The sequence below is a fragment of the Mustela putorius genome, unplaced genomic scaffold (assembly GCF_011764305.1).
Source record: "Mustela putorius furo isolate JIRA1106 unplaced genomic scaffold, ASM1176430v1.1 tig00000224_pilon_pilon_pilon, whole genome shotgun sequence".
Classification (NCBI taxonomy): Eukaryota; Metazoa; Chordata; class Mammalia; order Carnivora; family Mustelidae; genus Mustela; species Mustela putorius.
The window spans coordinates 36,635,606-36,779,784 of record NW_025421321.1 but is presented as its reverse complement, the minus strand read 5'-3'; the positions used below and the strand labels follow the sequence as shown (position 1 = coordinate 36,779,784).

General features: G+C 39.1%; 3 protein-coding genes across 4 annotated transcripts; 1 reads left to right on the top strand and 2 right to left on the bottom strand.

Moving 5' to 3' along the window:
* Nucleotides 1–8,450: 8,450 nt before the first annotated feature.
* On the bottom strand, nucleotides 8,451–23,263 carry PROKR1 (prokineticin receptor 1). Its single transcript, XM_004742096.3, has 3 exons — nucleotides 22,693–23,263; nucleotides 20,065–20,713; nucleotides 8,451–11,764 (listed from the first exon to the last, which is right to left on the bottom strand). The coding sequence occupies exons 2-3, from the start codon at nucleotides 20,547–20,549 to the stop codon at nucleotides 11,068–11,070; spliced, it is 1,182 nt and encodes a 393-aa protein (XP_004742153.1). The 5' UTR covers nucleotides 20,550–20,713; nucleotides 22,693–23,263; the 3' UTR covers nucleotides 8,451–11,067.
* Nucleotides 23,264–50,824: 27,561 nt separating this feature from the next.
* On the bottom strand, nucleotides 50,825–128,811 carry APLF (aprataxin and PNKP like factor). Its single transcript, XM_004742094.3, has 10 exons — nucleotides 128,491–128,811; nucleotides 113,223–113,294; nucleotides 103,271–103,443; nucleotides 98,969–99,116; nucleotides 98,523–98,655; nucleotides 90,339–90,520; nucleotides 76,498–76,853; nucleotides 75,720–75,845; nucleotides 60,995–61,041; nucleotides 50,825–51,342 (listed from the first exon to the last, which is right to left on the bottom strand). The coding sequence occupies exons 1-10, from the start codon at nucleotides 128,584–128,586 to the stop codon at nucleotides 51,137–51,139; spliced, it is 1,539 nt and encodes a 512-aa protein (XP_004742151.1). The 5' UTR covers nucleotides 128,587–128,811; the 3' UTR covers nucleotides 50,825–51,136.
* Nucleotides 128,812–128,971: 160 nt separating this feature from the next.
* Nucleotides 128,972–133,693, top strand: FBXO48 (F-box protein 48). Of its 2 annotated transcripts, XM_004742095.3 has the most exons (4): nucleotides 128,972–129,108; nucleotides 129,793–129,936; nucleotides 130,992–131,408; nucleotides 131,774–133,693. In XM_004742095.3, the coding sequence occupies exons 3-4, from the start codon at nucleotides 131,028–131,030 to the stop codon at nucleotides 131,984–131,986; spliced, it is 594 nt and encodes a 197-aa protein (XP_004742152.1). In that variant the 5' UTR covers nucleotides 128,972–129,108; nucleotides 129,793–129,936; nucleotides 130,992–131,027; the 3' UTR covers nucleotides 131,987–133,693. The 2 variants fall into 2 exon arrangements, 1 of the variants encoding a protein (XP_004742152.1); XR_006606075.1 differs by lacking the exon at nucleotides 130,992–131,408 and having other exon boundaries at nucleotides 131,774–131,910.
* Nucleotides 133,694–144,179: the final 10,486 nt, after the last annotated feature.

Sequence of the window (144,179 nt, the reverse complement as noted above, 5' to 3'; positions counted from 1 at the left end):
TAGATCCACTGCCTACCTGTTGCCTTTTAGCTTTGGAGACAAGGGCAGAAACTTTATGTGCTTAGATAGAATTCTCATTATGATGGACCTTAGCTCATTCTCCTTGTCCTCATCTTTTTTTTTAAAGATTTTATTTATTTATTTGACAGACAGAGATCACAAGCAGGCAGAGAGGCAGGTAGAGAGAGAGGAAGGGAAGCAGGCTCCCTGCTGAGCAGAGATCCCGATGCGGGGCTCCATCCCAGGACCCTGGAATCATGACCTGAGCCGAAGGCAGAGGCTTTAACCCACTCAGCCACCCAGGGGTCCCTCCTTGTCCTCATCTTGATGTAATTCAGAGGTATCCGTTCCAATCCATGGCCTTGTAACTTTAAATACAAAGATGGAAGAGACCCCATAAGAGTAGTCTACTGACCTCACGCTCTGAAGTCAAACCAGCCTGGTTTTGAATGGCAGGCTGACTACTTACTAGACAAATGACTCTCAGGAACAATACTACCACACACCTCATAAGGTTATGAGGATTAAATAAAACCATACTTATAAACTACTGAATACAGTAGAGTTAGTAGTGTAGTATGTTATTATATTCCATGTCACAATAGCCAAAAACAACATTCAGGCAAGTCTTATCCATAAAAAGAAAAACTTGCCCATGATACAGAAGACACATCTTGAGGTCAATTATAAAAAAATTTTTTAAATCTTCTTAGATGTGGTAGAGATTAAATTAGAATTGTTCAGATTAGATTTTTATTAAGGTACCAATTTGCCAGAGAATATTGATATCTTTTTCATGCAGTTCAACAACGTAACCTTTCTTGAAAAGATGGGTATTATGTGGAAGACAAAATGTAGTTAGATCCAGCCGATATTGAGTCATTCTAGGTGCCCAGTTAGGTGGGAATAGAACTCCTTACACAGGAACGTAAATCAGATGGAGGTTTATTTTTATGTCACTTAGAAGAAGTGTAGAGAGAGTCCACTTTAGCTATGGACACCCAGAGTTACCATTGGCCCAATATCCTTCTAGCTCTCTGGTCAACCATCATTGTAATGCAAACTTTGTTTTCATTGTCTAAGATGGCTGCTGAAGCCATTACATCCGCATTCTAAACTACAGGATTTTGCAAGGTGAAGAGAAAGGCATTTCCCTTTTTGGTGAAGTAAGTTCCATACTTTCATAACTTTCCTCTTAGTTTTTTCTTGGTAGGCACTTGGTCACAAGATCACCTTTAGCAGCAAGGGGGCCTGTGATATATAGTCTATACTTTGAAATAATAATTTGGTTCTCTTACTAGGAAAAAGAGAGTGCTAGAGAGTGAGAGGAAACTAACCTCAGCCACACCCAATTCATTCTTCTTCTCTGAGTACTCTTTATCTCTCTTTTCATTCCTGGTTGAGGAATGAAAACAATGGAATTTCCCCAATGACTATTCTACCTTTTTTTTATAGAGTCTGTCCTTTCAATTTTCATCCATTCTAGATGGATTCAATTTCTGAGTTTAGGTGAAGGGAAGAAGGTGTCAAACCAGTTGGTCTGTGGTCCATTTCTCTCCCTATAATCAGAGAGATGTACTCAATGTGAGAAGACAGGTGGCCCAATCTAATGTTCATATAAGCCTGTTGGTTACTGATCTTCTAGAATCAACAAAAGATTTTATATGGAAAAATTCCTCATCTGTAAAATTCTTTTTAGCAGGATATTCCTGTTTCAGGATACTTGTAAATAAAACTAGAGTCTTCGCCAGAGGAGAGGTAGGTGAGGAACGGGTGAAATGGATACAGGGGATTAAGAATACACTTACATTGATGAGCATGAGAAACCTATAAAACTGTCAAATCATTACATTGTACACTTGGAACTAATATAATAACTAACACTGTATGTTATACTTCGATTTAGAAAACAAGAAGAGGGGCACCCTGGTGGCTCAGTGGGTTAAGCCTCTGCCTTCAGCTCAGGTCATGATCCCAGGGTCGTGGGATTGAGCCCCACATCGGGAATCTCTACTCAGCAGGGAGCCTGCTTCCCCCTCCCCCTCTGCCTGCCTCTCTGCCTACTTGTGATCTCTCTCTCTCTCAAATAAAATTGTTAAAAAATTTTTTAAAAAAAGTAAAAAAAAAAAAAGAGAGAGAATCTGTAGATTTATGAGTCATGACCTCTAACAAATGTCATAAAATCCCTGTAATGATTTGTGTTTAAAAAAAAAAATTGAGATGGGAGCAGCACCAGGGTGGCTCAGTCACTTAAGCATCTGTCTGCCTTCAGGGTCATGATCACATGTCCCTGGGATCCAGCTTCTAATGGGGCCTGATGCTCAGCGGGGAGTCTGTTTTTGTCTCTCCCTTTGCCCCTCCCACCACTCCTTCTCTCTCTCTCTCTGTCTCTCTCTCTCTCTCTCTTAAATAAATAAATAAAATCTTCTAAAAATAATTGTGATATTTCATAGCTTAAGTGGTCTCCATCCAGTATCGTGGTCTACAAATCATCTTTTGTTTTGGAGCAAAGACTATGTCTCACACCAAAAGGAAGGATATGCATAGTCATTGCATTTTGTTAGACAAGCCCTGTTCTCCCTGAGCTTCTTGATCTCTTGAACATGAGATGACTGGCAAAGCTTGACACTGAATAAGAACTTTAATTTATGAGTCTAATTTGACAATCTGACCCTTCATGATAGTTCAATGTGGATGGTAGCCACACCTCTCTAACTTCCCCTTTTCTCCTAAATGCCTCCTGAGGATTTCTAACTACTTGCTGGCTATACCTCAATATTTATCAGTAGGTCAAAATCAGCATATCTAATAATAAACTTCTTATCTGCCCTAAACCAGCTCTTGCTCCTGAATTTTCCATCCACATCTTCCCTCCCTATGCCTCTTTCCTTACCTCAGGTAACACTAGAAAACCTTCACTACATCCTTCTCTTCCTTTGTATTTTTTTCCCCTCCTTATTAATCTTTCTGATTCCAGTCCTTCAGGACACTTCTCCTTCCACGTATTAGTCTTCTTATAGCACTCTTCTACACAAACACAATAGACTTCTGGGGAAATATAATGAAAGAGACACAGGATCATAAAATCTAATGAAATAAACAACAGTAACATATGCAGTTGACCTTGAACAACCTCAGGAGGAGGGGAGGGTCGCTGATCCCGCCCTCCCCACTCCCTGCACATTCAAGAATCTGAGTGTGACCTTTGATTCCCCCAAAACTTAACTACTAATAGCATACTGCTGTCTAGAAGCCTTACGAATAACATAAGCAGCCAGTTAACACATAGTATGTATTATATACTTTGTTCTTACACTAAGGTAAGCTAGAGAAAAGAAAATGCTACTACAAAATGATAAGAAAGAGAGAATACATTTATAGTACTGTACTGTATTTATCCAAAAAAACCTGCCTACAGGTGCCTGGGTGGCTCAGTGGGTTAAGCCTCTGCCTTCAGCTCAAGTCATGATCTCAGGGTCCTGGGATCGAGCCCCGCATTGGGCTCTCTGCTCAGTGGGGAGCCTGCTTCCCCCTCTCTTTCCTCTGCCTGCTTCTCTGCCTACTTGTGATCTGTGTCTGTCAAAAAAAAAAAAATCTGCCTAGAAGTGGACCCACACAGTAAAAGCTTGCGTTGTTCAAGGGTAAACTGTGTGTAGATATAGAGGTAGATGGATAGACATATAGGTAGACAGATGGACTGACAAATACCTATAAGAATAGCCACCTTAGAACCAGATATAACATCAAGTGTATTGTCCAGGGTAAGTAAAATGAAAAGAAGCAACAGAAAAACTGTACACAATTATGCAAAAAGGAAAGGAGGCAGGAAGAAAGGAAAGAAGGAAGGGAAGAAAAAAGAAAAGATGAGCACCTGGGTGGCCCATTGGGTTAAAGCCCAGCTCAGTCATGATCTCAGGGTCCTGGGATCAAGTCCCATATCAGGCTCTCTGCTCAGTGGGGAGCCTGCATCTGCTTCTCTGCCTACTTGTGATCTCTCTGTCAAATAAATAAGTAAAATCTTAAAAAAAAAAAAATTAACTGTAAAATGACTTATTTATTTATTTATTTTTAAAGATTTTATTTATTTATTTGACAGACAGCGATTACAAGTAGGCAAGAGAGGCAGGCAGAGAGAGGAAGAAGCCGACTTTCTGTGGAGCAGAGAGCCCGATGCGGGGCTCAATCCCAGGACCTTGTGATCATGACCTGAGCCAAAAGCAGAGGCTTTAACCCACTGAGCCACCCAAGTGCCCCTGTGAAATGACTTTTAAAAAAAAAAAGAAAGAAAGAAAAAAGACTAGAGCCTGCGAAAGAAAACTGAATAGTCTACTCTGAAAGAAATAAATATCATGGGAAAGGAAGGAAAACAACAAATCCTGGGAATTTTAAATATGTAAGGAGAATACGGAAACCGTGACCCAAGAGATACACATACCAAAAATGATGAAATAAAAAGGTGTATTTCAGAGCTCAGGATGTTCTGCATGCCCAACCAAGAGTTAAGCTCTGTTCAAAGGAAACTGGCTCCCTTAAAGTGACACAAAAAATAATAAAAACATGTGTATGTTCAACTCAAGATAAAAAAAGACCAAAATATTACAGAGAGGAAAGCATGACAAAATAACGACAGAAAGTAACAAAAGAAACAAGAGCAAAGCAGGCAACTTGACAAGAAATCTGCAGTGCTGTGCTTATAGGATTTTCCCTTGCACTTCTCAACAACCAAAATGTCCTATCTCCTTAAGTTGGATCATTCTGAGATGAGGGCTAGCACTGTGTCATTCATTTTAGTAACATCACAACCTAGGACAATAAATGTTTGTTACATAATTGTGTAGAAGGGTTCTGAATCTCCATGCTATAAAGAGAGACCTTGTCTGGTTTCTCAGAGGAATCTGTCACACGAATGAGGTTTGGAGGCATCGAGAAGGCACAAGGCATAGTCGGTGAACCCCAATGCCTACAGAGGTGTCCTCACAAGAAGAACACCCAGAGAAGATCTACTGATTTAATTCTATTTAAATGTGTGCGCCTGTTCCTGCAATCTCCATGCTACCCACTCCAGGCTGTGCTTGCCTTGGCCTTCTTCAGGGAAGATCTTCTTAACCAGGTCAAGAGCTAGGAGCATGGAGGAAAAAAATTCATTGTTATTCTCACTAACCTATAACCAAGCTTGATCCTCCTCTGCCATTATGACATAGACAGCAAGCCACTCTGGTCTTAGCAGAGAGAGGTCACAGATATTTTATGTCACATTGCAATTAGGGTAAAAGACCTAAAAACTCATTCCCGTTCATCACTGCTTCAAAATCATGGTAGTTGTTAGCCCTGATGCCAAATCTTGCTGTTCAAGGCATTAAATAAAGATTTAATATAAAGAAATCTGATTTAGGGGCACCCGGGTGGCTCAGTGGGTTAAAGCCTCTACCTTCGGCTCAGGTCATGATCCCAGGATCCTGGGAATCTCTGCTTAGCCTGCTTCCTCCTCTCTCTCTGCCTGCCCCTCTGCTTACTTGTGATCTCTCTGTCAAATAAATAAATTAATTAAATCTTTAAAAAAAGACATCTGATTTAAAGATTTATACCATTTTATCATAAACTTTTAAAAATATTTTAATCACAGCACACCTGGGTGGCTCAGTTGGTTAAGCATCTGCCTCTGATTCAGGTCATGATCTTGGGCTCCTGGGATGGAGCCCCTCCCCTTGCAGGGAACCTGCTTCTCCCTCTCCCTCTGCCCCTCCCCATTTGTGTGCACACCCTCTCTCTCAAGTAAATAAATAATTTTAAATAAATATATATATTTTAATAACATTTCAATATAATTTATTTCATTAGCCTTTCATTAGCATATTTTCAAAAAATTTTGAAAACATTATTCTGAGAAGGGGCTCTAGTCCACTGGATTCCAGAGGTACCCATGACACCAAATGTTAAGGACATTTATTGTCCTAACATTAAATATTAGGGTCAGCTGTTGAGGGTGAGCAAAACTTTTCACAGAAAGAAAAACAAAGCTGGGAGGGTGCTGTTCTCAGTTTTTGAGACAGATCTAGTTAGATTAGGAGATGATTTAGCACTTCATGTTTGCCCTCACAGAGAGGCATTTATCTGGTTTTCTAGAAAACACAAGGAAGAGGGAGGAAAACCCTCTAGAGGCTGCAGCGTGGTGAGATCAAAGCGTGGGTTTGGGTTCAAATCTCAGAGCACCATTCACTCCTCGTGTGTTCCTGAGCCACCAACCCCACCCCCACCCCCCCCCCGACCCAGTGGAGACTTGATTTCCTCATCTATAAATGAGTGTCCTTTGGGCTGGGAGAGCAGCTGTGAGGGCGCAGTGAGATATTCCAATGCCCTGCTTGGATCCTCCCGCACCCACGGTCGATGGTCCTGGCTGTTAAGTGTTCCATCAGCCACATTTGTGTCTGCCAGCTTCCCCTTCCCTAGTCCTCCACTGAGTGTCTTCCCATTGTGAGCAGCGTCCCCTCACCCCATCATACAGACCTGTTTCTGGAGGCTGGTTTCTGTCTCTCCTTAGGTCCCTGTGTTTTTCCGTTTTTTTTTTTTTTTTTTGGTTACCTGTTCCAGGGATGGCAATCTCTTCATTCTGTGAGAAATCTACCCCCATCCCCAACCCCAACCCGGAAAAAGTCCATTTCTGTTTTCAGGAGCAGGTGAATGAGACATTTCTCTTCTCTTGCTTCTCTGCACACCACTTGTCCAGTTAAAGTCCCGTCTTATCCAGAATGCTTCTGCATCTCCGTCCTCGCGGGCAGCGGCAGGAGGTAGGTTCTGATGCCAAGGAACCCTGAACGCAGAGGCCCGCCCTCTAGTGTGGGCATTCAGAAAAGCATGGCTCCTTTCTCGCTTCTGCTTTGCTAGGGCAGGGCGGCTGGGCGCGTGAGCAGCCTGGTATATTTCCTTTTCTATTCCTAGGCACCCTAAGTTGGGCCATGTGAAGAAAGAGCAGCAGTAAACAGTCTTCAGCATCTCTTCCCTTAAAACCTCCTGATCTCCCTGGCTGGGAGCTCCTGGGAGTAAGATGAATTAAATTTGGCTTGCAAAAGAACCAGGAATGTTTCTGCTTAACTCCTTAAGGGTCTCCAGAGAGGGTCCTACTGAAGCTGACTAGTCACCTCAAGGATTCTTGGAAAAGTTCCTTCCCCTCTGAAATTGATGCTTCCTGCATCCATGAAGGCTGGGGTAGAAAAATCCTGCACCAAGCTTTGGGGATCTTGGCATCTAATCCTGGCTGTCCTGGTGACCAGTTATGAGACCAGTTATAAACCCCTCTTCTCCATTCTAGGTTTCAGTTTCACCAACCATAAAATGAATTTGATGAATTTAATATTCTCACTAACACCCTAGGTAGAAGAACTGGACTCATTCTTTGTGGATACATTCCAAAGCGTATCAGATGTTTCAAGAAACAGGATTCATACTTAGAATTTTCTGGCCATCTCACAAATTCTTTAGCATTCTTTTTTGTAAGCATGGAACTTGTTTCACGCTTGAAGGCTTGCCATGGTGATGACCACCTTGCCATGTTTTAGTGTCTTTTTTTTTTTTTAAGATTTTATTTATTTGAAAGAGAGAGAGGAAAAGAGAGAGAGAGAGCACAGCAGAGGGAGAGGCAGGGGGACAGGGAGAAGCAGGCTCCCCGCTGAGCAGGGTGCCCAATAGGGGATTCGATCCCAGGACCCTGAGATCATGACCTGAGCTGAAGGCAAATGCTTAACTGACTGAGCCACCCAGTTTTAGTGTCTTAAAAAAATTATTTTTAAAATGTGTAATCATTAGGCAAAATTTCCAGAAGATTTGTTGTAAATCTGCCCTTCTCTTCTACTTTGGTTAAGGAAATGGTTTGATTTTGTAAAATCACATCTTTATCCTTCTGTTTATGACAACATGCACATCTCTTTGCATATTGAAAGTACCTAGAGAACAGCAACAGAACACATAATCACCAGTGTCACCTTGTCGGGCTCACCTCTAGTTTTTGGAAAGAACATCAGCTGGGCAGGCTACTACTCAGTTCAGTGAGTCAGCCACTCATCTGAACCTGGTGTAGAATCTTAGGTTCATCTCCTGGTCAGTTTCTCCCATGCACAGACATTAAGCCTATTCAAAGAGTTAGCCTTAGCTTATGTAACAGGCATAAACAGGTCCTCAGATTTCAAGTCTTGGCATTCAGATGCTAAAAAGCATTAATGGTTTTACCAGAGCAGACTTATAGGAAGAAGACCTAAATCAGTGAAATCTCTTAGGATTTCATAGGACAGAGAAGAAAGGTTTAAAGGCAAAAGGGGTATGAGTTAGTACTGTTCTCACAATTGCTGTGATCATGGAATCAGCCTCTATTCAGTGCTCACTGAAAGCAGCACCACACCGTAACTGAGAAGGGGGTGGGAAAGAGGGGTGAAAATTACAGGCACACTATGGTCCGTGATTATATATGTACCTTTTTTTTATTTTGTTTGATCACAACACAACACTTTCATTCACTGTAAATTCACAAGCAGACACAACATCTAAAAATATTACAGATGGCTCAGCAAGTGAAAAGTTGATACGTTCTAGGCTGAAAAGCAAAAAGAAGTTTGGTTGTCACATAAAAATCTCCTATTTAACCATCAATTCTTGCTTAGAATTTCTAATGGAAAAGGTGAACAGAACAACAAATAATTATGTCCTGTTATTATTTTTTGGTTCAAAGCTAACTTTCCCAATTTTAGAAGGTAACATGTAATTTTATAAGAAATAAGAATTACCTTCCAAGGTATGTTGGATTTGGGCTAATAGTTTAATCAGTTTTTATTCTCTGAGAGTATTCCCATTACACTGTAGAATAAGTCTGCTCGATGGTTAATAGGAAGAAATAAATGAGTTTCTGAATGGGTCTTCCAGGGAAATAAAGTAACTATTAAAAAAATAAACTTGGCTGCCAAAAATCAAGAGTTGACTATATTTGGGGAGGAAACGCCATACGAGTGTCAATTAAATAGCCTTAGAAATGTGTTATTCTAGAATTATTTGAGAGGAAAAGAACACATCTACTCTTTAGGTACACATACTCATGACAGTAAAAAAAGATTGAGATACAGTATCACATTGTCCAGATTCATGCTGGCTGGGAAAAGGCACAGGAACATGGCCAACACTTCCATGATTTCAAAGATAGTCTGATTCTGAAATTCCTAAAACCCTGAGCTCATCTTCTGACTGGAGACACTCTACCACTTCCTGTTACACTTTTACCACCAAATTTCACTGCCTTGTTGTACCAGCATGTGTTAAGAACGTAACACATATAACACGGCTAAAAGAGGTAAAGGACTAATTCACGCAATGATTAATAAAAAGTGGGAGATGGTAAAATTTCTAGATACATAAGCCAAGGTGACAAGTTTTTCCTTGTCAGGCATGTTACACATAGTTATTCGTCCATTCCTTTGATGACTCATGTGGCTGAAGAGTTTACCCACATATTATCTCATTGATTCTTCACAACCCTCTTATCAGGAGCTATCACGGGTATTATCTTTGTCCCCTTGAGAAGCTTTACCAAGGGTCACACAGGGGACAGAGCTGAGGCTGGATCAGATCTTCTGGTTCCATGAGTTCAAATTCCAAAATTTGAAACTCCGAACAATGAAGGTGCGTTAGAAAGTAGGATGAGCCCTCCATAAGTCTGTGGAGTCACTGAATCTCATCAGGCACCAACCACCCATTTGTACGTCCCCATCTTTCTTGGGTGCCCAGGGCCGTACCACCAACCTTCACCATCTGCCACTAGATCACAAAGCTTCATTTACAATGAGGAGTAGAAATATGGCAGGTAATCTGTCCCAAGGGTATATCCATTTTAAAAGAAAAATAAGTCTTAATCCAAAGGATTAATAACTGTGATGGACTTTGGGCACTCATGACAAACACATCTTGCTCTCAAATCGTGACAATGAGGGTGAATGCTGGTGGAAATGGAAAATGGTGGACAGCCATATACATGAGTTGTTGTGTCTACTTTCAGAGATTCTATGCTTCACAAGCATGGATACAAGAGAAGGAAAAGGAGGACTTAAGAAGAAGCCTAAAGGGTCCAAGCCAGTACAACTGAGAGGTAGAAGCAGTATCATCTTTTGACCCAGAAAATCTGAGCTCCTGACCTGAGCTGTGCAGGCTTTCAGAGGTCTGCCATTTGCACTTCTCCCCATGGGATGAGAAGTCCATGGAGCCAAGAGAACATATTTATCCTGAGCCTAAGCCTTCCCTGGGACAAGTCAAGATACCCAGAACCCCTTAATACCTTGACCAAATGGCTTCTAGGGTCTGTGTGGCTTCTCCTGATAATGAGTCTCACTATGTAGGGGCACAGCCATAAGCCCAAGGGGTAGCCATGGATCAGTGCTGGGGAAGAGTGTTTGGACAGAACTTGCCCATGCATATTGTGGTGTCCATGTGCATGCATGTAAGGTTCCTTCCAGTGAAAGTCAGGAACAGAGATGAGAGTAAAGGGATGAGAATAAAGAAGTAGGAGCCTGTTTTGTATTCTTGCTCCAACTCCACAAACATTAGGAGTGAACTCAAGTCTAAGGACAATCCTAGAGATGAGCTACATCAGTACCTGATGAGTAGCTGAGATGGTTAGATAGACCATCCTACAAACACACGTACCACATGTACCACATGTACCACATGTACCACAGTCCTAGATGCCTTAATCCAAAGGAATTGATTGGGTTCCCCTCCGGAGAGCCTCTCATTTCAGGCTTTCTATGCCCCAATATTTTTCTTGGCTTAATCCTTATTTCTTTTTGCCAATTAAATGTTGTCAACATACATAAGTTTCACCAGTGCCTACTCTGCACAGACGAGGCTTTCAGTGAGTGTTGGCCACTGGTGCTGGTATCTAGTCACATCAGGTTTAGAAATGCTGAGTTCCTTGAGCACAGTGTTCGCACCCTCGTCCATGCACTCAAACCAAGTGTTCTTGGTTGATGGTTTGTATCCCAGGACACCGGTCGGTGTCACAAAGGTCTTTGTTTAAACTTTGAAAGGTCCATCAGGTTACTTCAGTCTGATGCAGTCCACCTCCTCGGTGGCCGGTACCCCTGTGGTTTTAAGATCAAGGTCTGCGCTGGACTTACTCCCATTGTAGGAAGACTTCCAATGGAGCAGCATGATCTTCTTGAAGTACTTGAGGGTGTTGTTCTTGACGGTCACGAAGCACAGAGTGTTGATCATGCTGTTGCTCATGGCGATGCACTCGACGACGTAGAAGGCGGTGAGGTAGTGCTTCTCCTTGACAAACACGGCGGGGAAGAAGTCGCGCACGATGGTGAAGCCGTAGAAGGGCGCCCAGCACAGCACGTAGGCGCTGAGGACGCCCATGAGCATGAGCACGGTCTTCCGGCGGCAGCGCAGGCGCTTTCGGATCTGCTCCGTCTGGAAGCCCGGCACCGCCTTGAACCACAGCTCGCGGGAGATCCTGGCATAGCACAGGGTCATGGTGACCACGGGGCCCACGAACTCAACGCCAAAGATGAAGAGGAAGTAGGACTTGTAGTAGATCTGCTGGTCCACCGGCCAGATCTGGCCACAGAAGATCTTCTCTTGGCTCTTGACGATGATGAGGACCGTTTCGGTGGTGAAGTAGGCAGAAGGGATGGCGATGAGGATGGACACCATCCACACCAAGGCAATCAAGCCAGTGGCTGTTTGATACTTCATCCTGGGTCTCAGCGGGTGGACGATGGCCAGATATCTAGACCAAGAACAGAAATAGGGTCAACCACTGCCAGCGGGAATTTCTGGGTGATGGTACTGTTTCGGCAACAACAGAAGGTGCACTTGTGCAGGATAAACAGCTGTGTGGGCTCTCAAGAGAAGCAGGCTGAAGTGCAAACCACAGTTCCGCCCCTTACTGGCTATTGCAAGCTCAGGCAGGTTTTGTTTCATCTCTCCGAATCTCAGTTTTCTTACCTACAAAATTAAGGTTGCTTGTTTGTGCCAAAGTATATGCAATTTTTTTGGCACAGTTTTAAATATGATATATCTGCAATAAAGGGTAACTGTTATTAAATGTAGTAGTAAAGCCTTCCGTTGGTTTCTGGTCTGGCACTATTCCCAGGTCCTTCCTGTTTCCAGGGCCATTCCATCCTAATTACCCCACTGTTTAGAGGTAAAAGGGCCTGATAATTACAAAGAGTTGTCGGGAGAACTCACCCTTTCCAGTGGAAGCAGTGGACAATGTTTGGTCTTTATTCCACATTTTTAAAAATACTGCTCTGTTTGCAAAGGTGAAGGAAGAGCATGTGACCATGTTCCTTATTTTCCAGGTGTAAAAAACGGAACCTGGAGACAGATGAGTGACTCTCTCAAGGTCATATACCACAGGACCCTTGATAGAAAACATTTAGCCCTATCTCATGGCTGATGTGAAAAATCAATTAAGAATATACATTGAATTTTTTTTTTAAACCACAAAGCACCAGACAGTAAAAGATATTGCTTTTGCCCTTTTGCAAAAAACCACACTGCTGTTGCCATAGTGGTCCAGGAAGGGAGAGAGAGCACTTTCTGGGGGATGTGAGTCATTTGTGTGGTATGAAAGCCTCCTTCCCAGAGAGCTCTGGTTTCCTGGAAGACTTTCTGTGTCTGGCAGGGAGTAGAAGTTGAAGAACGAGAAAGATGGAGAGTGAAGTGGGAGGGAATGGCTAAACAACTTTGGAAATAAACACATTCTCACGTGTCCTGGCTTATTCCAGGTAGAGCCAAGAGCAAATGTGAGAGAAGCCTGAAGGAAAGCCAGACTGAGTCTATTTCCTTTGAAACAAATCTCTTTGAGGTCATTGTTCTTGGGATTTTGATTGGAAGAAGTTCATTCCTATGGGTTTTTTTTTTTCCTGATTATGTTCCTGCTGTTTGTGTCCCTCTTCCCCCAAACACAGGCAGCCAACCCCACTGAGTGTCATTTGGAGAGTTCGCTGGAGTGAGATTCCCGCTCTCTTCCAGAGATGACAGATGCAGTTGGATGGGTTGGGTCCACCCTCTGTACACCCAACTGGCTGTTCGACATGCTTGGCCACGGGCAACAGTCCCTGTCACTCTTGCCAGTCTTCCGAGCGCTGAAGGGTGGAATGGGAATATCTATAGGGTATTGGCAACGCTCCTGTCAATGCACACATACGGCCCTTCATAAAGCCTGCAGAGCTCCCACTCTGATGAGTGCATGAAACTCACTCAGACTCATAACAAAGTCTAAGAGTTTGGCACCTTTGCTCTCACTCACTCTCTCCCTCTTTATCTGCCCCATGTTCTGTTGATTATTCTGTTGAAGAATATTGCCATACTTGTTTACTATATGAATTTTCACTAGATAATTCTATTCCTTCCTCTCTCAATGGCAACATCCTAAGTCTTTATGGTATTTCAAGATCAGAGTGTTTTTTTCAATGAATGAGCAGAAGAGGAGTCTGAAGACCAAGAATCTAATTCCAGCTTGGCCACAAACTTGTTATATGAATTTGAGGCATTTTTCTTAGCCCTTAGTGGGCTCAGTTTGCTCCTCTGTAACATGGTAATATCACCTGCCTCGCCAACCTCACAGAGATACTGCGAAGCTCCAGTTAGACACTGTGAGAGAGGGAAACTCTAGGATTCCATAAAAATCTGCCTTTTTGCTCCTTTTCCTGCTTCTATTCTTGCTAGGAACCACACCCCCATTTTACACATGCCTCACAACTCAAAAAGTATATATCCTCCTTGGAAGGGATAAGAAGTCAATGATTTTTTTAGAATAGGTATCTCCTAAGAAAGGACCGGTGAGAATGACCCGATGAAGCCATCAGATGCATATTGTAGAACCCCTGGGCCCTGGTCTTTGTTCTAACCAGTTCCTGGATGCCTGAGAGGACACATATACTAGACCACAGTTCCCACTAAAAAAACTCCAGACCTCAAACAAAAGAGAGATTCCCTCCTTTCCTTTCTGAGTCTCCCACTCTGTCTGTCCCTGCACTCTCCCTAAACCTTCAATAAACGGCTCTCCCTTCGTGCTGGCTCATGTTTGCTTTCTGCCCTGCGTGCAGCCAGGAACCCTTTTGGCTGGTCCTGCGGGACCCCATCAGGGTCCTCAGACCATAAGCTTCAACTGCGCATAAACAACCATAAGCTTCAAATTTACAAGAAATGGTCGGCAGCATAAAATGTATTTTTTTCTGAGCTATTCTGTATATGTAGCAATTTTTTTAACCTTTTATTGGCAAATAGTTTGTTTTCAGGTTCTCTGCTACCTTCTATTTTATTGGATCTATTTATCTTCATGTCAAAATTAATCTTCAGGGTAACCTGTGACTCCCCATCAGATGTTCATCCCATCCTGGCTCTCTGGGCATTCACCCCAACTCCATCCCCAGGGTTAGCATGGGCTGTGCAAGAGGCCCTCCAAATCTATTTACCAAAAGGAAAATCATTAAACTGTTTCACGGATTGCCAGCGGCTTTGGCTCTGCTGGGATCCGAATTCCAGAACTCTAGCACAGTAACACTTGCTTGTGTTTGTAAAGCAGCTTACAATTTACAGAGCATTCTTCTTCTTCTTCTTCTTCTTTTAAGATTTTATTTATTTATGTATGTATTTATTTATTTATTTAAAATTTGACAGAGAAAGAGATCACAAGTAGGCAGAGAAAGGGGGAAGTAGGCTCCCTGCTGAGTAGAGAGCCCGATGAAGGACTCAATCCCAGGACCCTGAGACCATGACCTGATCCGAAGGCAGAGGCTTAACCCACTGAGTCACCCAGGCGCCCCATTACAGAGCATTCTTAAGTCCACTTTCTTATTACATATCCCCAAGTCTATTGAATAGGTAAGAGAACCAAGATGACCATTTCACCGATGAGCAAACTGAGATTCGGTGAAGTTAAATACCTGCCAAAGACCACACAGCTAGATGGCGACAGAACCATGATGCAGACCCATTCATATCTTGCTCCAAGTCCATCTGGGTCTCCAATAAGCCACTTGTCCCCTCCCTTTCCCACTGGAGCAAGCCATACTCCTTCTTCCTACCCTCCTAGCATCCTAGCAGAATCTTAGCACCTTTTTTTTCTCTTTTCTCTCCAACACAGTTGGTTTTTAGCTATTGATGTGCCAAGGAGTTGGGCAACCGGCAGCTACTTTTCTCTTCTTATGAATATCCCATTGGCTTGACCTATGTGTCTACCAATATAATGGCTCAGGTCCAGATTCGCTGAGAACCAACCTTTCACAGAGAACAAAGAATGAAGGCTGCTGGACAAAGAAACATCCAGGCAGGGATTGTTGATGATGTAGGCTGAGTGATTAAGCAAAGAGTATTTGGGCTCCCTCTATCCCCACCCAGGACCCCGTCCCCCAGATCAAACCATGGAAATGGTGGTCGCAGCAGCTTCTAGGCCATTCCGGAGATCATCAGGGAATTCAGAACCTGCTCTTTGGGCCAGTCAGCCCCATCAGTGAGCTCACTGGGGAGCATCTGTGCATCCTGAGACCTAGGATAGGTACTCAAGCCTTAGCTGGCCCCATGCAGACAGAAGAGAAGGGAGGTCAGTGGGCAGGCTGGCTGGCCATTTCCCCCGGGATTCTGGGTAAAGAAGAGAGAATTCCCCAGTGTCCCACATGCTCTGGGATCTATGGATTACACATCAAGGCCAGTGCAGGTGTCTTCACACCCAATAGGGAACCCAGAACTTGGAGGACAGATTCCTCTGATGATCTTTTTCAACTTCCTGCTCCATCAGGTCTGACTACCTATACCTCGGTCTTCTGGAATATGAACCTATCCTTTCTGATCTCAACTTTGCTTCTGTTCCTTGCCCCCCAGGATCCCACAGACCTCCCCAAGGGACCTCATACCTCAAGCATCCCCACCTCGTCTTTTTTTTTTTTTTAAAGATTTTATTTATTTATTTATTTGACAGAGAGAGATTACAGGTAGGTAGAGAGGTTGGCAGAGAGATAGAGAGAGAGAGAGAGAGAGAGGGAGAGGGAAGCAGGCTCCCCGCCGAGCAGAGAGCCCGATGTGGGACTCGATCCCAGGACCCTGAGATCATGACCTGAGCTGAAGGCAGCGGCTTAACCCACTGAGCCACCCAGGTGCCCCCCCACCTCGTCTTTTGCAAAAAATGCACTACCCTCGTGGAAAACCTCTCCTGTCCTTTACTGACTCATTTGTTGAAGGCCATTTAAAAGTCCTCCTCCTCCTCCCCCCGTTTGACTACTCTAATACACAATGATGTCACCCTTCCGTAAACTGCATTTAGAATTTATCCTTTACTTTTACTAAGTGTTAGTTCACCTGGCCCCACCCCTCCCCCTGACAGTAAGCTCCTCCAGAACTCAGTCTTACTTCTTTTGTAACTTTTTGCTGACAGTGAATTCTGAGCACCTAGGACTTTGGTAAAACTTCCCTCTCAGCAACTGAATGAATAGAGTTGTAAAAAGCCATCGTGCCAGTTCTCAAAAAGATTGCAACCTCTTTTAGAAAGCAGGACATCCATGTGTTGTCCTAGCCTGAGACTTAGAAGCCCTCTGGGACTCAATAATCATAATAAAAGGCGAAGGGATTTGAGCTATATTTTGTAGACAATGGAGTTCGTAAAGGTCTTTTGAGTAAGAGAGGGGAGATGTGTAGGAGAGGGAAGATTAATTTAGCTGCAGCCTGGCTTTCTTCCCTCAGGCCACAGGAGCCTTTTCTCTGTTCTTAGAACCCTTCATGTTTGTTCCTGTCTTGGGACCTTTGCACTGATAATGTCCTTTGTGTGGAATGAGTTTTCCCAATCTTCGCAAGACTGGCTTTATTTATTTTATTTTTTTTTTTTCAAAGTTCCCTTCAAATGCCTTCTCCTCAGGGACATTTTCCTGACGAGGTACCTGGAGCAGCAACCACCCTCCGTCACTTTCAATGTCTGTCTTTTTTGTTCAGAACATTTCTGAAATTACCTCTGTTTATTTGCCTGATTGTTATCTCTGGGTAAAAGCTCCACTAAATCGAGGAGCTGTTTTTTTTCTCCTGCACTGTTGTATCCCCAGTGCTTGGACAGGTCTCTGTCACATCGTAGCTTCTCTACAACAATGCGTTGTTTGAATAAATGAGCATTTAGCAAGGGCTGTGAGGAGAGGAGCAGTGGCAGCCCGGCTGAGCCAAGAGACACTGAGCAAAGGAGCCCTAGCCGAAGTGAACAGGGTGTAGGTGGGGAGGTGGGGAAGGGTGAACACTGACCCGTCCTGTAAAGCAAAGGCTTGCTGGAGAAAGGAGGCAAGCGGCTGTGACAAGGGAGCCTTGCTACTGTAGATGTCTGGGAGAGCCATGACACCAACCACAGAAGCAGGAGCTAGAACGTAAGCAGTTCTTTCTGTTCCACTACAGCTTCACAGCTGCATTTCTTAGAAACCTTGCATTATCTTCTTTTGAAAACAATCATTTCAATGAAAATGAATCACTTCAATAGAAAATGTTCATTAGTTTACTTGGTTTTGTTTCATTGTTGTTCCTGGAAGGGTTAATTTAAGGAATTTAAGGATTTATAAATGTATAATTTATAAGGATTTATAATTATAATTTATAATTATAAGGATTTATAATATTTATAAGGATTTATACTTTAAGGAATTATAAGAGCCACTGTTAATTGGCTGCTTTCTCCAGTTTAAGCCTTGTTCCAAACAATTACATATATTACTTGCTTTCATTTTCAAGGCAACCAATCCTTAGGTCTTACTATTACTCCCATTGTACCCATAAGAAAACCAAGGCAGAGAGATCTTTAAGAACTCTCATGGGGCCGGCTGCTAATACCACAGCAGTGGGGGTTTGACTCCTCCACTAACACGACTCCTCCAATTTCATTAAACAAAAATAAAGGCATTTTTATAACTGGAATGTATTTGTTATATAGAGATACATGTGATTTGCCCCAAATTAACCAAATAGAACCTCATCAAATCCTGAACAACACACATGGCCACACAAAAACCCCTGATCAAATCCTGAACAACACACATGGCCACACAAAAATCAATGAGGTCCTGTCCCACGAAACTCAAACTGGAGGGTAAAAACACATACAAATACCTCGAAGCAAAGATCACAAACATCAGTAAAGGAACTTCACACCTTGGAGCAGCCAAGTTCATTGGCCAAGACCCCTGGATGGCCTGTGTAGGCAACAGCGCTTTCCTCCAGTGTTTGGCTTCAAGTCTCTAATCACAACCCCACTGTAAACGCTAGCAGTCCCACGAAGCAAAGCATGTTCTCTTCTTATTGTATCTAAATTATATTACAGAAACTCGCACTGCAAGAGAAATGCCTGCAGGATTTCAGACTGGTATAAAAGTAGGGTACGAATGTGAAAAAAAGCAGTAGATGGAGGTGGACTGGGTGACGCAGATATCATGTCCTATGTGTTCAGGATAACCCGATGCCCCTTAACTTATCCTGGCCTCTGTCACCCTTGAAGCCACTCCTTCCTGCAGTGTGACCCCCTTCAGACAAGTGGGTCCCTACAACCTCAAAAGGATCTTGTCCAGGGATCAGGAGCCTGCCCCAAAGCAGGCATGAACCTACCCACTTCTAGTGGCTGAGAGCACGCTGTCTGCAAAGATGTCCTCCTGGAGTGAAACTGCAGGAAAGGACCCTCTATGCTTTCAGCCTCTGTTTTCAGAAAGGCCAGAGACAAGGTTCCTGGAGTCCCTCCTTGACAGCCCTGAAAGGGGCTAAGGGGCAGATACTCCACTTGACTGTCCCCTTCCTGATTCACCCAGGGTCTGCTCCTGGATGGCTGAAATGCCAAGAAGCTCCAGGATTCCTGTGGAGGACTGTGGCCAACATAGCTCTCTTCAGGGATGATGACTCTGAGCATCTTCTTTCCACAGGTGACAGAGCCGGGGCTGCTTAAGAGGTGAACTCCCTGCCATTCTTCCAGGACAAGGGAGACAAAACCCCAACCCTTAATGCTTTTAAAGCCAGGCTTCTTCTTGAGAACAAGGTTTGAGCCCCTGTTCTGGTAGTGGCCTGTTTCCAGGTTATCCAATGTTTGGGTGTTCTGCCTTTGGGTTCAGAAAACAGGTTCCATCTGCTGTACTCTTCCCCGGAACACTGCCCTGGGATGTCCTGATGGCGAGGGGTAGGCTAAACTCCCCCAGAGCCCTGAGGCCACGAAACTGGGAGGGTGTCTGGGCTCCAGGCTCTCTGGGTTCAGGGAGAGAGACAGACTGTTCAGATCCGAGTACATGGAGGCCCTGACCCTCTGGACTGTACTAAGGTGCTTTGTAAATGAGAGTAAACTTTGGGGAGAGGGGCTTGCAAAGATTGTCCTGTGGGAACAAAAACCACCCTGGTTCTTGAGCACAAGTGATTGTCCTAAATGAGAAGACCAAACACAACAGAAGAAAGATTTGCATAGACGGCTCTTACTGCTTTGATTTCCCATCACTGTAAGCAGGTCTTCTATACCGTTGCATGCAAATGTATGGAAAGGAGCAAACTGATTAATGCAACCAAAAAAAGAAGTATAAGTATGTTATGTAAAAGTATGCTACCTTTTTTGCTTTCTTTTCTTTCTTTCTTTCTTTTTTTTTTTTTCTATGTTGTTTAAAACAAATCATCAATCTTATTTTAAAATCAACTGGTGCTGGGTTGGGGGATTGAGAAAATCTCCCTCAGCTCTCCAAGTTGACTCAAGAGGTACCTGCCTGCAACTTGAATTTGTCCCTCTACACTTCCTCTTACTTGTGGACCTCTAGACCTTGAGCAGATACGTCTAAGAGCATGTCCACAGCAGAGGGATCAAAAGCCTTCCCACCGCTCAACTCTAGGGAGCTCTCCTATCTCTGTCTGCCCACAGCTGGAAAACTAGGACACTCCTTACTATTCAGTCAATGGGCCCACATTCGAACTCCACCCCCACCCCCATGCATCCACACGGACGGGAAATAAAGATCTCTCTTATCAGTCCACAGCTCCTGTAAAGGAAGGGACAATTCCAATGTCCCTTTCCTATTGTCTCTATGCCCCCTTACTCACCTGTCGATGGCGATGGCCAGCAGGGCATTGGTGGAGACATAGAGAGAGACAGTACGCAGGTAGTTGACAGAGGCGCACATGACATGGCCATGCTCCCAGGACAGCTGGCGCACCACATAGTAATCCATCTCAAAGGGGCAGCAGACGATGGCCACCAGGAAATCAGAGATGGCCAGGTTGGCAATGAGCAGGTTGGTAAGGTTGCGCAGTTTCTTGTAGCGGGCCAGAGCAGCAATGAAGACGAAGTTGCCCATGCCACAGACAAGCATTATGCCCACGAGGGCCATACCAATGACAATCTTGGCAGCAAAGAAAGTACGGGAATTGGTCACATCCTCATCTTCATCCAAAGGCATATCATAGTCACCATAGCTGAAGTTGAATGGGAACGGAGCAGCTTGGGCCCCGTGGGAGGCAAGCACAGAAAGGAAGTCGGTGGAGGTGTTGGTGGCATTCTCATCCATGACCCCTGTGGTGATCTCCATCTGGCCAGGTGGTACTCTAAACAACACTGCTTAGAATTCCTCTGAGGTGATGTGTGGGCAGCTGATGTCTTCTCCCCTCTCTGCTTACACTCACTTCTCCTTTAATGAGTCAGAGTATATCTGCCAGCATCCTTGGGGTACAGTATCCGAGCTCCATTCTAAGCCTTTGAGAGACATACAAATAGTTGGCTACACATGTGAGTGGAACTGGCCAAATTTAAAACCATCCTGTAACCCCAGCAGACCCATTAGCCACCTGCTCAGAAGGAACATTAAGTGATGGAGTGGAAATAAAGGAACCAGGGAGAGAAAACAAATGAATGAAAACCACGTACCCACTCATACAGGGAAGACTGCATTGCTGTAGAGAAAACCAGATATTGGTTCAGTTTACTTCGTTTCCACTGATGATCTGAAACACTGCAATTTTGCTCAAGGATCAAAGCTAAGTGTGAGGAAGCTAAAGAGAATGAAAGTGACCTTCTCCAAACTCTACTCCCCCTCCTAACAGCTTGAACTTAGTCTATGTGAAATTGTACAATTCTGTGGCTTCAAAGGAATTATTCTGACTATCATCCATCAGCTGCATATGAGACAACCCTGTCTGCTCCCCTGAGCTGGTCCCCTTCCTCTGGCAGAACACAGCTCTAAGATCCCAGAACCTATCTAGCAGCCCCCTTACCCTCTTCTCCCTGGGTTTCCTGTCCCCACATGCAAGTCCGCTGTGACTCTAGTAGTCAGGCCCAGCATTTGCCAAGGCAGGTCCCCAGGCAGAGGCTGCGGGGTTGAAATCACAGCCTAAATCCCTGAGTGACTTAGAAAGTGGGCTCTGGAGCAAAATCCTTCCTTGACTGGTTGTGTGTCCTGCGGTAAATAGCTTTAACACTCAAGAGTTTCAACATCCTCCAGGCAGCAGATCAATAACATCTGTAAAGCACGGAGCTCCCTAGAGAGGAAGGGTGTTACACCCTAGGACTGCAAAGAATTACTATTGAGTACTCAGGCCTCCTCAGTCAGCCACAAGGAAGGGGAGGGGAATCCTGACCCAGATGACTGCACCACTTAGCACATATTGGGGGGGCGGGTGGGAGGAGGGTTAGTTGCCCTGCTGGGGACCCAAAACCAAGAGGAACCCCTGCCTTCTCTTTGCAGTCCCATTTCTGCCCAAAGCCTGAAACATCAAACCAGGTTGCTGGGATGTAAGGGAGCTGAGGTCCAGAGACAAACGCAAATGTCGGGAACACTGGAGAGGGCAGGCAAGCATGGAAAGCCTGAGGTTCCTGGGTGTGGGAGACACCTAGCTGTTCCTGTATTCTGGAAAAGCTTGCTGTCCATACTCCTTAGTGGTGAGATCTCCAGAGCCTGTCTTTGGGGGACCTCTCTGCTCCCCAATGAGACCCAGCCACCACCGGCCTCTCTCCTCCAACTCCTCACCCCCATTTTTCTCACATTTCTGAGAAATGTGCCATCAGAACTGAGCCATCAGTTCTGTCCCTCTCAGTCCCTGCCCTTTGCCCCGGCAGGTGTGAGCACAACCGAGAGCTGACAGGTCAGAGGGGGCTAAGTCCCGGGGGGCACACAGGTACAGCTGCAATTCTGGTGGGACAGTCTTCATCCCCGGCAGTCCCCATGTCTCTCCGAGGCACGCCCACCTCCCAGGGGTACTCTCCAAGCATACTACCTGGACGGCTCCAAGTCAGGTTTTAAAAACAAAAAGTAATAAAAACTTCTTGGGGCGTGGGGGCTGGAGGGAGTGGTGTTGGGAGATTTAGAACTCCGGGAGAAATTGTCCTGCGATCTCTTCTCCTGTGCTCTTAGCTCAAAGAGCAACCCCATTCCGTTCCCACCCGGGGTGCGCCGGGGCCCTGTCCTTCAGCGCTCGACCCTGGCCAGCCCCTGCAAATCACTGGAAGCCTCTCTGCAGCCCCGGCTGAGAAGCCCTCTGGGGCTTCCAGCTTTTTCCACCAAGTCGCGGAGACTACTCCAAGGGCAGAGGAACGGGGAGGCCGGCTCCGGCGAGGAAATGAGCGCGAAAGCAAGTCTGTTGAAAAGCCTCCTCTGCGCTCAGAAGCCCCTGCACCCGGCGGCCTCCAGTGCCGCGAGGGGTCCTCGGAGCATCTCTCCGCGAGTGCGCGCTCGGTACCTGCGGCATTCCGGCGGGCGGACGAGGTCGCGGCTCTCTCCCCGGGCCCGGGGACACGAACCGCTGCTCCCAGAGGCCCGCAGGGACCCGACCGGTCCCCTCTCTTCCTCCTCTTTTCTGGGCTCACTCCCGACTCCGGCTGGAGTTGCGCTCCCGCCGCCGCCGCAGATCCTCGGAACGCGGGCCCCGAGGCAGGGCCACCCCTAGCCCGGGCCCGCCCCGCACTGGCGGTCCCCGCCCCCGGTGGCCGCGGGGCGCCCTGGGCACCGCCAGCTGATTAGGAGAGGCGTGCTCGGGCAGAGTACGCAGGGCTCCCGGACGTAATGGGGTCCCTGCTCCGGGGAGGTAGCAGCGGGAGGCAGGGCGGGGCTGGGCACGTTAGGGTCTCTGGGCAGGCGCGCGGCTGCGGACCCCGGAGTCCGGCCCGGGCCAGAGTGGCGGGGACGCAGAGAAGGCAGCTGGAGGCGAGGACACCCCGGAGGGAGCCGGGCCCCAAGCGGCGCGCGCTCCCCGCGCTCAGGGTCCGGAACGATGCCGCGGGCAGAATCCGGGGCGCTGGCGCTCAAAGCAGGGCTCAGCGCGGAACCCAGCAAGGAGTACCACCCGCCCGCTGTGCCCGCCCCGGGGCACAGGACTTGTGGACCAGCTCACCTGGTCAGCTCCGGCCGCTAGAGAGGGCGGACACGGCCCGTTTAGCTGGTGGGATTTCAAAGAACCCGGAGGGGCCTCCCCTCTCGCCCACAGCACCGCCCTCGCAGGAGACGCCGGGACCGACCTAAGCCTCGCTTCCTCGGGCAAGCCCAACTGCACACCCGGGTCAGCTTCATCTCAGCAGCTTGCACCTCTGTGTAAAAGAGTCTCAGAGAACTGCTTCCCTGAAAGCAATGAAGTGAGGGCATGGGGACCGTGTGGATGCTGGAAAGAGGGAGGAGCCCCCCGCCCACCCACTTCTGATCAGAAGGCTAGGATGACCAGGGCCAACTTAAAAGAGCACGGATCTCCTTGAAAAGTCTAGATTTCTCAAGCAGTTAAATGTAGAATTACCCTATGATCCAGAAATTTCACTTAAAAAAAGAAAGAAACTCGTAAACTTGTACACCAGTGCTTGTAGCAGTATTATTCACAATAGCCAAAAGATGGAAACAAATGTCTATCAAGTGATGAACCTTTTTTTCTTAATGTGGTATATACATACCTGAGAATATTTTTCATCTTTAAAAAAAAATAATGAAGTATAAGTGTTAGTGAGGATGTGGAGACATTGGAACCCTGGTGTGCTGATGGTGGGGATGTAGAAGGAGACAGCCACTGCGGAAGACAGTATGACAGTTCTTCAAAAGTTAACAAATAGAATCATCGTAGGATGAACAATCTCACTTCTGGATATACACCCAGGATTGTTGAAAGCAGGGTCTCAAATAACTATTCGTACAACTATGTTCATGGCAGCATTATTCACAATAGACAAAAGCTGGAAACCACCCAAGGATGCATCAGTAGATGGAAGGTTAAACAAAATGCATTCAATCAATGGGATATAAGTCAGCCTCCAAAAGGGAGGAAATTATGACATATGACACAATATGGATGAAACTTGAGGACATCATGCTAAGTGAAATAAGCTGTTCACAAAAAGACAAATCCTGTATAATTCTACTTACATGAAGTACCAAGAGTAGTCCAAAGCAAAGAGACAGAAAGGGTGGTTGCCAGTGGATAGAGGATTAAGGGAAGGCGGAGTGACTGTTTAATGGGTACTGAGTTTCAGTTTTGCAAGACGAAAAGAATCCACGTGGTGATGGTTGCATAATAATGTGAATGAGCTTAATTCACTGAATTTTACACTGCAAAATAGTGAAGATAGTAAATATTATGTGTATTTCACCATAGTAAAAAAAGGGAGGGAACAGGAGAGGATTGAAGAATTGATTCATGCTACAATGTGGGTGAATCTTGAAAACATCATGTTAAGTGAAATAACACACACAAAAAAAACAAATATTATATGATTCCACATATATGAAGTAAATAGGCAAATTCATAGAGTCAGGAAGTAGAATGGTATGTAGCAGGGGAGAAGGAATGGGAAGTTATTGTTTAGTGGGTACAGAGTTTCTGTTTGAGGTGAAGAAAAAGTTCTGAAGATGGATACACTTAAAATAGTTAAAATGATCTATAGAATAGCTCAGTCCTCATTAGCAAGGGATCCAAGGTCAATCCTAATTTGACCTCCAGCTGTCCATAATGGAAAGGGAGCTGCTTGGGTTCTGGATCTCTACCTTTCTTGCCACTATCAAACCTCAGGCAAGTCCCATAAATTTCTGGAGCTCCCTTTCCTCATTTACTAAATGAGTTGAGCTTACACTGGAAGTCACTGCCAGGTTCCAATACTTCATGCAGTATCTTCCCCAGGGCCCCTATCCCTTGCTGAACACCTTCCCCTGTCATTCGCACAAAACTCCTGCCATTTGCAAAGATGTCACAATCTCTGAGTCTCATGTCCCCTGGGACATGGAACATGATAGCAGTTTAGAGAATGGTATATGGAATCATCTGCCTCCTTTCCACCTAGCTCTGTACACAGGAGCTGTGTGACCCTGGGCAGAATGGTAACCAAAGCTGAGCTTTCCCATTTGTAAGTTACAGGTGGCAACGTTATTGCATAAGGATGTTGTGAGGATTAAATAAGGTAAAACCCGTTAAGAGCTTGACACAATGCCTGATGCTTAGCAGGCACCTGATAAACGCCAACTGTTACTATCATTCTATGATTCTTTCCCTATCGTGCTCCATGAGATCTTAATCAACCAATTTGCTTTCCACTTTGCACTGTTACCTGAAGAAGGGCTGTGTCTAGTTCATTTTTTTAATCCTTTCTTGCAATATTTCTCAGGCTTGCCTGATGAGAGAATTGTCCAGAGTGCTAGTTAAACAGACTGATTTTCTGGTCCCACCCCAAACCCAGAGAAGGGGCCTAGAAATCTGTATGTTATACCAGCATGCCTGGTGATTCCTATTATCAGATAAATCTGGGAATCCAGGGATCTAGATCAGAGTCGGGCACAAGATAGACAAATCTTGATTTATCATTTCACACAGCATATGTGGGCATTCCATATAGCAAATGTCTTCTTGACTCTATTCATCTCTACTCAAAAATCAAAAACAAAGCACAGAGTTATCTATCGCTACTAAACAAATTACCTTGAAACTCAGCACCAGAAAATGACAAACATGTATTATCTCACAAAGTTTCTCAAGGTTGGGAATCTGGGAATGGCTCAGCTAGGTGGAACTAGGGTCAGGGTCTGTCATGAGATTGGAGTCAAGGTGTCGGTCAGGGCTGCAGTCTCATCTGAAGCCTCCACCGGAGGGAGGATTCACTTCCGAGCTCACTCATGAGGCTGTTGTCAGGTCTCAGTTTTTCCCAGGCTGTTGCTGGAGACTTTGGTTCTTCATCATGTGAGCCTAGCATAGGCTGCCCAAGTGACTTTAGTTGGTAGTTGGTAGTCAACCTCTCCCCACCCAACACCTCTGTTAAATGTCATTCACCACAAACAACAAGGACACTAACCCTGGTGCAATGTGAGAAGGAACCACGCAAGCGTGTGAATACCAAGGGGGGGCAGGGATCACTGGGGACTGATTTGGAGGCCACCTTGGGAACTGGTTACCATTCAAAACTTAGAATTTTCCTTTTTCCCCATCAAAGACCTGATAAGGAATGGTGCCTGAGTTTAATAATGAGGTTAGCCACAATGAAGACATTTTTGAACTTCAGAGTAAGGATAACTTGCATAACCTCTGGAGTTGGAGGGCATAATTGGGATGATTTATCAGGCCAGGACCCCAATGAAAGAAATGAAATAATGGAGGTAGGTACAGTCTAGCAGGTTGTATTGGGAACTCCCTTGGAGAAGTCAATCCTTATGTGCCAAGGACTTCAAGAGATCTCCCTTCCATCTGAAGAGCACATGTCCACCAGTGGCATAATAGTTTGTCTCTAAGACAGAGTTAAACCAGGGCTACCTTAGCTTAGAGCAAAATATAGCACTAAAAAAGTTTAAAAAAAAAAAAAAGGAAGGAATTAAAGAATGAAGAACACAATCTGCAACTTCAGTGGGTGCCTGTGTGTGTGTGTGTGCACACGCGTGTGTGTGATGTGGTAGCTGGTTACATGGTTATGTTCGTGCGTGCGTGTGTGTGTGTGTGTGTGTGTTGTGTTGTTTTTTCAAATTTATAGCGCAAAGGATGCCAACAGCTTGGAAATCCTTCTTACTATTACAATCTACTCCCAGGAGCAGCAGCTGTGTTTTGCCTCATCCTGCCAACAAAAGAAGCCATAGTCTGAGAGAATTTGCCATCTCAGGGACCCCTGGCCAAACAAGATCAGATAACTCATTTAGAAAGCACTTCCTTTGGAGATGTCCTTCACCCTTAAATAACTTCCTTAGTCTACTTTAGATTTCTTTTCTTTCCTATTCCACTAGCAGGAATCATTCAAAAAGTCCTCTGAATTCTCATTTCTTCATCATTTTAATCTATAGTTATATCCTTTGGTTTACATATGAAGTTTTTAATGGACTGGGGTGTTTTTCCGCCATGTAACCCCTGGGATGCTCTAGTAAATACCACATAAGAAATCAGTTCAAGGAGCCCTCAGAATTCATTCAGTGAGCACTCTTAGGTTGAACAAGGAGAAATCAGATGCTGGGGAGGAAGCCCACTAGCCCAATGGAACAGAGAGGGCTGCTTGCAAAGCCCAGACCAAAATCCCCGTCTCCTGAGGTTGGACCCTGCCCTCCGTCTCCAGCAGCCCCACTCCCAGCACCCACTGCTACCTGTCTTCATCTACCCTCTCTCCGTGAATCATGGATCCTTGGTTCTGGTCACAATTCCTCCTGGCTGGCAAATTGACTAAATCAGCTCATTTTCTGCTTTCATCAGATTTGTTCTCTTGGCACACAAGCCCTCCAGTGCCACAAAAAAAAATCAAGGATTCCTGGAAGATACCCAGAGCTGGCTCAGAACTCATCCTGCTTCCTTTTCCAATTACCTCTGCAGCACTCAAGCCAACAGTGTCTGATGGGCTTCCCAAAGCCCATGGTCGTGCGGACTGCTCTCTGCCATTCCTCTCCACTTCCCCAAATCCCTCTGGAGGAGCTGTGAAAAAAGATTCTGATACATACGGAGACATGACGTCATTCTTGATGGAAGCCCAAACACTTCAAAGATCTCAATTCTTTTCTTAATTTCACTGGCTTAATACCATCCCTAACAAATACTTAATGGTTGACCAAAATATCCCTATATTTATCTCAAAGAATAAACAGGTAATAATATATGAGAATTTTTCTTGAAAAAGTAGAGTAATACAGGGAAATTTGACCTACTACTAATAAAATATTATGAAGGTTCAAGGAGACAGCAGCTAGTGAGCTTGAGCATAAAGTGTGCCCGTTCTTGAAATCTGGGTATGTCTTGACAGGAAGTCTGATAACTCAGTGACTCGCCAATAAGGCATATTTCACATAGGGATGGGGCAGGGGAGAGCCGAGGACAAGGATGGAGCTGGTGCCTGGTATCTGCCTCTGATTCTGGTCTTCCTGACTACGCCTGGTGGTGACAGGGCTTCAGGCAATGGGACTCTGAGAAACGGGGGCACAGGTAGTGCTAGCTTGCAGCCCCCAGTACAGGGAGGGAAAGCAGGCCCTTCACGCCTTGTTTGAGAAGTGTGGCCTGGTTCCAAGGCAGTGAGTACCACATGAAATGTCACAATACCCTCATACCCCGTTTTACCTTCTGAAGCCTTGACATGGGTCTTTTCTGTTAACATGGTGTTCTCTCAAGAGAAATAGCACAGCCAGGGCCCAAAAGTCTTTATGAGTGGACATGTTGAGGGGTCAACCAGGAGGGGAAGAATGTGAGAACTTGAATGATAACCGCCCCCACCCCCTGCCCTGCTAGAGACTTCCAGAAATGAAGGTCTGGGATTTTCTGCTTTATGCAGATGGTGGCAAGAGTCAGTTATACATTTATGTGAGTCCACTGTACCCACAAGTTAGGGAATCCTGATGAAACTGGAGTTATAAGAAAACACATGACAAAGGAAGCAGTCCATATCAACTATCTCACCAAGTACAACACTTAAAGATAGTGATTTGATGGTTCACAGCCACTGTCTTACTAATATACCTTATTAATATTCTTGGATACAAAGAGTTCACTTTTGTAGTTTCTTCTAAGGAAAAAAAATTAAAGGAATATTCAAAACAGTGTAAAAAAATAATAAAATGTGAGAAAGATCTCAATTCCAGCAAAATCGAATTAAGTGTCTGTTAGTTTCCTACGGCTGCCATTACAAAATACCTCAGTCTAGATTTCTTAAAATAACAGAAATGCCTTCTCTCACTGTTCCGGAGGCTAAAATCTGAAATTGAGGTGTCGACTGGGCCGGCTCCCTCTGAGAAAGGGAATCCTTCCCTACTTCTCCCCAGCTTCTGCTGGTGGTTGACAACCCTTGGTGTCCTTGGCTTGAAGCTGAGCCACTCCAGTCTCTGACTCTGACTCTCTCCCCCATGACATGCTCCCTGTGTGTTGCCATCTTCATGGGGCCTTTTCCTCTCATAAGGACACTGATTCAGACTGGACTAGGACCCACCCTAATGACCTCATCTTAACTTGATTACATCCACAAAGGCCCTATTTCCAAATAAAATCACATTTGCAGGTACTGGGGGTTCGGATTTCAACCTACCCTTTGGGAGAACACAATTTAACCCATAATAAGCATATTATGATAGGTTTATTTGTGACAGACTACTAGGAAGCTATCAAAAATGGCACTGTGGAATGAATCTATGCTCCTAGAAGTCAGGATGGAAGGGTAAAGGCTACTCTCAGGGAAGGGAGATCGCTGGAAGGTGCCATTTGGAGGGCTTTTGGGTGTCATTAACATTCTTTTTCTTGATGTGGTAGCTGGTTACATGATTATGTTCACTTGGTAAGAATTCGTCCAGCTATACATTTATGAAATGTGCACTTCTCTGAATGTATAGCATGTTTCAGTGAAAAGTTAATTAAGACATAGTGCCGCAAAAGTGCATTGACTGACATGGAAAGATAGTCATGATCTATTACTGAATGAAAAGATGTCAAGTTACAATGCCATATTGCAATATGATTCCATGTGGAGGGAAAATATGTGCATACATCCATAGAAGAAAATATCTGGAGAAACAAAGCAAATTGTTAACATTCAGCTCAGAGTAGAAAGAAAATACAAGTTTTTCCCCCTTTATTTCAATTATTTTTTTTCTAATTTATAAAAAAATGAACCTATATTATTTGTATTATGCTTCACATTTCATAAATGAGAAAAGAGTGAATTAAAAACAATGACTAGGAGATTCAACTACTACAGAAAACTTAATTTAGATCTTTATCTCACACTATATTCTAAAATGCTATATGGAAGGATTAAACAGTTGAATTAAAAAAATTTTAAACTTAAAAAGACTGCTAAAAATTTATCTGATTTTGGACTAGAGAAGGTTTTACTAGGCACAAAAAAAAAAAAAAAAAAAAGCAATCGATGATCTCCCAAAAGAAAAGATGAATAATAGATACTTATATTTATTTCTACATTGAAATTCAAAACACTTGAAAGAAAAATCATAAAAAAAACCCTCAAAGACAAATGCCAAACCAGAGAAAAATATTTATGACGAATGTTGCAAAGAAAAGGTCATGATTCTTAATATATAAAGTATTATTACATTGTCATAAGAAAGAAAACCAGTACTTTAAAGAAATAATGAGAATACACAAATAGGCAATTCTCAAAAAGAAATGTCATCTAAAACCAATGAGATACAGTTTTGCCTATCAAGCCAACATCACAAGCTAAAAATTGAAATTGAATCAGTAGCTTACTTTAAGAATTCAAATAAGCTCTGTAACTTTGGAAGAATCTTGAGCTTTCTGAGATTCCTCAGCCTTTCCTGCATTGTGTCTAGAGGTGCTTTGTAATAAATACCGGTCGATTCTGTTGCTTTCACACAACTGTTTTCTCCTCTTCAGATTTACTTCCGCCTGACATTTACTTGAGCTGCAGCCAGGAGGACAGATGCAGGAACAGGGCCAAGAAGATGATGTCATTCCAAGGAAGGTTAAGTGTCAGAGTACTTTGCTCCCTACACTTAGAGAGAAACCAATAGGACAAGATTAAACTCATGTTATACCTCAAAAATGTGTGGTTAATCTTTTGTATGGTTATTGAATAAGTTATAATATTGTCTTATAGTCAGACCATTTTCAAGGGTGTGTGTGTGTGTGTGTGCGTGCGTGTGTGTGTGTTGTGGGAGTGGGAGACAGGGGATATGCGTGGCAAAGCCCCAGAGGCACTTTACCACCAACCAAAAGCCAGAATGTAGTGACACAGCCGACCTAATGAAAACACACTTAATGTTGATTAACCTAAAGAGCCTTCAGGGAAGGGGCAATGACAAGAAGGGCAAATATCAAGACAAGGGACTAGAACTTTCTATGACATAGGTAAAGTAGAATAGAAGCCATCACTTAGTAAACAAGGTTTGAGAAAAGCTGAACAGGCTCAGACAGAAAAATCACCTTGTACGGCAGCATCTTCTCTTCAACTCCCCGGCCTCTTCGTCAGCCCTCCCAGAAAGATGGCGTCCCCTCATTGTGCTCAGGCATGTGTCTAGAGCTGGCGCTCACCGCACCTGCTCTCTGTATCAACCTCTCTTTCTCCCTCCCCAAACCAAATACTATTCTCAAGAACAAAGGGATATAGATATACACATATACACATTATATATGCATAGCATACATATATTGTTTAATTAGGAATAGTACATGAAATATATATTTCCAGTGCCTTTAAGTTTTGTTTAATCATAAAAGCAATGGGTTGTCATTTAAAAAATGTAAGCATATTAAACAAAAAAATAAAAAATTGTTCACATTTACCTTTATCCCTAATACCATTATTAACAGTTGGATATAGAGACTTTCCTAAATATAAGTGTTTCAAAATAACCTTACACAGAAATCATTAATGTGATAATAGCTTATGTTCATGTACATTTTGACAAATAGGATAGACTGTAAAGTCACAAATGTTCAAAATAGCTGCTTCAGTGTCAGAACATTAGTTAAACATTCTAAGGTGTCCATGGTTTGTTAGCATAGTTTCTATGTATATGTGTCAAAGAAATCAGGTGGAAGGCTGAACAATCCATGCTTTGGTAGAATTCCAAGCTCAAATTATTCCTCCCCCCTCCACTCCCCAGAGCTGATCTCTTGGGAACCCAAGAGGACAAGACAATCACACAGTTACTCTGCATCTCAGTCATACCCAGGCAGGAAATGGATGGGCATTGGGGTAGGTGGCAGGGAGGCACAGAAAGGCCATATGGAAGAGCCAATAGTGGAAGTGAGCTCGTCTTCAAGAGGCAAAATGGTTGTGTGGCCAGACTTCTCCACTGTCCTGATGGTTGGAACAACCATAAGCCTTGTCAGTGTGTGGGAGCCCTCTTCAGTCTTGGTCCCAAAATGAGGAGAGCGAGCAGACCCAGATCCATCCCATATGCTGTAGCCAAGTCCAACGCAGTCCAGCAGCATTTAGCCCAGCCATAGGCACAGACCCATGAGTGAAACATAAATGTTTATGGTTTAAGCTAAGTTTAAAGGTTATTGCACCATTCTTGCAGCAGAGGCTGATTAGTATAGCCTTTAACAGTGTACAAAGTCAAGAAGCATGGAATGCTGGCATATCCAGAGGTTGGATATAGAGACGCCATGTAGCTCAGTGCTTGTATCCGTTTGCTAGGGCTGCTATAACACAGTAACATGAACTGGGTACTCTATAAAACAGAAGTGTATTATCTTGTAGTCTTGGAGCCTGGAAATCCAAGATCAAGGTGTAGTTAGAGTTGGTTCCTCCTGAGAGCCATGAGGAAAGATGGTTCCATGTCTCTCTTCACTTCTGGTGGTTTGCTAGAAGTTGTTGACATTCTTGGGCTTGTAGAAGCATCACCCCAAACTCTGTCTTCATCTTCATGTGGTGGTCTCCTTGTATGCATGTCTGTGCCCCAATGTTTTAATAAGCATGAAATCTTTTAATAAGGATTCCAGTCTTATTGGATGGGGGCCCAGTCTTTCCTAGTATTACTTCATTTTAACTAATTATATTTGCAAAGGGCACATTCTGAGCAACTAGGAATTAGGATTTCAACATATGAATGGGTGGAGGGGGGCACAGTTCAATCCTTAGCAGTGTTTCCTATACTTTGTTCCTTGAATCAGAGAAAGAAAAGAGACCAAACACCATTATGGTGACCTTCTCCCTCTTGCGCCACTGGCCCCTATTGTAATGATTTTGAGAGGAATAAGTTGTTCATGGCATGGTATGTGTTGGAGGCCTATAAGTTCTGGAACCACCATGAGAATCTTGGTATCTGGATATTAGAACATTTCCCCTGTTGCATTCTGCCCTATTAGTGGTCAGTAATTCAAGGAGGTAACCAAAGCAAACACAATAATGAAAATAGCCAGGTAGTGGTAGAAAAAGAAAACAACAAGCATACGCATTCAAATCACCATAAACTTCATTCACTATTACTAAGGCAAAGTTTCCCAGGCATGAAACCTCTGAAGGAAATGAACAGATCAGTGGTAGAGGACACTTCAGCAGTCAAAAAAAGGGATATCAGTATGGTTGTGTAGGAGATTTTCATAATGTGAAAATAAATTTTTATATGTTCTCATTTTATGGAAATTAGAAAAACTGACCCAAGAAGAGGTATAGATCACAATAATTATAGATAAATAAGAGAGGAGATAAAGATTTAAAGGTACCAAGCCCAGATTTATGCAAAAAGTCTACTGTTGAGGAATTGTTGAGGAACAGATAATGGAAATCTCCCGCAAATATTTGTCCATCACCCTTATGAACAAAGATCAAAAACATTTAATAAATATTAGTAAAATTGGATACAGCAGGAGAATCATGGGCTGGATTTATTCCAGGAATACAAGCATAGTTCAATATTAGAAATATACTGTGTAATTCATTACATTAATAGGTGGATGGTAAAGAAATATACTTAGCAGATATTAAAAATTATGATAAATTCAAAACTGTTCTTTTTTAAATTCTTTTAAAGATATGAATAAAAGTAACTAGAAACTTAACTAGAAAAAAAAAGAAACTTAACTAGAAACTCATTTACAGAAAAAAATAGACCCAGTGATCAATAAAATATCATGTCACATATTCTAAATGTTAACATTTCAAAGAATTACTTAATATTTACTCCTCTGGACCAACTCTGGGATCTCTTTACAGCACTCAGTGTTTGACTCCCTTGGAAAATATGTTATGGTGCCTTCTTGAATACTTTCCTGGATAAATATCATGTGTGTTAGCAATGACCTTTCGAAATTATGACCCACGTGCCACTCTCATCTTCCTTTTTGTACTTTTATGGGTCTTACCTTTCCCACTTTATGTCATGAGACCCTTTTCCTCCTTGCTTACTCTAAAGCAGTTCTTGAAGAGCTCTTAGATTATGCTTACATTATATATATATATATCTAAAAAAAGACCCCATGATTTTAATGCATAAAGGACCAAACTATTGTTTGTTATTTTTTCCCCTTCATTTCTTCCTTTATACAATTCTTCAGATAATAGACAGGAGTTTCATTCGTAAAATTCTTTTTGAGAGAGAGAGAGAAAATCTCAAGCAGGCTCCAGGCTTAGTGCAGAGCCAAGGGGGGCGGGGCTCAATCTCCCGACCCTGAGATCATGACCTGAGCTGAAATCAAGAGTCATAGGATGCTTAACCGACTGAACCACCCAGGTGCCCCTCATTCATAAAATTCTAATACCATGATTTTTTTTTTCTATAATGGCAGCAAGTCCCATACCTCATGGTGAAGAATTAGAAGCACTCCCATTAAAATCAGAAACAAGATAAGGATTCTTGTTGCCACTTCTGCTATCAACACTGTCCTGGAAGTTATAGCTAATTTAATGCAAAAAGAAAAATTAATGAAGTACAAATATCGGAAAAGGATGGGGGCAGCTGGGTGGCTCAGTCGGTTAAGCGTCAGCCTTTGGCTTATGATCTCAGGGTCCTGGGATTGAGCCCCAAATCAAGCTCCCTGCTCCGCGGGTCGTCTGCTTCTCCCTCTGCCCCGCCTCTCACTTCACTTTCTCGCTCTCTCTCTCAACTAAATAATAAAATAAAACCTTTTTTAAAAATTTTAAAAAGGATAAACAAAGCTACCATAGTTTGCAAGTGACATTGTTGACTAGAAAATCTCTAGAATATGTGAAAGAAGTATTAAAACTAATAAGACATTCCATTAAATTGGGCTGATAAAATATCAGCACAGGACAATGGGCTTGTTTTCATATTTACAGCAATAGCAATAACCAATTAGAAAATGCAAAGAGAAAAATATTCCATCCACAGAGGCAACAATAATTATGAAGTACTTAGAAATAAAAGTGACAGGAAATACGCAAGGCCTATTAAGAAAACTGTAATATTAAAGGACATAAAAGAAGAACAAAATAGATTGAGAGGTTAGTATGTTTCTGAATGAGACTGAATTTTCTAAGTATGTCAGCAGTCCCAAAATTAAATTATAAATTTGGTGTACTCCAATTACAAATCTGAAAAGAATTCCTTATTGGATTTTGAAATCTGATTCTGAAGTCTATCTCCAAGAACAGCCATGACAGTTTTTGAAAAGAGCCAGATGGGTTGTGGTAGGCAGATGATGCCTACTGACATCTCTAAGATGATACCCATTGACACATTTCAGCATTCATGCCCTGTGAAATCCCCTCACCCTCAAGCAGGGGGTGGTCCGGCTGCCTCACTTGTAATAACTAGAATATGACAGAAATATGACATGTGTCACATCTGAGATTAGGTTAAAAGAAGACTACGGCTCCATATTGGGCATGAGTTCTAGGTGTCTCATTTGGTCTAGAGCCATCAAGCTGCCATATTGTGAGCTGCACTATGGAGAGGCTTTCTTTCTTTCTTTCTTTTTTTTTTTTTTTTTAAGATTTTATTTATTTATTTGACAGAGAGAGAGATCACAAGTAGGCAGAGAGTCAGGCAGAGAGAGAGGGGGAAGCAGGCTCTCCGCTCAGCAGGGATGCTGAGGGAGATGTGGGGCTCGATCCCAGGACCCTGAGATCATGACCTGAGCCTAAGGCAGCAGCTTAATCCACTGAGCCACCCAGGCGCCCCTGGAGAGGCTTTCTTGACAAGGAACTGATGTCTGGCCAGTCACCATGCAGACCTAAGGCTTGCATCAGCCATATGAATGAGCTTAGAAGTGAGCCTTGAGACAACCTGGGCCCTATACGACACCTTGACTGGAGTCTCGTGAGAGATCCTAACCCAGAGGCTCCCAGCTAAGCCATGCCCAAATTTCCGAACCCACAGAAATTTAGAGAAATAAGTGTTTGCTGTTTGGGGCAACATGTAGGCCGTGATCAATATTAACATACCCACAAATACTTGATTCCTTTGTTTAACCACCGCCACCTCAGTCTCATTCAGTTTCTACTGAAACTTAGAATAGAGGAGTCACGGGTTCTGTGAATTCAAGGTCGCATGAGAATTAGGCTCCTCAGGAGTGGCCTGAAGGCTGCCGTTCCCTCACAGGGAAATCACTACCTTCCTGTGTTCGCAACCACTCAGGGTAGCACCTTGCAGCCTTGTGGGCTCCACAACCTGGTTTTGCAGCCGAACGAGGCCGGTCCACCTCTTAACAGAGGACTCCTATCATTCAGGCACATGAGACAGAAGCATTACACCAACATTTCCGTGGACAAGCTTAAACGAAGAACTCTAACTCCCGTGGGATCTGGAACAGGGAGATCCCCAGGAATCAGCTGCTCTCTCTGGGTAAACTTCTTGGGCAGCCATGGAAGTGCAGTAAGTTTGCTTGCTTGGTTGAAGACATCAAAGCAAACATTCATTCCATCCATTATCGATTGCTGCATAAAAATTACCCAAACTGAGTAGCTTAAAACAACAGCCCTGAGCCTCTGAAGTGCTTCAGAACTGAAAATGCTTACGGCCGGACCTGGCGGCTCTCAGCAAACAGCGACGGTCACATTCATCCATCATCCGCGTTCCCGCTAGTGCTTCGGTGTAAGAGGGGCCGCGCGGAGCCTGGGACAGAGTGCCAGCCTTGGGAGCAGATACCCTGCACTGCCATTTATTATCCGTACTGTCCACGTCCACTGCGGGCTGGGAGCAGCACTTGGCTTCTGTCAGAGGTATTTGAGAAGTGAATGGATGCCCTAAAGTAGTATTTGAAAGCATCCACATGCCAAGAGTAGTAAAAAAGCACTAGCAATCTAATACACACTTGCTCAGAGGCTAGAACTGGATGATTCCAACTGCTGAATAGAAAGGGTAATTAGGCAACATGACAGAGGCGTTCATTATGGCTACAGGGACAATCATATCATAATGTATAAATATATCCAATTAACCTGCTGTATGCCTTGAATTTACACAAGGTTATATGTCAAGTACATTTTAAATGCATGTCAATAAATAAATATAAAAATAAAAATGAAAACTAGACAAGTCTAGTTAAATAATCACCTAGAGAAATCCAAGGATGATAAACAAAAATAGGCCTTGAGGCTGGAGGCATTTTAGAACCAGGGGTTGCAAACTCACATGTCTGCCTAGAAGGCAGTGTAAACAAATGAATCCTCACAAGGGCAGACAAAACCAGACTTGAGGGTCATTTAACTTCTTCAGCTCTTCCGGTGGGAGAGCGCGGTTGTTCATGCTGGCTACTTGGTGAACAAGCCATCAGGGTAGCGCGGCTCGTATGCTGTGGCCTGTGAGATGCTCTACGCTTTCCCAGCCATCAGCTGCCAGTGTCCCCGGGAAACGGGAAATGATAGAGTGTTGGGAGCAGAGGCTGGGCTCCCTTGCCACAGAGTTAGCGAGGAGTCTGAATGCCGGTGCTACAGTGCTTTAGCCATTTAAGGTGTAATTCTAGATCCATGTGTTAACTCTAATATTTGTGCATCACAAGGAATAATTATGTGAAAGGGGGCTTTCAGACGATCAGTCTGTTATGGACCTAGAATCATATGACAGAGGGGTGTATCAAAGTCAAAGAGAGTTATTAAATTCATAGGTCCTAAAAGAGGAAGGCACAGTGTCTGTGGGGGACCACTGGCAAGAGCATCAAGGGAGTGAGCTCAACCGAACAAGTGGGGAGCCAAGAGAAGGTGAGGACCTGTGGACAAGTAACTTCACTGTGGTCAAGGTGAATTACACAGCCAAAGGCATGAAGGGATTACATCAATGCAACTGAATGCCACTAGCTCACAGGAAGGGAAGAAGGGGAACCTGTGGGTGCCTGGATGGCTCAGATAGTTAAGCATCTGCCTTCAGCTCAGGTCATGATGTCTGGGTCCTGGGATCAAACCCCGAGTTGGGCTCCCTGCTTAGTGGATTTAAAATTAAATTATTCTGTAATAATCTCCTTGGTAGCAATGAACTTACAGAAGGGAAAAGACTTACTCTCATTTTTTTAGGGATGTTGATGAGAAATGTCCACTATGGGGGTCATGGCACTATCACTGACCATGAAAACAACAAGATATATACCTGCCAGAAAGCATGAGAATTAGAAATCATTTTAAGAAGATGGGGAATTTGCTAAGTCTGAATGCAGAAGGTGCATTTCCTTACATTCGGTGAGGTAGGGCTTTTCGTTTACATCAAATGACCAATCTTCTAAGTTAACTTAACTCTGTTTTAATTCAGGTTTTTTGTTTGTTTGTTTTTGGTTTTGTTTTGTTTTATGTTTTTGTCTGTGCAAACAAATGAAGCAATAGCTATTAGTGTTTTGGCTCCATTTATAGAAGAAAAATTGTATATAAACATTTTATATTGGTGTCTTCAAAGGATTCTAATCGAAAGTCAGTTGAACTGATTCCAATAATGGTTTGATCAGCTTTTTTTCAATACTTACAGACTCATAGTAAAGCTTGTGAAAAATTCATTCTGACAAAGGCAAACATTTGACATTATAGTAAATGTTATTATAAATTCAAGTAATAAGTTCAACATTGGTGACAAAATTATATGGGGTTTGTGTGTGCGTGTGTATTGATAATCAGAATTTCAATGCAGCACATTATCAAGGCAAAAACTATGTTCTTATTAAATAAAGAAACCTATGGAGTAGAATTCTATCTCCAGAATTGGTTTTGTTGCACACATAATTCAATATTATACTCAAATTTCAATATTTTACAAAACACATAGAAGCCACAGTTGTCAACATTTATAAATATAAATATACATAGAATAGCAGGATTTTTAACATTTAGTTACTGCTAAATTTTAAAAAATGTCTTTAGCGTAGCAGAATGTGTTATCAATCAGATTTTAGAAATGTTTGTATCTTTAATTAACAACTTTGTCAACTAAAGTTACATAAAATTGTATAAAATCTTTTTAATAGGACCTCTAAACTTTGGTTGCATTTTGAGTATAAACAATTTCAGATCTTCTGTTAAAGTATTCAGTGACTGTAACAGCAAAACAGATTAAATCTTAAAGCTTTTAGAAAATTACAATTGTTGAAAACAAAGTTTATAAGCAGAAATACTGAAGTTTGTCCCTATGAAAGCTAGAGAATCTAAAAAATTTGAGTAAGGGTTTTAACTGGTATTCTCTGATTGGGCTTTGGAATGTCTCTACTTCTAAGAAGGATTTTTTTTTAAATTATGATAAAATATATAAAATATTTACTATCTCAACCACTTTAAAGTGTACATTTCAGTAATGTTAAATACATTCACTTTGGGGCGCCTGGGTGGCTCAGTGGGTTTAGCCTCTGCTTTCAGCTCAGGTCATGGTCTCAGGGTCCTCAGCCCTGCATCGGGCTCTCTGCTCAGCAGGGAGCCTGCTTCCTCCTCTCTGCCTGCCTTTCTGCCTACTTGTCTCTGTCAAATTAATAAATAAAATCTTAAAAAAATACATTCACTTTGTTTTGCAAACCATCTTCAGAACTTTTTCATCTTGCAGAAATGAAACTCTGTCCCCACAAAACAACAACTGCTCGCTTTCCACCTCTTCCCAGCTCCTGGCAACCACCACTCTGCTTTCTGTCTGAGTTTGACTTACTCTACCACCTCTCCTAAGTAGAAGCATACAATCATATTTGTCTTTTTGTAACTGGCATATTTCATTCAACATAGTGTCTTCAGGTTTCATCCATGTTGTAGGAGGTGTCAGAATTTCCTACTGTTCTAAAGTTGAATAATTTCCATTATACGTATATACAACATCTTGCTTATCCATTCATCTGTCAATGGACATTTGGGTTGCTTCCACCTTTTGGCTATTGTGCATAATGAGGGCATGGAAATGTCTTTAAGACCCTGCTTTCAATCCTTCGGGCAAATTCCCAGAAGTGAAATTGATGGATCCTATGGATATTGTATTTAAAATTTTTTGAGGGACCGCCATAATGTTTTCAAAAGCAGCTGTACCATTTTACATTCCCACCAAACAGGGCACAAGGGTTCCAACTTCTCCATGTCCTCACCAAAATTTATTTTCTGCGTTTTGCTGCTGCTGTTTGTTTTTTGAAAGTATCCATCCTAATGGGTGAGAAGTGATATTTTCCTATGATTTCAATCTCCATTTTGCTAATGATCACTGATGTTGAGCATTTTTTCATATGGTTGTTGGCCATTTGTAAATCTTCTTTGGATAAATGTATATTCAAATCCTTTGCATGTATTTATCAGATTATTTGTTTTTTGTTGTTGTAGAATTGTAATGGTTCTTTATATTCCTTAGTAGATACACGATTGATTAATAGGTATTTTCTTCGATTTTATAGGGTGCCTTTTCACGCTGTAGGTTATGTCCTTTGATGCACAGAAGCTTTACATTTTTTTTGCTTTACATTTTTATGTAGCCCAATTTATCCATTTTTAATTTTTGTTTTCTGGGCAGCTCCCCACCTGCTTGGTTAAACTCACTCCCTTGGCGCTCCTCTCTCGCAGCTCCCTGCATGGCACGAAGTTGCTTCATCACCCAGTCGTCCCCAGTAGAGGGCGCCGGAGAGCAATGAGGAAACCAGGAAAGAGCCCGTGAAGGCAAGAAAACTTGAGAAAACTATTTGTTCACATGAGCCAGCATAAACAAAGACCTGAAGAGGATATGAAAAATCTAGGCAGTTCAAAAGAAATGGGGTTCGGAGGCTCTTGAGAGCAGCGGTCTGCTAGAGCCTTCATTCATTCCCTCAGAAAGAAACAAGCCCTCTTGGGGGTGACACACAAGCAGAAGGACAAAGCTGGGCGCTAATTACGGTGTGTCTGCAACGACCAGTCATCCTCCGGAAGTCAGCTGTGAAGTGGAATGTAGAAATAACACAGGTAATCGGATCCACAGATTGCTGGGATGATGCAAACACATTATTCTCTCCAAATTAAAGCACTGTATTCGCGTCCAGAGCCTGAAAATGCATTTTCTCAGTAAAGGTCAAGAAAAGCAAACACTGCTTGAATTTAATTAGCAAGCCAGCTGTCAGTCACTGGCAGTGACAGAGGCAGGAAGACATTTTGAGGCCGGAAATGAGCTAACATTAACATGACAAGATCCTTGCACTTTTAATCAAGAACTCCTGTTTCAGAAATACTTGATTTGTTACGGACAGAATGACACCAAGTTGGCATATATTTTATTTCCTGAGTTCTCATCCTTTTAACTAGCATATCTATCAAAGGAGAATTTAGTTCACTGAAAGGAGGGATTCAGTAAGGCCAGTCACTGTATTAATCTGTCATTGATTGTCCATTCTAAATTAGTGCCCTGAAGCAAGATTAAAGCACAAGATAAAAATCGGACCTCCTGGCACTTTATTTTGTTTATGAGTTGAGGTGTGAGAGAGCTGGTCAAGACATCATGATGGTGAATGGGTTCTATCCTTGAACCCACCACTATTAACTAGCGGCAGCTTCAAAAGGTAGAAGGGACTTGGTAGGTTGGAAGGGAGTTGTTGAACTATCCACTTAGACTGAATGAGGAGAAGGCCTCAGTCACCTGCCATCCCTCTTAGAGCCACACGCTACTACTAATTTTTATTCTGCAACTTGGGAGAATTTGCTTAAACTCTCTAATCTTTACTTTATCAATCGCAAGACAGAATACTCAAAAAGGGGATTACTAGCAATGGTCTGAAGTTGGTAGCCCCTGTGGGTGATTTTTATGTTGTTCTTTCTGCTTGTCTGTTTTCTCTGTTTTTTTTTTTTTCTTTTAAGAGAAAAAAAAATGAAGGACTCTAATTAATTATGAAACATTAAGTAAATACAAATCTCTGAGTACCTAGAGATACTGCTGCCATTAGTACTAGATAAGTATTTTTTTAAAAAATCAAAAGAAATAAAAAAATAAAATAAAAAAATAAAAAAAATTTAAAAATCAAAAGAAAGAAAAAGCTCATATTCACCTAACTTCTTCTTCTAGAAATTTTTGGAAACACTTATTCTACCTTTGGAGAGGAACTATATTTCATTTCCAGTAGAGAGAAAAATATCTATAGTAGAATACCAGCTAATAAATGGGAAAAGAATGAGAGATTTAGGAAATCACCATTTTCTAATCCCCCCAGTGTAATAATTGATTCAGGTAAGGATCATCAGTAGATCCTGAAAAGCATCATCTCACAGATAATTTGCAAGTGAGAAAACATCACTTTGCAATGTGCTTCCTGAGGCAATGTTTTTGCCAAAAATGTTTTACTGAATCTGATCAAGCTTTTGAATCTAACTCCCAGAAGACAGGAAGTACAGTGGATAGAGGAACATGGTAAATGACACCACAGTAAAACAATGAGATCAATACAAAATGTGGGAGTTTCTACCTTGTCTCTTAAAAAATAGCTGGGACCACTCTAGACCTAGTATAAAGAATTTTTTTTTAAGATTTTATTTATTTATTTGACAGAGAAAGACACAGTGAGAGAGGGAACACAAGTAGGGAGAGTCGAAGAGGGAGAAGCAGGCTACCCACTGAACAGGGAGCCCAATGCAAGGCTTGATCTCAGGACCCCGGGATCATGACCAGAGCCAAATGCAGACACTCAATGACTGAGCCACCCAGGTGCCCCTCACATAAAGAATGTAAACTACAACAAGCAAAGCATGAATCTTGATTTGATCCTTGTTTAAAAAACAAACAAAAACTATAAAAGGTATATTTAAGATTATTGAAGAAATTTGAAAATGAACTAAATTTGATTAGATGATATTAGGAAATTATTATTAATTTCCTCAACTATGATAACAGTATTTTGATTCTGAGGAAGAATGTTCTCAATTGTAGAAGATAGACACTGAAGTATTTATAGCCAAAGTGGCATAATAATTTTAGCTTATTTTCTAATGGCTTTGTTTATACACATACACACACACAGATAATGAAAATATGGTACAATGTAAATTAATGTTGAATTTAGGTGGTGAGTATTCAAATACTCTTTATGCTATTATTTCAACTTTTCTGAAAAGTTAAAATTTAAAAGATTTTATTTATTTATTTGACAGAGAGAAAGCAGGAGAGCACTAGCAGGGAGAGCAGCAGGCAGAGAGAGAGGGAGAAATAGGCTCCTCACTGAGCAGGGAGCCCAATGCGGGGCTCAATCCCAGGATCCTCAGATCATGAGCTTAGCCGAAGGCAGTGGCTTAATCGACTGAGTCACCCAGATGCCCCAAAATCTTATATCAATTTAGAGGAAGGAAAACATGGGGATGATTTCTTTTTTTCCTTTTTTTTTTTTTTTTTTTTTAAGATTTTATTCACTTACTTGACAGACAGAGATCACAAGTTGGCAGACAGGCAGGCAGAGAGAGAGAGGGAGAAGCAGGCTTCCTGCCAAGCAGAGAGCCCGATGTGGGGCTTGATCTCAGGACCCTGAGATCATGACCCCAGCTGAAGGCAGAGGCTTTAACCCACAGAGCCACCTAGGCACCCCATGGGGATGATTTCTTAAATGTCAAAAGAAAATGATGAATAGCTCTATCCTAGTTAATCTGAAAACAAAAGAATCCTGTTTGAAAATATTGATTATTTCAAGTTGATCTCATCCTTTTAAATTTTTAATTTTGTTTGTGTTTTATAGTGTATATAATATATTAATATAGTGGTACATATAAATAATTTATATCAAGGATTTACATAAATACTTGATATTTACATAAATACTTGATATGAAAAAATGTGCATGCTCAAAATTTCCCGTTCGTGCACTATGCATCAGTAATATTTAGAGACTCCTTCCATGCCTGCAGTTTCTCATGCTTCCAGGTCAACTTTTAAACTTCCACCAAGGCAAGTAAAATCATCCAGCTGCAGGATTGCAGAGCAGAGAGGATGTAAGCAGAGTGAGCAATTAGGATTTGTTAGGGAGGCTTCAGTCAGGATTGAGTGTTTTTTGGAGGGGTCCCACTTAAACATCAGAAGTTAGAAGGGTAGCCGCACCAAGATTGAGTAAAAGTTGGAGAGCTCTCCAGCCTGCATGTCTGTCTTCAAAGACTTTAACTTTGTCTAGGGAAAATTGGGAGTCTGTGAAATGTAATCGAGATGTTTCCTACAGCAAGGCTCTGACTCTGACTACAGTATTCCCTGGAAGAGCACAATGATTTTCTGGGGGAAAGCAACAAGTGGCAGCGACAAGTAGATACGTCCTGACTCCTCACAGTGTCCTCCAACCCACACATCCTACAACAAGGAAGACTGATGTTGGGAGGAGGCTGGAACCGGAGCAAGATTGGAGAGTGCTGTCCTGGAGGTCTCAGAGATCTACATGAGATGGATTTGGGTGTCATATTGATGGTTACTATAGGGCTCTTTGGGTTAAAAAAAAAATCTCCAGAGTGGTCATCAGCAGACTTCTTTTTCTCTCCTGTGAGTGCCAGATTGCAGGTGCTCTAACTGCTGAGAGTGAGGCTCTGTTTCTGGTCTAAGAAAGAAAATAGGAAATTGGAGGCGGGAGTTGGAAGAGAGGGAGCAGGGGATTGCCTAGAGGTCAGAAGATGTCACTCCTCCCTCAAATATCCTCAACAGATTTCTAGAACCAACAGCGGCCTTTCCCAAAGGGAATTCTGATGTTATAGGATGTTTATTAGGTGAGGCTCAAAAAGGAGTACAGTGGTGATCAGTTTGTGAAATGTTGGACTACAGGGGCTTCTCAAAGACCCAGCATAGCCTTGCATAAGCAAATCCATATGGTTGAAATCTTCAAAGTTGGGCTTATAGTATTTACTATCTCTGGAACTTATATAAGCCTGATTTTTTTTTTCCCTGGAGCATTCTGGAAATTCTAGAATATCCATTCACTCTTTCATTCAACAAATATGTGTCAATAAGCTATAAGTGTGGCAGACATTGTTCTTGGCACCAAAGATGCATAAACAAACAAGACAATGTTCTTTCCCCAAATGGAGTTTATATTTAAGTAGGAGGGCAGCAAGTAAACAAAACTGGAACTATGAAGCAGTATAATAAGGGCTATGAAAATAAAGCAGGGAAAAGAGACAGGGAATGGTGTGAGGGCTTGAGGGGGTGGCTATTTTAGATCAGTAGTCAGAGAAGACTCCCTGCAGAGTGATATTTGAGTAGAGACCACGAGTGAATGGCTGTGGCCATGTGAAGATCTAGGGGAAGAGTATTCCCAACACAGCATCAAGTCCAAAGACCACAGGCCAGGAGGGAGCTTGAGGAGTTCCAGAAACATCAAGAAAACCAGAGTGTTGAAGGTAGAATGAGCAAGAGGGAGACGAGGGGCAGAAGACCAGGAGTGTTAAGGGAACTCTCCCTTTAGTAGAGGTAGGTAGAGCCCATCATGAAGGGCCAGGTCATGGGAATGTTCAGGGAAAAGCTGAGCAGATGCAGACTGTGAGTTCAAGGGCAAGTTCCTGACATTCCTCTTCTCCCTCTAACTCCTTCCATGAACCTTATCTTTCCATCCCTTAAAATAGTGATACTCAATATCTCCCCCCAACTCTCTTTTCCCTAATATCACTTACTCCTTTGGTGATGGACATGACTAGTGTTCACTCCATTTGGTTCTCATCTTTTCTGGGCACCCCTTTCAGTGGGCTGGACCATGTGCCTACTTGTGGCCAACAGCCTGTGAGCAGCAGTGATGAGTTCTCTTCCAGCCTGCAGTGTTGGATTTGCGGAGCCTAATCCCCCACTTTCTCTACTCCCCTGGCAGTCATGGTTAAGAAGGTCCCAGGTTCCAGATGGTACAATGTAGGATGATGGAACCTCTGAAAGCCTGGGATGTCAATCTGTCCTGTGTTAGTGACCCAGAAAGTCACCTAACACAGGTAATCTTGGCTTAAAAAAACTTTCCTGTAATTAAGTCACTGAGATTTTAGGGTTATCCCACTATAACCAACCTAACTGAATGGTGCACTGACATAACAGAGTGGTTCTCAAAATTTTGAGCCTTAGGACTCCTTTTACTCATAGATTATGAAAGACCCCAAAGAGCTTTTGTTTATGAGGGTCATAGCTATAGTGATGTATCATTTGGGAAGTTATAATTGAGAAATTAAAAATATTTATTTACTAAGTCACTTAAAAATAACAAACTGGGGCACTGGGGTGGCACAGTTGATTTAGTGTCCAACTCTTGGTTTTGGGTCAGGTTGTGATATCTTAGGATTGTGAGATCAAGTCCTGTGTTGGGCTCTATGCTCGTGTGGAGTCTGCTTGAGATTCTCTCTCCCTCTCCCTCTGCCCCTCCCCCTCATGTTCTCTCTCAAATAAATAATAAAGAAATCTTCTTAAAAAATAAAATAAACAGGGGCGCCTGGGTGGCTTAGTGGGTTGAGCCGCTGCCTTCGGCTCAGGTCATGATCCCAGGGTCCTGGGATCCAGCCCCGCATCGGGCTCTCTGCTCAGCAGGGAGCCTGCTTCCTCCTCTCTCTCTGCCTGCCTCTCTGCCTACTTGTGATCTCTGTCAAATAAATAAATAAAATCTTTAAAAAAAAATAAACAAAAATGTATTTTATGAAAAACAATTTTTTTTTTAATTTAGTGAGATGAGTGGCATTGTTTTACATTCTTATAAATCTTTCTAATGCCTAGCTTAATAGAAGATAGCTAGATTCATGGAGCTACTCATATATTGTTTTATTTAAAGGATATAGAGAATAGTAGACCTTACACAGATTAGTACTTGGGAGAGGAAGGAGTATTTTGGTAGGCTTTTCAGATAATTATGGATATTATTTTTGGTATGTCACCAAAAATAGAAAAATGGTAGCTTCTGAAAGGTTAGTTACAATATGCAGTCTAAAATTAAATTAATGAACCATACAAACAGGCTCTGTTACATTAAATTCCACTGGTCTATCTTGTGCTTTCAATGGATTTTACCCAAGTCTGATTTTGTAATGTACACTGGTCATTTGGAAAATATTGGTTTGCTCACTTCTGCAGCTCTTCCAAGTGTTGACACACTACATTATATTATATTGCCACAATAACAGTTTCGAAAGCTTTGGGAAGCTATCAAGGACACAGTGACAAATCCAGATTTTTCCAAAATTCTAACTTTTGCTTGAAAGCTCAAGTTTTACAATTACAACAAATAATGTGGTTGTTTTCCTTGAAAAACAGATTCTCTTCATACATTTTTGAGGAAACATCTGCCAAACACTCAAATTTGAATAACCATAGCATATCTGCTATGCTAAACATTCTTGCAAGTAAAAATTGTGTTCTATGGGAAAATCTATTAGTTCAGCTTGCAACTCGATCATACAAAGGCTCTTCCTCAAGATTGAGACTATATTTCAAAATGAGACAAGATGGGATATTTAGATTATAACCTAGCATTTCCTTCTCCGACTAGTCCCATTTATCCACTGTTACTTGGCTAATTGCCTCATTGCTTTGTAAGCTCTGTGACTGTAGATCCATGTCTTTTTCTCCCTTGTAGCCCCAATTAGCCTCAATTAGGCTCCTTGTAGCCTCAATTAGCAGTAGTCACTGTTACTAAATTAATAAATATCCAACTTCCCGAATAGATTGTAAGTACATCAGAACAGGGATTCTATGCCATTCTGTGTGAAACAGGGTCTTGGGGCACAACAGAGCCCAACTATGGTTGCTTATAATAATAAAGTTTATAGATTGTATTAGGATAGCTGGTCATAATGTCAGCAGTCCCTTTTCTTTTAGTATCTATTGTAGAGGAGCCCTGGCAGGAGGAAGGTACATACATAGACACAGGCACACACACACACACACACACACACACACACACACACACACCATTTTAAATTCCTACTCAAGAAAGAGAACTTAATAGGTACAAGGTGGTCTCACAGAGCAGGGCAGCACGTCAGCATGTGGTTTCTCCCACCGTGGGGTGTGTTGGTGACATTGAACTCTGCACGCATTAATTAGAAGAAAGTCACTGTCTATTTATTTTCAGCTTTATGTCACCATTCTTGGAAAACTATGCTCCCAATCTATTTGCTTTCATTACGTGAAATGAATGTTTTCAACCACAGGATCTTCCAGTTTTAGAAACCAATAGCACTGACAAGGCCATCTTCAACCTGGGGCAAAAATACAATCAGTGTATGGGTGTCACTGAAAAATCTTCATGTCTAGCTTCTCAAGGTCATAGAAACCACACCCCACACACAAACACACGAGAGGTCAACAAAAAACATTTGCTTTCCATGACAAATCGGTGACAAAGGTCTATATGACAATTTTTGACTGAGATACAGTTTAAATTCTGTGAACACCCATGATAGGAAGCGTTGGCTCCTAAACACTGTTTAGGATGGCAATTATTATTATTATTATTATTTTTAAAGAATTTATTTATTTGACAGAGAGAAATCACAAGTAGACGGAGAGGCAGGCAGAGAGAGAGAGGGAAGCGGGCTCCCCGCTGAGCAGAGAGCCCGATGCGGGACTCGATCCCAGGACCCTGAGATCATGACCTGAGCCGAAGGCAGCGGCTTAACCCACTGAGCCACCCAGGTGCCCCTAGGATGGCAATTATTGAAAAGAATCAAGTTTTTGTTAACACTGCTCTTGTACCCACTGACCAGCTAATGTCATAAGTTTTCCTTCTATTTTGTAAGTCACAGATTTAAATGTAGTCCAATTACAAGTGGCGAATGTTCACAACACCCTAGTCAATTAAGTTATGTATTTATATAGCATGCTGAAAAGTGTCTTCGGGATAATTATGGAAATCACATCAAACTATCCTTAAAAACAGATACCATGAGGTGCGCCTGTGTAGCTCAGTCAGTTGAGCATCCGACTCTTGATTTTGGCTCTGGTCATGATCTCGGGGTTGTGAGACTGAGACTGATGTTTGGTTCCACACTGGGCACAGAGCCTGCTTGAGACTTTCTCTCCTCTCCCTCTGCCCCTCCCTCCTCTTAAAAAAAAAAAAAAGCTACCATGAGCTATCACATTATTGCCAAGAACATATTCTGATTAAATGCTTTTTTCTTTCTGAAAAACTAGTGTCACCTTTTGCATTATCTTTTTATAGCAGGTTTATTAAAATACATAATCCCCATACCATAAAATCTACCCTTTGAAAGTCTGTGGGTTTTGGTATATTTACAGCGTTGTGCAACCATCCCCACTAATTCTAGAACATTTTTAACAATCATAAAAAGACCCTCTACCCACTAGCAATCACCCTCTATCTCTGCCTTCTCTGGCCCCTGGCAACCACTAATCTATTTTCTATGGATTTGCCTATTTTGGATAATTCATATAAATTTGTTCGTATAATATGTGGCCTTTTGTGGCTGGCTTCTTTCATTTAGCACAACCTATTCAAGGTTTATCCATGTTATAGCATGTATCAATCCTTCACTTCTTTTTTATTAACAAAAATATTCCATTGTAGAGATATGCCACACTTTGTTCATCATTCATCAACTGATAGGCATTTAGGTGTTTCCACTGTTTGACTATTATATCAATTTTATTTTTATTTATTTATTTAAGTAAGCTCCATGCCCAGCAGGGAGCCCAACACAAAGCTCGAACTCACAACCCTGAGACCAAGATCTGAGCTGAGATCAAGAGTCAGATGCTTAACTGACTGAGGCACCCAGGTACCCCTACTTTTTGACTATTATAAATAATGCCTCTATGGACATTATGTACAAGTTTTTGTGTGAACACATTTTCAATTATTTGGGGATATACCTGTGAGTGGATTTAAAAATGCTTTAAGGATTAAGTCAGTGCAGGGATGAAAATAAGTTCAAAGATTTTTTTCATTGGCCTGTCAAGCCCCCAAGAAAAAAGGGACATTAGAAGGGACAAATCAGTTCCCAAATATAAGAGAGAAAGTCAGAATAGTAGGTAATAATAGTCTAAAGAAATACTTATCTTGTCTCGGACAGTTTAAGTTAATTTTAACATTACATAATTAACTTCAAAAGACATTAAAAAACAATAAGAAAACAAATATAAATCTGCCTTGCTCTTTTAAGATCTAAGTTTCTAGGTTCTCTTAGAATAGAAAATATAACTGTTAGGATATTTTAATGTAAAGACGGAACATGGAGAGTTAAAATAACCATGCAAGACTTTAGTCTGAAAAGTCTGAAAAAATAGTCTGAGTCTATACACTGTCAAGTCATTTGGATTTTTCTACTTTTAAATTCGGACATAGAGTAAATTACAGATGTGGAGCACAAAATAACATTCCCTGCAGGGTGAACATTTCTATAGTCTAGCTGAATATATTTTCAGTATCCATTTGATACTCATTTCCCCAAGTTTCAAAGAACAAAAGTAGTAAATGAAATTGTAAAGTTCATATCCAGGGTACTAGAAAAAATCATAGCCATTATATGATGGCTGTCACTTTCTAAAGCCTGGTTCTGCTTAAAGAATGACTTCAATAATAAAAGAGGCATGCTCTCCTACCCATGATGTCATCAGCCTGGTTCTGCTTGCCTAGTGTTCAAGAAAGATAGAATCTTTGGAAAAAAGAAACAAGGCCAAAGTTTTGTGCAACCTATGGCTTTTACTTTTTATTCCCAACACAAAGTACATGAAAAGTATCAATTATTTCTCTTTAACTCTCTGTCTGCTTCCTATTTCCAGATGCTTTAAATAGGAGAGAAAAAGCAAGACAACAAAACAAATTCCATCTACTGCATCAAGGGCTGGCATGTCAATGTTTCATCTGCAAAGAGTCAATAGCAAAGTCACAACTATAAAAAGAAGAAAAACCAATTATCATATAAGTGCCTCATTAGTACCCGAATTTTTTCCATAAAGAATAAATGTGAGCCATATATTACTGCAGAAAAAAGTTACTTTCTCCTTTTCATAAACTTTTTTGCTTCCTTCAAAAGCTCTTCCACATCCTCCTTCTCTTGGTCTTCCTGTCCTGGTTCCCAGTCAGAATCTTCATCTGTCGGCTCATATTCTTCTTCCTCATCATCGAGAAAGCTGTCATTGAGGTCATACTCATTGGGTTGCCCAACATTATCACTGTCTTCATCTGCTACGCTTCTCACTGGGAAAAAAAAAAGATTGGCACACAACATATTAACCACCACTCAAACCTGGGAGCAGAGATAGCCAGCTGTAAAGTGTCTTTCTCTAATGAGAAGAATTACTTTTACTTAAGACAGCACTAAGCACCACAAGTTTCTAGAAAGGGGGCTAAAATTACTTTGTTAGAATTCTAACTTTTCCTACCATGAGGCTCCTGAAACTAAAATGTCCTGTGAGAATCACAGTCACAGTTCCTTAATAATACCATAATCATATTCATCCTACCCTACCCTCGGGGTGGTTGAATATACTCTTGCTCCAGTTACTTATTGTCCCTCCCTGTGATATGATTATATTTAATCAGCCCCAATGACATCACACTTGGTCAAAGGAAAGTGGGTGGAAACAGTTTGTGCCACTTCCAAGGGGAAGCCGTAAGTGCCTTTCTGGGGTTCTACGGCCATCGTTTTCCCTCTGCCACCATCTCCCTCATGTCCCAGCTCAGGCTGATCCTTCAGCCTGGATTCCAGGATGAGAACACACATTGGACAAGGCCACAGCTAACACGCAGCCATAACACGAAGGAGAAAAACACCTACTTATTGTCACGAGGCACTGAAATCTGGGGACGGTCTGTGATCACAGGACAGCTAGCACAATCTGATTAACACACCACGTTTGTGATCAAATGAGAAAACATGAGTCTCTACACTTCAGCAAGTGTGGTTTAATAGATCTTTGCTTGTTTCAGGGACTGTGACTACTGAAGATATCAGGATTGCTATGAGAACAGCCATTAGAATTTACAGATTTCTAAATAATATCATAGAATTTATAAATTTTTAAGTAATATTATAAAACTAGAATTATAACACTACAAGTCTCTTCCTAATTCCACTTCTTCCCTAAGCCCACTCTGTTTTATTTTCTTTCCATGACAAGCAACAAGCATGTTTTCAAATGAGCAGCAAGAAACTCCAGGATGATGGGGAACATTTAAGAAACAAGTAGGAAGATTCTATCTGGAAATCTCTGAATGGCAGGGGACAATACCTGTGACCAACACCACATGTATGGGTTAAAAAAAAAAAAATCACTGTTTGTACTTCTGTATATGCTCTACTTAACTTCTTAAAATGTTCATATGCAACAGACAGATGTAACTTAAAAGAAACTTAAATTTGAGGAGGAAGAAATGAGGATGACAAAAAGAAAAAGATAATTTATCTGTCCTCTTAACTCTCACAGCCCATTTACATTCTTCTTGATATCTCCATTCATTTCCAGAGAGGATCTGAGACAGATTATAATGAGGTCATTAAAAAAATACAAATAAAAGTAGACATTAAGAACATAAAAACCCGAATGTTTCATTTTTAACATACTTATTATAAATTGAGCGTCAGCTTTCTCCCCAGTCTCTTGGTAGCCAAGGCTAAAAAGGCTAAACAATGATTTGCATGATTCTCATTAGCATAAAAGCAATGGAGTGCCTTAAGGGAAATCTGTAACTCTATTTATTTGTAAACATTTCTTATCTCCTGTAAGCATCCTGAGGTTATGTTTTATGTCTAGCTCATCTCAGCTTCCCATAAAGCTTTCGTGATGGTAAACACTGAAAACACATCTCAAGGGTAGTCTGCAGATGGCAAAGGAGGGAAGAGGAAGGACTGTCCACAGCTTTGTTCTTGGCCATTCTGCTTTGGAAGTTCTCTCTTATAAGTATGTGACATCTCAGTAACACCCGTCTCCTTTCAGATTCAGAAATTACCCTAGCAGATTCACAAGAAAAACACATATAATGCTGAAACAACTTCAGGTTCTCCTCCTGCTTTATTTGGCTATTCCTTCTCAAGCATTGGCTGGCTCTTGCTCGTCTTCCCAACCTCTAAATTTTGGGAGTGTTTGAGTTTCTGGCTGGGACCTCTAGTCTCTAACACACTCCAGTCTTATATCCTATATTCCGAAATGTATATTCCAAGCCTTGACTACCACCTGAATTCCACTCTCCTTTATCTCACCGTCTATGGATTCTCTCTACTTGCATAAGGAACAGGCATCTTGAAACATCATATTCCCTGAACACAGCTCTTGAGGTGCTTCACCCAAATCTAGTCATTTTCTTATCAGTCTTGAGTCTGTGACTTCTCCAACCTTCCAAGAAACCTTGGAGTCACCCTTGAATATCCTCCACTGAAAACCCAATGTCCAATATGTCAAGAGAATCCTATTGACTCTGCCATCAAAAAACTGTCTGCCCCTTCTCACTCTATCTACTCCATTGTCTGGTTCTCCACACCATCATCTTCTTTTCTCAGTCAATTCCAATGTTCACCTAACTGGTTTCTTGCTTCAACTCTTATCTATTCTCTACAGAGAAGCTAGATAGCTTCTAATAGCTTCCTACCTCACTCTGAATTAAATCTGAAGTTCGGACTTGCAGGTGCTGGCCTCTAAGAGCCTACACAACTAGATTTTCTGAACTCATCCGCCACTCCTTCCTTACTCTTTGTTTCAATTCTACCCTTTTTCTACCACACCTTGAATAGGACGAGCAGGATCATCTCCAGTGCCTTTGGAGTCACCATTTCCCTTGCCTGGCAAAGTCTGCCCTTAGATGATCACCTGTCTTGCTCTCTCCTTAGCCTCTGCTCTCATGTCAAACTATCAGAATCCTTTCACCATCCTATCTGAGATGGCACCTGTCCCTCCCACCCAACACACCCTTGCCATTCTGTTCTCTTACATACTTTTTCTTCTCAGCAGTTTCACTATATGACATCACATAGTTGTTTACATGCATACTGTCCACCTTTGTAAAATTCTACAAGGGCAAGGCTTTGTCTCTACTGTATCCTCAGCTCCTACAACAATGCCTCTTACACAGAAGACACTTAATATAAATATTTGTTAAATATATGACTGGATGAACAAATGAACAATTTGCAAATCAACTGCTGAATACCTTTAGTTTTACAGAAACCCTTCTTATTATAACCTACACTTTTAATCACTAGCCTGTCAATATAATGAGTTACATTAAAGACTATTATCTAAATCCTGCTAATTGTAGGGGCTTTAAGCTTCAATGAACCTTGGAAATCTTTAGCAGTTTACTGGGAAGGCTCATTTCTCGAGCAATAAGGTCATGTTATTTATTTTCTCAAAAAATTATTTATATCTATCCAATCTTCATTGATATAAATATCACACCATATGATTCTTTTATTTTTTATTTATATTTTTAAGATTTTGTTTATTTGACACAGCTTGCGGGACAGAGAGCACAAGGAGAGGGAGCCGCAGGCAGAGGCAAAGGAAGAAGCATGCTCCCTGCTGAGCAAGGAGCTGATGTGGGGCTCGATCCCAGGACTCTGGAATCATGACCTGAGCCAAAGGCAGACACTTTACTGACGGAGCCACCCAGGTGGCTCTTTTAAATAGAAGGTTCAGAATCTAAAAAAAACCATCCATAATAGAACTCCATGCAGCTGGTAGCAAATTTCATCCACTCTACTTCACATGAACAGGTATTTTGTGCTTTAAGTAAAAGCACCTGAAGAGCCAACTCATGACAAAGGCGAAGTCAGCTCTCTGTCCTGTGTTAGCAGGGCCATGCCATGTGGACACTTCCTAACAGGGTAGTAAATGCTGACATGTGATTATCTTTCTGGAATCAATTACAATGGATCCTCTTTAGCAAATTCAGTTAGTGGCCTTAAGTATTCTACAATGTAAATGCCATCTAGATGGGAGTTTACCTTTTTTTTTTTTTTTTTTTTGCTGAAGGTGTTTTTAGAAAAATAACAATTTCTGCCTTTCAGTGTAACTGGGCTACGCAGACAGTGAGACTTGACTTTCTTGGAAAATGCTTTGAATAAGCATACTTGGTGACATGAATTATTACATGATTTCCTGAATCACAGGAATAAACTCAGGAAGCAGGGCTCTGAACTAAATATGGCTAACACCTAACGTAGGAATAAAATGCCTGTCGTTAGCACACAATTAAGCTTTTATGCAAAAGGAATATGAAGAGCATTGAAAGCAAGGAGAAAAAAAATCAACCCAAAACCCATGCATGTATTTTCCAACTGGGCACACTGAAACATACGGTATGGTAGCTGGGTATCTGGATTTGAAGTGATAAAACTAGAAAAGTTCACATAAACCTTGCTAGTAGCACTTTTTTGCTAGATAAAAACTTCAAAGAAAGCTCATACAAGGAAGTTGGCTGGTAAAAGAACCAGGCAACACTCGAGGAATCCCATCACAGACCATCCCAAACCAAGACTTCAGTATTGTACAGATACTGTAAATTGGTGAAAGGCTTATTAAAGTGCAAAAATAATAACAGAAGACATAGCAGGAGTTGTTTAATTTTTTAACTCAATAACAAAACATAATTTTATAGTTTTTTTGAAGATTTCCACAGAATTAATAATATAATTGCATTTAAAAAAAATAAGTGCCTACACATAACATTTTCCTATATAATAGCTAGCTGATTTGAAATATGATTTTTTTTTTTTTTTAGAGGGAGAGAGAGTATGTGGGGGTGGGGAGAGGGCTGGAGGGAGAGAGAGAGAATCTTAAGCAGGCTTAATGCCCAGCACGGAGCCAAGGAGAAGCCTGAAATCATGATCTGAGCCGAAATCAAGAGTCTGGTGCTTAACCAACTATGCCATCCAGGTGCTCCTGAAATATAATTCCTGAGTGTGTCTAAGAAATCAGAACTGCACTTGTTTCTTCTGAATCAAGGTAAGCTCAGATGAAACAATTTTTTTTCTATCTTCACCTAGAAGTTTCTTGCTATTTTTATGTGATTGTCCATCCCCCTCATCCAACAAAAAGTCTCTAAATAGCAGCAGTGGCTTAAGAGAGAAGATAGACTGGGGAGTAGAAACCCAAAGATCTATGACATAAACAAGCCCATAAACAATGCACAAGTCACTTAACTTAATGGCTTAATGGAATTTATGTTTTTTATCTATGAGTCAAAGGATGTTGATTAAATTACTTCAAAAATCTTTTCTGACTCCCAAGTTATAATTTTAAGTCCAAAGTAGGAATCATCATTTTCTCTACAAATCAGTGTAGTCATATGAAACACAGGGATGACAGCCTGACTGCATGACGCAGCACAGGAGAAACAGGCGGGCACTTATTTTGAAGAACTGATGCGTAACGCTTCATTTCTATGATGGAAAAGAACCACCTTTAGAAAAGTAACAGACAGGGGCGCCTGGGTGACTCAGTGGTTTAAGCCACTGCCTTCGGCTCAGGTCATGATCTCAGGGTGCTGGGATCGAGTCCCGCATCGGGCTCTCTGCTCAGCGGGGAGCCTGCTTCCCTCTGTCTCTCTGTCTGCCTCTCCATCTACTTGTGATTTCTCTCTGTCAAATAAATAAATAAATAAAATCTTTAAAAAAAAAAAAAGAGAAAAGAAAAGTAACAGACTCTTTTAACATCTTTAAAGCAACAACGGATTAACTATTTGATATTAGGCTGTGGTAATTTCTTAATTTCTGCTCATGTAGAAGGATGTGTCACATCAGAATGACAATTTCTAAATTTGTGTCTAAACTTTTCTTTACAGTTAAAATTTCACTGTCAGTTCTTACCCTAAGAACATCAGTCTGAAGAGCTAGTGAAGAGTACACTGTGTCAAATGCATATTGGAAGAAATGCTGGATTTACAGAGAGAAAAAAATCGTTCCACATTGCTGATTTTTCCAAATAGATTTCTGTGTTGGGATCTAAGACTGTCATCTTAGATGACATCTAAGAGATGCCTCATAACAGATTTATAGCTTAACATCAATAATTCTTCAGATTTTATTGTCCTTTCTTTACCAGTAAATCTGAGGACTAATTAGGATATTAATTCTCATTAAGTAAAAACAAATTTTAGCTCAATAGTCTAAAGATGAAAATCTACTACATACTACAAGAAAACACTTTTTCAAATACTTCATTTTACTACTAAAGACTCATCTTTCTCATGTACCAAGCTACTGGTTGGGTATTCATATTTTAGCCTTGGAAAAGCAGCTTGTATATTCCAGTCTACTTTATTATACATGAAGTTTATTCCTCTTTTTAAATTCCACTGCACTAGCCTTTTTTGTAACCCCAAATCTCTCTGCTTTCCCTACACTAAGCATCAGTTTATAGAATCTCATTTAAGTTCCATTAATTTCCATAATAGCTTTCTAGAACTTTTGGGTTCTACTTCTGGAAGGAAAGTATATATAAACAAATGTGTGCATACCGTTGCAGAACCAGAGATAAATTAAAATAGCTATCAGTAGAACATTTTAAGTTTTCAGCCATGGGTGGTACCAATAGCCTAGAATAATGCATATCACATAATAACAAAAGCCAGAATGACTCCAATAATCAAATAATAAAATGCTGATAATAATTTTTTTAATGTATCAACAAGATAAGGTAGCTAAGAAAGTATAAAATAAAATTTTCCTGGCACTGATTGCTCTTGCATTCAGTATTTTGTGCCAAAACCAGAGTACTCTAAGAAGAAGTGTGGAAAGTTAGTGAAATTTTAAATCAATTAGATGTTTAAGAAGCTTAATAGATGACTGCAGTCAAACCTACAAAAAAAAAAAAAAACCTACATAAATTGTTACATGTGTGGAAGAACTCTGTAGACAGAAATGTTTTAGGAGTGCTACAATCAGAAGTTAAATATTAAGAGTTTAATGCAGTTATTTTAACATTGGTACCATCTTAAATTTTATTGTTTCATTGCGTAGTTATGATACCCCACCTCAAATTCAACATGTTTAAATTAAAGCAACAGCTACCTGTCTCTTTCTCCTGATCTCTATGATATGTAAATGTCATCCCTAGTCTCCTTATAAATTGTATTATAATTCCGAGCCATCATTATTTCCTTTATGTCACCCCAGGCCCCAAACCAATTAGTTTGCAAATCTGATATTTCTTTCAAAATCTCACTTGAATCTAAGTCTATCTTTCCATTCTCAGGGTGGCCAACCAAGCTCTGGCCCTTTATTCAACTGATTAACATCCAGAAATCTTCCCCCACTCTAACTCTGACTGTTCATTGTCACCAACTTGATTTGGATAAAATACTGCCTCCCCATTCCAAGCCAATGCACCTGTATCTTCAGTATAGTTTTCAAGGGCTTCTGTAATCTGGCCTCAATACAACCTTTTAGTATCATCCACAGTTAACTACAGACACTCTCCATGTTAGTTAAACTGATTCACTTGCTAACCCCACACACCACTTACCATCTTCCTCCTTGGTGTCTTTCACTGATCTATTCCTCACTTTGTCTGGGATATCCTCTATCTACTGACCACAAAGCTAAGAAACACAGGTGATTCAAATCTAAGCACCTTAAAGACCAACTTAGCCTAGATTCCACATCAAGGTCTACCGTGATAAGACCCGGCAGAAAGTGCTTCTTCCCTTTCCTCAGAGATTTTAGACCGTCTTTGCCACAAGAATATATACAGCCAGAGCTAGTTCTCATGGATCTCTGTTAACTCTGCTTGTTTGGAAGACATAATAAATGAATCAATAAGTATATAATGAATCTATATAAATGAGATTAAGATCTTGGGTGATGTTAAACTTTAAGGATTCAGGAGATGAGAAAAACTAGGATGTTAGAATTCACTGTTAGATAACTCTAAATTAAGAAATATAATGAGACCCCAATATTTAAGATTAGAAATACTCCAGACACCTTAATTTATAAGTCTTAGAGTAGGAAGAGTGTTTCAACAATTTGGCCTTGAAAGTAGATTAAAAATATAAAATTAAATTTTGGAATGCCTGGGTGGCTAAGGAGGTTAAGCATCTGCTATGGGCTTAGGTCATGATCCTGGGGTCCTGGGATCGAGGCCCACATTGGGCTCCCTGCTCAGTGAGGGGTCTGCTTCTCCCACTCTCTCTGCCTCTCCTCTCCAGCTTGTGTTCTCTCTCTGTCTCTATCTCTCTCGCTGACAAAATCTTTTTTAAAAAAAATTAAATGTTGCTTAAAAATACCTACATTTATAAAAACTGGCTTTCCAATGAGATAAAAAGCCTTTTCTAAAAGAAGTTAGTTGCTATAAAAATGTTCTTCCATCAGAAGATTCCCTAATGATAATTCAAGAGGCTTTTCAAAGAAAGCTCAGATTAAACTATTGAACCTGATGTGCATTGATAGTTTTTAGGAAATTGGTTCTTATTTTTATAAAGATACAGATGTGTCAAATGCATTTTCATGAGACAGTGTTAAATCTTGCTAATAAAATATGCTTTAATCAGCAAACATTACATGACTGCTGGTAAGAAAGTTTATTTAACCCCCAGAAATGCTACATCATTGGATACAGCCCCAGTAAAAAAATGTATAACACGTGACGTGTAACCTCTATAACCTATGAGCTCTGATAAAATGAGCTGTGTCTGAAGTACTAAAGTACGAAAATGTGTTTCAGTGAGAAATTTTAAATGGAATTCTTTAATGGTGAAATTCTTTACTTCTGTCACTTGGTTACAAAGGGGCTGTGTTTATGTACACACATGTGCATGTGCTAATAGCCTGCAGAATATGCATTTTCTTCTCTCATTCTGTGGGTAGAAATATTGTGTGCCAAAATGGCCTCTGCATTATATGAACGATACGAAGAAGCCAGAATTTGTTAAAGTTAAAAAGTATTCAAGTCTGGAACAGGGGAAAGAGAAGGTAGGACAGATGCCTGCACCTAAGACTGAAGGACATTTGATGGATGCTTCCCTGGTATCTGTACTCCCTGCCTCTCTTTCCTCCAAAACTTTAGTTTCTATCAGGGATCCCTGTGGTTGAAGAAAGTGACCTATCCTAATTCCAGGGGTAGTTCAAACTCATCAGTCGTCCTAGTGATTCATTCAAGAGTAACAATATGATCTAAATCAATAAAAAAAAAAGTAAATTTCATGATTCTTCCTAGGAATAGTGAGAACTGAAGTTGTTCACTCTCTCTCTTGAGATGTAAACCTGGGTGCTGAATAAGGATGCATCTAGTCCCTTTGTGGTGGGGAGGAGCCGGTCTTAGGATGATAATGACCCCTTTAAAGACAGAATGATGAAAGGAAATTGGGTCATCGGTGACATTACTGACATTACTAATGAGCCAAAGCAGTAAATGTCTAAATCCATCCACACTTATTCTATTTTTTCACTTAAATAAGTAAGTTCTCATTATCACTGAGGATAGTTTGAGATTTTGTTTTCAGATACTAGCCAACAAAATAATTCTAAAAGATACAATGATAAATATATATTGTTGTACAACGATTATAGAAAACATCTGGTATACAAAAAATTTACCACTTTAAAAAAATTTTATCTATTTATTTGAGAGAGAGAGAGAGCACATGAGAAGGAGAAGCAGACTCCCGGCTGAGCAGGGAGCCAGATGTGGGACCCAATGCCAGGACTCCAGGATCATAACCTGAGCTAAAAGCAGTTACCTGAGCCACCCAAGCACCCCTATCACTTTTTTTAAATCTAAGAAAAACCATTAAAATCAGCAAATCCATAGAAGCAGACATTAAACAAAAATTCACATAACTAGAAATTGTATCTAGGTTTAACAAGAGAATCATTTGAAGATTTCATCTTGTTACCTGAGGTAAAATTACTTACCTGGAACTGCACTATGTCTGTATTCTATCTTGTGCTGGGGATTCTTCCTAAAAAAGGAGAAAACAAAAATAAGATCTAGATTTCCAATCACTAAAAATTAGTAAGAATATTTAATTAAAGTAGAACAAAAACAACAACAACAAAATAAACCAGAACACTCACTAACCTACAAATAAAATTAGGCCCCAATAAGCTTCTTACTGAAAAGCATTTGCTTTTTTCGTTGTTAATTACAGTCACTAAGCTGTACAAAACCATTTTTTTTTTCTTTAAGGATTTATTTATTTGAGAGAGAGAGCACAAGCTGGGGGAGAGGCAGAGGCAGTAGAAGAAGCAGAGTCTCCCCCTGGCAGGGAGCTCGACATGGGGCTTGATCCCAGGACCCCTGGATAATGACCTGAGCCGAAGGTAGATGCTTAACTGACTGCGCCACCCAGGTACCCCCAAAGCATTTGCTTTTTAATTACAACATTAAGTGCTTATTACATGCCAGGCATATTTCTAGATGCAAAGATATCCTGGTGAACCAGACAAAAGTTTTTCCCTCATGACTAACTGGAGAAAAATAGTATGAGATGAAGAATAAGATGTCATATTCCCAAAATGTAACATATTCTATTTCTAAAATGTCAATGCCATATATCACATACATAAAAATGCAATGTATAATCATGTATAAAACATAGAAAATGAAATATCAAATATGTGTGTATATGTGTTTGTAATCTCTAAAAGGATACTTTTATGGTCTTCTTGAATCCAAAGACAAAAGCATCTAAGTCATGTCTCTAAAGATCCCCAATTGTTATGAGAAAACAGAAAAGGCAATTTGCATTGAGAAATGTATATGACATACTCCAAAGTCAAACAGAAACTACTGTTTGGGTATCTATTTTTTATTACATGTACCTATGATCTTTCTATTATTTTATTAGTTAAATGAATGTTGGGATACGCTATATATATATATAAGACATTCTCCAGATAATACAAAACTGTCCAGGCAGCAAAAATCCAAACAGATCATGACCCACTTGATGGGTACCTCTCTTAGGGGATTCACACAGGAGAGCTGGGGTACAGTGACAATAGGCATGTGCTAAGGTACACAGCTCATACAAAGCTGTTGTGAGGATTCATGGAGAATACAGAGAAAGTCCTTAGTCTAAGGGCATGATAGGTTGTAAGTAATGAATGTTAGCCATTGACACATCCACCATTGGTTCAATAAATAGTCATGGGGCACTAATTACATGTCAGACTCTGTCAGGTGTCAGGGATGTTTTTTACTGCTAGTATCTCTTCTTTCTTGGAATCACTTTTCATCTGTGAGCATTAACACACTACAAGATTGCAACCACACAGTTAATTAGGGTCATAACTCAACAGTTTTGAAAAGTGGAAAAAAGATTCTAGAAAAGATTGTGTATTTGGGATAATTAACCGAAATCTGACCTTTTAATGGAAAAGACTCTTTGAAGTTGAGAGAAAGAAACTGGACAACTTCAACGTGGCCAAGAGAGCTGCACATGAACAAAGCTGCAGGGATGATCTGTGTGGGAAGACTGAACACACCAGCACAGCTCACTGACTTGTTGAATGCAGTCTATGAAAATGCAATTAATGCTGGATGTCAGAGGAGGAGGAGCAGAAACATAAGGGAGAGGGACATAAATATCAATAACCTGGAACAAGATTGTTGGTCATTTGGGAGTATTTTTGGTAACCTTTTACAAAATCTTTTTGTGTGAGTGTGATAAATTTAAATACACTGGAAGCTTTTTGTTTTGAAAAAAAAAAAAAAGGCAAACTACTGAAAAGTAGCAAGATTAATACACTGAAATTTCGTATACCTCTGTTGAGATTCTTCAAGTGTTAATAATTCTATATAGATGTCCAATTGTTATTATTATTACTATTTATAGTCTTCTGATATTTGAAACTGTTTTTTTCCATTTTAATACATATATTTTTCAGGTCCCAAGCAGTCTCAACTTTTCCCACTTTGCTCTTAATAATTAAGAAGAAATTTATTGAACAGTTAAATATAGTCTTAACTGTTTGCTACTACAGCCTCTTTCAAAAGGTGCTTTTAGAAAGTCTCAAGTAAGTGAATGTCTGTCTTTAGAAATAAGTATAGAAATAGTACAGAGGACCTGAACAGAATTTTTCCAAAGAAGACCTATAAATAGCCACCAGACACATGAAAAGATGCTCACCATCACTAATCAAGGAACTGCAAATCAAATCCACAATGAGATGTCACCTTACACCTGTCAGAATGGCTAAAATCAAGAACACAACAAATAACAAGTGTTGGTGAAGATTTGAAGAAAAAGGAACTCATGTGCACTACTGGTAGAAATGTGAATTGGTGTAGCTACTGCAGAAAACAGCATGGAGGTTCCTCAAAAATTAAAAACAGAAATACCATATGATATTTACCCAAAGAAAGAAACACTATTTTGAAAGAATATATGCACCCCAATGTTTACTGTAGCATTATTTATAATTGCCAAGATATGGAAGGAACCCAAGGGTCTATCGATAGAAAAACTGATAAGGAAGATGTGTGGTGTGTGTGTGTAATATCATAGACCCATTAAAAAAGGATGAGATTATGCCGTTTGCAACAACATGGATAGCCCTAGAGGATATTATGCTAAATGAAATAAGTCAGACTGAGAAAGACAAATACCATATGATTTCACTCATACGTGGAATCCGAAAAAACCCAAGTGAATAAACAAACAAACAAAAACAGAGTCAGACCTATAAATGCAGAGAACAAACTGATGGTTGCCAGAAGGGCGAAGGAAGGAGGATGGGGAAAATGGGTGAAGGAGAGTGAGAGAAAGAGGCTTCCAGTCATGGAATGAGTAAGTCAGGGGAATAAAAGGCACAACATAAGGAATATAGTCAATGATATTGTAATAACTTGTATGGTGACAGATGGTAGCTACCCCTGTGGTCAGCAGAGGATAATATATAAACTTGTTGCACTGTGTTGTACACCTGAAACTCATGTAACATGTATGTCAACTACACTCAAATTTAAAAAAAAAAAAGATACAGAAATGGAACCAAAGAGTTTGAGAGACTCAAGTACAGTTTATGCACCAAATACTAGTTAAAAGACTGCTGATAACAGCTGTCACCACCACAGAGACTGAAAGTGAGAATTACTGTTTTTAAAGGCAAACAGGCTGGGGTCCTAGGTACTGATTCAACCTTCCGGTTGCGGAAGATAGTTCCCGCTTCTCCATTATCTTGAAACAGCCACAGGGGGGTTTGCAAGGGCAAAACCCTGCCTATATAATATCATCTCACATACTGCCTAAGAAAAAGCAAATCACTTCAGAAAAAAAGATGAAGAAAAAAGTTTTGCATTTGTATATTCCCAAACAGAAGTGCAGAAAAGCTATTTTGAAATTTTGTACCCAGAAAAGGAAGATTTTCAGCTCTATGGACAGATTCTCATCTGCCTTAGAAGGGTGGAATGTTTCTTAGAGGCTCTGATAATAGTTTCCATCCTTTCCTAGAAGAACTTGCTGTTTTCATTACAAGACAAGCATAGCGGCACCTTGGCGGCTCAGTTGGTTAAGTGTCTGCCTTTGGCTCAGGTCATGATCCCAGGGTTCTGGGATCAAGCCCCACATCAGGCTCCCTGATTGCAGAGGAGTCTGTTTCTCCATCTCCCTACTGCTCCCCCTGCTTGTGCTATCTGTCAAATGAATAAATCTTTTTAAAAAAAAAGATAAGCGGAAGACCATAAAGGAAACCAGAATAAACTAGTTGATTTGATACTTTTCCACATTTAGAGGCCAAACTTCCAATTTCAAACAAAAGGATTATTATCAGTACAGTTTTTGCTTGAAATAAAACAAAAGGATTATTATCAGTACAGTTTTTGCTTGAAAATGAAGAAAAAATATCTTCTGTGACAAGTCCAAAAGTTTTCTCTTTAGAACTTTAGGATGTATTTCCAAGTATATTTTCTTTATTAATTAATTAATTTGTTAATTAATTAATACCACTAGTCATATAAGTATAGCTCTCAGAATGGACTTTAATAGGAAAATGAGCCAAAAAGAAAAGATAATATATCACATGCCAAAGCACATACTCAAAATAAAAACAAGTTTTAGACATGTCTTGTTCATGTAGCAATTTAAATGTTAAAAAAAAAAATCAGTATTCTGAATGTTAAATTCTTATATTACGCCTTTCTTCAAGGTGTCTTATAATCCCAGTCCCAACCTTTATTTGCAGTTCCAAGCCTTCATTTCTACTCCAGGAGAGTATTTTTGATTCTTTGCCATCAGTAGGTACTTGCTCACAGCGTTTTTGCCAAGAACGTTCTTCCTACTATACACTGCCCAAGTTCAAATCATACCTCCTTTAGGAAGGGAATTCTGATAATCACTAGGACACAGCTCTAGAACACATGGCCCATATCTACCATTGCGTGCTCACTACATAATTTTTTAAAAAAGATCTTAATTTATTTATTTGACAGAGAGAGACACAGTGAAAGAGGGAACAGAAATAGGGGTATTGGGAGAGGTAGAAGCAGGCTTCCCTCTGAGCAGAGAACCTGATGCGGGGCTCGATCCCAGGATCCTGGGATCATGACCTGAGCCAAAGGCAGACGCTTAACAAAGGAGCCACCCAGGTGCCCCTCACTAGGTAACTTCTTACAGTGTCATCTAAATTTTCAACACAAGTGTGTGTGTGTGTGTGTGTGTGTGTTCTCTATCATCTATCAAATGAGCCACTAGAAGCCACGGAGTTTTTCTTGCACCTTTTAATATTTTTTATAGTACCTTTCACAAAGCGGTATTCATCTGTAGTTTTAACAAATTTACCTACCAAGAATATAGATTTTTTTTAAGGTAAAATTTTTTTTAATTAAGCTTTTACATGTTTCCAAATTCGTGAAATATTTTATATTTTCCTATTTAATAGGAAAATAAGAAACTTGTTTTTGCTAACTTTACTATTGTTTCTTAAAATAAGTGTTGAAAGGAACTTGACAGAATTATTATCAATATTGTATTGTCAATATTGTCAATACATACTGAGGTTTAAAATTTTCACTAGTTGGAGCACAAAAAAGCAGTTTGTAGTAATTTCGAGACTGGTAATAAGTGTTTTTGAGTTGATGTTAACACTTAACATTTTTATAGTAATCCTAATCCACGAATCCTAATGTTTTCAGAACCCTATCCTTTGAAAGGTGTTTTTTTTTTTTACTGGAAATTTGCCAGAGAATGCCTATTCTCATTAGGTCGGAAAGAAAGTCAATGTGCTGAAACTGCTTTATATTCACACTTACAAAGTTAATAATCCAAGTACTCACTGAATCTTTTTATGCAAACCTAAGACTAAAACATGTTAGAATTTCCTGCCATTAACAATTCATATTACTTCCCCAGGAAACAATGAAAATGTAACAATCATATAAAGCAGACTCCACTGCAATCAGGTTCCTGAGATACTGACTGGTCAGCATCACCAGACACTTAGCTCTAGTCAATCAATCATGCATGGAACACAGGAACACACAGTCCTTCACAAATGCTTAAGAGATAGATGGCCACCGTGTTCTGGATCTGTCCTCATTTGGCTGGCTGAACTTTGGACCACTGGCATTGCTATGGAAGGGGTTCAGGTTTCAGGATCAGAAGGGCTGATTATGAATTCAAACTAGACCTTTTACTGGTTGTGTGATTCATGAAAGTCCTATAAACCAAGTTACCATTTACTCATCTGTAAAGCAGGGATAATACTGCCTAGCTCACATAGGGTTGTTCGCAGGGTTAAATGAAGTAATAGGTATAAACACTTATAGGCTAATTAAGTATATTCCACGTGTCAGCTATTTTTATAGAAACAGAAATTAATTTTACTTTAAGACAGCCAACAATGTGTGAAAATTCTATGTGCCAGTAAAAGTAACTGCCAATTAAAAAGTGCATATGGAATGAAAAAATTCAAAAAATTCAAAAGTCTATTAAATAACAAAATATGGGGGAAAAGTATTGCCAATTAATACTAAATGGCTGAATTTTGTTTTTAATAATACATATTATTATGATAGGATATTTTCCTCATCATACTTCATATATTCATGGAATATTTTCTTTTTTTTTTTTTTTTTTAAAGATTTTCCTATTTGTTAGAGAGAGAGAGAGAGAGAGAGCACGTAAAAGAGAAAGCACAAGTGCAAGCCGGGGGAGAGGCAAGCAGAGGGAGAAGCAGACTCCCAGCTGAGCAGGGAGCCTGATGTGGGCCTTGATCCCAAGATGTCGAGATCATGACCCCAGCCCATGGCAAATGCTTAATTGACTGAGCCACCCAGGCATCCCTACAGAAAATTTTCTAACACTCAGCTGTGCATATTTCATTTTCAAAAATCAGTCATTTTATAACAAGGCAGAATGTCTTTTTCATATAACTCTGGGTTAAGGCTAAGTGGCAGTTTTGTGCAGCTCTGTGAGGGCACATGAGTATTTGAGATAACTTTCAAAGATAATGCCAAATTCCATCCAGGACTTTTTCCTAATGAATGGAAATACTCAGAGTTCATTCACAAAAGATTTACATCCATCATTTTTGCAAATGGCATTTTCTGTAACTTAGCAGACCTCAAAATCCTTTCTGAGTTTTTTTTTAATTACTCTTAATTATTAATGGCAATATTTGGTTTCTAAACATAAAACTATACACCCATAACCATACCAGGGTTCCAGGAACTGTTATATTTTAAAATATACATTTTCCAAAAAAAATTCTGATTTTAATGATATTGGTATTGGAATAAATACATATCTGAAGGAAGAACACTCCAGGAAAAGGAAATGGAAAATGTCTGTAAATTCACTAAGTCCCTGAGGTAGGAAACAAGCTAGAGTATTTGGAAAAACACACAGATTTGAAAAGCTCAAAGAGAATGAATGAGAAAGAAAACAGTACAACATGGAGTCAGAGAAGAACTTGCAAGCTACAGTAAAGAGCTTTGTCGGAAAATACTGGGAGATTTTGATTAAGAAAACATGATACAACTTAATTTTAGAGAATTATTCTGGGTGCTTATGGAAAATGAACCACTGGAGGGCAAGAGGAGAAACAAGGGTAACAGTTAAGAAGCAGTTAAGAAGTTAGTCAAGTTACGACTAACATGATAAGAGGTGGGGAAGAGAGAAGTGCTCAGTGCCTAATATATTTTCAAGGATGAAATGGCAAGAACTGCTGATGGACTGAAAGAGGGACATGAAGAAAAGAGAAAAATGAAGGCTGTTTCCAGGTTTGGAGCCTAAACACTGTTGGAAACGGTGAAGTCATTTACACAGGTGGAGAGCACTTAGGAAAGAGTTGTTTTCATGATAATAATCCAGAGTTCTGTTTCAGATGTATTAAGTTTGAACTACCTATTTTACAACCAAGTGTATGAGTCTGGAGCCATTTAATTGAATCAGATGCTCTCAGGAGTAAAAACAAATAGAGAAGGACCTCATTCAGGGAACCAAGCCCTGTGGCTTGGTGCTAATTACAGGTGGGGAAAAAGAGGAGGAGACAGGAGAGAAGGCTAAGGAAGAATTGGCCAGGAATATGACCGGTCTGGCTTTATGGAAATGAATAAATCACTCTCTGCTCTGGGCATTGCCATTACTGAGTATAGGACCCTGGAACACAAATGATCCAACCTCTGCGTTTCCCATGTTTTCATGAGGAATTGAAGCCCAGGAAAATCAAATGATAAGCAAAGTCATGCTACAGAGTTGGTACAACTATCTAGAACCCAGGGCTACTGACACTGTTTCTCCACCATAAAGCCCTACCTTAAGATTAACTAGGCAATGATAACAAGAACGGACTCATACTTTTTATTTTTGTTTAATTCCAAAGATTTTGTAACTTAATACCAAAACTTAAACCCACAATTTAAAATGAGCCTGAAGTACTATTTTACATCAGCTCCTATAAATAGTGACTACTGGCTTGCTGGATGCTCAGTATTTGCTCAGTAAGCGATCATACTATATTTTTGTTTTCATTCCAAAATAATTTATCTTGCATTTTTGAAAGTCGATATCTATTTTAAAATCTAAAGCAAAAAACATGAATCCTATGTTATCAAATATCTAAGTCTCAAAATTTAGAGGAAAAAGAAGAGTTAGTTAATATAGTCTTAATTAGATAATAAAAGAGTAAGCCAGCATAAGATAATGGAAAGTAGCCACTCTGTTAAATGAACATCATTACATTTACTATCCATGCCAAAAGAACTCTGAAAATTCTTATATACATGCAATTAACACTAAACATAACAAAAAAATAAAATTTCTCATTATGAAAACAGATGCATATTCAAATAAAGAAATAAGAAAAACAAAACCACAAAACACATTCCAGTACATTTTTTCAAGGCTACATAGACATAGTTGATGTTGTCACTACTATTTCTAAATGTAGTTTAAAAAAAATTATAGCCAAGTCTGAAGTAAAACTGCATAGCTGAGTCTTTGTATGTAGTCTAAGATACTTTCTTCAACGATGATATTCTTACATGTGATTAAAGAACTGCAAGCATGGCAGGCAATGATAGGTCACTTTCTCTATATGCGGATCCTATAAAAATGGATTAAAATTCTAACAACTTTGATTATTTGTAACCGTATATAAAATGACTAGGACACTTGGGTGGCTCAGTCAGTTAAGCGGCTACCTTAGGCTCTGGTCATGACCCCTCATCCTGGGACTGAGCCCCACATCAGGCTCCTTGCTCAGCGGGGAGCCTGCTTCACCCTCTGCCTGCCACTTCCCCTGCTTCTGCTCTCTCACTCTCTTGTTCTCTCTCTCTGATAAATAAATGAATGAATAAATAAATAAATAAAATCTTAAAAAAAAAAAAAAGACTGTTGGCCTTACATGATTGATTCTGGGAATCTTAACTACCAGGCAACTAGTTTCCTATTAAAACCTACTTATTGGGGCACCTGGGTGGCTCAGTGGGTTAAGCTGCTGCCTTCAGCTCCGGTCATGATCTCAGGGTCCTGGGATCAAGCACCGCATCAGGCTCTTTGCTCAGCAGGGAGCCTGCTTCCCCCCTCTCTGCCTGCCTCTCTGCCTACTTGTGATCTCTGTCAAATAAATAAATAAATAAATTTTTTTTTTAAAAAAACCTACTTATTTTGCCTCAAATAAAATAATACGAATTTATGTTAAACACACATTCCTAATTTTTATGAAGCAGCTCCCAAAAATCAGTATCCTCTGGCCTGAAGTGTACATCTGCACATATGATCAATTAAGATAACACTGCAATACGCTGGAATACTTTTCAAAAATAAAAGAGGAGAGGCGCCTGGATGGCTCAATCGACTGTGCAACTGACTCTCAGTTTTGGCTCAGGTTATGATCTCACGGTCCTGAGACTGAGCCCCATGTCAGGCTCCAACCTGGATGTGGAGCCTGTTTGAGATTCTCTCTCTCCTTCTCCTTCTACTTCCACCCTGCTCATGAGCACATGCATGTGCACTCGCTCTCTAAATAAAAAATACGAATAAATAAATAAGGAAATAGCAAAAAAATTTAGATCATAGCTATAAACTTGGATCAACAAATAACAAAAGAAAATGAATTTTCTTACTATCGAATACACTTTTTAAAAAACAAGTTATGCTTGTCGCAAAACACTGTGTTCCTTCAATTATACAGATCACGCTGCAGATTCCTGACAGTGAGAGCACTTACAGTTGATAACTATTACACTTCCTTACGCCATCCCTCTTAGAAGGTATTGCAATTATAAAAAAATAAAAAATAGGTCATTGGCTTCCAAAAAACATCAAGGCACCAACATTTTCATTTGCATAATACATACCTGCCTTAAGTGTTTAAATCTGAGGCAACGTTATGAGTTTGACTTCACATTTTTACACTAAACTGGTTGCAGATGGATTCCATTCATTTTAGCATATATATATTCTAAAGTTAGTGCCTAATTTAACAAACAAGAACAGGAGTAATACACTGCATAAAATCCTATTACACACCAGAGGAAGTGAATGAGTCAGAGGCAAACAGCAATCACTGGGTTATATCAGACATTAAGTATCTAATATTCTATTTCCGACAAGTATTAAGCTCATCAAATGCTTTAAATTGAGCACCTCTTCTGACAGACTATAGAGTAGAGCACGAAAAGAATAAATCAGATTTACTAATGGGCAAAGTACTTAAAATGACAACATTAACTAGTTCTTTCATATTACCATTTTTTCAGGCTGATTTAATTTTGTGAGGTTTAAAGATGTATAATGTCAGAAAATTTTAGTAATACTTGTAGTCTAGAAAAGAATAAAATTTAATAATTAAACATCTTTTTAAAACATCAACCTCTTATATGGGCTTTAGGAATCTTTGTTTTTACTATAGTATGCATTTAATATGTGATTCATATCTGTTTTTCTGTTTTACTCATGGGAATGAATGGCTGATAATTAAATATTATCCATATATGTGTACTTTGGTGTTTTCATATTTGCTCTATCATGATAAAAACTTTGACCATAGACAGCACTACTTGGAAATACACTATCACAAAAATGTAGGTAGCTGACATAGTATATAAAACTAAGATTATTTAGTGTATTGTACACAGCTGCGATCACTACATATTTCAAAAAGAGAAACTGAGTTGCACACATTCAAGGGATTAGAAGGTAAAACCAGAAAACAAAAAACAAAAAACCAACTCAGTGTTTCACTTGAGAGACTGTTTTCACTTGAGAATAATAATACTTACCCTGCTTTGTGAAGGCAAATTTTCAAAGATAAAAAGCAAACAAAAATGTTTCAGCAATAAACTTCATCTTCCTTCCAAATGTGTCAACAACCATCATGGAAAACAGGCTTATCACAGCTCTACTTTCATAATACATATATTTTTTACTTTTGTAAATATAGTAATTTCTGGCTGATTTTTGTGGGTTATTTTATGATTTCTGAGACTTTAGTATTTTTCTTCTGTGGCTATAGGAAAAATCTACCATGCATTTACATAAAACCTTGTTTTTAAACAAACCAGATTAGAACATTTTATCATTCTGATACAGTAGGCTTATATGTGTAATATATAAACACTGTAGCAATAAAAAATCAAGTCCCAAGATGGAGTTGCTCCTGCCTGGGGCCATGTTAGCAAACCAACACTTAAATAACTTTCATGTCCCTACAAATGCTCTCTTTGACCAAAAACATAATATATCCAGTCTGCCGATCCCCAAATGCCATACCAACTCTGGGTTGTATACTTATTTCCTTGTTTTTTCTCACCTCTAATAAGGTTGAATCTGTGGCCCCAACTAATCAGATATTTTGTATTTTTCTCTTCCTTGTTCTTTATTCTTTATCCTCTAAAAGTTTCCCACCTTCCAACCTATTCTGCATCCTGGGATGGAGCCCAATGTGGGCTCCTGGCTCAGAGGGGTCTGCTTCTGCCCCTCCCACTGCTTGCATAGTGTGTACATTCATGTTGCTCTCTCCCCCTCTCTCAAATAAATAAAATCCTAAAAAAAAAAAAAAAGATATATTCTTGCAAATCAAGATTGTTAAAGAGTAAATTGCTAGAACTAAAGTAATGTTATATTATGATCAATGACATATCTACTAGAGCATGTTTTTTGCCTAAATAATAATAATGATGATGTGTCAAGAAAGGGTATATAAATGTATGTCATGCTTCCATAACTAGGGTTTCTTCTACCGTCTTGATGATCTGAAAAATTCACAATTTCTTCAAAGTAACTTATCTAGAGTTGCTTTTTTTTTTTAACTCCAAAATATTACTTTGCCAACTGAATAAAAAACAAACACTCTAATACTTTAGAAAGCCATGAACAGGGGTGCCTGGGTGGCTCAGTAAGTTAAGCATCTGCCTTTGGCTCTGGTCATGATCTCCAAGTCCTGGGATCAAGCCCCCCCATTGGTCTCCCTACTCAGTGGGGAGTCTGATTCTCCTTCTCTCTCTGCCCCTCCTCTGTGCTTGTGCTCTCTCTCTCTCAAACAGATAAAATGTTAAAAAAATAAAGAAAGGAAGGAAGCCAACCAGCCAGCCAGTCATAAGTAACAATGGTGGAGTCCGGCCCTGCCACAGAGAAATGCTGGAATGGAGCAAGGAAGAGACTTGGTTTTCATCTCACTGGCTTTAGAGTCTTTGGCAACTCATTAACCTTTCTTATTCCCATTCCTTTATTCCTTTAGTAGTCAGAGTAAGCAATCATATCTATCATTCTCCAAGAGTCTCTCTGAACTATAATTAAAATTAACAAGGGAAAAAACCCTTCAGATTTTATCTCCAAGTTGAACCAACACACCAAGCAGCTAAAGAGATGAAAAAAAAAATACACTCGATGTATATATACAAATATTTAGATCTAGATCTGAAAGTTTCTATTAGCATATGCAGGTCACTGGATTTGGAGTAATTTCTCTTGCCTACTCACAGTTCTGACCTCTCGTAAAGAGACTGATGACATGGAAGCAGCAATTTTTGACATTATTTTGACAGTATTTCACATTTGATGATTCTTAGGAAGGTTTTATATTTCACATTCATTCCTCTCAACAATAGGCACATTTGGATTTTGCTGCTAGGAAGGGCACAGGACATCATGGCCGGTTAATATCTTAACCACCAGGGAAAAAACCCTGATAAACCGTCAAAATTATTTTTATGACAGAACTGTGGAAGCAATGAGAATTTTGGGTTATCTAAAATTCCACAGAGAAAAAGCCCTTCCTAGGTTAGCTGACAATCACTGGTATTTTCTTCCCTAGAGGTCTTTGCCTGTTCTTGGTGTGGACTGAAGATTTGAGTCACCTGGAGGAACTCTAGTTGAAGAAAGAGAAACTTGTAGAGCTTTTCATGGGCTCATGGGGTTGTCAGGACAATTTGAAAACTAAAGGAACCCCAAACACGAGGCTGATTCTTCCTAAGAAATACCTGTTGAGTTCCTGGGAAGTATAAGAGGTTTAACGTTTGTGCCTGGAACTTCACATTGGTAGAATGAAATCTCTAATTCATGTTGTTATTTCAGAGATGAAGCCCCACTAGGGAGAAAGGATCTGCAACAAACATATAACTAGTCTCCTCTCAAGAAATGTGCCAGATTTTAGGATGCATGGGTGGTAGCCTAATTGGCTAAACTCAGAATGCCCGAAGGGAAGTTTCAGAGCTAAGAAGACAGAGACCTGCTTTTCTGTTAAATGTCTAGACAAGCCATGCCAAAGGAACACAGACAAACCAAAGGCATATTGAGTTTTATTAAAATAACAACGTAGGTATTACTTATAATCCAAATCTCTGACTGGACAGAGATGACTAGCCCTATCTGCCAAACAGAGTGGGGGGGGATGCTCACTAATGGAAAATAACATGCATAAAATGCAGTATCAGAAATTATGAACTCTGTAAATAGGTTTATCAGCAGCCTAGACACATGAGAAGAGAGAATTACTAAACTCTAAGACAAGCAACAGCAAATATCCAATCTGAGGCACAGAGGTAAAAAAAAAGAAAAGTAATGGAAAGAATGAAACAATGTATATGGGACATAGGGGACACAGTCAAAAGACTTAACATGGTTAACTGGAGTAGAAGAATGAGGGAAGACATAGAAAGAGGCAGAATAATATCTGAGAGATGAGATAATAGCTAAGCAATGTCTTCAAACTAACAAAGACAAACAACATGCAAAAAAGCTCAGTGAACCCCAGACAAGATAGATGTTAAAAAAAAAAAAAATCATACCTAAATACAGGTTAAACAGTTGAAAGTAAAAGCAATGAAGGGCATCTGGCTGGTTCACCTGGTAAAACATGAGACTCTTAATCTTGGATCATGAGTTTGAGCCCCACATTAAGGGTAGAGTTTACTTAAAAAAAAAAAAAAGGTCATGATCAAAATCTTAAAAATGGCCAGAGGAAAGGAAAGGATGGTTAATTTCAAGACAATAAGACAAACAAGTAACTTTTAACAGAAACTACAGATGCATGAGTCAATGGAACATCTTTAAAGTGACGGACAAAAAACCAAAGGTGCCAAGCTAAAATTCTACACCCAGTGAAAAGATGAAAAGAGCCATCAATCAATTGATCAATTAGGACATATTCAGATACACAAAAGCTGAAAGAATCCTTTCCCCGTAAGATTTTCACTAAAGAAATACTAAAAGAACTTCCTAAGCCTAAGAAAATGATTTCAGATAAATTCTTCGGTGCATGATACAGACATGCTATGAAAGGAAAGAGAAGAAGGTGCTTTTCTTTTAGGATCAAATTTCATGTGTTGGGAAGAATGGCACAGTGGCAGAAGTTGACGAAAGCAGAGATAACATCCTGAATTGATTTATGTCACACTAAGGAGCCTGGATCGAGTGTATGTATGATGGGGTAACATCGACAGTTTTTCAATGATCTGATTTGCATTTTAGGAAGTTAGAAATGAGGAACAATTTCAGACATTTACAAGGCTAATAACTTGAACAATTTATAATTATCTAAAAGAAATATTATAGTCCTACCTATTAACAAAATGAAAACCTACTATTTATGGAAGTGTAAAGGCTTGAAGTGAGAAGTTGCCGGCCATTTCTTCTGAATATACCACAGAGACTAAGGAGAAAAGGAGTACAACCTAACATTTTGGTGTACATACCTGTAACAAGATGCTCCATAGGGACATTCAGGCCGGTCATCAGCCTCATCTTGATACATGACTTGGACACCTCCATAATCACTATCACCAGGGTGACTGAAGTGTTGAAAGTGAACAGGATTCTTCCTATGAGGGTAGCAAATATACTGTCAGAAAAAAACCATTAATAGGATACATGAGAGTTCTAGATATACTACAAAAAATAATTAATAGGATATAGCAGGAAACCAACTAATGCATATCTAATTATTCCAGACATTGAACCAATGTGCTACATTGTTAAAAATAAAGCTCATGACATCTGGTTGGCACAGAACTCTCATGGTAGCAAAATAAAAGCATCATGATGATTCAAAAGCACAATTAGAAAAATATAAAGGGAAAACACAAGTATAGTAAGACACCTTAAACACAACTTAACAATTCTTTTGAGAGTTATATTATATACGACAACTATTTATGAGGACATCTTTCTAATATCTAAATAAGACATTAAATAAGTAGGTATGGGTGGTTCAGTTCTCAAGTCTGGATTTCCTAGTTCATGTCCTTGCATTAATCAGCGTGTCTACATATGAAACAATTCCTCCACTGTATCTTGAAAGCTTCTAGCAAGATTTACAGCACTGAATCCTGAGAAAGTGTAAACAAGCAGAAACATGATAAAGCTCCTTACCCTTAGTTCAGTGTGTTTTACTAGGCTTTTAATACACATATACTACATAGCCACCTGCTATGGAAATAATGGAATTCCAGGCTACCTGTAATTTCATTTTACCTGTAGCAGTTTGCCCCATACATGCAGGACGTCCTCTTGATCTTGTTTTCTTCAGAACCTTGTGCAACTGAGTCAGTTGCCTTTGCATGCAAAGTTTCAGGATTGGAGAGTTCAGAGCTGGACTCAGAAGGAGATCCTTGAGACTCCTCTTGGTAGAACTTGTCCTGGGCACTCAAGTGACTCTCAGAAGAGCTCATCACCTTGCCTTCTTTACTTTGTGTTTCTTTCACAATACTTTTATGTTCAGGAACCTTACCAAGTTCCTCTATTGGGATTTCATTTCTCTGTGTACTAGCCTTCATATCATTCACCTCTGTATTACTTAATGTGATTGCAGAACATGACCTTGGCATTGCCTACAAAGACAAATCAGAAAAAAGGTATTAGAAATAAATGAAAGATGTTTTAAAAGAAATATGTAAGCTTAAGCAAAAAGGCATGAAACTGTAAGATTCATTCAACATGTATAACTTTTAAACTTTTAAGATTCACAATGAAACAAGATGGGATTGGGAGGGAGACAAATCATAAGTGACTCTTAATCTCACAAAACAAACTAAGGGTTGCTGGGGAGAGGGGTGTTGGGAGAAGGGGAGTGGGGTTATGGACATTGGGGAGGGTATGTGCTATGGTGAGTGCTGTGAAGTGTGTAAACCTAGCGATTCACAGACCTGTACCCCTGGGGATAAAAATATATTATATGTTTATAAAAAATAAAAATTACAAAAAAAGATTCATATTTTAAAGTTATTAAAAACGCCACTTTCCATGTCTGTAATTTGGTTACTTTAAACCAATTTACAGTTATTAGAAAAGGAATATACAGGGACACCTGACTGGCACAGTCAGAAGACCATGTGACTCTTGATCTCAGGGTTGTGAGATCAAGCCCCACACTGGGTGTAGAAATTACCTTAAAAAAAAAAGAAAATCTGGGGTGCCTGGGTGGCTCGGTGGGTTGGGGCCTCTGCCTTCCGTTTGGGTCATGGTCCCAGGGTCCTGGGATTGAGCCCCACATCGGGTTCTCTGCTCGGCAGGGGGCCTGCTTGCTTTCCTCTCTGCCTGCCTCTCTGCCTGCCTATGATCTCTGTCAGGTAAATAAATAGAATCTTTAAAAAAAAAAAAATCTTTAAAAAAGAAAAGAAAATCCAAGCAGAAAATCAATAAAGAAACAAGAGCATTGAATGACACATTGGACCAGATGGACCTCATAGATACATACAGAACATTCCACCCTAAAACAACAGAATACTCATTCTTCTCAAGTACACATGGAACCTTCTCCAGAATAGACCACATACTGGGTCACAAATCAGGGCTCAACCGATACCAAAAGACACAGATTATTCCCTGCATATTCTCAGATCACAATGCTTTGAAACTGGAGCTCAATCACAAGGAAAAGTTTGGAAGGAACTCAAACACCTGGAAGCTAAAGACCGCCATGCTTAAGAATGCTTGGATCAACCAGACAATCAAAGAAGAACTTAAAACAATTCATGGAAACCAATGAGAATGAAGACACTTCGGCCCCAAACCTATGGGATACAGCAAAGGCAGTCCTAAGGGGGAAATACATAACCATCCAAGCCTCCCTCAAAAAATTTGAAAAATCCAGAATACACCAGCTGTCTCTACACCTTAAAGAACTGGAGAATCAACAACAAGTTAAGCCAATTCCACACACAAGAAGGGAAATAATCAAGATTAGAGCAGAGATCAATGAGATAGAAACTAGAGATACAATAGAACGTATCAAGGAAACTAGAAGCTGGTTTTTTGAAAGAATCAATAAGATCGATAACCATTGGCCACACTAATCCAAAAGAAAAGAGAGAAAGCTCAAATTAATACAATTATGAATGAAAAGGGAGAGATCACAACTAACACCAAGGAAATAGAAATAATCATCAGAAGTTATTATCAACAGTTATATGCCAATAAGTTAAGGAACCTAGATGAAATGGATGCATTCCTGGAAAATTATAAACTCCCAAAATTGAACCAAGAAGAAACTGATAACCTGAATAAACCGATATCTAGTAACAAGATTGAAGCAGTGATCAAAAACCTCCCAAAAAACAAGAGCCCAGGACCTGAGAGATTCGCTGGGGAACTCTACCAAACTTTCAAAGAAATAACACCTATTCTCCTGAAGCTGTTTCAAAAAATTGAAGCAGAAAGAAAACTTCCAGACTCTTTTTATGAAGTCAGCATTACCTTGATCCCCAAACCAGGTAAAGACCCCACCAAAAAGGAGAATTTCAAACCAATATTACTGATGAATATGGATCCTAAGATTCTCAACAAGATCCGAGTAAACAGGATCCAATAGCACATTAAAAAGATTATCCACCATGACCAGGTGAGATTTATCCCTGGGTTACAAGGATGGTTCAATATTCAAAAGACAAAAGGCTGATATCCAGGATCTATAAAGAACTTCTCAAACTCAACACACACAAAACAGATAATCTCGTCAAAAAATGGGCAGAAGACATGAACAGACACTTCTCCAATGAAGACATACAAATGGCTATCAGACACATGAAAAAATGTTCATCATCACTAGCCATCAGGGAGATTCAAGTTAAAACCACATTGAGATACCACCTTACACCAGTTAGAATGGCCAAAATTAGCAAGACAGGAAACGTGTGTTGGAGAGGATGTAGAGAAAGGGGAACCCTCTTACACTGTTGGTGGGAATGCAAGTTGGTGCAGCCACTTTGTAGAACAGTGCGGAGATTCCTTAAGAAATTAAAAACAGAGCTTCCCTATGACCCTGCAATTGCACTACTGGGTATTTACCCCAAAGATACAGATGTAGTGAAAAGAAGGGCCATCTGTACCCCTATGTTCATAGCAGCAATGGCCACAGTCGCCAAACTGCGGAAAGAACCAAGATGCCCTTCAACGGACGAATGGATAAGGAAGATGTGGTCCATATACACTATGGAGTATTACGCCTCCATCAGAATGGATGAATACCTAACTTTTGTATCAACATGGACGGGACTGGAAGAGATTATGCTGAGTGAAGTAAGTCAAGCAGAGAGAGTCAATTATCATATGGTTTCACTTATTTGTGGAGCATAACAAATAACATGGAGGACGTAGGGAGATGGAGAGAAGGGAGTTAAGGGAAACTGGAAGGTGAAGATGAACCATGAGAGACTATAGACTCTGAAAAACAACCTGAGGGTTTTGAAGGGGTTGGGGGTGGGAGGTTGGGGGAGCCAGGTGGTGAGTATTATGGAGGGCACATATTACATGGAGCACTGGGCGTGGTGCATAAACAATAAATTCTGTTAGGCTGAAAAGAATTTAAAAAATATATTAAAAAAATCTTTAAAAAAGAAAAGAAAATATATAACTGTATCAAACATTTACAATCACATCAAGCATTCATTGAAAAAGAACCAGAAAAATACAAATGAAACATTAAGAGAATACAACTTTGCTTCCATTTGAATATAATTTTTCCCTGAACACTACTAGTCTTTTAAACTCCCTGTTCAATAATGTGTCATGCTCTTAACTTGTACTGTCTTTATAATTTCTGTTACTGAAATACTTATTTCTACCCTCTAAATATAATCATGACTTTTTCCCCTTCAGTTGAATGGTAAAATTGCTCCTCCCTCACATAGAAAAACTTGGATGAAGCTGTGTCACAACAAACTCAGAAAATAAATATGATTTCTTTGAAGTGGTCGGATAAAAGTTTCAGTTTAACCAAAAAGGTGTTTTGAACCAAGTAAACATTCTCATTAGCACTGCAGAAACTTTTTAATACGTACTTACTACCAGGACAAACAGTAAGCCTATTCGTATCCTATTAAAAATGACTCCTTAATTACCTAACTTCCTGTGGAGTAGAAACATAGCTCCAATAAACTTCAGTCCTCCTGGTAACCACTACTGGGATGTGCTGACAACATAACAGGTATATGTGAAGGTTCAAACCCATTTATAACTAAGGATTCGTGTATGCTGGCTGCCACCTGGAGAAAACTGGTTTTGATATCACTTAATATCCAATGGCTCACATTTCCTGAGAAGATACTCATTAGCATGACTTCTTTGGGACTAATTAAATTTTTTTAAAGATTTGTTTTATTTATTTGAGAGATAGAGAGAGACAGCATGAGAGGGGAGAGGTCAGAGGAAGAAGCAGACTCCCTGTCGAGGAGGGAGCCGGATGTGGGACTCCATCCTAAGACGCTAGGATCATGACCTGAGGTGAAGGCAGTTGTTTAACCAACTGAGCCACCAAATGTCCAATTACTTAAATGTTCTGATAGTCTTTTCTTTTTTCATATATATATATGTATATGTGTATATATATATATATATATATATATATTTAACCATTGCCATTTATCATTTACCAATTTTGCCATTCAACTATATATATATATATTTTTTTTTTTTTTTGAGAGTTAGAGAGAGAGTGAGCATGAGCCAGGGCAGGGGAATGGTGGGCAGAAGGAGAGGGAGAGGGACAAGCAGACTTCCTGCTGAGCAGGCAAAGTGGGGCTCAATCCCAGGCCTCTGGATCATGACTTGAGCTGAAGGCAGACACTTAACCAGCTGAGCCACCCAGGTGCCCCTGATCTTTGCTTTTTTAAGATACATAGTATGTAAGTTTTTTTAAAAGGCTATCCAAACTGACTAAAGATCTTGCAAAAGGAACCTAGTTCTTACCATATTTCTTGAATGGTAATAAACAACCTATAAGAAAGGCAACCTGGCTACCTCTTGGAGCTAACCCTCACCTGGTGGTATTCATGCCACAATTCTCTAAAACACCTACTCTTTTCTCCCACACTGCTCAGTTACACCCTGATCTCATCTCCCGCCAATACAGGACCAAACTCACACATGCCAGGGACTGGAACTCTTGGGTAGGAATGGGACAATCCTGACCCACCTTCCCCTTGGCAGTTCCTAACCGAGTCAACTCACCAATTTTCTTTTTCCCTGTTTATGTAGAAACAGCGCAGGTTAGTAATCCCTTGGCTAAGCAAATGTCCAATAAAATGTCAGTCTCTTGTTCCTGTTGGCATCTCTAAACTCCACAGTGAATTGTTTTAGAGTGCTTTCTCTCTTGGTTTCAAAGACAGAACATAACATCTCCCCACAAACAGAGCACTCCCCCAAAACTTAAAATCTTCTGGCCTCTCGGGTTTCTTTGTATAAAGCCTAGCGGGGGTGGGGGGCAGAGGTAGGATGATGAACCCTTCTCATTCCTTTCAATAAGCCTCACAGGGAAAGGCTTGACTCTTACAGCTGGGGGTCCTTTCAATCATGAGATACTTATACTTAGAACTTTTGTCCCCAGCTTTGGGCCTCAGTAGCAGTTTGGAATTGATAGGGTAAAAAAAAAAAAAAAATCCCATTCAATATCCTGTCAATTATTATAGGGAAAAAAGAGACACAACTAGAGAAGCAGTTAAATAAGTTAGAATCCATTCTTACCATGAAACACTATGCAAAGGTTGAAAATTAATAGATTTCTCTCTACATATAAGATTTTTAAATTAAAGAATCTTATATATATATACAAATATATATACATACACATATACATATACACACACACCCAATTCTGTTTAGCTTAAAAAAAAAAAAATCCCTGTCCACCTATGTATTTACTTGTATAAATTCAAATAAAAATGTTTAGAAGGATACAAACCAAAACAGTAGTAAGGCCAATGGGATTGAAGGATAAGGCAAATCAAGATTTTTACTTTATACTTCACATGTTCTAACATTCTTTTTTGAATAACCGCATGCATTTTTTGGCCATTTAAAAAATAGAAAACAGGCCAAAGAAAACAAAAGATAAATGTTTAACATTATTTCAACTCTACTGTTTTTTTTTTTCAATCTTCACAAAGAATAATTAACATACTAATTTATTCTAAAAGAGAAAGAAATGATAAAGTCACAGATACCAATACTGTGGATCAGGGGTTCTCAAATATATTTTAGGAGGCACAAAAGCTGGAATTCATAATGTCCTTTATGGAACTTCATGAAATATTGATACTCAGTGGGCCCTTGGCATTCAAGAATTTAACATTCATGATTTCAATTATTTATAAAGGATCCCAAAAATCCATTACATGCAGTAATTTGTAAGTTTGCTGAGACATAAATTTGTCCTGTGCCAATTACAAAGCTCACTGAATTGGCAAGCGAGGGAAGAGAAAAGATGGAAGGTGTGTATTTAGAAGAAGGAGAAAGGCAGAGAGGTCTGTGCTTTTAAGCACCTACACTGCTTGGACGCAAAGGTGAAGAATGAAATGTGGGTGGCTGAAGGTTCATAATAGAGAAACGGGGTTCCCTATACTATAAAAATATATGCTACAGGCCTCAGGGATCAAGCTGGTATAAGGTGACGTTGGTGCTTGGCAATGGCTGGAATGTACTATTAAGAGTATTAAATTGTCTGTTAACTTGCCCAGCAAGCCCTCCCTTGCCCTTCAACCATCTGAAGTTTTTAATGTACCACAAGGGACAGGCTACAGAACTTCTGCCCAATATAAGTTCGCCGAGGTAATTTGCTGCCCCTGAAAAGAATGTCTGTACTGATAAGTTGCCTTCAAAGTCCTGCATTAGTCTCATTAGCACCCACATACTAAGGATTAAAAATCCCAACCTCCAGCCCCACCTTCACTCTTGAACTTCAAACTTTGTCAACCACTAACTAGACATTTCTTCATCAATATCCTATGCACCTCAAACTCAAAATGTGAAAACTAAAATCCTCCCCCTGTATTCTATACCAAAGTTTGTGCCAACATAGCTTCTCCATTCATTCTGGCCAGAACCTTGCAAGTGTATCTTTCAGTCCTTCTTTTCCCTCACTCTGCTCAGATCCAAGCAACAAGTCCTGCAGTTTTATTTCTTAAATATTTCTCTGACCTGATGCCTCTGTGCCATCCTTAATGCCACTAACCTGGATCAGAGTCTCTTTATTTCTTGACTGAGATGTCCTCATTTCCTCTCTCATTTCCCTTTCATTTTATTCTCTTTCAGTCTCTCCTCCAAAGAGCTTCCAGGATTACCTCTGCGGCCAAAATCCTCTCAAATTCCTCCCTCTATGACTGGTCCCCACTGCCAACTCCATACTCACCTGGCTTTACAGCACAAATTCTAAAAACAATAGTTCCCAGCAGGCTATCAGTACTTCCTCTGCTCCTATACCTGCTGCCCATCTACCTGGATGGATTCCTACTTCCACCTCTTCTGTTAAGATTCAGCTCAGATCAGTTCTTTGAGGATCCCTTCCCTGGAAGTTGGCTTAGGCAGCCCCAAAGCCCCCAGAAAAATCAATGCGGTGTCAACATTATTTCATGATTTTGAATCATGTCCCCCACAGAACTATGAGCTTCTAATCAGCTCTTACTGATGTTTTATCCCAGATTCTAGCACACTGCCTTGCATATAACAGAAAGACAGCTTAGTGTAAAGATTACTAGAATAATCTTTGAAGTAAAAAAAAAAAAAATCGTATCATGAATAATAGTTTAGCCATTTCCTAACTTTTGACTTTGAACAAGTTGATTCCAACTCTTGGAGTCTCAGGTCTCTCAATTGGTAAACTGGGGATATTATCAATCAACTTTCCAGGATTTTCTAAAAATGAAATGAAGTAAGTATAGTTGTGGGTCTAGCCCATAATAAGAGCTAGGTAAATGGTTATGTGTTTGTTTTAGTTAACAGCATTATCAATGCCATGATATCGCTACTACTTCCTTAATGAATGCTTGCTGAATAAATGAATGAATGAAAAGATGTCTCTGTGGGGCTGAGGAAAGCCATGCTGTAAATGGTGTTAAGTGGCCCATCAGAAAAGCAAAGGATACAGGATTCTCTGATGTAGTAAACCAATACTGTGGAGCACTGGGGCAATACAGCCTTACCTAAGAGATGGCTGTGCAGTAAGAATTACATTCTTCATCTCCCCTGCTACTTTCATGAAGAAATAGAGGAGTAGGACTTCACAGCCGGCATGTGTATGGAAAGAAATGAGATGCCTCACAGCTAGCACACAGCATTAGCACAGCGGCATATACATACAGGGCAGGCAGCAACCCTGGAAATAGCTCTCGCTACCAAAGCCTCCATCTCCATATACACCTACACTCTAAATGCACTGTGTCCAAGTTTGCTTCCAAATAATGCAGATATAATAGAACTCTCTCCTTAGTCCTGATTTTTTTTTTTGACAGAGAAAGAGTGTGTGTATGCACGTGTGCATGGGAGTTGGGAAGGAGGGATGGCAAGAGCAAAAGGGAGAGAGAAAATCCTAAGCAGGCCCCACATCCAGCCCAAAGCTCTATGCTGGGTTTGATCCCACGACCCTGAGATCATGACCTTAGCCAAAATCAAGAGTCGGACGCTTAACCTACTGAGCCACCCAGATACCCCTAAAGAACATTTTCAATACTTCCTCCTCAATATGCTGTTAGTCATCAGGCTCTGTTAGTTCTACCTTCAAAATGTCTCTCATGGCCCTCTACTTCATTTTGGTCCAGTGCCACTGTCTAGCTCAGGCCTTCATTCCCTTCGGCCTCCCATGGCAGCTTTTTAGGCAGTTCCTGCCTCCATCTTATGTATGGTTGCTATGCCATCTTCCTGTCCCTTTACTCTCCTTCCCAAAACACTTCAAAGAGTCTCTGAGGCCATGAAGTACAGTCCTAATTTCTGTACAGTCTGGCATCAAGTGCCTCTGAGTTGTTCCCCAGTCTCTTGTGGAAGCTTCCTCCCCTCACCCCGCCCACCCACATCCACGCACCCGTCCATGCAAGAACTTGCGTGACACTCCAGCGCAGATGACATCCATGGGCCACACACACTCTCCTGCCTCTATGTCTCTGCTCACGCTGTGCTGCTCATGGACTGTTTTCCTTCTCACTAACCCCATTTGCTAGCACCAACCATCTTTCAACACCTAATATAAAAATCTCCTTCAAAGAGATTAAATAAGCATCTCCCCTCACCCCACCCTGAAATATACACCTTCCACCAAACAATGTAATATAAGCAACCAAGCCAAGGTGCTCAGGACAATGAAGATACTCTCAAAATAGCATAGATACCACCCCACCCCCAACCAGCTTTCAGGAATAAACAACCTTTTTGGTAATGTCTTAAAAGCTTCATTGAACACCTGGACGACTTAAAAAAACCAAAAAACAAAAAACACAACAACAACTTTCTGAATAACCCTGATTGCAGTCTTTAAGTTGGAAGAAAAAAAATGATACATACAAACAACCAATATGGGTACATGACACTCTACAATCAGTTCTCGGGATTCATACTTCCTGAGATAAACACTTGCTAAATTATTGGTTTTGCCAAATAAATCACTATAGCACCCTGATAAGGCAGAACAACCTCCATCTTCAAGACACGCTAAATTGGGTGTTTTTCTCCTCTTTTTATCTCTTTAATATCTTACTGCCTGAATGGACTTCTGGGCTGTTCATGGTTAATTAAACTAAGAGGCCCACTGTGACTTAGCGACTCATGACCCCTGTAGCTAGAACTAGAGGTCAAGATAATTTAACCTGCCATATCATCTATCACAATCAGTCCCAAGGCTCAAATAAGGACAAATTAATATAAATACCCAAAGACTTAAATGTGAAATTTAGATATAGGTCAGACAAGTATGAGGGGGGTGGAAATGGAGGAAAGATTATATTATTATAAATTGTTAGCTTACTATGCCACCTTCTACAATGTCTAGTCAAGCCTATCAAAACAGAAAGGCAAGATTAACTTTCTAAGATAGCAGAGTAGGAGACCTTAGTTCCATGTTTATGGGTTGGAAGGACAAATATTATTAAAATGTCTATGTTACCTAGAACAATCTACACATTCAATACAATCCCCATCAAAACACCATCAACTTTTTTCACCGAGGTGGAACAAATAATCTGAAAATTTATATGGAACCAGAAAAGACCCCTGAATAGTATGGTACTGACACAAAAACAGACACACAGATAAAAGAAACAGAACTGAGGGGTGCCTGGGTGGCTCAGTCGGTTGAGCGTCTGCCTTCAGCTCAGGTCATGATCCTGAGGTCCTAGGATCAAGCCCCACATTGGGCTCCCTGCTTAGTGGAGAGACTGCTTCTCCCTCTTCCTTTCCCTCTGCCTGCCACTCTGCCTACTTGGGCTCTCCATCTCTCTGTCAAATAAATAAATAAAATCTTAAAAAAAAAAAAAAAAAGAAAGAAAGAAACAGAACAGAGAACCCAGAAATAGTCCCTCTACTCTATGGTTAACTAATCTTTGACAAAGCAGGAAAGAATGTCCAACGGAAAAAAGACAGTCTCTTCAACAAATGGTGTTGGGAAAATGGGACAGCCACATGCAGAAGAATAAAACTGGACCATCTCCTTACACCATACACAAAAATAGACTCAATTTTGATGAAACGCCTCAATCTGAAACAGAAATCCAACAAAATCCTTGAGAACACAGGCAGTAACATCTCTGGCCGTAGCCGCAGCAACTTTTTGCTAGACATGTCTCCAAAGGCAAGGGAAACACAGGCAAAAATGAACTATAGGGACTTCATCAAGATAAAAAGCTTTTGCATAGCAAAGGAAACAGTCGACAAAACCAAAAGATAATCAACAGAATGGGAGAAGGTATTTACAAATGTTTTATCAGATAAAGGGCTAGTGTCCGAAATCTATAAAGAACTTGTCAAAGTTAAGGAAAACAAAATACAATTCTATACAGTTTAAAAAAAGAAAAAAAAGAAAAGTAGATGGGATTCAAGGTAGGGGGGACTCTAACTCAGATTAAAAGGAATAGACAGGGGCCGCCTGGGTGGCTCAGTGGGTTAAGCCGCTGCCTTCGGCTCGGGTCAAGATCTCAGGGTCCTGGGATCGAGTCCCGCATCGGGATCTCTGCTCAGCAGGGAGCCTACTTCCCTCTCTCTCTCTCTGCCTGCCTCTCCGTCTACTTGTGATTTCTCTCTGTCAAATAAATAAATAAAATCTTTAAAAAAAAAAAAAAAGGAATAGACAGAAGCGGGCTGTAGGACACTCAGGCCACTTGGTCTGCCTGGAACTGATGTGGTTCAGCAGTCAGCAGGGCAAGATGCAGACTGAGGAGTCTGGCGCTAGGCCAAAATCCTATATATGATCCTTCAGGCCCAAGCTTGGACAATCACAAGGCTTTGGCCAGCAGGCCTCATGGGGGAAGTTGCCCTCCCCACAGCAGACATGGTGCACAGCCAGTGTGTTACAGTTTTCTGGAGGGAGTTGCAATCAAGGACTCAAGCCTCAGTGGGCTAGCCATGTTTATGGTGCATTCCTAGCCCAGGTGCCTCCATCCAGAGCTTCTTTGGTAGGTGTGGGGGAGGGGTGTGGGCTTAGGCCCTTCCCATCGATCTTCAGTGATTCCCCTATGTGGGGCTTCAACTGAGGCACTTTTCTGTACTTTGACTCAGTATCTTTTCACTCCTCCTCTCCTCTTCTCCTTCATCCTTGTCTAGAAAGAAGCAAAGCCTTTGGTCCAAGGCTCCTCAGAAGTTAGAGAATTCTCTACACCTATGTGCTGATTCTTGCCAAGTGCTGTTCCCTGGAACAAAATGGAACACTGGGGAGCCGACAAGTCATTTCCCCTTTTGCTTGCACTGTCACACTAACTGAAGAAAGGCTTGAGTTACTTTCAGGTTGGCTCTCTGTCTTAAACTGACCACCCTGACACCTGATCACTCAACAGAGGCCAAGCCAAAACAAGAGAATCCCCTCTAGGTGCATGAAATTCTGCAAGTCTCTTCTTCCTCACATCAGCTCTTTCACCTTACGGTATATCCCATGTGTTTCCAACCATTCCAAACCTCATTTGTTAAGTTGATGTCGACCAACTTAAAAACTACCAGTTTCTGAATTTATCCGGATCTAACTATAGTATTCCCCTGTCCAAAAATACTACAATACCTATTATTTATTCTTTCTAGACCCCCTTTCCTCCATCTGTCTGATAATGGGTGTATATATGACTACAAAGGGGTAATGATACTACTTCATCTGTCTGAGCACTGTGAATGGTCTAAGTAGAGATTTCATGATCAAGTCCCTAGAATTTACCACAGAAGCAACCACAGAGAAACTCTCATTTTTCCTCTTAAGTTGAAAAACGAGATGACATGAGCCTGGAGCTACCAGCACCCACATTTTATACCGTGTGAAGCAAGCCTGCCATCAGCAGTGAAGGATGATTCGAGAGGCAAAGATGGGAAAACCATAGACCAATAAGATTTTGGTCAAGTCCCTTGTACCAGGTGGTCTTTATAATCTATAGTTCCTGCTGTTTTCCTTTCCATTCTGAAAACTGAATTATTCCTCTATGTTTGTGTGCTAATAATTATCAAAGATGATGTCCAACAATTCCTCCCATCCCTTTATACACAAATTGTTCAGAGAATATAGCATATTAGGACTCAAAGTTAAACAAGTTTTTTTTTTTTTTTAAAGACTTCATTTATTTATTTATTTGACAGAGAGAAAGTGCCCAACAGGGGAGAGGCAGAGGCAGAAGGGGAGGGAGAGGGAGAAGCAGGCTTCCCTCTCCCCAGCAGGGGGAATCCCCATGCCAGGCCTGATACCAGGAATCCTAGATCATGACCAAAGCCAAAGGCAGATGCCCAACCAGCTGAGCCACCCAGGTATTCCTGGGTTAAAGTTAAACAAGATTTATCTTAATAACTTGTTATGGTCAATACATGTGAGTCAGAAAATGTTGTGTTTTCATTTATTAAACCTGACTCCATAAGTAAGTCAAGATGTTGACCCTATGGGGATTAGACCCCACTTCCCTAACTAGAAGAAAGGATCCAGCGAGAAGTTAGATCTTTCCTAATGGGAGAGGAAGCTGGAATGAAGCGAGTACTACAAAAGGCCCAAACCTCCGGAAGAGCAGACAGCATTTCAATCATCCCAGTGTACACTACTCTAAAACCAACCTACTCCTTTGGTGTTCACTGACACTAAAAAGATGGAGACCCATGAAGCTGGGCCATAGGTCTGTAACACTCATAAAAACTATTACCTAAAGCCATGTCTCTCTAAAGAGGAAAGATACCTAACCTTTCTGCCCTGGGCTTGCTCACTCATTTGTGCAATCTCTCTCTCTAACTCCCTCTTTTTTTTTTAAAAGGCATCCAATAATAGGCCCCATTTTCATTAAGTACCCAGTGTTAAAGAATGCTTAAGTCAGCCAAACTATTCTAGTGAGTTAGCAAAAACTGAAAGAGGAAAGAGAAGTTTTTCAAATACTGAAATTAGCCCAGAAGTAATGCTGCAACAGGCTATTAAGAACTAGCCTATCAGTTGTTCTTCATAGGTATCAAGAAAAAGGTGATTATATGTAGTCTGAGAATGACCAATAAAAGAACCCAGGTTTTCAGAATGGAGGTACCCATGACAACTGTCAAGTCTCCACTTTTTTTCCAGTCTGAAAAATTCTATATTAAGTAGATTTGTTTTCTACAAAGTAAGTACTATATTAATTTTAGTAAGCCAAAAAAATTTGGGCTAGATTTTATCTTCATAAACTCAGTAATAAAGAACATCTTTGGTTTTTCCTTGCTGTATACAGCATATAATTAATTCTTATCTAGAACACTTGATGAAGAAAACAAATGATCAAATAATAAATTTTTTTAAGATTTTATTTTTAATTTCTACACCCAATGTGGGGCTCAAACCCACAACCTCCAGGTCAAAAGACACATGCTACCAACTAAGCCAGCCTGGCACCCCCAAATAATACATTAAAAAAAAAAAAAATCACCTTGGATGAAGTGATAGTCTCTTCTTGATCAGCATCTCTGCATTTTTTCCCTGTATCTTGTTCTGCTGATGTACTGTCTGAACTTCCTGATGAAATTAATCGCTTTCTTCCTGGCTGTGTTACGTTTACTTGAATTTTATCTTTGCAGATTTCTTCTTTTCCACATTCCTGGATTATATTATCTGAAACACACAATGAAAAAGAAGAAAAAAATTACCTTCTGTATTTTCAAATGTCAATAATCCATTAAAAGAAAGAAGAAAAAGGATTAAAGGACAATTAAAAGTAAAGTTCCATTCAGATTAATGCCAACTTGAAAACACTTATTTGCATATCTCATAAAAGAATTAAGCAGCACTTTGGCCAGGAGCTCCAGCCCTGGAGAGAGCCACACCAATATGCTAATATGAACAGATGTCATCTTTGAACTGCTTCACCTTACCTCTCTGAACTCTGGGCTTTATCATTCCAATGAAAGGAATTATAATAATAACAACTCATAGAGTTACGAGGAGTAAATGAGGTACAATATATAAACTATAGCAGAGCATCTGATATGTGTTAAATATATATTTTTTATTTTAGCACTGAATTTCTCTAACAGAAAATTTAATATCTACCCAATGAATTTGACATATAATTATTGAGCTCCTAACATCCACAGTGAGGAATTCAACTTAGTAACAGATTAAGAACCCAAAATAAAAATGGAAAAAAAAAAGAACCCCAAATAACCCCAAAACAAGAGTGATCACCACAAACCTCACCAATTTCCAAAATAAGTCTCAATAACAATGGACACTGTACCCCATATAATATTTACCTGAGGTTCAATATATATGGCAAACTCAAGTCAGTATAATATTTTCTTTTCTTTTTTTTTTTTTTTAAAGATTTTATTTATTTATTTGACAGAGAGAGTTCACAGTAGACAGAGAGGCAGGCAGAGAGAGAGAGAGGGAAACAGGATCCCTGCTGAGCAGAGATCCCGATGTGGGACTCGATCCCAGGATCCTGAGATCATGACCTGAGCCGAAGGCAGCGGCTTAACCCACTGAGCCACCCAGGCGCCCAGTATAATATTTTCTTAATAAATCTATGATTCCTCTCATCAGAAAAAAAATCTATTCTTTTTTTAATTAACATACAAAGTACTATTTGTTTCAGGGGTACAGGTCTGTGAATCATCAGTCTTACACAATTCACAGCATTCACCATAGTACACAAACTCCCCAATATCCATCACCCAGCCACCCTATTTCTCCCCTCCTCGAAATCTACTGTTTTTAAGAGGACAATTTTCACTTTTAATTATCTGTCTCCCCTATACTCAAATGACAACTTCCTGAGGACAGAAACTTTATGTGTCGTGTTCACCATTCTCTCCTGGTGTCTCCAGCACCTAGAAATGTGTCTAGCATAAAACTCAATAAATGTTTGACTAAATGAATTGTGACCATAAGCAGAATTGGTCCAAAAATTCCCTGGAGAGTCTGAATATAGGTATGTAAGGCAATCCATAGTCACTAATGTTCTAAAGCAAGGTTTGGCAATTTTTTCTACAAAAAGCCAGAGCTTTTTGTTGGCCATATAGTGTCTGTCATAACTACCCAACTCTGCCTCTATGCTGTAAAAGCAGCCACAGACAATACATGCAGGGATGAGCACAGCTGTGTTCCAGGAAAACTTTAGTGACAAAAACAGGCAGCATGCTGGATTTGGCTCATGGGCTGTAGTGTACTCAAATTTGTACGAAAGGATATTCAAGTGGCCCGAAATAACAGTCCTTCATTAAAGTTAGGAAAGAAATACTGTCCACATTATTTAATAAGAAAATCAATTGAACCAATATAAACATAATGTATATACATAAGAAATTTATGAATAAACTATTCAATAACTAAACTTTGCCTAAATTACTTAACTATTTCCTTTGAATCTAAATTAGGAAGATTTCATATCATTTTAGAAACTGTCAGGACTATACAGCTTCATGCAGCAAATGTCCAAATGCTACAACAAATATGAATTAGTCAAATCAAGAGAAATAATCAACTTACTATACTAAGAACTAAAAATGTAAATTAAGACACAGCATTTGCCCAAACACCAGTTTACTATATTCCAAGTGTCACACATGTACATAAAATCAAAAACAAGGGGCACCCGAGCAGCTTAATCAGGTTAAGCATTAGGCTCTTGGTTTTGGCTCAGGTCATGATCTCGGGGTCGTGAAACTGAGCCCCAGTTTGAGATTCTCTCCCTCTGCCCCTCCCCAACCCCCAGCATGCTCTCTTGTTCTCTCTCTAAAATAAATAAAATCGTCTTTTAAAAATCATAAAATTAAAAATATATATTTAAAATATTCTTCAATATTCCAAGTTCTCCACTACAAATATTCCTTCTAGGGACCAGAGCTCATTTCTTTTTGCATAGGAAGAAGCCATTTTGGTATTGTTGTAAAGATCCTCTTTACAAAGAGTACATAAAATAAAGAGCTTAATTAGTTCATAATAATCTTCAAATCTGGCATACCAAACACTTTTCTAAATCTGGAATAGGTACTTTGGGCTCTCTGCTCAGCAGGGAGCCTTGCTTCCCCCCTCTCTCTCTGCCTGCCTCTCTGCCTACTTGTGATCTCTGTCTGTCAAATAAATAGATAAAATATTGATAAATAAATAAATAAATCTGGAATAGGTGCAGTTAAATGGCTGCAGTAGGATAGAAAATCTGCTAAAATCAATCACTTCATTTTTAATATTACTAGTTGCATTTACTTATATGAGCTATTACACTAACAGTATCTGAATGACAGATAGCTCAACTACACACACGTCATTCCAATCACATCCATCCAACTTCATCCTCTGAAAGAACCCCCCAACAGTTATATTAACAATTCAAAGTGTATCCTTCCCAGCTTGCTAAGGTTAACCAAATATACCTACAAATATATACATATATATGTAAACACACACAGGACCAAAACTATAAATGCTATTATTCTTGTGGGATAAATACATAGAATCTGTAGATCAAAGAGTGCTGTATATTTAAATATGTAAGAAAGACTGGCAAAGCAGTCATATATTTATTGCCTACTTTTATTTATTCTTCTGTAGTATGTCATATACTAGGTCCAAAATTTCTGAGTTTTACCTTCCTTTTTGTTGCTAAGTAATAATTATTAACCTTCTATGTTTTAGAAGTGTGACAGATAACATCACCCAGTAGGTTTGGCAGTCTGCTACTTGCCTCTGGCTTGGTTTTTGGTGTCTTCTGCACACAAAGCTTTTGTTCTTGTTTTTGTTTTTTCACTTTTTTTTTTAATTTTTTATTTTTTATAGACATATATTTTTATCCCCAGGGGAAAACAGCATGTTTTTTCACTTTTAACCTAAATGCACCTGTTAATTTTCCCCTGATGGTTCCAGGTTCCCTCTCATCATAAGAAAGCCTCCCAGAAGTAATAAAAATATTGTTCCCATATTTTCTTCAAATGCCTTAATAGTTTTAATTTCTACATTAAGATTATTAATTCAATAAAATTTAAGAATATGGTATGAGGTAGTGCTCTAACTTTGTTTTCTTTCAAATGGAAAGTTAATTTTCCCAACATCATTTATAATAATAATTTACCCTCTCCCTATAAATTTGAACTGTTAATTTTTAATATATTAACTATATGTTAATTTGATCTGTTTCTGGATGTTTCATTTCATTTTTTACTGGTCGAACTTAACTATTCCTATTCCTGCTAGAACTATCAATTACTAAAAGTAGGAACCAGGCTCAGATTGTGATATAAAAAGATCCTCTAAAGGAACAGGTATTCCTGTTATTCAAACTGTCCTTGAGCGTATAAGGAAAAATCTAACTTTGTTCAAGACTAAAATCTGACATAGATGGCACACATGGAGGAAAATAATAACCACACTTACGAATACAGACGCCAATGTTCTAAACTAAGTATCAGCAACTCTGATCTAACAGAGCTTAAAAATAATAAACCATCATGACAAATCAGACTTACTCCAGGACCCCAAGCATGGTACATTAGGAAATCTACCAACATCACTAATTACACTGACACATGAAAATGCAGGAGTATTTCTTTTTTTCCTTTTTCTCTTTTTTAGGCCCACCCCCACCCCACTGCTTGCCTACGCCCTCCCCTGCCTGCATCCCTATCTACCCCTTTGCAGGACTATATCTATACTAAAAAATTCATCAAAGAATTCAATAGTTATTCCTGAAGGAAAAAAATAAGAAAAAAAGAAAACATCCTAAACATGGTAAGAGTATCAAAACTGAATACCATTTTAATACTAATAGAATACTAATAGAATACTAATAGAATACTAATAATACTAATACTAATAGAATCCCTATAAAAATCAGGAATAAGATGGAGCTGTCAATTTTATCCATTTTTAAAATTACAGGGTCTAGGGTGCCTGGGTGGCTCAGTTGTTAAGTGTCTGCCTTCAGCTCGGGTCATGATCCCAGGGTCCTGGGATCAAGTCCTGCATTGGGCTCCAGGCTCAGTGGGAAGCCTGCTTCTCCCTCTCCTACTCCCCCTGCTTGTGTTCCCTCTCTCATGGCGTCTCTCTCTCTGTCAAATAAATAAATAAAATCTTAAAACAAAAAATTACAGGGTCTAGTTCATGAAATAAAAATTTTTAAAGACAATAAACGGAGCAAAAAAGTCAGAACTACCATAATTTTGTAGATATGACTGTACAGCTAGATAATCTGAGAGACTTAAAAACTATTAGAATTACTTGGATAATTTAGCAGGACTGCTGGAAATTAAACAGAATAACTACCACTCAAGTAAAATTTAAGTTACAGTCAAATTAACAGAATGTCAGTTCAACATTTATCATCTGCCTTGAGTGGTCATGTGGAAAATATTCAGAGTACAAAATTAAATGCAAACCAAATGATTTGGGGACTACTTTAATCTTTTTCAGCATGTGCTACTTTTCATTACTCCATGTTGGAGGGTTAGTAGATGGGAGAATAAGTGTTCTACAGAGCAGAATGATTTAAAAATTTAAAAGCTCCTTTTGCAATCCAGCACAAGTGTCATAGCCCAGAAATTATGACTTGTCTTGGAGCCTAGGAGGCTAAGGGAACAGAAATGACTGGAAGCCAAGAGAAGAGAAGAGAAGTTCTGAAAGCCTATGCCCAAATATATTCACTTGTGAATCACTAAGGGACATGAGGAAAATTTTAGCCCAAGCCTGAGAAACTCATGATAACATCCAATGGCTAGTATCTGGGAACCCAGAAAATAAACTCGAACTATAGTGGCTGAGAAACAAAAAGGACAGCCTGATCACAGCAAAAATTCAGATAGATTTATGGATTAAATCAAGAATTAAACTAAGAAGAGATCTAGGAGAGCATGCAAGGGCATATTAAAACAAAAAAGCATAAAAACACCACAACACAGAAAAGGTAAATTTAGGTGGCTGCATAGTGACACAGCTCAGCATGTGGGCTTTAAAGTCACACAGAGCTAGGTCTCAATTATGGCTCTGGCTTTTATTACATGATCCTGGATAAGGCATTTAACATCAGTTCATGTTATCTGTTTTGTACCTAGTGACACAAAAGGTTCCAAAGTATCAAGTTAATCAGATAATCTAAATAGGTATCAATGAACAAAGTATAGTACTAAAAAATGCAAAAGACATAGGAAAGTAACCTACTTCTAAATGAGTCCAAAATGCGTCCTAGAAATTGATTTTTTAAAATCTCTAGCATTGGTCTATTGATCTGGATGATTTATTACTTAAACAAACAAATAAAACAACAACAATGATAATAAAGTACAGGGCAGAAAAAGTCAAATTATTTTGATTTTTAATTAGCTGGATTCAAGTGCTAAACTATTCCTATGTGTATTTCTCACTCTTTCTATTTCTAAAGGAATTAAGTAACCTAAGTTTTCTCTTACATGTACCCCCAAAGTCTGCTTATGAGAAAGAAGACATGCTAGAATCCAAACATTTTTCTATCTTATTTTGAAGCTTTAGCATTTTAAGTACATCATGTATTACATAATATTCTTATCCAAATCAATGGCAAATTGTTATCCTTTGCATTTTTAAGGTGAGTACTCAAAAAGGTGCTTCATATTTTATTAGGGTACTTCTCGCTAGTGAAAGTTAATAGTTATTTTTAATTTGAAGCAAAATGTATTTTGGACTATTATAAGCAAGCTAATAGTGGTAGCACAGAAGCAGTTACCGCGCAGAACAACTCTGAAAGAAAAGGACTTGCTTGCAGGGAGGCAGCTGACATTGTTCCAATCTTTAGTCAATTGAAGTTATTCTTTCTATATTTGAGAAACTGGTCTACTGAGAGAAAGTGCTAGCTACCCCTTCTCCACCACCATTCACCACTCCCCATTTCCTTCCTGAAAACTGAGGAATTACTGCACTTAATGAGAAATGTTACTGATAAAAATGTTACATGTGTAATGGTGGGTGGTGAAGGTTTGAAAACCACTATACTGGAATAAAATTCTTACCAGGAAATCTTGGGTTTATATATGAAAATTCTCCAGATCACATCTCTCACAATATATAATATATAACCTACTTTTCCCAAGAGGTCACTCTGATCCTACGAAATTCCAAACTCAAATTAAATAAGGAATGTTTGGTATATAACATATGTGATCCAAATCTTGAGACTGCTTCTATGACCATGATGCTGAATATGAGAAGCAGTGAGAGCAGTAACAGTCAACTCCAGCACGTATTCAGTTCTGCTCAGGGTACAATGGCAGAGTAGTGTGACTGAACTATTCATGCAAAATAAAACCAGTATAAATTTTGGACAAAATATTAAAAAACAACTATTTGAAGGCATTGCAGAGTGATGAAAAGGCAGAACTGGAAAAATTAAGTATAAGCCGGTTTGTGGATCTGTAGCTTCCCCCTCCCCATCCACCCAGGGCATCTCCCAATCCACAGGTGGCAGAAAACAGCCTTATTGGTTTAACCGGCCAGAGCACAGACTCTGAGGCTTGGTAGAGCAGTTAGAAAGTTAGGAAGCCTCAGAGGGCCATGAACCAAAATTTACATTTAAAACTGACCCAAGTCCTTCACTGGCTGCTGAGCCACATGTGGAAGGACAAGCAGCAGATGGAAGCTGCTAGGACTAAGCAGAGGCTGTGGCTGGTGACTGCAGCAGGGGAAAGAGCGGGCAGGGTCCAAATTAGTGCCTATTAGAAGAAGATTGCCTAGTAGGCCAAATTAATCACTATTAAAATAAAAATATTTCTTCAGACGAACATAAAATAAAAAATCTCTATAATATATCATTTATAATATCCAATATCCCATAGGAAGTTACTGAACTTGAGAATAAACAGAAAATGTGACCCATATAAAAGAAAACAGGGGTGCCTCGGTGGTTCAGTGGGCTAAGCCTCTGCCTTCAGTGGGCTAAGCCTCTGCCTTCAGCTCTGCCTTCTGCCTTGACCTCAGGGTCCTGGGATAGAGCCCTGCATTGGGCTCTCTGCTCAGCGGGGAGCCTGCTTCCCAACTGCTCCCCCACCCCCACCTGCTGCTCTGCCTACTTGTGATCTCTCTCTCTCTCTGTCAAATAAATAAGTAAAATCTTTAAAAAAAAAAAAGAAAGAAAACTAGCAGTAAATAGAAACTATACCTAAGATGGCTACAAAGTTGCAAATAAAAGACTACAACAATGCAGTGAACATTATAGTCTTCAATGGGAATGCCCAGCAGCTGGCATAAATCCCCATGATATCTGCCATGACAGTGAGCTATACTGGGACAGAGGTCCTCTTCTTTGACTCCTCCAGCACATAATCATGTGTGCCTGGCAGTTTTTAATTTAATTAAATTAATTTAGAAAGCTGTGCTGAAAACTGTGCTGACCTTTTATCACTGACATGACACCAACAGGTATGTTTGAAAATCTACATTATCAGCACATAAATCTGGCACATAAATCAAAGGTAATTAGCAGGATGGTGTATGATAAATGACATAACGCAATAGCTTATGTTTTAAGTTAGACTTCATGTACACATCTAAAGAAATGTTAGGCTAAGTGATACACTTATAAAACCACTAGTCTATCTCCATTTGTTCAGAAAAACTTCCAAATTCTGCTTAATGTTTTCAAAACAAAACCTACCCCCCTTGCTGATTGTTGCTGAAAGATTTTGGTCACCGAGATTTTCTGTTAACATCCATGCTGGAAGAATTCTTCTCCTCTGCTCAGGATTTGACTGTTGCTTACTATGGTCTCTACATTCACCTAGGAAACACTAAAAAGACATCTATATCTTAATTATTAAAATAATTATGCAACCTTAATGAAATTGTAAAATTATTTACTTTGCAGGAAACTACCATTAAAAAAACCTATCTGCAAGTATGGGCTGAATTGCTCAAACTTCTCAAAGAAAGAAATTCATTATCTCTATTAGTTGACACGGTGGACTACTGTGATATTCTGTACAGCTTAACATAAAAGCAGCAATGCCGGTAATATTGTCATGATATAGTTCACTTCAGTTGTCTTTTCTCTCCTTGAAATAAGGAGTATGTTACAAATGGATGAGATCTTAAATTTCTCACCTCACTATTTGCAGAAGTAGTTTGGGCCTTAGCTATTTCTGTGCTTCTTTCCAGCTGTGGGGCACCAGTTGTCTCATCAGGCGAGTGAACGGAGAAAGATTTTGGTGTTACATTCAGTATATTATCTTCATCAAGCATTTGACTATTTCTATAAAATAAAATAATCATTAAAACACTTCTATTACACCATGTCATTATAAATGTAATACTCCTAAGTATATCTAACTAATGAATTGTGCTCCTTCTCTTGGCCTTAGCAAGACAGATGACGAAAAAAGCAGATGATAGCACAGAATAAAATATATAGACTAAAATTATATGTTCTTCAAAAAATACATTTATCTTTCCAAATGATTAGCCTAGAAACCACTAGGTATTTCTAAGATGGATAGTAACCATCTCTCTTAAGGCTTAAGAGCTCTGTCCTTACTCAGTTATTTGTCTCGATAGCCCATAAAAGTTAAGATGGCCACCCAGCACCCCAAGAGAAATGCAAACTGTGAGAATAACAGATAAGCTCGTATGACTTTTGAAGAAAAAAATAAGATCCTGATGTCATGTGCACATGCAGCTGCTACTGGAGTTCTGGCCAGTATAGCCATTTGTGAAATCTCCCCAAACCTGTAGTCCAGTCGGAAGCTAACTCTTCTGACACAAGAACATCCATGGTCACATATGGAACATACTAGCAGAACCAGCTACCTCCCACTTGGCTGCAAAGTGCAGTAAGATCATCCAAAGTTGACGGATTATTATTTACTAATCATACATAAAGACAAGCCAAAAAATGTACTTTTTTGAACATTTGATAAGTTGGAAATACTATTCAGAAATAAAAAGGAATAATCCACTGATACACAACAACATGGATGAATCTCAAAGAAGCCAAACTCAGAAGGCTACAAATCATATAATTCCATTTGTACCACATTCTGTGCTTTTGGTGTTCTAAGAAACCACTGCCTAATCCAAAGTCACAAAGATTTATACCTGTATTTTTTCCTAATTTCACAGTTTTAGCTCTAATATTTAGGTCTCTGATTCATTTTAAGTTCATTTTTATATGGTGTGAAGTACATTCTTTTGCATTCTTTTGCAAGTGGATACCCAGTTATCCCAACACCAATTGTTGAAAAGACTACTGTTTCTCCCATTTAATTGTCCTGACAATCTTGCCAAAAATCAGTTGGTCATACTGTAGGGTCTTTATTTCTGGACCTTTGATTCTATTTCCCTGATCTATATGTCTTTCTTTATGCTAGTACCATACTGTCTTCATTACTGTAGCTTTGTAATAGGTTTTGAAATTGGGAAGTGTGAATCCTCCAACTCTTTTTTTTTCAACTTTTAGGAACTGTTTATTTTCCATCAACCTTATTTCCATTTTGTTTGCCTTTGTGGAAGAGCACCTCAGTGGTTGTTCCTACCTATTCAGTGGCCTGAGAAGTGGGAGCTGCAGACAATCTTCACTGGCAGGCTGAGCGCTCCAGTCTTCAGCAGGAACTGCTGAACAGACACAGAGGGCACCTGCACACCTCCAGACGAGTCTGCAACTTCACACTGAGTAGAAGTGAACTCAGAAGCTGGAGCATTTGCTTACCCTGAAATCCCTCGTTGGTCATAGCCTTTCCAGCAATAGCCTGCTATTCGTTTTCAGTGTCGTGAGGATCTCTGGAGAAGCAGAGCTCAGGCACGACCTCCCAAGGGTATTCACAAGAAATGGTACCAGGTATGCACAGAACTTCCCATGCCAGCATTCACCACATCAGACCCGCTATTGAGCTCCCTTGTTGCAACAGATGGCAATGTCCACATAGTGCAGAGGAAAGTCTGCCTTACCCAGAGCGGTGGTAGGAATCCTGGCAGGTTAACGTGAGATGCCTGAGAATCCAGTCCTTAGATCTGTGACCACCAGAAGTTGCCTGGATCTGGTTAGTGAAGGTTTCAGGAGTGATGCAGCCAGCAACAGGATTGGCTCCAGTTGCAGCAGCAAACTTCAGCACAGCTCACTGGGCAGTATTCCTGGATGATATGACACTGACATCAACTGGTAACAATGACACGAGCTGCCAGCAGAAGCTTCTCCCAGGTTCTCTTCAGATTTATGATGTATATGCCATCACTTTTCTTTTTCAGATATACTGTTCCATTTGGAAGTCAAGGGTGGTGCCAACGAACTGGGTTCCTGCTGCAAGGAATTTGAGGACATCCTCTTCCTTCATTGCAGGACATCAGGGGCTCCAGACATTGTGCAAGTTTCCCTTTCAGTTAGAACAGGAATCCCTCAATCCAGCAGGAAGTTTGTTCTGATGGCTTTGGGGGGGTGCTAGGTACCCCACAGGGCATTCATGCAGAACGCCATAGGGACCCTCTTCCCCCGGATAGTGCAAAAAACTCTTCTTCTTTTTAAAGACTGTTTTAGCAATTAAGTTATTCTTTGGGAATTATGCTTTGGGATTAATTTGCTCCTGTCTGCCTATCTTCTTAAAGTAGAAACACAGATCACTGGGCTTACAGCTTTCTTCTAATACAGGCATTTAATACAAATTTCCCTCTAAGAACTACTTTAGGTTCATCTCACAAATTTTTATTTTGTTTTCAGATTTATTTTTTTCAAAATGTTTTCTAATTCCCCTTGTGATTCTCTTTGACCTAACAGTTATTTTGAATGGATCAAGAAGATGTGGTATATATACACAATGGAATACTATGCAGCCATCAAAAGAAATGAAATCTTGCCATTTGCAACAACATGGATGGAACTAGAGCGTATCATGCTTAGCGAAATAAGTCAAGCAGAGAAAGACAACTATCATATGATCTCCCTGATATGAGGAAGTGGTGATGCAACATGGAGGCTTAAGTGGGTAGAAGAATAAATGAAACAAGATGGGATTGGGAGGGAGACAAACCATAAGTGACTCTTAATCTCACAAAACAAACTGAGGGTTGCCGGGGGGAGGGGGTTTGGGAGAAGGGGGTGGGATTATGGACATTGGGGAGGGTATGTGATTTGGTGAGTGCTGTGAAGTGTGTAAACCTGGTGATTCACAGACCTGTACCCCTGGGGATAAAAATATATGTTTATAAAAAATTAAAAAAAAAAAATAAATAAATAATAAAAAAAAAGAAGTGTGTTTAATTCCAAATTTTGGGAGATTTTCTATTTTATAGTTATTAATTTTTTTTAAGTAACCTCTATGCCCAACATGGGGCTCGAGCTCATGACCCCAAGATCAAGAACTGCATGCTCTACCAATTGAGCCAGCCAGCCACCCCTATTGTTACTGACTTTTAATTTAATACTATTGTAATCACAGAACACATTCTGTACACTTTTGTCCATCTACTTCTGTTAGTCCAGTTTATGTAGACTATAATTTAAAAACTGACAGCACCTGGGTGGCTCAGTTGTTAAAGCGTCTGCCTTTGGCTCAGGTCATGATTCCAGGTCCTGGGATCGAGCCCTGCATCAGACTCCTTGCTCAGCCGGGAGTCTGCTTCTCCCTCCACCTCTCCCCCTGCTCCTTCTCTCTCTCTCTTTCTCTCTCACACACACACACATACTCTCTCTTGAATAAATAAATGAAATCTTTAAAAAAAAAAAAAAGCCGAAACAGTGGCAAATAATCTGCTAATGACTGCCTCAACAAAACTAGTGTATTAACTTTACATTAGATGTTTATTGTAATACCTCATTTCCTCAGTTTCCCAATTCTATATTTTCTGTTATTTTTACAAGGAGTTATACTAAGCCAGAGGGATTAAATACCTTAATAAAATTTAAAAAGCTAAAAGAAAATGTACTTGGTTTCAAATTACCTATCCTGGTTACTATTAGATGGGAAATACGTTCTGAACACAATGGTAAAAGACACCACATATGCGAGCAATCACTATTGAGGTGTAGGTTTCCAATGTCAAATGTTTGCTAGAGAAACACACACGAACACATATACCATACATACCCCATGTAACTCCTATACTGCAACATAGTTTAATCCTAGAATGGTTTCTACTGAAGCATTTGTGGATGGCTGAGGAATTAGGTTACAATTACCATTTTTTAAAAAATTCTTTTATTTAAGAAAAATTTATTTTAAGATTGTATTGATTTATTTGACAGAGAGCACAAGCAGAGGAAGTGGCAGAGGGAGAGGGAGAAGCAGGCTCCCTACTGAGCAAGAAGTCGGATATTAGGCTCGATCCCAGGACCTGAAACAAAGGCAGACACTTAACCAACCGAGCCACCCCTAGGTTACAATTACTATTACTTGATCTAATTTCATCAGGCAATCTTACCTTAAAGTACATTCCATTTCTGCTTCACAGGGTGTAGAGGAAACAGAGAAAATGTATTTGTCGACTAGCAAAGAAAAACTGTCTCCAGGATTCAACCAGCGCCATAGATTTCTCTTCAAGGGTAAGAGCTGGCTCTTCTCGGAAGACTGATAAAAACATGGATTTGTGTGTATCTAACAACAACAACAAAAAAAATAGGGATAAAATTCTAAATTATGAGAATAATACAACTAACATGAACTGATCCAAAACTTGGGTATCAAAACAATTTCATTGCAAATTTAGATTAAAAGTGTAATAAATCTTATACTTATAAGTACAATAATTATTATCTACACAATAATTATCTACATATAATTATTATCTATCTAGATTATATAGATAATATCTATATTATCTAATTATTATCTATAGATATATCTATATTATCTAGATAATAATATAATTATTATCTATATATAATTATTATCTATTATCTCTCCTATCAAAATGGGAAGGAGCTAAAACATACCTCTCACTTCTGTAGGAATCAAAGAAAAAAGCAAAGTTATCAATTAACTCGTTAGAAGATATTTCTGCTTTAAGAGGGACCATCAGACATTAGAAGGAGAAACACAAAAAATAATTCTCAGTATGGAAACTGAGTCCCCCAACTTTCAAATCCATTTTCAAGGAATTAGTGAATTCAAGGAATTCAAGGAATTCACTAATTCCTTGAAAATGGCTAATTTCTTTCATATTTATTTTCTTCCAGTAAATTCTTACTATGAGTAAAAAAAAATGAGATATTATAGGAAGAGAGACTTTGATCAAATCTCTCAAGCAAATAACATAGCTTGTTTGGATTGTTTTTGCTCTTCACTGAGGAGTTTTCTGACATAGACTAATAAAGAAAACAGAGCATTAAAACAAAAGCTGCCAATAAAAAATAAGCATTGTTGCCTACATGCCCAAATTAAAAATTAAAAAAAGACAATGTTGAAAGCTATAATGAATACAATCTATCCAGTTCTGGCAATTTAATTTCATGAAGATCTGGCCATATATTTTTCCTATGTGTATCTGCAATTGAAAACAGTTCTATTTCCTTTAAATCTGTTAAAAGAAAGGAGTGAAATAAAATTTGGAGATAAAGAGCAGAAACAGAAATTTAAAAAGAGACTTTACCAATTTGTTAGGCAATCATTTTACAGTCAGAGTTATTTTACAAATTACATATAAGACTTCATAAGAATGAACAGGCAACGGAACACCATATTTATGTAACACCATATTGCTAAAAAGAACTGTGAATGTTTGATTTTTAAAAATCAAGCTATAATTTAAACAATGTTTATAAGCCTTTCATTATGCTCTCAACCACTCCTAATTTATCTCCCAGAGTGGCTCTGGCTCATGGTTAGAGTTTTTGAGGCAGGACAAACCACCAGATTCTAAGCCTGTGTACACTGTTGGGCTTGAAAATTGTTCCGTTATTCCTCAGACTTTTAAATGAAGCCTCCCCTTCCTTGAGTGCACCACAATCATCAGGGTCTGGAATGCTGAGTAGCAGGAAGGACAAGAGTTGGGACAGAAATATCCATAGCTTCTGCCTGAGCCTTGAATGTTCTACAAATGAGGCTTGCTTCTAATAGGCTAAGATAAGATCATGTTCTTATTCCTAAGTATTTTAAAGATTCAGATGAATCTCTAAACAACATTAAATTAACAACAGTGCTAAATTTTCTTTTTTTTTTTTTTAAGATTTTATTTATTTATTTGACAGATAGAGATCACAAGTAGGCAGACAGGCAGGCAGAGAGAGAAGAGGAAGCAGGCTCCCTGCTAAGCAGAGAGCCCGATGGCGGGGCTCGATCCCAGAACCCTGAGATCATAACCTGAGCCGAAGGCAGAGGCTTAACCCACTGAGCCACCCAGGTGCCCCAACAGTCCTAAATTTTCAAAGGTCAAGATGTTAAATACAAAGGCATAATATTCTAAGGGTAGGAAAAGTAAAATGCTTTTTAAAAAAGGAAACTAATTACATTCCTTTAATAAGGCATTGCAAACCCAAAGCCAAAGAAACATTCATTTTCAGTATTTTTTACTTAGTTGGATGTACTTAACATTTAAATTTTAAGCAGTAAAATATTTGGTATTTAGCAAATCCAAAGAGAAAGTGAACCAATGTATGTGGTCCATGATCATCTTTTTCTTTTCCAAAAATTGTTCATACAAGGGATTCCAGAACCAAGAGCAAAAATGACATTCCTATAACTAACCTAATACTTGATCCTATAATTTATTATTTTTTAAAATTATGATCCTATAATTTAAACCTAAATATATATTACTCATTGAATAAGTTTTTAAAATCTATGTCAAACTACGAATGCTTCAGGGCACCTGGGTGGCTCAGTTGGTTAAACATAACGACTCTTGATTTTGGCTCAGGTTGTGATCTTAGAGTTATGAAATCAAGCCCCCTGCTGGGCTCCATGTTGGGTACAGAGCCTGCTTAAGATTCTCTCTCCCTCTTTCTCTGCTTCCTGCCCCCTCTCCCTCTATAAAGAAACAAAACCAAAAGCAACTATATGTTCTCTAACTAAAAAGCCACACAGACATGAAAACCAAAATAAAGGATAGTTTTCTAAAAGTTATGAAGAAGACAAAAGCTTAGCAATATTAATAAACAAAGAGGGAAAAGATAAACACACACACACATATTTTGGAATGAAAACAATGACATAAGTACACATAAAACTTGGCAGAATACTACAAATATTTCATGGCAATGTATTTGTAAATATGGCCAAAATTGACAATGATCTTAAAGAATATACACCAAACTTACTTAAAAACAAAAAAGTGTGTGTGTCTTTTTGAATTAGACCTATCTTTTAAAAATATAATCAGTAATTAAAAATCTTTCTGATCTTTCCCCAACCCAGACCTAAATGGATTTAAATTTTTTCTGAATATTCAAGTCTCCCTAAGACCAGAAAAAGATGGAAAGCTCTCCAATTCCTTCAGTATGGCTAAGTTAACTTTGATTCTAAAAGCAGATAAGGACAGGCAAAATACTGGCAAACCTAAATTCACAGTGAATAAAGAGATATGATCCACCTATATGAGAAGCATATTTTTGGGAAGTGCCTTTTAACATATCCATAGGATTATAAGTGCAAACTTAAATATATTATGTTACAATTTTAGAAGTGGTGCAAAGGATGCATTATCCCTAAAGAAATGGAACTAAAATACAAATTAATTTTCCATAGCTTTCTCTTATAATTATCATAAATATTAAATGATTGATGTGCACCACCCCAAAAAGTTCCTCTTATTTTCAATGTTTTCTTTTATTTAATTTGGAAGGCATTTTTTCTTTCTTTCTTTCTTTCTTCTTCTTCTTTTTAACAAAATGAGCTGTGGAAGAGCTATTGCAATATTTTATAGCCATTTTCCAAGTATACTCATAATTTCTGAGGAAGAAAAACAATCACAACTCGGGAATTTTACTACGCCAAGAAAAAACACAGTCACCCAAAGATGTATATTTTGAATAGATTAACACCAAGTGGCAAAAACATATCTAATCCTTTGCAACTTACATGTAGTTATAGAACTACTCCCTCAATCACCCAAGAAACAAAAAGAGTTTCTTAAAATGAAATAAAAGCATTGACAGCTATGAATTTACCCAGAGGACATAACTAACCACTGGTGATGCAGTGATTTACAGACAGCACAGTCGCTTTGCCTTTATAATACATTTTCTCCCGCTGATACCAGACAGTAGATTAAATTTAAATGGCACACAAAAAAGCTAACATCATCTCCTCATGAGCTAACATTATCTCCTCATGCACTATTTCCAAGAACTGCTGAAAGCTAGAGCTTTTTTTAAAGGAAATGTTAGAGGAAAAAAAGACAAATTCATCCAATTTAAAAGTACAAATTAGTAAATGCCCTAATCGCATTCATCAATCATTGTCAAAGTTACATTTCTATTTGATTGGAATTCTAATTTGAAGGAAAGCAGAAAAATATTTAATTACTTAAACATAATTTGCAGGAGTACACAACCTACAGAAAGGATTGTAACAAAACATTTGCTCTAACTCATTTAAAGAAGTTTACAAAAACTTTTTAAAGTAAAACTTGTCTCAAAATTTTATCACAGTTGTATACGTAGACTGCTTTAAAAGACCAATTTATTTGTGACTGATTAGAGAACAGAGAATAAATGATATTTAGCACACATTAAGGTAAAATTAATGAATTATTAGTCACTCGTCTACCTCATTATTTTCAAGACCTTAACATTTCCATTCACAATTAAGGTCAGTTTAGAGTTTTTCTAAATTTCTCTAAATCGCACCTTGAAGGTATAGGTACAATAAGCAGCTGTATAAATCAGTATAAATAAATAAATAAATATAATTTCAAAGAGAGAGGCATTTTGTTGAAATTACATTAACATGAAAAAGAAATCAAGCATTACATAAAGCAAAGGACCTATGCATACATCACCAAGTCCAAGAAGCAGTTTTCCTTCAACTGGTAAGGTATAAACAATTTGTGGGATAAAATTCAAAACCCAATTAAATATTGTTCTAAATGCAAAATCAAATTCTAGTACTAGAATTGTACATATCTTTAAAAAAATACACTTTTTCATGCCTTCCAATGTTTGGTAGTTTGGCATTACAGAAGGAACTGCAACCACACCATACTATTCTCTACACCTTCTTCATGTCATAAGGATTCCATAATAATTTTTTTAAAACATAATACATGTTAGATACTATGTGTGGACCCACCACACAGTTTCAGAAAATGTGTATTAACTTTTGATGTCCCTTTCGAGTCTTTCCATATCCCAGTCTCTTCTCAGTTCCTCAGAGATAATTATTATACCAATTGTTGTATTTGTCACTTCCTTAGGCCATTTTCTTCATGGTTTTATCACCTAAGCTTATGACAGTGAATGTAATGTTTTATTTTGTAGAATTTTTAATCTTATATAAATGAAGCTATACTGTATATATTCTTCCAAGGTTGCCTTTATCATTATCATGTTCCAACTCTAATCCATATTTATGTTTTCACTATAATTTATCTTCATTGTTGTAGGATATTTCATTAAATGAATATATCACAATATATTTATCAATTCCATTGTCGATGGAAATTAATGTTGTGTCTAGTTTTTGCTATGATATAAGCAATTTTGCCCTTCAGGTTCTTGTACACATCTATTAGTACATATGTGTGTGTGAGGTCTGACTTGTAGGGAATGCATTCCTTCATCTTTAGGAAATAAGTCAAGCTACTCTCTAAAGTGGCTGCAACATTTAAGCTCCCACCCAAACTTTATAACTATTCTACTTCTTCTACATTCTCATTAACACTTCAAATTGTTAGACTTCTCATTTTTGCAATCTGTTGGGTTTTAGTATCTCACTGCAGTTTCAGTTACATTTCTCTATTTAATAAGAGGGCGGAGTACCTTTTCCATGTTTACAGTCAGATTTCCAATTCTATAATGTGCCATTCAAGTCTTCAGCCCATTTTTCTATGGGATTGTTTATCTTTCTCTCACTGATTGAAGGCATTTGCTATATATTTTGGATATAATTCCTTCGTCAATTATATGTGTTTTAAATAACTTCTTCCTGTTACACTTATCATTTTCATTATAATCCTTGATAAGCAAAGGTTCTTAATTTTAATGTAACTGGATTTTTAAAAAGATTTTATTTATTTATTTGACAGAGAGAGAGCGCGCACAAGCAGGGGGAGCAGAAAGCAGAAGGAAGGAGAAACAGACTCTCCACTGAGCAGGGAGCCCAATGCAGGGCTCAATCCCAGGATCCCAGGATCTCAACCTGAGCTAAAGGCAGATGCTTAACCGACTGAGCCAGCCAGGTGCCCCTGTAATTGGATTTTTTTTTTCAGTCTTTCTTTTAAAACTATTCCCGCCTTTATTTTTTTTTAAATATTTTATTTATTTATGTGACAGAGAGAGATCCCAAGTAGGCAGAGAGGCAGGCAGAGAGAGGGGGAAAGCGGGCTCTCTGCTCAGCAGAGAGCCCGATGCGGGGCTCAATACCAGGACATTAGGATCATGACCTGAGCCAAAGACAGAGGCTTAACCCACTGAGCCCAGGTGCCCCCACTTCCCTCCTTTAAGGCCACCAAGATTTTTTCCCATATATTCCGAGAGAGTTTTATAGTTTTGATTTTCACATTTAAACCACCTAAAACTGATTTGTATATATGGTTTGAGGTAGGGATCTAATTTTTTTTCCCTCAGACAAATAACATACTCTCCCAGTACCATTTCTTGATGAAAAGTCATCTTGTCCAATGATAAGCAATGCCAGCTCTGGGCCAAATCAAATTCCCACATACATAAGACTGAACCCAAGATTGCTTTCAGTTGTAAAATTCTGTTCAACTGAAGGCACAAAAATTTCTTGTGGGGGGGCCTGAGTGGTTCAGTGGGTTGAGCCTCTGCCTTCAGCTCAGGTCATGATCTCAGGTTCCTGTGATGGAACCCCATGTCAGGCTCTCTGCTCAGCAGGGAGCCTGCTTCCCCCTCTCTCTCTCTCTGCCTGCCTCTCTGCCTATCTGTGATCTCTGTCTGTCAAATAAATAAATAAACTCTTTAAAAAAAAATTTCTTGTGAAGAAAAATCAAGTTACTTTTAACTTCAAGAAATTTTTTTTTATAGAAGAGAATACCAAATGGCAAAAGAATCCGGAGTTGGGAAATATAATGGGGAAAAAAACAACAACAAACAAACCTTAGATAGATTTCAAAGAACCTCAGTTCTAAATCCCATTTGACAACTTGCTGACTATATAATATTATGCATTCTTCAGAAGGCCTTAATATTCTATGCTGTCAAAAATAATGCTACCAAGAAAAGGGTAAAAAATATTTATCTTTCTCCCAAGTATATAAGATTACATTTACTAGAAAGTTCACAAGTTATATTAAATAACATTTAAAAGAAAAGTATAAACAAAGGTATAAATAAATAATTATAACAAATTTTAGTTTCATATCTATAATGTCATGAGGAGTTTTGGCTATACCTTCTAATTTTGTATCTACCACCCTGTGATACTCAAAAGATACTTGTTGACTTCCTATAGTTGTTTTGCATTAGTACAGTCTAATTCAAGATCAAGTAAATAAAGAAGAAAGGTGTTCTCTAAAAGATACCTTCTTTTAATTAAAAATTGTTAAACTCTCATGTAGAAATTTGACCCATTTCACAAAAAATAAAGTTTAACTCAAAGAAAGAATTTTCTATTAACAAAGTTTTAAGTATACTTATATTATTACTACTTTTTTGAATAGTCATAGAAGATCAAAATAAATCTGAATACTTTTCATCCAAGTATAGACACAACTCCAGTTAAGTATCTTTATTAAGCCAATCTGGAAAAAATTCTAGTTTTTAATATAAATGTCCTGATTAACACTGAGAAAAAAATATATGTAAGTTTTTCAGTATTAATACTTTAGTAAAAATGATGGTTTCCCAAATGGCATACCTTGTATACATAAAAAATTTAATGCTGTGGAACTTTTGTTTTAAGAAGGGTTTCTTCTGGGGCGCCTGGGTGGCTCAGTGGTTAAAGCCTCTGCCTTCGGCTCAGGTCATGATCTCAGGGTCCTGGGATCAAGTCCCGCATCAGGCTCTCTGCTCAGCAGGGAGCCTGCCTCCTCCTCTCTCTCTCTCTGCCTGCCTCTCTGCCTACTTGTGATCTGTCTGTCAAATAAATAAAAATCTTTAAAAAAAAAAAAAAAAGAAGGGTTTCTTCTTAGCACTGAGTAAATAAAAATGTAAAAAGAAATCTAATAGTTATTCAATTCTTCACAATTCAGCTGATTAATCTGCTTACAAATAAATGTGCTGAGTTCTCACAATGGATCATGTCATTGTCAACAATTCTTCTGCTACGACAAATCTTGCAGATATTATTTGAAACAAAAGCAAAGCTTTGAAAATATCAGGAATTACAGGTATAAACCAAGGATCTGTCTTATAAGTTGACTAAAGAATAGTCTTGGCTTATTGATTAATTTCTGTGATATATGTATACGTAGTAGGATTTGAATACTAATAATGCAAATCTAGAAAAGTCTACAAACCTACTTGCAGGAGCTGATATTCCCTGCTTTGGTATCAAAAATAACTAGAAATCTAATCATCAAGGACTATTTAGATGTTACATTTTCCAAAAAGTACATACTCACCAGAAGGTCTCCATTTCGTTAATGTGAATGATAAAGAGTAGTAAATCTAAATAATGTAGTAAGTATTCAGTTGTAGGTATTCTTTGAGGAGCCAAGTGTATTTTTGCTGTAATTACTATTTTGAAAAAAGTAAATATCAAGTAATGATATGCTTTATCAGAAAAGTCAGGATGGGAATTTAGAGATTCCTATATACTCTACCTCAATATGCTTCAATAACAATAAAAATAAACTTGTTTATTTTAGGTCATAGTTGTTCATGGAAATAGTGTTAGAAATTATGTGCTAGAACTAACATAATTTTGTAAAAATTCATGCTATCTCCACTTTTAAAAGTGCAACATATAGTTCTCACTGCAGCATTTCTTCATGCATTCACAAATATGAATTAAGTACCTATGATGTGCTCAGCATACGCTAGATACTAAAGATACAAAGATGGGTCAGTGTTCCTATATTCAACAAGTTTATGATCTAGAAAGTCATCTAAGAAGAGGATAGTGGGAGAGGATTCAGAGATGAACAGCTAATGGTAAATAAAGGGGCTCCCACAGGAGAGATGACTGTAGCTATCAGCACTTTTCAAGATAAGACAATGCAGAATGATATACAAACCTTTTTTCAAGTATCTATTTAATCGAGATGGGGTAAATTCAGCTTTATTCAAAACTTTTCCAATGCCAGAATTAAAAGGATACTTCTCATGTTTGGAAACAGCTCAACATAGGATAATAAAAGTACTTTTACATGTAAAAGAAAGAACTAATGATAAATAAAGGCAGCTGTACATATATAAGATGAAAATACAAATAAGTTTAAAAATATTACAAATTAATGAATTTCATTCCATAATAATTTTACCACCACAGTATCTACTCCAAAACAGATGGACCCTCATACACATATTCTATTCTCCTATACAACACACTGTGCAAATGGAAAGGAATAATCACATAGTATATCCTCAGAAATGGATATCCCTACAATATATCAGTGCTTAAACTATAAAGCAAGCAATTAAAATGTAAGTCCTCAATAAGAACTTTCAAATTAAAATTATTTATGCAACCCTAAAATTTAATAAGGTCTAAATTTTAGAATTATTCAATTCTACACACAGAGGTACAGAAATCTATTAAGGTACAATCCTGTAACATTTAAGTGACTTCAGTCACTACTTCACCTCTTTCAAACAAACCATTATATAGTTATAGGCTTTCTTATAGAATCTTAGTTGTAATACCCAGTCATAATGTATACATGAACTGGTAGTTAGCTTTCACTGAAATTCTTTTTTTTCTTTTAACGATTTTATTTATTTATTCAACAGAGAGAGAGATCACAAGTAGGCAGAAAGGCAGGTAGAGAGAGAGGGGGAAGCAGGCTCCCTGAGCAGAGAGCCGATCCCAGGACCCTAAGATCATGACCTGAGCTGAAGGCAGAGGCTTAACCCACTGAGCCGCCCAGGTGCCCCTTTCACTAAAATTCTAACTAGATAAATGTAGCACTGCCTTACAGGAAAATAAATAAATAGTTTAGATATTTATCTCCCAATTATCCTCTAGAAATAAGGATATATTCATTCTGACATCACTCCCTATTTCCATAACCTTAGAAATAAGCCACTTTAATCAGGAACTGAAAAAAGGTGAGAGGCAAAAAGTTAAAAACAATTCATGAATAACATATATACCGGTTTGATTCGAAGCTGACCACCAACCACCTCAAGAATGGCATGTCTTCTGGACACTCTCTTGTCTGTTACCTATGGGGGAAAAAAATTAACATTTCAAATACGACTACCTCCATAAAAAACAACAGTAACAACGACAACAACAACAAAACCAAGAGCAAAGTTTCTAAAATTAGTAGGTTAGATATGAAATAGTCACTTAGCAACTGTGTATTAAAATGATTGTCTTCACTGAACAGATGATGAAACAACTCTGGGATTAAAGGAATTGCCCAAGGTCTTAAGAAGAATAAATGGCAGAGCAGAGACTCAGACTTGGAATCTAACACATTCCAAAGCCTTTTATCATAGTTTCCATTCGAGATAAGTATTCTGTGAGGATTCTTATCAATAGAATTCATAAAATGAGAAAAAAAAATCTATATATGGTGTATTTATTAGAAAACCTTTTAAATACAAGAAATACATAGTATGTTATGATGACAAAAGGATTTAAAGAGCAGCAGTCTGGTAAATATAAAAGGGTGACTGCAACTTTTAGGGTCAGGCAGACCAGCAACAGAGCCCTAGGGCCATCAGTTAAGTAGTTAAGAGAACAGGAGGGTGGGAGGGAAAGTGATGAAAATCAAATATTTACAGTGAAGAAGAGATTATCATTTATATATCCGTGTGTGTGTGTGTTTATAATACAATATATACACATATACTAATATTATATAATAACATATATTGAATGTATTTGCTTCCTGTTTTGAACCAAGAGTGTTCGACTTATGCTCACAAGCATTTCTGCATACCAAAGATTAGAAATCACTTGTACTTTAAATGCTGAAATTGCCAATTGAGCCTTCCCTGCAAGGCTATAAACATAATAGTTAAGATTTCCTTTACTATTTCTGGCAGATACATAATAATAACATTTTATGCACAAACTTTCCTTAATGTCATAATTATCTGGCCCACCTCTTGATCACTTCAACTCTGATATTATCCATTTCAAGACCAAAATTATCGGTAAAAACAGACTACAGCAATGCCTAATTCAATTAAACCCATCAGTTCTGCAAAAACCTGAAAAAATGTGAAAGTGCCAGGAATCAGTACTCATTCATTTTTTTTAAACAGAGAGCAGTTCTGATGTAAGACAATGACTGTATAAAAATAGACCTCACAGTAGAATGAATTCCATAAAGGTATATTTGCAATAGCTACAGTTAATTTTTAGAACATTCTCTAAAATAAAGTATCTTAAAAGTAGCCCACTTAAAATATACACATTGTTGGCTAGTTCAGAAAAGTAAATATATAAATATATATATAAATATATAAATAAATACTTTTTTTTTTTTTTTAAAGTAGGCCCTGCACCCAAGGCGAAGCCCAAAACAGGGTTTGAACCTACAAACCTGGGATCAAGACTAAGCTGAAATCAAGAGTCAGATGCTTAATGGGCTGAGCCACACCACCACTCCTCAGAAAAGTAAATATAAACTAATAATCTATTCTATCAGAAAGGAGAGAAGGAAACTGGAGGTTCCTATATTCTCCCCCATCATGTGCCTTTGCAGCCAAAAACAACAGCAGTTGCCTGATAACCCACTTTACCATGTGCACAGATTCTATCATTTACACAGAACATTCACTTAAATGCTGAGATTCACTATAATATTGCCATAGGTTTATTCACATTTTACAAATTTGGAAATTGAAAGTCTAGAGAACTGAAACTTAAGTAACTTGTGTAGGCCACTCCTCAAGCAGGTAGCACTCCAAATCTATACTCGTTAATAAAATAAGTATGTGGGGAGAAGTCATGTATGATTCTATACCTGAATATAATCATTTAGAAACAGTTTCAAGAAAAGAAAATTACTCTGTGTCAGGGAGTAAGAAGCTTCTAATTCTAACTTGGGTAGTAAGACTCAATAATACAAATTGATTTTCTAACCAATTGAGCAGCAGACTGTCAAATATAAAACCATGGTATGCAATGATGGTTCCTTTAATAGTACAGCTTCAGTTTCTTTCTCTTCCGAACTATATTTTTGCAGGAAGCAATACTGGACTTTTCCTATCTCAGTCTTTCTTTGAAGGAGGCTTTCCTGACACTGGCATGAAAAAATTATATGAAGGCATAATATGCCCTCTAGTGGACATTTCATTCCACAACAATGTCATTTCACGGCAAGCTGTGCATTTCTATAGTACATTTAAAAAATGTTCTTTAAAGAGTCTTTAAAGTTAATATTGTTTGGGCATTCACCTATAACAGTCCCTTTTAAACTGTATGGCTAAATCATGAATAAGTTAAAAAATAATAATTTATGTTCCCTCTATGGTAAACTTACAGTTTTAACGAATTATCATTAGAGCTTATGTTGATTTCAGGATGGTTGTGGGGTGGTAGAAGGTAGAGGGTATGTGAAGGCTAGGTCATAAATAGATTATCCTAAAGATCTGATGACCTGCTTCATTTTCTTTAAAGGTTTATTTATTTTTTTAAAGATTTTATTTATTTGACAAGACCACAAGTAGGCAGAGAGGCTGGTGGGGTGGAGAGGGGGAAGCAGGGCAGGATCCCTGTCTAGCAGAGAGCCTAATGCAGGGCTCAATCTCAGCAAAGATCACTGCTCCTTAAGCAGAGTAAATATCCATATATTCTTAACTACTATATTAACTGTAATAGTAATTGTTTATCAAGACCAAGGTGCTGTCCTATCATTCATCAGGTATCATTTTTTAATATCCACAAAACCTGCAGAAAAGACACTATTATCTTTATTTTATAAGTGAGAAATGAAAGTACAAAGAGGTTAAGCAACTACTCAAAGTTACACAGCCAATAAGCATGACCAGACTTTAACAGAAGGAATCTGATTCTAGAGACAATCTTCCTTTTAACACTTTATTGCCTCCCTCATTACATAAAATATATTTTTTAGAGTATTTACCACCAGCTTAACTGTCTAAACTAGACAGTAGTAGTAGTAAACTAAACTACTAAAGAACTGGAAATAAGGCAGAATGACTATTTATTAAGCAAATAGACATTCTGAGAAAATCAAGCCCTAAATAAAACTCCAGAAGGTCTTCAGGTTTCATTTGGTCCTATTTATTCTAATGTCATAGCCAAGTCTAACAAGATATGTTACTGGAATTCCCAAGAGTCTATGGCCATACCACCCTGAATGCACCCAATCTCATCTGAATTTCTAATTCTCTACTCCCAGTAGACAATGAAGTGGATAGGGCTTAGTAGATGGTGCATTGGCTGACAATGGGGAAAAATGACTGATGTTGGTCTGCAAGTGGAACAACCAAGCTATAGAAAACCGAAGAAACCCAAAGACTCAAAAAGATTGCTCTGGCTAGAAGCTAATGAGTCTAGGGACAAGAGGCATTACATACTTCATACGTTACTAAATATTTAACCAAGTTTACTTGTTGATTATCGTGTTTAAATGAAAACTTCACTTGAAAATGAGACACTTCACATTTTAGTAAGCCACAAAAATAGTTAAAATAGAGGAATTCCAATTTCTTATCAAATAACTGTAGCCACCTAAATACTAATTGCACCACATAAAAAATCAGAGATCAACAAATACAACAAATAAAGTCACCTATATTCACATCTAAAGCGCAACTAGGAAACAGAGATTACCACAAGCTTTACATGTAAGAGGGGAAAGAAACACAAAATGCAACCAAATTTTACTATGCTGGAACAGAAAGTCAAGTGAACTGGGAGAAAAAAAGAGAGGGAGTGAGAAACTAGGTGTAGTGGGGCACAGATAAGATAACTCCTCCAAATAGTGACACCTTGATTGGGAAATAATGAAAATATATCTCACATCCAGCAGCTTAACGGTCCAGCAAAACTAGGAACAATCTGGGCACCAATACGAATAATGATAATAATGGAATACAACACACTTTGAATACAAAATAATCCATGAGTTCATACTGAACTCAAGATTAAGGATGGGCGCCTGGGTGGCTCAATGGGTTAAAGCCTCTGCCTTCGGCTCGGATCATGGTCCCAGGGTCCTGGGATCGAGCCCCGCATCGCATCGGGTTCTCTGCTCGGCAGGGAGCCTGCTTCCTCCTCTCTCTGCCTGCCTCTCTGCCTACTTGTAATCTCTCTCTCTCTCTGTCAAATAAATAAATAAAATCTTTAAAAAAAAAAGAAAAAGAAAAGAAAAAAAGGAGCTGGGGCCAGGGCTGGGAGGAAAAGCTCTTATTCATAAAAGAATGCCAACTGATGAAGAAGAAATGATGGAATCAGAAGATCACTATTTTGTAACTACAAATATAATAATTGACTCAGTAAAGGATCGATGGATGTTAACTTTCAGGTGAGTGCTTGATGGGAAAAAGAATATTCTGAAGTCTCAAAACGTCACTGCAGAAATTACTCACAACAAGAACTGTGTCTTCACTGAAGAAGTCTGACAGACTCCACCTTCCCAAAGTGACCACACAACAGCGTCAACAATTTCAGGGCACCTGGGTGGCTCAGCCAAGTTAGTCCTCTGACTCTTGATTTCGGCTAAGGTCATGATCTCAGTTGTGAGAAATGAGCCCCACATAGGGCTCAGCATGTGGCTCCTCCCTGCGTGTGGAGCTGCTTAAGATTATTTTCTCTCTTCCCCAATGCCCCTCCCCCTGTTCACACAAGCATGTGCCCTCTCTCTAAAAATAAATAATCTAGAAAATGTAGTATGTGATTGCTAAAGAACATAAATGAAGTATAATTTTATGTACAGTAACTTCAGTAAAATTAATAAGCCTCCTATTTAGTTGTAATTTAGTTGTAAACCTCTTTGTTTTAGACTAGGCACCATAAACTGGTAGTCAGGCTTTTCATTCAGGTTTTTCTTTCTTTTTTTCAAGTTTTGCTTTGAAAAGTATATGTACCTTCCATCTCACCACAGTCCCCAGCACTCCCTACAATCTTCTCCTGAGCACACTTCACTACAGTATACCTGGCCTCTGCAGGCATTTGAATTTGCAACTTATGATTTAAACTACACCTATACTGTTAGATGCCTTTTTCTTCACATGTGACATTGTGTACCAGTTGCTACTAGTTGCTTCATCAATAGCTATTCATTTCTTCTTCAGTACTAATATTTATTCCAATTTTATTTAGGATAACAATGTACCCATTTAAAAATATCCAAATGCCCAGAATTCCCTGTAGCTATGGATGGCCAAATGACAGGTTCTAACAAAGGATGTTAAGAGTTGTGTATTAACCAGATTTTCTAGTTTCCGCATCTAATGTTTTGATATTGGCATCTTGGACTAAGGAAAGACTATCTCTCCCAGGGTTATGGGCTTCTTAAAGACAGTAAATGACTCACCTGCAAGGATACCTTTCATAAGCAAACTAACCAATCTGAAGCCTGTACTCCCAATTATGGCTCTACCTGGCTCTTATGCTGCCCCAATCACCCCAGGACTAGGCATCAGACAACTAGGGACAGGCCCTACAGCTCAGAGCCCCATAAAACTATTCAAACTAGACCATCCTATACCTTCTAGCCTTGCCCTGCCCATCCATTGCTGAGAAAACCGTAAGAAAGTTTTTCCTGCAGTTCCCTTGCTCTGCCTCTACCTTCAACCAACCTCATGTGGCCCCACATGACACTGTGTGTCTTTCTGTCTCTTGGGAACTGTGAATAATAAATTATCTTTTCAATGCCAATCATCTTCTAATCTGTTGGCCTCACCGTTCCTAAACAAAACAACAAAATTTATGTTATTTTAAAACAGTGGAGCTTCTGGAAAAATTACAGTCTTCATGATAACAAGGAAAGGCTCACCTGGCATGGACTTTTTTTGCCCGCTGACTTTCCCTTTTCTTACTGTGTAAATGGGACACTTTAAGGTACAGCCTGCAGGCATGAAAGCCACCTGCAAAGGATGAAAAAGGAAGAAAGCAGAAGAGCCCATTCCTTGAGTATCTGCACTGGCCCTGGACTGACTGCCCCAGAGATTCTCTGACAAAAGAAAACTGTTTGATTAAACTGCTGTTTGTCACATTTCTGTTACTTGTTGCCAAAAGCAATTATGATTAATATCCTTTACTCTGACAATAGTTATATTGATACTAGACATCTAATAATAAATTTATGTTCAGCTAGTCAGAGAAGGAATATTGGAAAACAGAGAAGCTAACCAAATTGAACATTCAAGCTCCCCCCAATTTTTTTAATAGTAAAAAAATTGCATAGCATACAGCAGGAGCTAAAGAATACACAGGCTAGCAGGTAATGCTAAAATCACCCCATCCTTTGTTTTTGTTTTTTAAAATATTTTATTTATTTGACAGAGAAAGAGAGGGAGCATGAACATAAGCAGGGAGAGTGAGAGCTGCAGGCAGAGGCAGCAGCAGGCTCCCCACTGAGCAGGGAGCCTGCTCTGGGCTCAGTCCTAGGACCCTAGGATCATGACCTGAGCTGAAGGCGGCCACTTAACCCACTGAGCCATCCAAGCACCCACCCCTAGCCTTTGTTAACAACAGATAAAATGACAGCAATTCTTCTTCAGATACTACAGAACAAACCAACCCTTTTTTTTTTTTTAAGATTTTATTTATTTATTTGACAGAGAGAGATTACAAGTAGGCAGAGAGGCAGGCAGAGAGAGAGAGGAGGAAGCAGGCTCCCCGCTGAGCAGAGAGCCTGATGCGGGACTCGATCCCAGGACCCTGAGATCATGACCTGAGCTGAAGGCAGCGGCTTAACCCACTGAGCCACTCAGGCGCCCCCAAACCAACCCTTTTTATTTGAATTCTTCATATTGTTTCTTGAATGGGAACAGGACTATTTTTGTATCACTGTTGTATCAATAAAATGTAGATCTCTTATCTCTGATTTTCTGGTTCTAAACTGAATGTTTCATGCATTATGATAAGGACAGGTCCTTTCTCTTTGTCTTCATGCCTCGCTTTTAAGACATGAAGTTTGTGCTAAAATACAAGACATGAACATAAAAGAACTGTGATTTGTTTGCCAAATATTTATTTTTGGCATTTACTGAAGTCAAACAAAATGCAGATATCCTTATGCTACTAGCAGAAATGCCTGGATGTTTTGAATCAAGGTCTCTGACCTATTTGTTTATTATTTCCAACATTCAAAAAATAAAAAACAAACCTGAATAAAGTAAAAGTGGAAAGCTACTGGAGCCTGAAACAATACAATGGTACCTTTCATTTCACTTTTGCCTCTATATATTTACTGAAAAGCCAACAGCAGTTAATTTTTCTTAAAATGCTTCCCTAAAGAAATTTCTGAATATCACAGACAGGTGTAATATATCTCATAAATACAATGTCCCCAGGTAAACTGGCTCCTATAAACATAAATGAACAGAAAAGAGGGAAGATTCATTTTTTCCAGTATGAATTACATAACACACCAAAGGCTAAATTTTTCTTGTATAATACTTTATAACTTATAGTGCTATCACACAAAATTATCTGGTTTGCTCCATCAACAACAGACAATAAATAAATAAATAAATACATAAATACAACAGAGAAATTAAAAAGTGACAAATTCAAACTTTTGTTAGAGAAAACTAAACAGCCCTCTGGTGTGGGATTTGAGTCTGTATTATGAGAAAATGCATAAACCTAAAGAAGTACAGCATCTATTTCAGACATAATTTACATAAAATATTTTCCTCAAAGTTGTGTATGTGGCAAGTAAAGAAAATCTAAAATTAAGACTTGAATTAAGTGGAGACTCGTTACTGTAGTCTACAGCCATACCACCCTGAACACACCCAGTCTCATCTGATCTCAGAGGCTAAGCAGCGTGGGGTCTGGTTAGTAACTTGGATGGGAGGCTGGTTACTGTGAACCAGCTGACAAACCATGTAATTTTCTTATCAAGAGTGTTTTAAAGTTATCAGATGAAGGACACACTCCAGAGCTCAATCAAACTGAGACTCTGTCATAACATTGGATAAGTCCATCTTATTCCTCAACAGGGCAAAAGTTAGTTGATACAAAGTGTTTAATATTATTACACTTCGAATGTACCAAAGGTCATTTTTTTTTATATTAACAAAGGGCAATTTTGAGGAAACAAACTTGATTTTTGCCAGAGGCTTTCTAGACAGATTCCAGTAAGCTCACTTTAAGAGGTTATAATTAATAACTGGATGTGAAATGGGTCTTTGAAACTTGTGAAATACTTTCCCACAAGACTAATGGTATAATAGTAGTTAAGTTATCAGGCTATCTCACAAGCATCTATTTAATCCACAATACTGGTGAAATATGGATCACTTAGATTTTAAAAAGTAAAATCCAATACCTTCTGAGCTCCTAAGTCAAGGTTGCTGAATGGTCAGCCAATATGATGGACCTGTGCTGACCCGATATCACTGAAATCTGAACTCACCCAACCTGTCTGGCTTGCAATGCTACTTGCAAAGTGAATGCTACACAAATGTGAGAATCGTCCTTATCAAGAATATCAAAGTGAATGCTACACAAATGTGAGAATTGTCCTTATCAAGAATCGTCCTTATCAAGAATAACATAATGAGTAAAAACAGAAACAAAACTCAGACAAAACCGGGTTTAAATTCCCTCTTGAGACTTTGGTAAAGTTTCTGCAAAGTTATTTAATTCAGTTCGGCAGATATTTCTTAAGGAATTACTCTGTGCGAAGCATTCTTCATGTGTCTACAAGAGGTTTCCAACTCTGATTTTGCAACAAAATCATCTTCAGAGTTCTTAAAAATACAGATACCCAAATGCTACCAAAAGAATCAAATTACCAGAGGAAAGAGCTCAAACAGAGGTATGGAGGCATGTGAGAAGATGGTATATTCAGGTTGAGTAATATCCAGGAGACAGTTTAGAGAGACTGATTTAGAAATAAATATATATGTATGTGTGTGTATATATATATGTACGTAAGTATATACATATATATATACACACAAGAAAAGTAATTCACTATACACCTATCAGAATGGCCAAAACCCAAATCACTGACAACACAAAATGCTAGTGAGATTGTGGAACAGGAAATCATCCATTGATGATGGGAATGCACAACGGTATATAGCCACCTTCAAAGACAGTTGCAGCTTCTTACAAAACTAAGCACACACTTACCATATGATCCAGCATCTGAGCTCCTTGGTGTTTTTACCCAAATGAACTGAAAACTTATGTCTACACAAAAACTTGCACATGGATGTCTGTAACAGCTTTCATTCATAATTGCCAGAACTGGGAATAACCAAGATATCCCTCAGCAGGTAAAGGAATAAACTAAAGAACATCCAGATAATGGACTATTACTCATCACTAAAGAGCCATGAAGAACCTTATACACACATTACTATTTGAAAGAAACCAATCTAGGGGCACCTGGGTGGCTCAGTCAGTTAAGGTCTGCCTTTGGCTCAGGTCATGATCTCAGGGTCCTAGAATGGAGCTCCTGCTCCACAGGGAATCTACTTATCCCTCTCTCTCTCCCCGCCCTGCCCCCACTCTTGCTCTGTCACTTTCTCTCAAATAAATAAAATATTTTTTTAAAAAAATGAAAGAAACCAATCTTTAAAAGTCTATATATACATACTGTATAATTCCAACTATATAATATTCTGGAAAAGGTAAATCTATGGAGACAGTAAAAAGTTCAGTAGTTGCCAGAGGTTGGGAGAGAAAGGACAGAACACAGAGCACTTTTAGAGCAGTGAAACTATTCTGTGTGATACTATAATAGTCATATGAGTCATTACACATTTGATAAAACCCAAAGAATGTGTACCAAGAGTGAACCTTAGTGTTAAACTATGGACTCTGGATGATAATGACAAGTCAATATACGTTCTTCGAATAAACCACTGTGGTATGAAATGTTGATAGGGAAGTTATGGGGGAAGAGGTATATACAGAAACTCTCTGTACTCTGCACTCAATTCTGCTATGAACCTAAAACTAAGCAACAATGTCCCTAAAAGTTAAAGGGGAACAGTGATGTAATGTGATTATCCCACAAGCCTAGTCAGGACTTATCAAGTCATCCAATGTCATACACATTCCATCACAGAGCCGGGAAACCATAGATCATACATTCCCTTAGACTGAAGGGCCTTTCCCTCTCTACCATCCACTCTAACCTACCAAACTTCTAACTGTTCTGACACTTCAAATTCAGCTCAACGTCACTGAGTTCACGAAACCTTCCCTGAAGCCTCATCTTAACTGAGAGTTTCTTCTTATACCTCTTTGTATCATGGAACATTCTTTTCTGTTTGGCTCATGATACTGAAACAAACTTTTAATTAAATGTGACCTTTCAAAAGTCAGAGGTTATGCTTAGAAATCCAGATTTCTTACTACTCTTGAAAATAACAATAGGACACTGTTACCAGTTAGGCATGGGGTGAAGAGCAGGGACCACATTACAGATCCCTTTCCTTGTGGCCTTCCCCAAACTGAGGCAGTTGTCATCTATGACACTGCTTTTAGTTACCATAATCCCTGTTTTTCTCCCTCCCTCCAATTTCACTTACTCAAGGTGCCTGCCTGGCTCCGGTCCCCATTCCCATTTGCAGCCAGTGTTTAGTTACCTGTTTCTCTGTCTCTCATACCTATGAAACTGTAGTGTCCTGAGAGTAACAACTTCTCTTACATCCCTCCATTCTGGGGGTATATATTCAACTATATTCTGAATTTACCAAGTCATTACTCAATAAAATAGAAAAAGTGCTAACATCTAATCCATCATGAATCCATCATGAAAGCATTTAATCCATTGCTTCATAGGCTTTAGCAGTTGGTAGCACCACTTCTTTACTATATAAATTCTGTATCCTTTTCACACCTGAGTTACAAGTAAGCTCTTCTTGAGGGTTGGTAGAATTAAAAAGAGAGACATGGAAGAAGGCCTACTATGTGCCAGGCACTGTACTGGGTTCAATAACTAAGGCAGTTGGTGGTGGGAGAGGGGAGGAATATCCAGCAGCTAGGGGTGCTTAGCACATCCCTGGGAAGTAGGACCAGCATTCCAGAACAGCTAGTGAGCTTCTGCAACAAGAAGAAATAATGCAGAGTCCAGGCCAGAGTAGTTACTGGTTACTTTGTGTAAACTTTGTAGGACACTTAGAGCATTCTTGGGGTGGTGAACTGATGCCAGGAAAGAGTCTATACTAGAGCACCTGACTATCTCCACTGACAACTGAGGGCCTCTTCTCTTTTCAGTTAAAGCAGTCAATTCCATACACCAGCCATTAGGAAGACTACCTAGACAGCTATGTTGTCCTATTCCCTTGGAGGAAAAAGATCAGAAAGAAATGTGTCATATAAACCCTATAAAAACAGAAAAAGGAAAATTTGAAATCAGAAATAGTAGTTTTCTTTTAAGGGTAGTTTTCTTTTAAGGCTTTTAAAAAAGAGACTAATCAGTTTTATTTAAGAAAAATCATAAAGCAGGGGCACCTGGGAGGCTCAGTGGATTAAGCCTCTGCCTTCGGCCCAGGTCATGGTCTCAGAGTCCTGGGATCGAGCCCCGCATCAGGCTCTCTGCTCAGCGGAGAGCCTGCTTCCTCCTCTCTCTCTGCCTGCCTCTATGACTACTTGTGTGTCAAATAAATAAAATCTTCTTAAAAAAAAAAAAAAAAGAAAGAAAAGAAAAAAAAACCATAAAGCAAATAATTGGGCCTAAAGATCCTCTGTTGCTTGAGATGCTGTACTGTAAAACATTTTTTTAGAAGTCTATTTTTTATTTAAGATAATTGTAGGTTCACATATAATTAGAAGATACAATACAGAAAAATCTCTTGTACCATATCCCCAATTTTCCCCAGTGGTAACATCTTGTAACACTATAATATGATATCCCAACTAGATATTGATATTGATACAGTCAAGATACAAAACATTTCCATCACCACAAAAATCCCCCATGTTGCTGTGTTATAGCCATACCAACTCCCTCCTACTCTCTTTCCCCCTTCTTTTAATTCCCGGCAACCAGGAATCTGTTCTCCATGTTTATAATTCATCATTTCAAAAGCATTATGTAAATAAACTCATACAATAAGTAACCTTTGGGACTGGCTGCTTTCACCCAGGATAATTCCATGGAGATTCATTCTGCCGTAAAACCTTTAATTGGTATAGATCATAAAACAGAATTACAACCTAGTAAACAAAGACCCTGGGTTCACTGTAGACTCCCACTAAAGCAAATGGCACAAGAAAATTAAATTTCACTGTGCTCTGTTATCTTTGTCTTCTTGCCACTGTAAAAATGTAAAGACATTCTTATGAAATTGTTTCACCACCAAATCCATTTTAAACACTGGAATCATAAACCTTTATGCTTGTATGACCATGAAGGCTTGAGAAACTTGTCTCCAAAAAACATGATTTGTTAAGTGAGTTCCAAAATCATCCTTATGATTAATCATCACATATTAATAATCAATCATTATGAATAACTTGCAATGAGCTACCTGAATTTTCCTACTTTAACTAAGTCTTTGCTCTCTCACACTACAAAAAAAGCCTCACTGGAATTTCTGCTGTTTGAAACAGTGCCTTCATGTTGCATCGTTGTTTGTTCATTTTTTAAGATTTTATTTATGGGGGGGGGCACAGAAGGTGAGGGAGGGGAGGAAGCAGACTCCCCATTGGGCAGGGAGCCTGGCAGGGCTCAATCCCAGGACACTCTGGAGATCAGACCTGAACGGAAGGCAGATGCTTAACCAACTGACCCACCCTGTCGCCCCCTCATGTTGAGTTTTAACCACTGCAAAGGAAGAAACATGTCAGTACCAAAATCTTTTTTTTTTTTTTTAAAGATTTTATTTATTTATTTGACAGAGAGAAATTACAAGTAGATGGAGAGGCAGGCAGAGAGAGAGAGGGGGAAGCAGGCTTCCTGCTGAGCAGAGAGCCCGATGCGGGACTCGATCCCAGGACCCTGAGATCATGACCTGAGCCGAAGGCAGCGGCTTAACCCACTGAGCCACCCAGGCGCCCCAGTACCAAAATCTTTAAAACCACAACCTGATTTGTTTCTTCTTCAAATTTTTCCTGCCAACACAGTTAGGACATTGTTCATAACCACTTCTAACAGCTGCCAAACTTGGCAAGAGAATCTCATCACTGAATATTTGAAAAGGAGAAGTAAAATTCTGACCAGATAGACTAGCTTTCTACTCCTTTCTACTACTCTTAATACTCTTTCTACTCTACTGTCTTATTTTAAGACAGAAACCAAACTATGCTCATCTCACCTCAGCAAGCCTATAATACAAAGATAAAGCTACAAACAATGAAAGGGTCTGTAACCTGTTGCTACGTTTATAAAACACAGACCTTAAATTTATCGATCTTTTCACCAGATCCACAGTACTCTGTACTGGTGATACAATTTGTTAAGCAAATCAAAACTCAACTGTCACCAGATGTAACATTTCATATATATATAGAGAGAGAGAGAAAGAGAGACAAGAGTGGGAGAAAAAAAACAAACCTCTCAGGCAGTTCTCTCAAATGTTTGTATAAATTAAACTATGGAGAAACGTAACAGAATGTTATCGAAACATTTAAGTAATTACTTGTCCAGTTAAAAAAATAAACAGCACCATAAAAGACTCTTAATCTCAGAAAACAAGCTAAGAGTTGCTGGAGTGGAGGGGGGTGGGAAGGATGGGGTGGCTGGGTGGTGGACCCTGGCAAGAGTATGTGTTGAGGGGAGTGCGGTGTATTGTGTAAGACTGATGAATTGCAGGGCGCCTGGGTGGCTCAGTGGGTTAAGCCTCTGCCTTCAGCTCAAGTCATGATCCCAGTGTCCTGGGATGGAGCCCCAAGCCCCCCCTTGCATCCCCCCCCATTGCATTGGGCTCTCTGCTCAGCAGGGAGCCTGCTTCCTCCTCTCTCTCTGCCTGCTTCTCTGCCTACTTGTGATCTCTCTCTGTCAAATAAATAAATAAAAATCTTTAAAAAAAAAAAAAGACTGATGAATTGCAGACCAGTATCCTGGAAACAAATAATACAATATAGGTTAATAACAAATAAAACAAATAAACGGCAAGTAAACTTCAACTTTCTCAATACCTTACTTCATGTACACACATGCACACGAACACATAAACACACACAGCTTTAGGACTGACCTCATCAGAACCCCCAATTACCACTCCTTCTCCTGCTCAGAGGAGGGTCCTAAGGCCTAACGGTTCCACTTGGGCACTGGAGGTGAACCCGGGTAATAATCCACACTCTTTACTCTGATACTAGTTCAATGACACCGGTTTGTCTCCACAGCCTGAGAAAACTCCTTGAAGGCAGAGACCCACATCTCCACCACAGTGCCACCACCTGCAAATGTGCTACACAAAGTAGGCACTAAACAAGATACGCTAAATGTTAAGACAATAATACATGTTTTATGTAAAGACCTATGTGATTCCAGAACGCAACAGGAAAATTTTCTAACTCTCAAACATCCTAAGGAGGGTGGAGAATATATATATAGCTCAGTGGCACTATGTGTCCTAAATCTTTAAATAACCATTCTAGGGCTCCATTTTCACACCTGAACAATGAAGATAGTAAGAGCACCTAACTCACAGGATTTTGAATGGGTTATAAAGTTGGTATAGGTTAAGTCCTTAGATCACCGCCAGGAACATTACATAAGGGTTAGCTGCTGGTATTATAGGAAAAGACTATTACAATAAAAGTAAGGCTCGTGCAGTCCCACAAAAGGCCAAAAGCTTAAAAGAAATTATTGTAGGAAAGCTAAGATCAGAGGTTGGCAAACTTTTTCTGTAAAGGACCAGAGTCTACTATAAATACTGTACCTTGTCAGGCCAAGAGACAATATCCTCAACCCTTGGGTCAATGATTCTCCCTGAAAGGCTAGCAAGCTTTTGGTTTGTTTACATTTCACATTTTAAAACTTAAGAGCCGTTCTTACTACGTGGGCCGGTAAAAAACAGGCTGTATTGGGACTCAGGGACATGAGCTTGCCGACCTCTGGGTAAGACTGTAATAACGATAATACAAGTCAGTGCTTTTTAAAGGCAACATAAGGAAACGTTTGTGAGTTGGTTAAAGTTGACTGAAAAACGTGCTGCTCGCAGACTTCTAAAATCCAGACATGCAGGGCCGTAGTAGCGGGGAAGCCAGAAACGGGGAGTAGGGCTTCGAGAAACAGCGAGGACCTAGCACGGCTCTCCGGGTCCAGCAGAGCCCCCCTGCCACACTTACTCCCAGCAGCGGCCCGCGGCCGATCACCGTCTCCCCGGGCGCCAGGGCCACCCGGGGGCCGCCGTCCCGCGGCTGCAGCTCGAAGCCCCCAGACATGGCGGCGAGTCCTACACCCCTTCGCAAGGAGACGGTCCCCGCAGCCGTTTCCGCCTTCCATGGACACGCGCGGGTCCTAGGAAGGCCCTTAGAAAAACGCAGGGGGAGGGGGAGCACAGGCTCGGCTCGAACGTCTCCAGGCCTCGCGCAGCTGGGGCCCCAGCTCCGCGTCTGGAGGCCCGCCCCCTCCCTCCGTCCAGTGACGCGCGGCCGAGATTCTTCCAACACTCCGCCTCAAAATTATTTTTTAAAAGCCCGGGCTAACCACCCCCACCCTTTCTCACCGCGCCGTGAAGTATGTCGGGGCTTGTAGTCCTTGACGTCTCCTTCTCCTCTCTTGTTGAACTGAGGCACCCTGGTAAAACTACCACTCCCAAAAGGCAACGCGCGCTTCTCTCTACGCCTGTGCGAAATCCGAGTCAGCAAGGCGGGGCCAGCAGAGGGCGGGACTGAAGGGACTATGGCGAAGGATTCGAATTCCAAAGGAGTTAATTCGCCGGTGGAGCTACGGTGGCACTGGAGGTAGGAGGGTCTTCCCTTCCAGCCCACATCTGGACAGCTCAGCCTCTGCTCAGTCAGCCTCTGCTCAGTCAGCCTCTGCTCAGCCCTCTGGAACTGCGGTGACAGTCGGTGCTGACGGTTGTTATCGTCGCTTATTTGTCATTGCTCGGTGTTCCTGGGACTCGGGCAGCTGCACACTGCGCGAGACCCTCAAGGAGGGTGGCTCAGTGGGATGTGGGGTCATTCCTTCCGACCCGTGGGGTTGATCTGCGCTGCCTCCCGATCCCTTGCTCCCTGTGACACCTGAAAAGGGGCGAGCTCTTATCCAAATAGAAAGGTAATTCAGCATAGTATGGTTCAGGAAGAAGAAGTGGCAGAAGAGGGATAGTTGTCCAGGTTTCCAATCAAAACTGGACTTAGAAGAAGATGCCTAGTGGAAGTTTAGGAACCTCACCAAGGCACCCCCAACTGTTAAATTCAAAAAATTAATTTGCCTCATGAGGAAGAACAATAACGAGAGGACGCATTTTATTCCCCATTGAGATTCCGGGAAAAGTAACAAATGTCTAAACGCATGGTAATGTTCTCTTAATATGAGATTTTTTTTTTTCAAGAATATAGTAGTTTGGCTTGGTTTCTATTGACGGGGAGTGATGAGTTCCCTGGCAAAAATTTGTTCTTGACTCATGAATTTGTTTCTATCAGTTTGCTTCCTCACTTCCCCAAAACTTCGAGAGGAAGTCCTCTGTTGAGCAGAGACATTAAAATTCTAACCACCATAGCCAATTCGGATCATAAACAACCAAATGAATGGGAGCAACTGTGGCCTTGGCAAGTCCGGAAACATAGGTGAGTAACAGGTCTAGAAAAGGGAATAATCACTAACTGAGTTAAAAAGAAGTATTTAACAAACCCCTCCTCCTGCATTGTCACCCCCCCATTATAAAAGGAAGTACAATATGGAATAAGCTGATTTTAAGTAATATGAGCTGTCTTTATATGCAAAAATAGCCCCGTGCTTTGAACTGATTTTGGATATATAGATCCTTTTATATATATATATATATATATATATATATATATATAATCTTTAATTATATGTTGTACCTAGCTGAATCATAAACATTGTTTATAGTTGTTACTGTTGCTTTATGGCCTCAATGACTTCTTAGTTCATAATTATGCATGTAGGATAGCTTCAAGAGGCCATTTCTAAAACACTAATCTGAACTGAATACTTGAGTCCTTGTGTTATCATTGTAACCTGGACTTTGACCTCTTGTCTATTTCAGGTATTATTTATGTTGACTGTGAGCACCTACCTACTAGTAGATAAATCATTATATATGCTACAAAAGTACATCAGATTTATGATTAAGTCACAAATTGTAGATAAAGAACGTAATGACAAGGCATCAGTTCCCACAGACAACTATTCAGAGGTTTAAGAGAATTGAATCATACGCATTTTCAGAAATATTTTGGGCAAATGCTTAGAATCAAATATGCTCCTACAACAGTCATTTCTACTACTAAATTCAAATTATAGTCTGTAAAGAATCACTTCTCTTTAGTAGCTAATGTTCTTTGGGAGGAGAAAAACAAATGTTTAGAAACAAACCCATTTACCAAAAACATTTAAAAAGAAGAAGGGAAGTAACGTGTTGAGTTCCTCCCATGTGCAATTCAGATGTGAAGCTAGGTGCTTTACACATAATCCTTGTTAATCCTCTGTTAATCCTTGTAAGAACACACAGGAGAGATGCATCATTGGCCCCATTTTACAGATTGAAAAACTCAAGAAAGTTACGATTCTTTAAATCATACCCAGAACGTATCTGGCTCAGAGTAGGTTCTGTAGTTTGATCTGAAGAGACTGAGCATGTTTAAACTTTGCCTTTTAGGTTACACATGAGGATAATTTGCTAAGACATCAAGCTATGCAGAAAAACTCCGAGAGGAACCATAATTCAAGAATTTCTGGCATAGAATTGAATTCTGTGGATGCTGAGAAGGAAAAAAAAAAGAGTCAAAATAACTTTGTTGAACTGCTACCTCCAGAAGTTACTTTTAAAATTTTCAGTCAGCTAGACATTGGGAGTCTGTGCAGGGCTTCACTAACCTGCAAGAGCTGGAATAACATAGTAAGAAACAGTGACTCCTTGCGGAAACCTCATTGCTTGACTCTAGGAACTGTATGCCAAAGGGAAATAGACGATGATCTAGAAAGTGGATACTCCTGGAGAATAAGTTTAGTCTTTGTAGTCTGTAGTGTTTTTGACAATGTGGTGGTAGGCCAACTCCACCTTCTGCATGAGGAGGTAGGATTTACTAGACAGGGTGGCATACAGAGTGTGTTGGCTTTTGAAGTTACTCTTCTCTTACAAACCATCCCGTCCATTCTTTTACATTTTTTTTTTTAAATCCTAAATTTGGGCATATTCCTCTGTTAGCTACTTCCTTCTACTTTATCCAAAACTCACAGCAAACTCTGTGGCTCTCCTTGCATGTATACCTGTATGCATATGCCCACATGTAAGCATACACACACAACACATTTATTAGTATATGTGTTTATCAGTGTAAATACTTAATATTCTTTTCAGCCCTGTCAATCAACTCCTCTGGTTTTAAACAAACTCACTACCTACTACATTCTTTAACAATGATGATTTACCTCTTTCAGGTAATACTACTGAGGAATTACCAGAAGAGTAAAGTGAAACACGAATGGCTAAGTGGCAGATACAGCAACATATGTTCTCCTCTGAGCCTACCAGAAAAAATCATGTACCCAATGGATGTAGATACATGGGGGGAAATTCTAGAAGCAGAACTGGAAAGAAAAGCTGAAAAATTACCAAGATCTTATAACTTTGAGACTTTGAAACTAAAATGACTCTTAGGTTCATTTTTTTGTTGTTGTTTACCATTTTAATGTTTAACATTTAGAAGAAAACTAAGTAGAAAATAATGAAAGTCAAACTTTGTTTTTATTCTGCACTTTCATAAAAAATTTTTCTGGTTTTATTGTAAGATTAAAAAAATCATGAAATGTCTGTGTAGGAAATACTATACTGATGGAGTGATTTCAAAATGTGTTGCTTCATGTATTTATAACAGCATATTGTACTACTTTAATGACGAGAATTGATTCGTATTTTCTACTGAGTAGTAATTCAAAAATTCAGGAAACCATTTCAAGAAACTGATTAGAGATTCATTCAGTAGTAGACCTAATTAGGCTCATAACAGGAAGTAGACCACTAGGAAGACTAACTAAATGAAATTAATCGCAACATGTTTAAATGTAGAGTATAATTTATATTTGGATAACTTTAAAATGTCCATTTCAGTGCAATCAGATTGAATTGTCAAACACTGAGCCCATCTTAAAATGTACTAAACTTGAGGTTTAGTTTAAAATTAATCTGACCAGAAGGCTAAAACTTGTGAGAGTAAGATTCCCATCACTTGCCTACTGACCTAGAACTGCTCTCAGGGACATATGGAAAGTTTCCAGAACACTTGAACTGCCAGTTTTTCTTGGCAAAAGCTTTCTTTCTAACAACCTTTTAGCACCATCTAGTGTACTACTGGTAGATAACCAAGACAAAGGACTTGAGGTCCTTTTTGTTTTCCTCACATTTCAAAGAAATATATATATATATTATTTTAGAGAACCCCATATACCTGACTTGTTGGAGTTTATAGGTTCTCCAGGAACCTTCAGTTTAACTTTTGTTCTCTTTTTCTTAAAAGTAGATTGTATGGTACTTACTCTACCAGATTGTTCATTCTGAATCTGTGGTTAGCACCATGGTTTAAAAAAAAAAAAAAAAGTATCTACAAAACTAGTTAGTATAGCATTTTCTTTTTAATTGTGCTCCATAGCACAAAAAAGAATAATCCATGGAAGCTGTATTTTAAAAAGACACACAGTATCAGAAAGATGCCTCACTCTATACAAATGCCCCTTGTTGGATCAAGCAGGTGAGGATCAACTAGAAGGGGCCTTGAAGTGCCATCTTTAAGAATAATTAACAATCCCTTCTAGAGAAATTCCTCTCACCTCCCACCCACCCAACTCTCTTCTTGGCAAATTTTCTTGTAAAACTTACCTTCTTTACCTGGAAATCATCCCTATATTGTACCATTCTGGATTAAGTGACCTTCAATAGAGTTCCCGTAGTTCTGTGTACATACCACTCTTAAAGCTGTCTACCACATTAAATTGTCTGTTTTGTTTGTCTCCCCCGTTAGACTGTGAGCTTCTTGAAGGCAGGGACCATTTATTTATTTTTATGTTCCCCAAACCTGGAATATAATAGGTATTCCACAAAGATTTGTTAAATTATTTCTATATTATTTATTTTAATCCTTCCCAGATAGTATAATAAAAATAATTTGCTATATTATTAGCAGACAACACTGTACTGAAATGCAATGTACAACCCATAAGATAGATGGATTGCTTACTATTAATGCAAATACATGAATAATTGTTTTAGTCTTCTCAAAAGCTGTAAGAGAGAAACAGGGAAATAGAAATGTTTTGTTTTATGTTCTGGAATAAACATTTGAAAATAAACTTAACCCAAAATTATCACTTATTTTTTAAAAAGATTTTATTTATTTGAAAGAAAGAAAATGAAAGAGAGAGAGCATGAGAGGGTACAGGGGCAGAGGGAGAAGCAGACTCCCCACTGAGCAGGGAACCTGATGTGGGATTTGATCACATGACTCCAGGATCATGACCTGAGACAAAGGCAGTTGCTTAACCAACTGAGCCACCCAGGTGCCCCAATATCAATTATTTTTAATTATTGGATCATCCTAATGAGTTTTGGTGTTTTTTCATGTGTTTTTTTTTAATTTTTAAATTTTTTAAATTTTTAATTTTTTTAAATTAACATATAATATTTGCTTCAGGTCTGTGAATCATCAGTCTTAACAATTCACACCACTCATCATAGTGCATACCCTCCCCAAGGTCCATAACCTAGCCACTCTATCCCTACCCCCGCACCCACCAGCAAACCTCAACTTCTTTCCTGAGATAAAGAGTCTCATAGTTTGTCTCCCTCCCCAGTCCCATCTTCTTTCTTTTTTCTCTCCCTACCCTCCATGGCCCCCACCCTGCCTCTCAAACTCCTTATATCATAGAGGTCATATAATAGTTGTCTTTCTCTGATTAACTAATTTCACTTAGCACAATACCCTCTAGTTCCATCCACATCACTGCAATTTGGAAGATTTGGGGGGGTTGATGGCTGCGTAGTATTCCAGTGTGTGTGTGTGTGTGTGTATGTCACAACTTCTTTATCCATTCGTCTGCTGATGGACATCTGGGTTCTTTCCATAGTTTGGCTATTGTGGACGTTACTGCTATAAACATTGGGGTGCAGGTGCCTCTTCAGATCACTATATTTGTATCTTTAGAGTAAATACCCAGTAGTGCGATTGCTGGGTCATAGTGTAGATCTGTTTTCAGCTTTTTGAAGAACCTTCATACTGTTTTCCAGAGTAACTGCGCCAACTTGCATTCCCACCAACAGTGTAGGAGGATTCCCCTTTCTCTGCATCCTTGCCAACAGCTATTGTTTCCTGACTTGTTAATTTTAGCCATTCTGACTGGTGTGAGGTGGTATCTCACTGTGGTTTTGATTTGTATTTCCCTGAAGCTGAGTAATGTGGAGCACTTTTTCATGTGTCTGTTGGCCATTTCGATGTCTTCTTTGCAGAAATGTCTGTTCATGTCTTCTGCTCATTTCTTGATTGGATTATTTGTTCTTTGGATGTTGAGTTTGTTCTTTATAGATCTTTATATTTCTTTATAGATTTTGGATACTAGCCCTTTATCTGATTAAGACATTGGCAAATACCTTCTCCCATTCTGTTGGTTGTCTTTTGGTTTTGTTGACTGTTTCCTTTGCTATGCAAAAGCTTTTGATTTTTTTTTTTTTTTTTTTTTTTTTTTTTTTTTTTTTTTAAAAGATTTCATTTTATTTATTTGACAGACAGAGATCACAAGTAGGCACAGAGGCAGGCAGAGAGAGAGAGAGAAGCAGGCTTCCTGCGGAGCAGAGAGCCCGATGTAGGGCTCGATCCCAGGACGCTGAGATCATGACCTGAGCTGAAGGCAGCGGCTCAACCCACTGAGCCACCCAGGCGCCCCCAAAAGCTTTTGATCTTGATGAAGTCCCAGTAGTTCATTTTTGCCCTTGCTTCCCTTGCCTTTGGTGATGTATCTAGGAAGAAGTTGCTGTGGCTGAGGTCAAAGAGGTTGCTGCCTATGTTCTCCTCAAGGATTTTTATGGATTCCTGTCTTACATTACGGTCTTTCATCCATTTTGTGTCTATTTTTCTGTGTGGTATAAGGAAATGGTCCAATTTCATTCTTCTTCATGTGGCTCTCCAATTTTCCCAACACCATTTATTGAAGAGACTGTCTTTTTTCCATTGGACTTTCTTTCCTGCTTTGTCGAAGATTAGTTAACCATAAAGTTGAGGGTCCATTTCTCAGCTCTCTATTCTGTTCCATTGATCTATATGTCTGGTTTTTTTTTTGTGTCAGTACAATACTGTCTTGATGATGACAGCTTTGTAATAGAACTTGAAGTCTGGAATTGTGATGCTGCCAACTTTGGTTTTCTTTGTCAACATTCCTCTGGCTATTCAGGGTCTTTTCTTTCTTTCTATTTTTTTTTTTTTTTTTTTTTTTAGATTTTACTCATTTATTTGACAGAGAAATCACAAGTAGGCGGAGCAGCAGGCAGAGAGAGAGGGGGAAGCAGGCTCCCTGCTGAACAGAGAGCCCAATGTGGGACTCGATCCCAGGACCCTCAGATCATGACCTGAGCCAAAGGCAGAGGCTTAACCCACTGTGCCACCCAGGCGCCCCTCAGGATCTTTTCTAGCTCCATATAAATTTTAGGATTATTTGTTCTATTTCCTTGGAAAAAATTGATGGTATTTTGACAGGGATTGCATTAAATGTGTAGATCAGTCTAGGTAGCATATACATTTTCACCATATTTGTTCTTCCAATCCATAAGCATGGAATGTTTTTCCATTTCTTTTTGTCTTCCTCAATTTCTTTCATGAGTATTTTATAGTTTATTGAGTACAGATTCTTTGCCTCTTTGGTTAGGTTTATTACTTGGTATCTTATGGTTCTGGGTGCAATTGTAAATGGGATCAACTCCTTAATTTCTCTGTCTTCTGTTTTGCTGTTGTTATATAGAAATGAAACTGATTTCTGTGCATTGATTTTACATCCTAACACTTTACTGAATTCCTATATGAGTTCTAGCAATTATGGAGTGGAGTCTTTTGAGTTTTCCACATAAAGTACCATATCATTTGCCAAGAGTGAGAGTTTGACTTCTTTTTTCCCTATTCAGATGCCTTTTATTTCTTTTTGTTGTCTGACTGCTGAGGCTAGGACTTTGAGCACTACGTTGAATAGCTGTGGTGTTAGTAGACAGCCCTGCCATGTTCCTGACCTTAGCAGAAAAGCTCTCAGTTTTTCCCCATTGAGAATGATATTCGCTGTGGGTTTTTCACAGATGGCTTTGATGATATTGAGGTATGTACCCTCTATCACTACACTTGAAGAATTTTGATCAAGAAAGGATGCTGTACTTTGTCAAATGCTTTTTCAGCATCTATTGAGAGTATCATAGGTTCTTGTTCTTTTATTAATGTACTGTATCACATTGATTGATTTGCGGATTTTGAACCAAACTTGTTGCCCAGGAATAAATCCCACTTTGTCATGGTGAATAATCCTTTTAATGTACTGTTGAATTCTATTGGCTAATATTTTGGTGAGAATTTTTGCATCCATATTCATCAAGGACATTGGTCTGCAATTCTCTTTTTTGATGGGGTCTTTGGTTTGGGGATCAAGGTAATGCTCGCCTCATAAAATGAGTTTGGAAGTTTTCCTTCTATTTCTATTTTTTGGAAAAGTTTCAGGAGAATAGGTATTAATTCTTCTTTAAATGTTTGGTAGAATTCCCCTGGGAAGCCATCTGGCCCCAAACTGATGACTGTTTCAATCTCCTTCCTGGTGATGGGTCTGTTCAGGCTTTCTATTTCTTCCTGGTTCAGTTTCGGTAGTTTATACATCTCTAGGAATGCATCCACTTCTTCCAGAATGTCAAATTTGCTGGCGTATACTTGCTCATAATAAGTTCTTATAATTGTTTGTATTTCTTTGGTGTTGGTTGTATCTCTCCTCTTTCATTCATGATTTTGTTAATTGGGGTCATTTCTCTTTTCCTTTTGATAAGTCTGGCCAGGGGTTTATCAATCTTATTAATTCTTTCAAAGAACCAGCTCCTATTTTTGTTGATTTGTTCTACTGCTCTTTTGGTTTCTATTTCATTGATTTCTGCTCTGATCTTTATGATTTCCCTTCTCCTGCTGGGTTTAGGCTTTCTTTGCTGTTCTTTCTCCAGCTCCTTTAGATGTATGGTTAGGTTGTGTACTTGAGACCTTTCTTGTTTCTTGAGAAAGGCTTGTATTGCTATGTACTTTTCTCTTAGGGCCACCTTTGCTGTGTCCTAAAGATTTTGAACAGTTGTGTTTTCATTTTAATTTGTTTCCACAAATTTTTTTCATTCTTCTTTAATTTCCTGGTTGACCCATTCATTCTTTAGCTTCCATGTATTTGAGTTCTTTCTAACTTTCCTCTTGTGGTTGAGTTCTAGTTTCAAAGCACTGTGGTCTGAAAATATGCAGAGAATGATGCCAATCTTTTGGTACTGTTGAGACCTGATTTGTGACCCAGGATGTGATCTATTCTAGAGAATGTTCCATGTGCACTAGAGAAGAATGTGTTCCTGTTGCTTTGGGATGGAATGTTCTGAATATATCTGTGACATCCATCTGGTCCAGTGTGTCATTCATGCCTTTATTTCCTTTTTGATCTTTTGCTTAGATGATCTGTCCATTTCAGTGAGGGGGTGTTAAAGTCCCCTACTAGTATTGTATTATTGTCTATGTGTTTCTTTAATTTAGTTATTAATTGGTTTATACAATTAGCTGCTCCCATGTTAGGGGCATAGATATTTAAAATTTTAGATCTTCTTCTTGGAAAGACCCTTTATGTATGATATAGTGTCCTTCCTCATCTTTTATTATAGTCTTTGGTTTAAAATCTAATTTGTCTGATATAAGGATTGCCACCCCGGCTTTCTTAAGATGTCCATTAGCATGGTAAATTGTTTTCCACCCCCTCACTTTAAATCTGGAGGTTCTTTGGGTCTAAAATGAGTTTCTTGAAGACAGCATATTGATGGATCTTGGTTTTTTATCCATTTTGATACCCTTTGTCTTTTGATTGGGGCATTTAGCCCATTTACATTCAGGGTAACTACTGAAAGATACAAATTGAGTGCCATTGCATTGCCTGTAATGTGACTGTTACTGTATATTATCTCTGTTCCTTTCTGGTCTGTTACTTGTAGGCTCTCTCTTTGCTTAGAGGACCCCTTTCAATATTTTCTATAGGTCTGGCTTGGTGTTTGCAAATTCTTTTCATTTTGTTTGTCCTGGAAGTTTTTTATCTCCTATTTTCAATGACAGCTTACCTGGATATAGTATTCTTGGCTGCATATTTTTCTAGTTTAGTGCTCTAAATGTATCATGCCAGTCCTTGCTGGCCTGCCAGGTCTCTGTGGCTAAGTCTGCTGCCAGTCTAATATTTCTACCATTTTATGTTACAGACCTCTTGTCCTGAGCTACTTTCAGGATTTTCTCTTTGTCACTGAGACTTGTAAGTTTTACTGTTAAATGATGGGGTGTTGACCTATTTGTATTGATTTTGAGGGGGAGTCTCTGTACCTCCTGGATTCTGATGCTTGTTCCCTTTGCCAAATTAGGAAACTCTCTGCTATAACTTGCTGCAATATACCTTCTGCCCCTCTATATCTTTCTTCTTTTTCTGGGATCCCAGTTATTCTAGTATTGCTTTGTCATCTAGAATCACTTACCTCTCGAATTCTTCCCTCATAGTCCAGTGGTTGTTTATATCTTTTTCTCAGCTTCTTTATTCTCCATCATTTGGTGTTTTATATCACTAATTCTCTCTCCTGCCTCATTCTTCCTAGCAATAAGAGCCTCAATTTTTTATTGCACCTCATTGGTTTTTTTTTTTTAGTTCAACTTGTTTAGATTTTAGTTCTTTTATTTCTCCAAAAAGGGATTCTCTAGTGTCTTCTATGCATTTTTCGAGCCCAGCTAGCACCTTGATAATAGTCATTCTGAACTCTAGTTCTGACATCTTACTAATGTCTGTTTTGATTAGGTCCCTAGCCATCGGTACTGCCTCTTGGTTTTGTTTTGTTTTGTTTTGTTTTTTTTGAGGTAAGTTTTCCCACCTTGTCATTTTATCCAGATAAGAATAGATGAATTCTATGGTCTCTCTGATAGGAGGAATGTGAGAGGCAGAGCGGGGGGTCATGGCGGGGGCACGGAGGGAAAAAATGAGATGGGAGCAGGGAGAGAGAATAACCATAAGAGACTCTTAATCTCAGGAAACAAAGTGAGGGTTGCAGGGGGTGGGGGTAGGGATAGGGTGGCAGGATTATGGACATAGGGGAGGATATGTGCTATGGTGAGTGCTGTGAATAGTGTAAGACTGATGATTCACAGACCTGTACCCCTGAACCAAATAATACATTATATATTTTAATAAAATACTTTATAATAATAAAAAAAAGAACAGATGAATGAGAACAAAATACTAAAAGTGTAGCAAGGACCCCAGAAAAATATACAGTAACCAAATCAGAGGAGACCTAAAACTGGGGGGAGAAGAAAGAAGGGGGGAAAATAAAAATATATATATGTGTGTGTGTGTGTATACATATATATGTATATGTGTATATATATATATATATACATATATATATATATATATGATATATGTAGGTATGTATTAGCCTGGTGAATACAACAGAGCCACACACTTGATTTTAGATGTATTGTTTTGGTCTGTCAGAAGAAACTGCCTCTCAAAATCTAAAGAAAGAAAAATTTATATATACACAAAAATAAGGGTAAACATGATGAAGGGATGGAAAATGACTGTAAAGATGAAAATTTTAAAAGATTCTTAAAAAAGAATTGATGATAAGTTGGTTGAAAATAGAATAATAAAATAATTTTTTTAAAAAAAGAGGAAAGAATGTGATCCAACTAGAGACTAGAACAAAGCCATGTGCTAGATTTATGGTATATTTTGATCTGCTAGAAGAAACTATATCCCAAAATTTTAAAGAAAGAAAAACCTATATGTATACAAAAAATAAGGTTAAATGCAATGAAGGGATAGAATATGATGATAACAATGAAAATTGTAAAACATTTTTTTAAAAATGTATTGATAAGATAAAATAGTTTAAAATGTTAAAATAGGAAAGAGGAAAAACTTTTAAAAATAGAATAAGAAAAAAATAAAATTAAAAAAATTTAACTTTGAAAGACGAAAGAATCATGGGGAAAAAGCCACGAATTCTATGGGCCGTATTCCACAAGCTCTGAAGTTTTGTAGTTCTCATTGATTGGAGAACTTGGTCTTGGCTGGATGTTCTTGCTGATCTTCTGGGAGAAGGGCCTGTTGCCATGATTCTCAAATGTCTTTGCCATAGGCAGAATAGCACTGCTCTTGCCAGGGGCCAGCCTAAGTAATCTGCTCAGGTTCGCACTCCAGAGTTTTTGTTCCCTGAACGCTTTCCGTACAACTTTGAAGGACTGGAATGAAAATCGTGGCCTCCCAATCTCTGGTCTGTAGGAGCAGAGAGCTTGGGCCCCACTTCTCAGTGTGCCCTTGGAGAAAAGCAATCAATTCCTCCCAACTCCCTGGTCTCCAGCTGCACTCTGTGCTCACCCAGCCTGTGACCAAGCATTTCTGTCTCTGGCACACATCCCCATTTGGAGTCTCCAAACCTAGCAGATTCCTGAAGCGCGCTCCTGTGCCACTCCTTTCAGAGAAGGAAGGAGGGGATCTCCCCGGATTTGCTGTTTGTGGGGTCCTTGCCTGAAGAGTAGTGGCCCAACTGTGCCTTGGATCACAATTTAAGGTAACCCTGAGCTAACAGCCCCTACCTCGTCTCCGTCTCTGTAGCAGGCTTCTCTGCTCTGATAGCTGGGTGCTCTGCCACACTCACACACCTGATCTTTTTGTGACCCTGCGGGTCCTGAGAGCACACTGTCCCCGCAAGGGCTCCACCCCCGCTTAGGCTCTGGAGCAACATCCCTCAGTGGGACATACCTCTAAAAGTTCTGGTTTTGTGCTCTGCTGCTCCACCCCTTGCTGGGAGCTGGCCCCTTCCCCTGGAGTCTATCTTCCCATATATCACCTCGGATTCACTTCTCTCCACATCCTACCTTCCAGAAAGTGGTCGCTTTTCTGTTCCTAGAATTGCTGCTCTTCTTTTCAATCTCCTATTGGGTTTGTGGGTGTTCAGAATGCTTTGATAACTAGCTGAACTCCTGGGACCAATAATATTTATCCTCCACCATCTTGTTCCTCTCCACCCTAATGAGTTTTAAGTATTATTTTGCAAATCATACGAATAACCTTTATTTGGTTGCTTTTAGTACAATAGCATTAAAATTATTTTGTATAATAAATTATAAGCTATGATCACAGTCCACACAGAAAGGAATATTTGGGAACTTAATGATAAATTTTGTGGCAAGGGCTTAGAATGAACTGTACCTTTATCAGAGCAAGCCATTAGCATCTGAGAACATGAGTGGGTGGAGTAGAATGGAGGGAAGGAGTGCTCTTGCTCATAGATAAAATAACATGTTACATAGACACAGTTTCATAAAGAGGCAAGATTGTTGGCGTAGAATATGAAGGAGTTTCCAGCATTATTTAATATTTAATCAGTTCAAGATCTAATATTTTTTAAATTTAGAAAACTTTCTTTAGTTTCTCTAGTCTATAACTCAATCATAGACCTGAACATAATCATCAATAAAATCTGCATGAATAAGAACTTCAGACCTTAGAATACTCAAGCAAATAAAAGCCTAAATTGAAAAATATATCTCTAACCACTTTAATTTCATCTTTGCTTTGATTTCATTAATATCTTCTCTCCAAAACTTCAAATGTCATAGTAATAGTAACAAAAATAAGACAACTAGTAACATCATAGGAAGAATAATACATAAGATGAAAGAGCACACATTTTTATTTAAAGTAGAATTGAAAGATGAAAATCATCAAATAGATGAAATTAAATCAACAATGGAGAACACTGATTAATTTTAACAGCCAACATTTATTGAGTGCCTACTCTGAACCAAGCATAGTGCTTGCTTATATAGGGGACACTATTACTCTACATCCTTTCTATAGATGAGGAAACTGAAAATTAGAGAATGAGCTCATCTATCTAGTTCATCACCACTCCCCAGCACCTATGAAAATGTAACATGTAGTGAGTGCACAATAAATTTTTATTGAATTAATTAAAAACTTACCTGAGACTGAGTAACTTGAATGAAATATCCAAGAATGTTCCTCCAACTTTTTATTTTAAAAAATTTCAAACACACAGAAAAGTACACATAAGACAAAAAGTCTTACATACATCCTCACCTAGATATATCAGTTGTTAATATTTACACATTTGTTTTGTTTATTATTTATTTTCTTTGAAGCATTGGAAACTAAGTTGCAAACATAATGGTACTTTACCCCTAAGTACTTCGACATGCATCTCCTAAGAATATTCTCCTATATGCAATACCATTGTCATACCTAAAATTTTATATTGATTCAATAATATAATCTAATTTACAATCTTTATTTAAAGTTTCTTAATGACCCCCAAAAATATATAGTTTTTTTTTCAACTCAGTATCCAAACAAGGTTTATAAGTGCATGTAATTTTTTTTATGTCTTCTTAATCTCTCTTAACCAGAAACATCCCTCTGCGTTCGGTTTTGTTTTTCAGAATATTGACTTTTTGGGTTTCTTTAAGAAATATGTTGATCATCTCTTCATGATTTGATTTAGCAATTATACATAGGTGGATTTAATAGACTTCTTCATGTACCACATTGGAAGGCACATAATGTCTAATTATTTTACTGTGTGACAGAGTAAGTCTGATTATTTGCTTGAGGGGGTAATCATCAAATCTCTTCTTTCAAAGAGATATTTTCCCATAGAACCAAAATTTCTTTTTTCAAGAACCTGTTTCTGGAGTATTCCCCTTTGACTAAACCTATGCTACATGGATTATAATAGCTATAATTTATTGTATAAATTATTATATAAAATTATATAATATTTATTACATAAGTATTTACATAAAATTTATTAAATAAATTATATATTATAATTTATTATATAAATTATTATATATTATATAAACATAATTATATAAAAATTATAGATCATAAATTGTATATAATTTATTGTATATGTATAACTTATTATATAAATTATATTTCATCTTCATAATTAGACTTTCAAAGAACACAGGAAATCATCTTCAAGTTATTTTCCAGTTAGTTTAAATATCAATATATGAAGATGTAAAGCCACTATTTAAACACAAATCCTTTTGATTTCAGAGACTAAGTTTTAAACCACTAGAGTATAGTGCCTTTATAATTTTGACACTTAGTCCCTACACTGAAGCAACATAAAGGACTAAGACTAACAGAGAACGCCTCCCATACAAATATCTAGAAAATCAGAGGAAATCAATATTAGATACATAGAACTTAACATTTCTGCTAATAGAACAGTTAATTCTAAGCCTTCCTACTTAGGACAACTTGAAAACCTCAAGCAAAAAATGTACTCTACCAGAAGGCATCATGGAGCTAACCAGATAGTAAAGAAATAGCAGACCAGTTACTAGAAAAAGAAAGAGAACCAGAGAGGTAAGTCCATGATTAAGATTAATCTTGCCGTGGAGCATTTGCTAATTTCCGCAAGAGTAATTGAGAGGTTAAGTAGATGCTTAAAAGCCTCTTGAGACTATGAGGACAATGAATGGGATCTAGGACTCACTCAAAGTAGGGGAATGGGGAAACCCTCTCCTTA

What these genes read in the sequence shown, in the direction of transcription:
- PROKR1 (XM_004742096.3), bottom strand. Translation starts at nt 20,549, where the DNA reads ATGGAGATCACCACAGGGGTCATGGATGAGAATGCCACCAACACCTCC. An exon ending in CTGGCCATCGCCATCGACAG is followed by an intron (nt 11,765 to 20,064) that starts GTGAGTAAGGGG and finishes TTCTTGGTCTAG; the next exon opens with ATATCTGGCCATCGTCCACC.
- APLF (XM_004742094.3), bottom strand. Translation starts at nt 128,586, where the DNA reads ATGTCTGGGGGCTTCGAGCTGCAGCCGCGGGACGGCGGCCCCCGGGTG. An exon ending in GTCAGCTTCGAATCAAACCG is followed by an intron (nt 103,444 to 113,222) that starts GTATATATGTTA and finishes TGTTGTTGTTAG; the next exon opens with ATACACACAAATCCATGTTT. An exon ending in TATGGAGCATCTTGTTACAG is followed by an intron (nt 61,042 to 75,719) that starts GTATGTACACCA and finishes CTCCTTTTTTAG; the next exon opens with GAAGAATCCCCAGCACAAGA.
- FBXO48 (XM_004742095.3), top strand. Translation starts at nt 131,028, where the DNA reads ATGCAGAAAAACTCCGAGAGGAACCATAATTCAAGAATTTCTGGCATA. An exon ending in TCCACCTTCTGCATGAGGAG is followed by an intron (nt 131,409 to 131,773) that starts GTAGGATTTACT and finishes TACCTCTTTCAG; the next exon opens with GTAATACTACTGAGGAATTA.